The 144,179-nt window shown below is 42.4% G+C and overlaps 3 protein-coding genes across 8 annotated transcripts; 1 reads left to right on the forward strand and 2 right to left on the reverse strand.

Annotated features, from left to right (window-relative positions):
- Positions 1-10,831: 10,831 nt before the first annotated feature.
- Positions 10,832-36,626, reverse strand: LOC103183176 (chromobox protein homolog 3). 2 transcript variants are annotated; one of them, XM_007900505.2, is made up of 6 exons: positions 36,054-36,626; positions 34,684-34,764; positions 23,260-23,401; positions 16,976-17,141; positions 15,097-15,194; positions 10,832-12,130 (listed from the first exon to the last, which is right to left on the reverse strand). In XM_007900505.2, the coding sequence occupies exons 2-6, from the start codon at positions 34,733-34,735 to the stop codon at positions 12,001-12,003; spliced, it is 588 nt and encodes a 195-aa protein (XP_007898696.1). In that variant the 5' UTR covers positions 34,736-34,764; positions 36,054-36,626; the 3' UTR covers positions 10,832-12,000. The 2 variants fall into 2 exon arrangements, with proteins under 2 accessions (XP_007898696.1, XP_007898695.1); XM_007900504.2 differs by having other exon boundaries at positions 36,049-36,626.
- A 63-nt stretch (positions 36,627-36,689) lies between these two features.
- Positions 36,690-64,749, forward strand: LOC103183177 (heterogeneous nuclear ribonucleoproteins A2/B1). Of its 5 annotated transcripts, none has more exons than XM_007900510.2 (11): positions 36,690-36,895; positions 40,152-40,265; positions 41,424-41,570; positions 44,346-44,556; positions 46,961-47,062; positions 47,279-47,356; positions 47,434-47,496; positions 48,629-48,751; positions 49,271-49,390; positions 59,568-59,663; positions 64,686-64,749. In XM_007900510.2, the coding sequence occupies exons 1-10, from the start codon at positions 36,830-36,832 to the stop codon at positions 59,624-59,626; spliced, it is 1,083 nt and encodes a 360-aa protein (XP_007898701.1). In that variant the 5' UTR covers positions 36,690-36,829; the 3' UTR covers positions 59,627-59,663; positions 64,686-64,749. The 5 variants fall into 5 exon arrangements, with proteins under 5 accessions (XP_007898701.1, XP_042202772.1, XP_042202774.1 ...); XM_042346838.1 differs by having other exon boundaries at positions 47,282-47,356; XM_042346839.1 differs by lacking the exon at positions 36,690-36,895 and adding an exon at positions 37,330-37,547.
- A 5,245-nt stretch (positions 64,750-69,994) lies between these two features.
- On the reverse strand, positions 69,995-90,895 carry LOC103183179 (endoplasmic reticulum membrane sensor NFE2L1). The gene is made up of 4 exons (XM_007900514.2): positions 90,257-90,895; positions 75,230-75,454; positions 73,462-73,638; positions 69,995-71,997 (listed from the first exon to the last, which is right to left on the reverse strand). The coding sequence occupies exons 1-4, from the start codon at positions 90,758-90,760 to the stop codon at positions 70,762-70,764; spliced, it is 2,142 nt and encodes a 713-aa protein (XP_007898705.2). The 5' UTR covers positions 90,761-90,895; the 3' UTR covers positions 69,995-70,761.
- Positions 90,896-144,179: the final 53,284 nt, after the last annotated feature.

The following is a 144,179-nucleotide window of genomic DNA, read 5'->3' on the forward strand; positions in this document are numbered from 1 at the left end:
GACTGGAGAAGATTAGATGTTAGGGCAAGGATGTCTAGAGATTAGTAGATGAGAGTGAGGATTTTGAAGTTGATCAGCTGGAAGACAAGAAGGCAGTGAAACCTGGTGAGGAACAAGGGTGATGGACTGCTGTCATTCCTGGAGCTTTCAGCAGAGGAGAGGTGACAATTCAGGAAAAGAGATTTTCACTGCTGCTTGTGCTAAATATTTACACAAAATATGTCTTCTCTGTATTAATCTTTGTTTTTTTCATTAAAAACTCAAGTAAAATCAAATTTTTTGGCAAAAATATTAGAAAATATTTTAGAAATGACATAATTGATTGACAAGCAGTTAAACAAACATTCATTTGATATTAAATATTGCATTTGTTTTGTATTATTTTGTATGTGATATTTACCATATGGTACTGTACTAATCCACACAAAAAAANCTTAGATTTGATGTATGGCTATGTTGATTTTGTTAACCTTAATGAGGCAGCAATAGGAACACAATTAACATTGTTCCTAGACTGGGAAAGAAAAATAACTGCTAGTTAATAATAATAAATCATGTATTCACATCTTCGAGTCGTCTCACCTCAAAGCACATCATAAAATATACTGTAAAGTAAATTGACTGTATATTTCGTAAGCGAAACGCGGCAGCCAATCGCCCACAGCAGTGTCCCACAAACAGTTGTGGATTAAGTGATCAAATTATCATTTATTTGATGACAATATGCAGGAAATTATGATGTATAAAGGTTAGATTCAGACAGGTTGAGATTGACTGTGAGCTCCACCCATTTTCTTTGGTTAGCCAGTCATCTGATGTAGAAACCCATCATTATGTGTAAGTGTCTCCAAATGAAACTGTTGAATACCACATAAAATGGAAATTTCTATTTGTTGGAATGCGGTGCATGGAAGGATGTACAATTAATCCCAAAATATATTAGACACACGTTGGCAAGAGCCAAGGCTTGGGGACCTCATAGTATGTACTGAGGTACTGCTGGAGTTTAACCAGGTAATACTATGCTGCTTGCCATTTCAAACACTAAAGACTCCCACTGCCTATTCAGTTCAGAACACCCTACCTGTTAGGGTTAACAGGAACTAAATGGGAAGAATCCCAACCCCCAGTGTCAGGTCTTACCCTCCAAGCCTGCTGGCTGGCTCATCATTAACAGTCCTTTGGAGTACTGTGGATCTGCCTGGCTCAGGAACTGGACTACTGATACTGTCACAGAGGATCTTTTGATTCCAATATTCCCTTGCCATGCACATCACTTTGGAGTCAACTCAACCCCCGAAGAGACCACACCTTACATAACATAACATGTAGGAGCAGGAGTAGGCCATTCGGCCCTTCGAGCCTGCCCCGCCATTCAATCATGGCTGAGCTTTTAATCTAACTCCAGCTAATAACCTGACCCTGCCTTATCCCCATATCCCTTAATCCCTTTAGCAGTAAGAAATTTATCTATCTCAGTCTTGAATATGTTCAAGGACTGAGCGTCAACAGCCCTTTGGGGTAGTGAGTTCCATACATTCACCACCCTTTGAGTGAAGAAGTTTGTCCTCAATTCAGTGCGAGAGGGCTGGCCTCTGATTTTAAGGTTGTGACCCCTGGTTTTAGTTTCTCCAACCAGGGGAAACAATCTCCCACTATCTACTCTATCATGCCCTTTGATGATCTTATAGGTTTCTATAAGATCCCCCCTTTAATTCTTCTATATTCTAGAGAATATAGGCCCAAATTGGTCAGCCTATCCTCGTAACTCATCCCCTTCAGCCCTGGTACTTACCCAGTAAATCTACGCTGCACCCACTCCAAGGCAAGTACGTCCTTCCTTAAATGAGGAGACCAAAACTGGACACAGTATTCCAGGTGTGGTCTCACCAGGGCCCTATACAGTTGCAGCAAGACTTCCCTACTCTTATACTCTAATCCTTTCATAATGAATGCTAACATACCGTTCACCTTCCTAATTGCTGCTGCACCTGCAGACTAACTTTCTGTGATTGGTGTACAAGGACACCCAAGTCCCTCTGGACACTAACACATTCCAATCTCTCCCCTTCTAAAAAATAACCCGCTCTACTGTTTTTGCTACCTAGGTGGATGACTTCGCACTTCCCTACATTATACTTCATCTGCCACCTACCTGCCCAATCACCTAACCTATCTATGTCTCGCTGCATTTTTTTAATGTCGTCCTCTGTGTTGGCACTTCCTCCTAGTTTTGTGTCATCCGTGAATTTAGATATATTAACTTCGATGTCCTCATCTAGATCGTTGATGTAGATGGTAAATAGCTGAGGCCCAAGGACTGATCCTTGTGGCACTCCACTAGTCACATCCCGCCAATCTGAAAAGGACCCGTTTATCCCTACTCTTTGTTTCCTACCCGTTAACCATTCCCCAATCCACGTTAATATGCTCCCCCAATTCCATGGGCCCTTATCTTTTGGACTAACCTTTTATGCGGCACCTTATCGAATGCCTTCTGGAAGTCCAAATAGACCACATCCACTGATTCACCCTTATCTAGTTTACTGGAAATGTCCTCAAAAAACTCTGAGATTTGTCAAACATGACTTCCCTTTTGTAAAGCCATGTTGACTTGGCCTAATTATATTGTGCTTCCCTAAATACCGCACTACCACATCCTTAATCAATGATTCTAAAATTTTTCCTATCACTGATGTGAGACTAACTGGCCTATAGTTCCCCATCTTTTCCTTTCCACCTTTTTTAAATAGTGGTGTGACATTTGCGATCTTCCAATCCATGGGGACTGTTCCAGAATCCAAGGAATTTTGGAAGATCAGACATAAGGCCTCCACTATCTCATAAGCTACCTCTTTTAAAACCCTGGGATGCAAGACATCTGGACCAGGGGATTTGTCATTTTTTAATGCTAACAGTTTCCCTAACGCCAATTCTCTACTAATGAAAATTTCCTTAAGTTGCTCCCTGTCCTTATCCCTTTGGTGCATCTCTATTGTTGTCAGAGTTGTTGTGTCTTCTAGGGTGAAGACAGATGCAAGATCCTAACCCTAACCCTACGTCTCTGACTGTAGTGGACCTACATTTACCCTCACTAGCCTATTCCTCTTAATATATTTGTAAAAACTTTTACAATCAGACTTAATGTTCCTAACTAGCTTACCCTCATACTCCTTTTTCTCGCTCTTAATGAGTTTTTTAGTTTTATTTTGCTGGTTTCTAAAACTCTCCCAATCTTCAGATTTGCTGCTTTTCTTGGCAGTTTTATAAGCCTTTTCTTTTAATTTGATGCTTTCCCTAACTGCTCTAGTTAGCCACGGATGAATTGCTTTCCCTGTGGTACTCTTATTCCGCAAGGGAATATGCGACTGCTGAGAATTTTGCACTACATCCTTAAATATTTGCCACTGTTGGTCTACATTTTTACCTCTTAATCTTATTCTCCAGTCTATTTTACCTAAATCTTTCCTCATACCTACAAAATTAGCCCTATTTAAATTCAGAATACTTGCCTCGGATTTAACTATATCCCTCTCTAACTTAATGCAGAATTCAATCATATTGTGATCACTCTGCCCTAGAGGATTCTTAATACCTACACTGCCAACTAGCCCTGTTTCGTTACACAAAACAAAGTCTAGGATGGCCTGTCCCCTAGTTGGCTCCTCGGCATGCTGCTCTAGAAAGTTATCTCTCATACACTCAAAGAACTCTTCTTCTGACCTACTTTTGCCGATTTGGTTTTCCCAATCTATGTGGAGATTGAAATCACCCACTATTATCACTTTACCTTTCCTACATGCTCCACTGATTTCTTGTGCTATATTATGATCGCTGTTTGGGGGTCTATAAACCACTTCCATTAATATTTTCTGCCCTTTATTATTTTTTATTTCCACCCATATTGTCTCAACCTCCTGGTCATCGGATTTCAGATCCTTCCTCTCCACTGTTTTTATTTTATCCCTAATTAACAGGGCTACCTCCCCACCTCTTTTCCCACAGTGCCTATCTTTCCTGTAAACTGAGAACCCTGGCATATTTAACTCCCACCCTAGATCTCCTTGTAACCATGTTTCAGTGATGGCTATTAGATCGTACCTATATGTGGAGTTCTGTAGCTCAGTGGTTAGAGCACTCGCTTTGCAAGTGAGAGACCTGAGTTCAATTCCAGGCACAGGGCGAAACCTTGGGCACGTTTCCTTACTCCACACACCTAATAATAATCCCTCCAAAAAACAAAACAATAATAAATTGGTCATTTTCAATCCATGACTGTTTGTGGGACAATGCTGTGCGCAATTGGCTGCCGCGTTCGTTCACAAATATACAGTCAATTCACTTTACGGTATATTCTGTTAAGCGCTTTGGGACGTCTAGAAGACATGAAAACGCTATATCAAATGCAAGGATTATTATTACTATTATTAATGTGTCTATCTGTGCTTTTAGTTCATCAGTTTTATTCTGAATGCTTCGCGCATTCAGATATAACATTTTTAATTTCCTACCATTTCCTCTACTCTCTGATTCCTTATCGAGTTTGCCAAGCTTCTTACCCCGAGTTAACATATTCCTTTTATCTGGCATGCTATTCTGCACTGTCATCTTTACTTTTTCTAATGCTAATTAGCATTAGAGAAAAAATAATGCTAATCCCAACTGGATAGCCATCAGTTGGGCACTGAATCAACTTCACCCCTCCAGCCTCTTCACTCCCCCCCACTCCCCAGTGCAAGGTTACACAATGTGCCAAATGCATGGATGAAATATTGAAAGAGGTACCAAAATGATTCAATGCTTATTCAAATAGTCAAACCTGTGTGGAGTCCTGTGGAGTCGTGGAGTCCTGTGGCTCAGTGGTTAGAGCACTCGCTTTGCAAGCGAGAGACCTGAGTTCAATTCCAGGCAGGGCGAAACCTTGGGCAAGTTTCCTTACTCCACACGCCTAATAATAATCCTTCCAAAACTAAAAACAATAATAAATTGGTCACTTTCAATCTACGACTGTTTGTGGGACATTGCTGTGCGCAATTGGCTGCTGCGTTTGCCCACAAATATACAGTCAATTCACTTTACAGTGTATTCTGTGAAGCGCTTTGGGACGTCCTCCCGACATGAAAAGCGCTATATCAAATGCAAGGATTATTATTATTATTAACAACCTCTCAGGAGATTGGGCCAAAATGGCCTTTATATAAGGGTGGCCTCAGAATAAGGGCCTATTAGTGTGTGAACCAGGCTGTTCCAGGTGGTTAACAGAGGGTGGTTGTTGGAACAGGTTTCATTCTACTTTGCTTAATTTCTCCTATAATATGTGAAAGAATGAAACCAAGATATGAATGTCGGTAAGAGTTTCCCTTATCACTGGAAGAACTAAAATCGAGGTTATGAATAAACAGTCTCAACTCTCCCGAACTGCACAGTCTCCTCCAAGTGTTCTCCTGTCCATACGCTTTTATCCTATTTCTCATTCCCTTCGTCTCATTCTCATTCCCTTGGTGGCTGAGCCTTCAGCCTCTGGAAACCTTTTAAACTCCTTACCTTGCTTCTTTTCATTCACCTTGAAAGCACTCCTAAAAACACATTTAGATTTGGTTTTGATCAACACGCTCCCTTCTTTCTTTGTGTTCCATAGTCCATCATATTTGTTAAGCATGTTGAAACACTCATTCGACATGAAAGGAACTATAGAAGTGTAAATGGTTGTAAATTTATTTTATCTATATACAAACCATTCTGATTAGCAAGACACTGGATGTTTCTCTTTTTCAGAAAGTTTCTCTTTTTGAGAAAGTATGATATTTAGGCATTTGTAAAAGTCACTGTGCTTTTGTGACTGGGGATGTGGTGGCCATCTGCTGAAAAGTGCAGGTGCAAATAGATGAAAGCTTTGCTTTTGATCAACATGTCCTGTAGCTTAGTGGTTAGAGCACTCGCCTAGCAAGCGAAAAATCAAAAATCAATTTGCGGGGGCGCAAATTTGGGCAAGTTTCCTTACTCCATACATCTCTGTTTACTTAGCATTGAGTTGGAACCAGGTTGTTAGTCGATCGGTGGATCGCTTTTCCAGGGGTAATAATTCCTTTAAAAAANTTGGTCACTCAATTCACGATTGTTTGTAGGACACTGCTGTGAGCAATTGGCTGCCCACAAAATATACAGTTAATTCACTTTACAGTATATTCTGTGAAGCGCTTTGAGACGTCTTGATGACATGATAAAGCGCTATATCAAATGCAAGGATTATTATTAATAAAACGGTCTCCCCATTATTGTCAACACTCACCATCTAGGCTCACACTAGATTCCTGGACAAGTTGGCTGCTATAAAAATAATTAAGATTATATTCAGAAAAGCAGATAATGCTTGAAACTAACATTACAAGACATCCTGTAGGTAATATAGTAATAATATAGTTTTCTGTTAGCTATGAAATGACCATAGTAACTAATTGTCAGTTTGAAGTCTAAATCTATCCATTGATTCACAGAGATAGGAATACATTAAGAGTTGATGGCTTTCGAGCTCAGAAGAGAAAACATTCCGTGTTGTGTTAGGGAATTACAGATAAGGCAGTACCAGTTTTCTTCCCTGGTCTTTTCCATGTCTGCTGATCCCAGCGGGGGTAGGGACCCCAGACATAGAAGGATGAGGAGCTAAAGGTGTCCTCAATGTTCTAGGTTAGGGAGGGAAAAATCTGCCACAGTTCTTTCCAGCAGAAATTTGATTCCTCATGGAAACCCGTCATCTTTGAAGTGTTTCCCGAGAACTATGTAATTAAAGTATAGCACATCATTGCCTCCATGCTACCATTTTGAAAGAGCAATCCATTCAGTCCCATTTCCCTAACTTTTCCTCATAGGCGTGTAAATTATTCCTTTTTAGATTTTGGATCCTGCTTTGACTACCACATCCGCTAGAGCATTCCACATCCTCTCTCGGTGTAAAGAAAACTTCCCCTTAATTGTCCCCTTTGCTTCGTCGGTAACAGTCTTAAAATTGTTTTCCTCTAGTCATATACTCATTAGCCAGTGGAAATAATTTCTTCCCATCCACTCTATTAAAATCCCTCATATCAGACCTGTCTTCAACTTCTCTGTTCCAATGAAAATAGGCACAGTTATCTTTGTCTCTGCTCGTAAGAATGTTTTAGGTTTGACTATGTTTCAGGACAGGTTTGGGCCTATAGTTTAGTTCTCTTTTATTGTGGTTCAGACTCTAGAAACCACATCATCTTAAGTATATGTGAGTTGCTGAAATTACACATTATTTTTGCTGACAATTGGATAGAACAGAAATCTCATTATTTATAACATACACTTGGCAGGAAATGTTATGAATATTAAGCTACCTACTATCACTTAGAATTTATTTTGAAAATTACAGCAGAGAAGAGACCATTTGGCCCATTGTGTAAAGACTTAGAAGACAAAAAACCTTAAGAGTGGATTTACATATGGAGTAGCTTCTGATACGTTCCAAATGAATTTCCGAAATGCATTCGGAACGGAATAAAGCAGCTATGGTACCAGCTGCTAGTTTAACTCAGATCCTGTCACTCTCAAACTCTGTGTCAGAAGCTTCTGACAATACAATGTGAGCCAAAATCTTGTGGTTAACACTCCAGTGTAGAAGACAGAGAGTCCTCTAGATGGGGTGTTGCATTGTTGACTGTGCCATCATTTTGGATGTGATTAAACTGAGATCCCATCTGATTGTTACAGTAGTTTAGGTACATATTAAGGTCTCATCACATAATTTAAGAGCGCGAGTTTTCCCCAGTGACTTGACCAATATTTCTCCCTTATCCAAATTCACAACTGGAGAAACTCAACATACCTTTCATTGCTGTTGAATATTAGCTTCTACATCAATCAACATTTCAAAAACTCACTCTTTCAAAGGCTAAGACAGAAAAGAAAGGTCTTGAAGGCATTTGGGGTTAAAGCAGGGCAGTGGCATTACAGCAATATCCTTGCTGTGAGCCAGCGAGGCTTAAATAAAAATAATCCTTGCATTTGATATAGCGCTTTTCACGTCGGAAGGACGTCCCAAAGCGCTTCACAGAACACACTGTAAAGTGAATTGACTGTAAATTTGTGGGCGAACGCGGCAGCCAATTGCGCACAGCAATGTCCCACAAACAGTCGTAGATTGAAAATGACCAATTTATTATTGGTTTTGGTTTTGGAGGGATTATTATTAGGCGTGTGGAGTAAGGAAACTTGCCCAAGGTTTCGCCCTGCCTGGAATTGAACTCAGGTCTCTCGCTTGCAAAGCAAGTGCTCTAACCACTGAGCTACAGGACTCCACTCCACAGGCTTGATGGGCTTAATGGTCTCCTTCAACACCGTAGATTTCTAAATTTCTAACTTTGTGATGTACTTCGAGACATTAACACAAGAGACAATATAAAACAAAAATATTTTTGCCATTCCAGTTAATTCCAGCACAGTATTTGGGGCATTTATAGTTTCAGGAATACTGATGTGCAGAATTTGTTGTGGTTGCTACACCCAATGTTTGTGTGGTTGGCTGTAGGGCATGTTTCACATTTCAGATTATATTTGAGAAAATCCTCGTTTTTAAATAGGGGGAAAGAGGTGGGCTTAACTAACCACAAAGATTTCCCAAGAAGGAAACCTTTTCTTTAAAAAAAATTCAATTTGCTCCTTCCTACGACTAAAATTATCCTCCACTACCAAAGGCATCGATTCATATTGCATACAGCTCAACAGATAGTAGCAGCCCTCGAGCATTCAAATAGATAATTAAGCATCAGGAAAGCACTGAAGAGAATAGTCACACTGGAACCAAATCTATTCTCACAGTATTCATACATACAACTTCATATCAGAAACATCAAGTGTGGCTTAATCTCCCCTCCATGTGCAGAGATTCCAAGGGTTTTAGTCAGGAAGACCTGGGTAAGATCAATAAGCTCAGCAAGAACTTGTATTTTTATAGCAAGTAATAATGTAAAAATTCCAAATGTCATTTGACTCCCTGAAAGGGCTCAGGACTGCCATGTGAAATGGGGGCACCAATTTGTGGGAGTTCCAAAAAGCATAAAACATTTAAAAACTTTGTTGATCTGAACTCGACTATATCGGGTGGTAAACAATGGAAGCTATTCATTGTGATGCTCAGGAAGTATTCACAGGGTACTTGGGAATTTTCCTGATTACTCCTGATCACTGCGGTAGCCAAGTGCAGCAGCCATTTTGCATACAGAAAGGTCTCACAAACAGCCAAAAATGCAAAATACTGTTTAAACAATGGATATTTCTACAAGAAAAATTTAAATAATCTAAATGGCCAACAAACCAGAGACATGCACTAAAAAATATATTTTATGTGTAACACGTTGCAGTGCATTCAATTTCCACAATACAAGGTAGATGGTTTCATTCTTTCAACACCTTGGATGTTCTCCTGACATGAAAGGAGCTTTACAAATGTAATTTTTGTTGTTTGATGCCAACTGTACATGTGACTAAAACAAGGCTAGCTTTCTGAAACAATTGATAAAGGGCCCAACACCTCACAGGTTTTACAAGTACCAAGCGTGAAGATGCAACTTGGTAAACTGATGACATTGATAGCAGTATACAAGTTAAAACATACTGTTCTGGCTCAACTAGATAAAACTATTATTTCAAAATAGAACAATATACATTTCGTCCTTGATCTTGTTCTTTTGCAATCTCCTTTAGCTCTATCCTCCTGCCTTCTGACAATGCTACTCCCTTACTTTCTCCATTGTTGCCTGAGCCTTCAAATAATATGCACTTGTCCTATGAAGTTCTTTTCCAGATCCATCTGCTTTCTCACCACCTTCAAAGCTTTCAACCTGACCTTACTCCGCACCCTCATCTCCCCTCCTTGGCACTCACCCAGTGTGAAAGGTACTATACAAGTTGTTATATGACAGATGAGCTCAGTAGAGGTTGGACAATTAACATGCACTGAAACAGCAACTTATGAAGTACCTTTCACACAGTGTAGCGTCAGAACTGAAGGCAAGCCGGGGGAGGTGACCGTAATCACGGACGAAGAGGAAGGACTTCAGGCGTGATCTGAAAAAGAGGGAGGAGGGGGCAAGGCAGAGGAATTGAGGGAGAGTTCCAAAGTTTTGGGGTGTAGTGGCTGAAAGCACGGCTGCAGATAGTGGAGTGGAGGGGATGAGCAGGAGGCTGCAGCCAGCCCACACAGAGGTGGCGGGTGGGGAGTGTCAGAGTCGTCCCTTTGTTTTCTATGCCTGTCTGTTGTTTAAAAAATGTTCTGTAAATTGTATGTGTTCGCTAAATGTATTAGCCAGTGTAAGTGTGGTTAGTATTTGGCGGGTAACTTACCATTCTAACATGCGATGCCAATCGGGGAAGTGTACTTGTCCCCTATTGGGCAACTGAGGGGAGGTTCTGATTGGACCATAAAAAAGGCACCAATTACATCAAGTATCTGGTGCAATACAATTCCCATTGGCTGCCCTAACTCAGGAAGGGGCTCACTGCCCATAAAAGAACAAGTGCCGCGTGCTCGTGGTCGCTATTTTTCTACCCAACAGGGTAGGATGACAACAAAAGGAACGTGTTCTGGCTATTGATGAGTAGTAGTCAGAGGTCGCTTCTTGGTGCACTTTACATTAACTTCATTACAAATGGCTGCTAGCATGTGTAGTTTAAGTGTGATAAATGTTTGTTAACTTATAGTTGTGTTTGTTGATATTTCACTTATTTATGACACCAGGTCACAGTATATTAAAGTACAAGTTAACTATAGTTAACCAGAAACTGGTTGACTTGATACTATGAAAATAAGGATACATTTTTATTCAAAAGACAAAGCTTTATTAAACATTTAACACTAAGTAACCGATTCAAATCACATCACCTCAACTGAAGAAATTGGGCAATACCACCCGAGTAGTCAACAGAAAAATATTGTCCATCAAGTTTAAAGTCATAAATTAAATGAGTTCAGTTTTTGAACCAACCTGCGCATTGCAAAATGTCACAATTCTTTAATTTGAGGACACACCACCACACCAACTCAAGTTTATATCCCAAATTTTGCATTGAGTTGATCAGCTACCTCATCATCATACACAAGTTATTGTAAATCAAGAGAGCAAACCCAGAACAGTTACAGCCTGCAATGTACAAATGACCATTATTGTCAAACGGCTTCTTAACAAACTAATCATGTACTTCAGATGAGTTCAGCAGTTGCATTGTATCAGGTGACTTAAGTCTGAAGCAGTTGATCAGTCAATTCCTTGGGTTGTTTGAAGCATTCAAAATCTGGTGAATAATAACTACGAAAACAGTACTTTGCAAATCATATTTTTAAACTGCACATTTATGAAGTACAAACAGAATGCTACATTCCAAGTGACTGAAACTATGAATATTTGGCTAACATATTTAAAAGCCAGAAACAATGAATCAAGTGCCAAGCCAAAACATGCTGCAAAAGGAATCAAATGGATAGTTTCTCCAGGCATTAAGTCATTGTGCTTCATTTTTCACTTGGAGCACAAAAAAACTCCCTAAGGTTTTCGGTTACAAAAACAGTCTAAGCAGACTGGGTTCAAAAGGGTGGCCTGAAAGCCAATCAGTGTGACAGCACAGACCAACCTTGCAGATCCTTCCAAGTTTTTTATATAAAAAAGCCTGACATGCAAACATTTTACTGGTCAATAACAAATAAACATATGACTCAGCTCTACCATCAATGAAAAGAACCAAAAAGCAGATTTGATATGGACAGATTTAATCAATATCCCAAAAGTAAAGCAACAGAAGGGTTCTAGTCTCTCAATGCATAAAGCATTCAGTTGAAGTTTGCCCCTGATGTCCATTCGTATTAAAAAAGAAACGGATGACAAAGTTATTTCTAGCACAACTTTCTAAACCAACAATAACAGTGCTTCTGAACATAAATGTGCTGCAACTTTCCCCTATCACACTCTCCACATTTACAGCAAACAATAGCTAGTTCTCTTCATCATCTGTAGAATAGGAATGCCAGGTCAGCCTCTCTTCATAAAATGCAATCACCACCTGTGGACACTTCACATTTGCTTCCTTTGATGGGACTAGGTCTGCATCATCTGAATCCTTCCTAAAGGGAATAGAAAAACATGTGTATATATTAGTAATAGATAAAATGACAAGACTATTATCTGTCTTGCACCCCTAACAGACATTGTGGTAAACCTCTGTCTACTGGCACTATTCCCACCCCCTCTAAAACAGCTGTCATCACTACCACCCTCAAAAACCCTTCCCTTTGACCCATCTCTCTTTTCAAACTATTGACCCATTTCCAAACTTTCCTTTCTTTCCAAGGTCCTGGAATGAGTTGTTGCTTCCCAGCTTCGCTTTTTCCTCTTCTGTCACCCCATTTGAAACTCTTCAATCTGGTTTCCTCCATGCCCATAGTACAGACAGTCTTAATCAACGTTACAAATGACATTCTGTCCCATTTGTGACCAGGTCTCCTAGTTGTTCTTGATCTCTCTGCTGTCTTTGACACCTTTGATTATTCTATTCTTCTCCACCTCCTCTTCTCTCAGCTCCACCTTCATGGCTCTGTCCTTGCCTTTTCCCATTGTCTCCGCTTTGCTCCCATTCCAAAGACCCCCTGCTTCATACCCTCGCTCCCTTTAAAGCCCATCTTAGGATCTCTTTTAAACCTGTGAAGCACTTTGAAACATCTTCCCAATTGTGAGAGACACTACGCTAATAGAAAACTGTTGTCCCTATCCAGGTGTGTGGAGGCCAATTAACAGCACGGACTGGGTTTAAACCAAGGACCTTCCAAGCCCATATGTATCAATTCTACACAAGTAGCTTCATCAACTGAGCCATTGGCTTCATGGTATCAATGGTCATGTTTCTACTAGCTTCGGGTATAATAATAATAATAATAATAATCCTTGCATTTGATATAGCGCTTTTCACGTCGGGAGGACGTCCCAAAGCGCTTCACAGAACACACTGTAAAGTGAATTGACTGTATATTTGTGGGCGAACGCGGCAGCCAATTGCGCACAGCAATGTCCCACAAACAGTCGTAGATTGAAAATGACCAATTTAATTATTGTTTTTAGTTTTGGAGGGATTATTATTAGGCTCTGTGTGGAGTAAGGAAACTTGCCCAAGGTTTCGCCCTCTGCCTGGAATTGAACTCAGGTCTCTCACTTGCAAAGCGAGTGCTCTAACCACTGAGCTACAGGACTCCACAATAGTATAATAGAGGTATCCCATCACTTTCCAGATAAATATATTCTTCAAATTAGTTGAGTCTATGTGGAAATCATTGAAAAGTTAAATAGGATTGAAACAGCTCATCTCTTCATAGAAAAATAGTTCTTTAAGCATAGAGACTGGAGTAGGCAAATGCTGCAGCTAATTTGCACTAGTGATATCCGACTAACGGTAGATGAGATGACTAATGTGAGAAATGGCTGTGTCGTGCTACAAAATCTAGTAAAAACTTTGAAAATGAACTTTTCAATACTAATAAAACCCATTAAACCACAAATTAGACCATGTATAATTGGTGTCCTAGGCAGTACTAAGAGTTGTGAGCTGCACTTCTGACACCACCTGGAGGAGCAGACGAGGACTTGCAATTGGTTTCTTCAAACCTATTAAATTTTCCAGGGCTGCTGTACCCATAACATTACATGTGCTGAGCGTAGGAGGAGTGAAGATGTTAAGAATGCTATCCACTTGAATTCTGCAATCTGTGTTATCACAAAAAGTGGATCTAGCTAAACCTTTCAGTCACTTATGCCAGCAATCCAACGAATACGTAGAGAGCTGAGGCATGGGAAAATATCATTTTGTACACACAATTCGAGGCACACAAGTCAGCCTCTGCACAATCCCCAGGTACATATGCAGTGCAAATCCAATTGGGAGGAACTGAAGCAACACAGCAAAGAGCTGATCGACTCCTCTCATTAAACTGCTTAATTACAGCTCAAATTTTGACCCTCGCATTTGTATTGTAAGTCTTAAAACCAAAACTAATGTGCAATACAGGGAATCATTAAGAAAGAAATTCAGTCAAGAGAAAGATGTTTTAAACATTAATGGATCATAAAATCCTAATCCTTATCAATCCAAAATAATAATCTTTGCATTTGATATAGCGCCTTATCTCGTCGTTGAGACTTCTCAAAGAGCTTCACAGAATATATTGTAAAGTGGATAGACTGTATATTTTTGGGCAAAATACAGCAGCCAATTGTGCACAGCAGTGTTCCACAAATAGGAAAATATTTATTCCCAGAGATTTAGGTGCAGGTTGGCAGTCGTCAAGTCTTGGAGGACCCCAGACTGTGCATTTGGGTACTTCAGGAGTATAACCAGCTAAGATGGTGCTCTGCAATAGATGGCTGCATCAATCAGCTTCTGTTGTAAACTCAAGACTGATACCAGACTGGAGGTCCCAAGTAGGGAGTGGAATGAAAGGTAGGAGCGAAGATGAGTCGTAATAATGCATTCCAGGACTGCATAAGAAGGATCAGTTGGAGATGGGCTAGTAGTTGGAGAACTTGTAGGGATCGAGGTCAAATGTTTTTGAGAAGGGTGATTGCAGGGGTTTTGAATAGGAGGAGATCAGTGCCAGAGAGGGAGGTTGATTATGTTGACCACTCAAGCCATTAGGGCTTCAGCTTGCAGAGTTATTAAGAGCAGAGTTGTATGATCCCATTCCCAGCAACTCATTTGATCTTCACATTCTACCAACAAGTCACGTTGGCTGGTCCCTCTTCTAGTTCCCTAGACCAGTGCAGACTAGCCTGGCAGAGGCATTGAACCACTGAGCCTGGCATAGGACTGACTGAATTATCATTTTCCATTATGACTTGTATTTTGGATCCAATTCAGACCCAAAGTCCTTATTTATCTTCTCTTCCACCCCACCCCCACACATCCCTACATCTTTCTGACAGGTTAGTTAGTTGATTTATCAGAGAATAAAATCCATCAGAAATCATTTTCCAATGTTTCATATTAGCGCTGTATATTAACCCACATTGAAGCTCAATCATACTTTAGAAATGAAATTCTTACCATTTCATTAGAAACATTAATTCTCCACTTGAATCAGTTGCACCAATTATACGTTCTGGTTCCAGCCCCCTTGCAAAGCCTCTCGGCTGGTTGTCATTCTTTTAAAAGAAAAGCATATTGTTACATATTAGCATTTTAATCACTTTGTATGCATGACCTTCAGCAGAAATAAACATACTCCATCCATCCATAGACCAAAATGTTATAAATATTGATAGCATCTGATTGATAGCACCCAGTTAACTTTCTTTACCATAATTAATAAATAATTAATACCATGATCCATGTATTTGGATGGAGAAGAACCCACATACCATACCCAAGCATTAGTTTGGTGCATTAGACTAATTACTTCCTTTTCAGTTATTAATTTTGATTAATTTACTTACACTGGTTACAGAAGCTTAAATGTTATAGAACCTTACATAAATGGTCACGATGCATTCACCATTAACAGTAAGAAGCAAATTAAGAAATGGGAGCCAGTCTTCACACCTGATCCAAATCCAGACTAGATTCAGGAGCTGGGTTAAAGTTCTAATGGCTGAAAGCACCTAGAGCGCATGGGATATTACTAGCCTAATTCAATTCCCTATGAATATCAGTTTCATGGGACAGAATGCAGTTCAAAAGAATGGTCAATCGCATTTAGAACCCGTGACAACATCTGATAAAGTGAAAACATTTACATTGATACAGGTCAGAGAATATTTCTTAAAGCAGACCAGTGAGATTTACTCATCTCACCCACTCTAAATTCTACCCTTAAACCTACCTCTTCAACTGCAGCTATAGTCACCACCACCCACTAACCCCCAGTTCGGTGCCACTGTGCAATGCTCCGAGACAGTATCCTGTGTGTAAGGCACTATATATATAATATATGTATGTGTGTGTGTATATATATATAAAAATGGCTGGTATATTTTATAATATAAATATATATATACAAATATGTAAATTGATGTTGTTTACTGTTTTGTCCCCCTTTGTTTTGGATAGGTATTGGGCACCTGACATAGAAACCTTTACATTTGACACTGACCAACTAATTTTTCACAAGCACAATTTTTATCAAAACGTTTATTATGTTCTCATGCAAGAGACATTTTGGAACAAATCACTGTTTTGAAAAAATGGTTGGTATATTTTATAATATAAATTTAAGCTTATTATTACACTTAACTTTACAAATTTAAAATGAAATTCAGAATTTTTCCTACCCCATATGGACCCAAGAAGTTTTGAGGAAAGATGAGAAAAGAAATAGAGCTGGATGAATCAATATTCAAGCTACGTATTAACCTAGCAAATGTTTAAAATACAGAACTTACATTTTCTTGAATTCTTGGAAGAGGGAAAGGAATGTTGAGAAATTTGTTTGGTTTAGATTAGTTATCAAAGACAGCTGCACAATCTATTCTAGTGGTTACCAATGCCAGTCTGGACTGAAACAAAACCCTTCTGTACTCAATCACAATAACTCGCATTTCTAAGATGCCAGCCATGAGAAAGAAAAGCTTTTAAGCAATTTACAGAATGAGACTGAAGTTAAATAAATCTTTTGCAGGCCACCATGTTGGACCTAGCAATGTCTTGTACGACTGAATTTGGAAGAATGGTTTGGAATATGTTATATTCAAGACTGAGATAGATAGATTTCTTATTGCAAACGGGATTAAGGGATATGGGGTAAGGCAGGGTTAGGTTATCAGCTGGAGTTAGATTAGAAGATCAGCCATAATTGAATGGCAGGGCAGGCTCGAAGGGCCGAATGGCCTACTCCTACATGTTATGTTATGGAAGGAAAAAGAGCAACAAAAGTTTCAACGAAATAAAAATACTAATTTGCAAACACAAATTTACTGAAAATACTTACTGGATCTTTTTTCTTCTTTGGCTTGTTTTCTTCATTTTCAGTTTCAGAGAGAGATTTTCTCTTGAATCCATCAGTTCGTTCTTTGGTGGCCTTCTGTGAATCCAAAAACTCCTGAATTAGCTCCGGGCAGTCCAAATTGTCTTCGGGTTCCCAAGTATTGTCAGCACTGAAACAGTTTTAATTAATTATATAATCAATATTCACACTGGCTCAATAAGAGGAAACAATGTAATATGTTTAAATGCTTTACAGTTGCATTTTAGAAGTCCAGTTACTAAATTAGATGATAAGTTAGGTCCAACAAATATGCAAATATCTGGAAACATAAATGCAAGTGGATTCCAATAAAAAACGTATTTTGTATAGTACTCAAATGTACATTTCTCTAAGACTGAATATTGTATAATAGTTATGGCATCCACGTTTGGAATTTCTCCTCACACCAATCACAGATTTCTGAACTACATATTGGTTATCCTTTACATTTTCACACCTTACTAGGATAATACTTGGAAGGTGTTTCTAGTAACAATTCAGTTATGATTAATCCAACACTACTGCCATAAGATGTGTTTCAGTTAAATAATAATAATACTTGCATTTGATATGATAAAGTACAACATCCCAAATCTACTAGTGGCAGAGAGCCCAGCGGAGCAAGGACGGACTTGAGTTAGGACAGAACAGAATGGGAATTCTGTGCAGGAATTTGGTGAGAGTGGGAATTTGGTGCAGAAGGGAAAAGAGGTGCATAATTATAAAATATAATATTGATATTAAAATAATATAAAACACGTCTGGAAATATGGCGGGGCAGCTGAGACCAGTTGCAAGCACAATGTGTGCCATGTGGGAACTCCAGGTTTCTTTGTGTGCCCTGGATAAACATGTGTGTAGGAAGTGCCTCCGGCTGCTCGAGCTTGAGCTCAGGGTTTCTGAGCTCGAGGAGAGGCTGGTGTCACTACATAGCATACGGGAGGCTGAAGAATTCATGGATCAAACATTTCAGGAGGTAGTCACCCCTCAAGTGGGGCAAGCGGAGCAGGTTTCAGTAGGAGAGCATCTGGACAACAGTGATCATTAGGTTTAGAGTACTTATGGAAACGGACAAGGAACAATCAAAGGTGAAAATACTCAATTGGAGAAGAAGGCTAATTTCAGTGAGTTATTGACAGGTAAATCAGCTAACGAGCAAGGGAAGCCTTCAAGGAGGAGATAGTTCGGGAACAGAACAAATACATTTCCACAAAGCGGAAAGGTAGGGCATCCAAACCTCGCTGGATGACTAAGGAAATTAAGATTTAAATAAAACAGAAAAAGGAGGCTTTTGATAAATGTCAAGTCCAAAAATACAGAAAATAATCAAATAGAATATAGAAAGTACGGAGAACTGAAAAAGGAAATAAGAGGGGCAAAGAGATTGTATGAGAAAAGATTAGAGGGTAACATAAAAGGGAACCCTAAGGTATTTTTACCAATATATAAAGAATAAAAGATTAGTCAAAGGTAGGGTGGCACCAATTAGGGACCAAAGAGAAAATCTTCTTGTGAAGGCAGATGGCATGGCTGATGTACTGAATGAGTATATTGCACCTGTCTTCGCAAAAAAGGATGCAGCTAAACACCACAGTATCAAAGGAGAGGATAACAAAATTGCATAGAATAAAAATAAACAGAGAGGAGTTACTAAAAAGATTGATGGTGCTCAAGGTAGATAAGTCACCCGATCCAGACGGGATGCATCCTAGGTTACTGAGGAAAGTAAGGGTGGAAATAGCGGAGGCTCTGGCCACAACCTTTCAATTCTCCTTGGACACCGGGGTGGTGCCAGAGGACTGGAGGGTTGCAAATGTTACTCCCCTGCACAAAAAGGGGCAGAAGGATAAACCTGGGAATTAGAGGCCAGTCAGCCTAACATCAGTAATGGGGAAACTTCCAGAGACGCTAATCAGGGACAAAATAAATTTTCACTTAGAAAAATACAACACAAATTTGTTAAAAGGCAAATCGTGTTGAACAAACCTGATAGTGTTTTGATGAAGTAACGGAAAGGGAAGATGAAGGTACTGCAATTGATGTAGTTTATATGGATTTGCAAAAGGCGTTCGATAAAGTGCCACACAAGAGACTTGTAAACAAAATAGAAGCCCACAATATTAAAGGACAGTGGTAACATGGATACAGAACTGGCTAGGAGACAGAAAGCAGAGAGTGGTGGTGAACGGTTGTTTTTCCGACTGGAGGGAAGTGTGCAGTGGCATCCCCCAGTGGCCAGTTCTAGGCCCACTACTCTCTTTGATCTATATAAATGACCTAGAATTGGGTATAGGGAGTACAATTTCCAAGTTTACAAATTATACCAAGCTAGGAATAGTATATGGTGAGGAGGATAGTAACAGACCGCAAGAGGACATAGACAGACTGGTAAAATGGGTAGACATGTGGCAGATGTGGTTAATGTGGAGAAATGCAAAGTGATGCAGTTTGGGAAGAAGAATGAGGAGACGCAATATAAACTGATGGCACAATCTTAAAGGGGGTGAAGGAACAGAGAGACCTGGGCGTTCATATAAGTAAATCTTTGAAGGTGGCAGGGCAGGTAGATAAAGCTGTTAAAATAGCACACGGGATACTAGGCTTTATAAATAGGGGCATAGAATACAAAAGTCAGGAAGTTATAATGAACCTTTATAAAATACTGGTTAGGCCTCAACTGGAGAACTGTGTTCAGTTCTGGGCACCACACTTTAGGAATGATGTCAAGGCATTGGAGAGGATGCAAAGAAGATTCACCAGGATGGTTCCAGGAATGAGGGACTTCAGTTATCAGGAGAGACTAGAGAAGTTAGGATTATTCTCTTTTGAGCAGAGAAGGTTAAGAGGAGTCTTAATAGAAGTTTTCAAAATTATGAGGGGATTCGATAGGGCGAACAAGGAGAAACTATTTCCACTGGTGGGTGGGTCGGTAACCCGAGGACATCAATTTAAAATAGTTGTTGAAGGAAAGAGGGGAAATTAGATTTTTTTTACGCAGCAGGTTGTTCGGATCTGGAATGCATTGCCTGAAAGGGTAGTGGAAGTCAATTTGATAACAACATTTAAGAGAAGTAGATAATAACTTGGGGAGGACAGGTTTGCAGGGCTACGGAGTGCGGAGGAGTGGAATTGATTTGGAAAGCTTTTTTTTTGAAGAGCCGGCAAAGACACGATGGGCCGCATGGCGTCCTTCTGTGCTGTATAATTCTATGATATTAACCTGCATATTAACATGAATTTCATATCCATGAATATCATATAAGTTCAGAGATGCAAACAACAATTAACTTAAGACTTGTAATAAATTCCATTTATCAGCACATATAATGCATAAAACACTCAAAATGGCCCCTCAATCAGTTTTACAGTCAAATTGTTTTTATGAAAACAGATTCTGAAATGTTTATTTTTGTTGTGACATTCTAGAAACTGATGTTGGCTATTACTAATTTTCAAAGGATCTATGAGGCAACAATCCAATACTCATGTACAAAATACAAAAGTTGAATTATTGGTTTACCAACCAACCTTCAGGAAATGTTTACATTAGATTTTGGTGAAGATTTACTTAAGTGATATCTAACTGGATTCTTTACATTTCCACAGATGTCAATGCCTTCAGCATACCATAATAGATTACTAGTTCTACAGTTTCATAATCAGATGAACTAAGCTGCTATGCATAGCAGGTTACATAGTATGTAAGTGCAAATATTACCAAACGCACAAGGAACCAGGCAACCTGACAATTTTGTTTATTGGAGCACCAACTCAACATTAATAATAATAATAATAATAATCCTTGCATTTGATATAGCGCTTTTCACGTCAGGAGGACGTCCCAAAGGGCTTCACAGAACACACTGTAAAGTGAATTGACTGCATATTTGTGGGCGAACGCGGCAGCCAATTGCGCAGAGCACTGTCCCACAAACAGTCGTAGATTGAAAATGACCAATTTATTATTGTTTTTGGTTTTGGAGGGATTATTATTAGGCGTGTGGAGTAAGGAAACTTGCCCAAGATTTCGCCCTGCCTGGAATTGAACTCAGATCTCTTGCTTGCAAAGCGAGTGCTCTAACCACTGAGCTACAGGACTCCAAATTAATTTTAACATTAATGGCATATTAAGCACCACTTAGAGAGTTCCAGATTTTGGTTGTTGCCTCCGGTCATACAGTGAGAAAATAGGAGTGCCTCCATTATGCCACTTGCTCTATGTGGACAGCAAATAGCAGCAGCAAGCCAAACACCCAGCTGATCCTTAAGATACAAAAGAATAGCAAAGAGGGAAGAAAAAGAGATGAAAACTAAGCAGAATTCTTACACCAATCTCATCATTCCGCAAAACCAGATCAATTCCAGAGGTAAAACTTCTGGAAGTTGTACACGAAAATACGACTCCGGTACTGTATAGCCAATTACACATATAAATTCCTAAAAACATTAAAAATGTTATCTTGGACATTATAAATGAATATAAAACATTAAGAGGCACCATCTTATTTCAGCAATGGAGCAACCAGGTTAAAGTCTTATTCCTCCCAGTATATCAATTTCTTGCTTTGCAGAATGCCAGAGGTTTAAATTTCACTAAAATTGTATTCAAACCATACTCACCATTAGCTAATCTAAGATGAAACAGTGACAGGACGCTAGATAAAGGCATTAAATTTGGCCTTTTCATTTTCCTTCCTTTTTATTTTGGCTAGTCCCTCTATTCATATCCTACAATTCCCCCACTTGAATATTATACACGTTGACACATACAATAATAATAATTCTTGCATTTGATATAGCATCTTATCAAGTTTTCGAGACATCTCAAAGCGCTTCACAGAATATACTGTAAAGTGAATTGACTATATTTTGTGGGCAAAACGTGGCAGCCAATTGCGCACAGCAGTGCTCCACAAACAGTTGTGCATTGAAGGACCAATTTATTATTATTTTTTGAAGGAATTATTACCCCCGGAAAAGTGATCCGCCAATCGACAAACAACCAGGTTCCTAGTTACTGAAGCATATGGCGTAAGGAAACTTACCCAATATTTTGCCTTGCCTGGGAATCAAACCAAGGTCCTCTCGCTTGCGATGCAAGTGTTCTAACCACTGAGCTACAGGACTCCATTAGGCTCGAGATTCCAGTTGGCTCAGCTATAATCAAATATCCGCTAACACCACTAACACTAACAGTCTAAACTGACAAATTGAACAGCCATTTAGGCAAAGGCACCAAATTAGTCAGCCCTTGTGAAAGCAATCTTCACAAATCACTATCTATGTAATGGGATGGGCGGTAGGATAAAAGGAAAGCTCTTTACTTCTTTCTCATACAGTATCTTAGGTTTTGCATCACTTCCTCCAAAATGTGATCAGGGAACCCTTCTCAAATGCTTCATGAAATACCAGTCTTTAGGCTGCCAGCAGCAGATATGATTGGAGCGCTCTTGTGTATTCAGTACAATCTTTGGGACGTCTAGAAGAGGCGATAAGTCACTATATCAAATGCAAAGATTATTAATCCCTGGAAAGTGGCAAAGACCAGAACTCACAATCTGGAACATTATAAAATTGGCTACGTTACTCAGAACTCAGTGGCACATGCTGGCATCTGAGAAACATTCAATTCAATTTGTATTGAATCTCTATTAGAGATGTACTAGCTAGGGCCCAATGATACATTAAGCGGAAACCACTGATGTTACAGAGCTCCAAATACTTCAACAGTGCAGACTCTTAATTATTTTAACAATTACATTATGAGAAGTTAAACTATGTTGTTGCTCTCTGCAAAAAGACTTAAATTGGCGAAGGCAAGTTTTTTAAAAAAAAACTAAAATATTGACTTCCATAAAGTTTAAGTTAACTTTTGGAAATTAACTTTTAAACTCATTAGAACACAATAGTTTTCCAAATCTAGCAACTAGATGCAACAGAAACCTGTAGGAAATTTGTTATCATCAGGCTTGCACAATGCATAGTACAATGATTGATGTCAAATTGCAGGTCTACCAAAGAAGCCAGCAAGAGACTAGTCATTTAATTGCATTTATTTGAGAAGGTGAGATATCTTTAATATAATGGTGGCCATTGTTTATCTTAAATATGTCACTCAAATTAAACATCATCACGTCTAATTTTATTTCAGAGCTTGAGAAGATATTTCAGAGAGCGAAATTTCAACACAAAAACACAACCGATTCACACATCACTAAAAAGGTCACCTCTGCAATACATCTGCTTACTCTGTAAAACCTTTCCATTTCAAAAGGTATTCAACCCTTCCTTGTACAACCCGTCTGTCTAACACTCGTTCGACAATGTATTCTTCAGGCTGCACATCTTCAGACTTTTTTGTCTTGCTACCTTGCTTCTTTCCCATTTTCGCTGAAAAAAAAGCACAATGTTTACAATAAACAACATATAAAATGATTGCATCCATATTATATATTTTAAAAAGCTTAGAAACATTTGGTACAATAGATCACATTGGCTCCCCATTGAGATTTCAATAAACACCCCAGTTCTCCCATTATTAGTTGTTCCACTGAGTGGAACAAGTGCTCCACAAGAAAAGCTGTGACGAGGTTCTCCACTCATCAGTGTGGCCGTAAACTATATAGATAGCCTTTGATGCAATGTTATACGCAGACAATCAGCAACACTTGTGGGTAAATCCTTACGCACAAGAACAAGCGTGTACCAGCTGCTACATTGCAAATCTCCATGAATGTGTGAGGTATGCAGACATCAATTAAGGGTGTCATACAACAACAAAATATGGAAAAAGTAAACAAGCACAAAATCACTTAAATTTGAAAACAAAACATTGGATTTTTAAATTTTATTGACATGGGGTGACTTTAAGATAGTTTGGATAATTAGATATATTTTTTTCCATCCCAGTCTCTTGGAGGGACATTTGCAGGGAGGCAAATGTTTGACTAAGAGAAATGTTTTAAAACATACAGGAGCGCTCTATTTCAAGTACTAGCTTTAACAGTTTTGTCACTTCTACAGACCCTGGAAAAAGAAGGCTGTAAATCTATCTTCTTCTAATACTAATAAAGATGTAATGTCTGTGTGTATATATGTGTGACAGCCAAGAACTGAATAACTGATTATCGCAGAGACATGATTTGTACCTCACTGGATGGAGGAAGGGGGGGTGGAGAGGTCATAGGCATATATTTTTGGGGGTATTCCCTACCGCTGATGAGCTATGACCTAAGCAAAAGCTAATCACACATTTATGGCAGTTACACGTATGCTGCAGTCACACCTGGTGGCCACACCGACTCCCAGTGGTGCTGTGGCACGCGGCCCGCACTCAGACGAAGTGAAGCAGCGGGAACAAGATGGCGGTGGTAAGGTGGCTTTTCCTGCTGCTCCTGGGCAGCACCATATCGGAGTTGGGCCAGTGGAGGGTGATGGTTGGCTCAGTAAGGCCTGTGTTTCTGTCCTCCAATAACACAACAACCGATTGTCGTAGAAACACGATTTATACCTCATCGGAAAGGTGTAACATGGAGGAGTATCATGGGCATATTGTTTGGGGGATATCTCCTAACGTTGGTGAGCTAGGACCTAAACAAGCTCATCACACATGTATGGCAGTTTTGCTTAAGGTATGCACACAGGGTTGATGGAATGTAAACCAATTTGTGAGTAGTATCACTGAAAATGGCAGCTCTAAAAATGAGCATACAAAAATTATGAGGTCAGTATCTACAATCGATTTGCTTAAGGTGTACACACAGTATTTATGACATGTTAAATGGTTTATAAGTGGTATCACTGAAATCTACATTCCATATTGGGGATCCTTTGGTTGCAAGCGTAGCTGCAACGGGTACACCTAGTAGAGAGTATAAAGAGGACACAAATTTAGGATTATGGAGGGCAATTGTAGAACAGACAAGAAAGTATTTCTTCATAAAAAGATTCATCAAGAATTGGTATGCGTTAGAAAAAATAGTGGTGGAAGTCAAGAAACTGGACTCTGCATCTCGTGTCCTCTCTAACACCAGGCTCCGTGAGGCCATCAACCCCACTCTCGCCCGGCTCCACTGGTTAAGGGCCTTGCTCCTCCCTACCACTACGACCTGCTAACCTCACATCAATCTGTCCGCTCCCTCTTCTCAGCAGGCTGTGGCCTGATCTACGTTCCACTGCCCCAACGTCAACGGTCAGGATTTCACCGTTTCTGCCTCCACCCTATGGAACTCCATCCCACATTCCCTTTGCCTTGCTCTCTCGCCTTCTTCAAGGCGCATCTCAAAATCCTACTCTTCGACCACCTTCCTACTCCCCCTGCCCTAAACCTCCCCAATCCCGATCCCCAGCTTAGATCCAAATCCCTGACTGTTACTAACCTGTTTGATGAAACGTATAACTTTTGATATGCATTTTCCTTAATAATCTTTTATTACATTTTACTATTTAAAACAAAACTTGTGTCGGTGCTTACTTCACTGTAGGGTCATAAATTTATTTAACCCTTACAATTGGTGCCAGAACAGGCACCCTGTTGTGTTGAAGTTGGACAAATACAAATTTTAATGGAATGCAAGTTTAGAAATTGAGTATTTGTTTTAAGTTGATGAGTTACATTTAGTGAGTTGGTGGTTGATCGTTGGTTTGTGTGCCAGTTACATTGAGACATGGTGGATTAATCGTTCAAGTGGCTGATTATTCCCGGGGGCTTCCTGGGCTCCATTCTCTTACTCCTTATTAAATCTTTGTTTGAAAAGGAAAGGAGAAAGATGTTAGAGGTAGAAGTCAAAGTGAGGGAACTTGAACTTTAGGATGCCTTGGCTGAGATTCAGTTACACCGAGATACCATCAGCGAGCTTAGGGATATTATGGAAATAGAGGAGAGGAGACTGCAATATTGCAACAAAAGAATACACAGTTTAGAAGTTCACACCAAATATTATCAGGTACAGGCAACTGATATTATGAGGCAAGCACGGGAAAGGGGTGACAAGAAAAATGAATCGTTCAGAAATATGGAATAATTTATGGAACAATATGTATCTGGAGAAGACAGGTTTGCAGGGTTATGGGTAGAAAGCTGGTGAGTGGGGTTAATAAAAGTCAGTTGCTCTGTCAGAGAGCCGGCACAGACTCGATGGGCCGAATGGCCTCCTTCTGTGCCGTAACATTCTATGATTCTATGAACTTAAAAACAGAACAGTAATTTAAAAGCCGAAATTAGAATGCAATTAGCACTGGCAAAAGCCACAAAAGGGGATCCTGTGTCACATAGTGTCTATCGAAAAGAAATAGAAAAGCTTAAAGCTCAACTATCAGTAAGGAGAGGTATTATTTGTTCTATGAGACAAACAGAATGAGGATGATCCAGTGGATTGGGGGAATTGAATGATGAAGCCTATCACTATAAGAATGAGGATGACTATCCTGTGCATGGAAATCAAAAAGTCATAATAACTGGTCCTTTCCAATGTTCCCTATGATACAAACAAAGGTGTAATTTGACAATGGAAGAGGCAGAAAAGGCTAAGGTACGAATACCTTATGATGCAATACAATTACAGGCAATGGCCAGTTTATTGCTGAAATTTGATGGAAAGCAGGATGTTTATGAACATTTTAATGAGGTTGCTCTTAGCACAAGGAACACGGTGGTTTCTTTGGGAAGCGAGTTGATCCTGTTCATTCCTTTACTTGCTACAGGTCTTATACTTTGATTCTCAATCTGTTTTACCCATATATGGTTAAGGCATGACCCAATACACAAAGTTCAAGCACCAGACATTTTGTCATCAACAATTCCTCCTCGTCTATTTTGTAACTAGATTCTCAGACTACTTATATTTAGTGTTTTTTTTACCTTGATTGTTTTCTCACAATGCCTCTGCTTAATTTAAACACTCCCTTTCAATCCCTTAATTGCTGCTATCTTCTTTGATCTAATATTATTTAAATATCTGCAGAATAACACAAAACCGTAGTTCAGCAGATAAGAAACTGACGAGATCAGTCCCCAAGGAATCAGCATTGTTTGGGAAACTGGGATTGATGAGATCAATCCCAGTTTCCAGAACCAAAGAAGAACATAGATTTGGATAGATCTTTTCAAAGAGCTGGCACAGACATGATGGGCTGAATGGCCTTCTTCTATGCTGTATAATTTTATGATTATATCCTACACATGGCTGCATAAAAACCATGAACTTATGGTATGATCCAGGGACACGCCTTGCAGATGTCATATCCAAAATTACGCTATTCTGGGAAACACCCTAGAATAAAGTAAGCCCCAGAAAACATAATGGCGGTTAGCTAGCTAAAGGGCAAGGACAAATTTGAAAATCAGAATGATCAAGAATGTTATTTTGCTAACAATCTCTGGAAGTTGAATTGAGATGTACCTCAGGGACAGTATAGAGGTGGTCATACTAAATGGAAAGGATGCCGCAATGGATTCACATATGGAGAACTGTTAAAGGAATACAGGCTCCAAAATACAGCAGGGAACTAAAGTGCCGGACAGCTGCCAAGGCTTCCCCGGATCGCAATGAGATTCCCTGGCCTCTGTGGGGTACACTGCAGCCCTTCGGAAGGATATTTGGGGAAGGCCAACAGTCACAGCATGATTTTGAGATCACTCTGCATATTATTGGTTGACTCAGATACCTCCCTAACTGTTCTCCGAAACGAGCAACCCAAACAGTCACACTACTCCTCAGCTAACGTTTTCCCCTACAGGAAGTGTAACTGAAGTGTGACTGAACAGTCCACGAGAATACCTCAGCACTTATGGTTGGATGATATGTCCATATCAGAACTGCAAGGTATTACCCTTGAAAATACGTTACACGATATTAAGATGAGTGCAGTAATTGATTCAAAAAAATCACAAAAAAAGCTTCTGGGTATTAAGATTCTGTAATTAATTTTTTTTACCAAAGGAACCATCTTGCAAAAGACATTAGGTGAAAATCACCTGACAAACTCTATAACCAGAGATTGATTCAGAAGAAAGAATTGAAGGAGGACTCAAATTGGACATGCCATAATAGAATTTGACGTGTTATGATGCCTGGATACTTTTGAATGAATACCTGAGCACAAGGTATTACCCTTTCAAAATTGTGTAAAAGACGTCAGTATAAGATTTAGCGTAAGCTAGGAGCAATGGAAATTTTCAAAAACAAGCAAACAAAGTGAGGAATGTTTTTTTATGTTTATGTAATTTATGTGTTTTACAAAAAAGGAACATGGTGGGCCCAACTTTGCTCCTGATGCAGAGTATAGCCAGATCCCACCCATGTTCCATAATCTTTGATCAATTTAAAGTATCAGCCGGTGGTAGGTCCGACTTTGCTCTGGACGTGAAGTACAAGCCGGATCCTATCCACGTTCCATATGTACTGAATAATAGCAAAGTGAAAGATAAACAAAGTGAGGAATAGTTAAAGAATATGGGGGTCTGCATAGAATTACGGATAAGACCAAATAATTTGGGACACGTGACATGCGCTCGGAACAAAGTAGAGTAAACATTGACAGGCATAAGTACACTAATCAATAATGTCAAATACATTTATATTTTAGCAGTTTTTAATTGTTATATATGTTAGTGTCAATTATCTTAATATTTATTTTATGTATCATTTATTTTGTGTATTCCACCATATAATCAAAATGATGTTTATACAAATTAAATATGGATACATTTATTTGGAATTTTAGAAGATAATTTGAAAGTGTGCCCATAAAAACACCCACAGAAGTAATATTTTAATTTTTGTAATAATACAATAAGTATAACCATGCTAATTTATATAATAATTAATAATGAATTACTCTAATTGTTGGATTATGCATCAGATAAAAAAGATGCAAAATGTTTTTATGAACAATTAAGAATCATAAAAATGTTAAAATAGTTTGGATATCGAATGCGGTGAAAGAGATGAGTACCGATTTTACATTAATAAAAGTGGCTTTACATTTGTAAACTTAACTCACTTAAGGGTAGACTGTAAGGTTCTGTAATTAATGTGTTAAATAATATCTCAAATTATATTAGCAATGTTTATATTTTTGAGACATATGATCAATCTCATATGATGGGAGCTGGTTGTGAATAGCAGAAGAAACAAGACTGTTTATAAACAAACTGTTTTCAGTCCTTTTCTCATGGAAAAATGGTCTGCACCTGGAGAGACCCATGTTGTTTTTTTAAAACAAAGGAACCATCTTGCAAAAGACAACAAGTGATAGGTGAACTGTATAAACGGAGATCGATTCAGAGAGAATCAGAAGAATTGAAGGAGAGGGATCGAATTGGACATGCCATAATACCTGGATACGTTTGGGTGATTGAACTGAGAAACATACAACAATACTTGAATACCCTTTGATGGACATATATATATATATGGATTAAAAAGGACACATTAAATTGGACATTGCTCCTCTTATCTCTTCTGCAGCATTTGGTTAGGTCAACTTAAATTGTTGTGAACTATGCGTTGATATGTAAGCATTATTGTGATGTATTCTTTTAAACATCTATATTTTTGTACATTTTTGTGTCTGTCCTTACTTCACCGTAGGATCACAAATTTAAATGAACCCTTACATCGGGGATTGGTTGAAAAAAAATTGGGTCATAAAATAAATTTTGCAGTTAGAACATTATTGGCCATTTTGTAAGTTTTATGCTTTATGCATCTTGTCTGTGTTTATGTAATTTTTGTGTTAAAATAAAAAAAAGGACCATAATAGGTCTGACTTTGCTCTGGAATCAGAATATAAACTGGATCCTATCCATGTTCCATAAATTACTGATCAGTACTGAACCAGGGTAGGTCTTATTGTGCAATGGACGCAGAGTATAAGCCCGACCCTACCCACTTTCCATATGTACTGAATGATAGCAAGATAAAAGATAAAGGAGTGAGGGAGAAAGAATGAGGGTCCGCACCAAATTGTAGATAAGGTCAAGTAATACGGGACATGCGACACAAGTGCAAGGTAAACATTGACCAGCTACGATAATTAAAGATGGAGAAGTGATAATAGCAAACATCTCATTGAAAGATACACGAGGAGGGTACTCGGATCAAAAATATTAGGTTTCACAACAAGGTGGATAATCCTATAAACATAAGAAATTAAGAATGTTCAGTTTTACTATGAGACGAGTTTTAGCTGATGGTTGGGGATAATATTTGGAACAGACATGTTTCTAAATGTTATAATGTCCTAATATTATTTGCAGATATCAAGGGGATCCCTTCAGCTGCCTCCACCCTCCCAACCGCCACCCCCTCCCCATCTTTCCCCCACTCCGGCCCCTACAGATCCCTCCCTCCACACCATTGAACCTGTCACCCCGCTCCTCTCTAACCACCACTGTAACCCGCTTGAAGGCCACCACTTGCTCCCCCGACCCCATCCCTACCCTTCTCCTTACCTCCTAGCTCCACCTCCTCGACCCCTTTACTCTCAGACTTCATCAACCTCTCCTGTCAACTGACACCGTTCCCACCCCCACTAAAAACAACTGTCATCACCCCTATCCTAAAAAACATTCCCTGGACCCATTCCTGCTCACTAACTACTGCCTCATCTCCAATCTCCGTTTCTCCTTAACCACTCTGCTGCCTTTGACACTGTGGACCACTCTATTCTCCTCCACCGCCTCTCCTTTCACCTTAACCTTCAAGTTTCTGTCCTTGAATGATTCAGATCTTCTCTCTCACACCGGCTCCACTTTAACTCCACAAGTGGCTTCTCCTCCAGCGCCCGCACTGTCTTGTGCGATGTTCCTCAGGGCTCTGTCCTTGGCCCTCCTCTTCAACCTGTACATGCTCCCTCTTGATGACATCATCTGCAGACATGGGGTCAACTTCCACATGTGTGCTGATGACACCCAACTCTATCTCTCTGCCTCCACCTTCAACCCCAAGGACCACAGATGTCCTGACAAACTGCCTGTCAGACATCAAGTCCTGGGTGAAAGTCAACTTTCTGCAGTTGAACATCAGCAAGACCGAGGCCCTCCTGATTGGATCGCACCAGCACCTCCGCACCTCAGGCATTGGCAGCATCCAAAGATGCACGCTCCATCCCACCAAGCCAGTCAGGAAGCTAGGCACCTTGTTCGACCCTTAACAGTCCTTTCTCCCCCACATCCGTGCCATGACCCGCTCTGTCTTCCCCTACCTCCGCAACATTGCCCAACTCCTCCACCGCCTCACCCCTCAGGCCGCTGAATCCCTCAAAAATGCCTTCATTACAACCAGGCTCGACTATGCCAATACCCTGCTTGTCGGCCTTCCCAACTCTTCCCTCCACAAGCTGGAGATCATCCAGAACTTTGCAGTTCGTGTCCTCTCACGCACCAGACTCTGTGCCCCAGTACACCCACCCTTGTCCGGCTCCCCATCCCTCAAGAGGATTGAGTTAAAAATTCTCGTCCTCACCTCCAAGGCTGTCCATGGCATTGCCCCCTCCTACCTCTACGACCTGCTAACCCCTTATCAACCTGTCTGGTCCCTCCGCTAAGCAGACTCCGGCCTGTTCCATGTCCCCTTGCCCAGCCCACCATCGGCGATCGGGCCTTCAGCCTCTCTGCCCCCAACCTCTGGAACTCCATCCCACATTCCCTTCATCTCGCTCCAGGCCATGCCTCCTTCAAGGCCTGCCTCAAGACCCTTCTCTTCAATCGTGTCTGCAGCCACCCTCATACCTCTTTGCCCTCCACCTTCTCTGATCTCAACCCCACCACCCCCAACTTGGGTCCTAATCCCTGACTGTTCAGCGCCTTGGGATGTCCTCCTGACGTGAAAGACACTCTACAAATGTAATTTTATATTGCATTGTAAAATGAATTGAAAAGATTTAATGTAGTGGCTGACATGAAAGAGAGTTGTGAAGTTTCTAATTGTGATAGTGGGCCTATGCTGTTAGCTTGACCCACTGGATTAGGGACTGTAAGCAATCCAGAATTCTGGGCTGCTTGAGTTGACCAAAAGGTTGAGCAAAGAAAAATCCAGGCTCCTGAATGTGTTTCTACAGGAAAGCTGTATCTGCTTGAAAACTAAGGATGGTGGAAGCATGTTTACTTCAAAAATCATTGTGAGACAAAGACTTGCTTTGAAACAAGCTGCTGGAAGTTTGTCCTTGGTTTCGAGCTGGTGTTTCTAACACATTGAACTGACTGGTGTATGTGACCAAAAAGGTATAAAGAATCTGAGATTTTTGGGGGTTAGATCGGAGAAGAGAATGGAGCAGCTAATCGTAACCAATCTTGAGGAAGGGATAGACTAAAATCAACATGGATCAATGCACGTAAACAAGCCGATTCCGACATCAAAGCTACGATATTGATCCAGTCAACCAATTTAGGTGAACTTTACTAACCCGTCGTAAGCATTACTTTGATGAAACGTATAACTTTGATATGCATTTTCTTTACTAATCTTTTATTAAATTTTACTATTGAAAAGGAAATTTGTGTCAGTCTTTACTTGACTGCAGGGTCACAAATTTATTTAACCCTTACAGATAGCTCTTTCAAAGAGCCGGCACAGGCACATTGGGCCAAAAGTCTGTTCTGTAAGATTCTAAAAGGAGTTTAATTTCAAAAGCATTTTCTATGTTTGGGATTTAAGGACCTAGTCTGAGTAAAATTATCAGGGAAAGCTAATTTGGCTTTTCCTGACAATGTCAGTAAATATTTGGTGAACAGTTATACTAAATAAATAGTTTCACATTTGCCACCATCAAACTACTGGAAGACATAGGTGATTTGTTGGTGGACTCGTATAAACTTCAACCACATGAATTTATCTGTTCTGGCAATGTAGTTAAATTTAAGGGCTGCACTGGTCCAGTTGACAAAAACACAATCTAGTTAAGAGAAAGTATGAAGCTGAGAGCGGGAGTGCAAAACTGATTCAGAAGGCGAGTAAATGCATTTTAATTCTTACAGGAGATATTACCTTGAGAAAGTAAGAAAGAAAGTAAGCAGGGCTCCCTTGGAGCTGAACCAAAGCAGCATGTTTGGTGACAGAACATCATAATCCAGCCAACCTTCTATGGCGGTCTTGGTAGTCCAGTTCCTGTGCCAGGGGAGTCCACAGTACTCAAGGGGCACTGCTTTTGACTGCACAGCCATCAGCAGGACTTTGAAGAGCAGACCAGTCACTGGGGGTAGAGACTCTTCACACTCAGCTCCCATTAACAACAACAAAATCACATACGTATAGCACCCTTCACGTCGGGAGGACGTCCCAAGGTCCTGGACAGTCAGTTTTGGACCCGAGCTTGGGGTCAGGATCAGGGAGGGCAGGGGGGTGATCGAAAGGTCTTGAAGGAGGCAAGGGAGGGGGCGAGATGTAGGGGGGAGCAAGCCCATGGAGGGCTTTGAAGGTGAGGACCAGGATCTTGAACTGTTAACAGGCTTGTTAACCTTGCAAGCCTAACTGGTTGGGTAGTCCCAGTTGGACAAGCAGCAGGAAAAGTAGTGCTCTCAATGGCAAACTGTGTGATTTTAGCTGGTTAGACTCCAGCAGTACCTCAATGCACAATCTGGGATCCCCAAGCCTTGGCTCTTGCCAACCTGCGCTTAATAGTTTCCCGAATTATGTAAGCAGGGTGCGCCCCTCCAGGGAGAGAGTGTGCATTTCATTTCAACAATCTATCTCTAGGATTTCTATACGTAGGTGGGATGCATGGAACTCCAGTTTGGTTTGGATACTGTTAAGCATGATGATAGATTTCTGCATATGTTGACACCTATCTTACCAAACAAAACTATTTTTATTTTGGGGTGCTAATCTGTGAAAACTATCAATTTTAAGCCCACAAAACAAATTACCCATACTGTACTGCATATCATAAACCAATCCAAATGAAATTAAAGTCTCAGTATTTACAAGTTGCTTATGTATTATACTAACAATTACAATCTATCATGTATGGGCAAGTCAGGAGGAAATCAGGAATAGTTTAGTGCCTAGATTATAATTCATCTCTTCTGCAACAATTTTTAAACTACCGTATCACAATTCACCAATAAAAGCTCAGGACACGAAATAAGGTGATGATCAAGGGAATTAAAAAAGCTGGGTTCAGAAATAATATTCAAAGAAATTTTTGTTAACACCCACAAAACCACACTGCATTGAGCATAATTTTGTGATAATGACAGATCTACAATATGATGACTTACAATTTCTCAACTTGATTGAATACATGAAACATGGTACTTCCCACTTACTAGGCCTTGTAAAGGACCCTGGGTGAAGAACTGCCCCTTTTATTAAGATTGGAAGGTCTTTATATACATACTACTCCAAATCACAAGTCTGCTATTTTCCAATCACCGTCAATTGTGGCACCAATGACATCTTCTGAACACTGAGAAGTACTATATGTTCAATGTGATAGTTTCTCACATTAGCCACCCTGTGTTCAAAATGGCAGACAAGCTTAAAATGTTGTTTCAAATTTTTAAGTTTACTACAGTACCATATGAATGTTTTTGTAGTTCTAGCAATGCTCAACATTCCTGGTTCAGAGTGGGCACTTTACTAATTTAGAAACTACCAATTGGTCAGGTACTGTAAATGGGATATAACATGATGCATTGCTTCTAATATTGTAAACATGGATTAACTCACCAGTAGAAACAAGGCTAATAGGAGAAAAAAAGGGATCTTCAACCGTAGTCATCTTCAACTTTATGTCCGCCTAGTCAAGTCCTAGGAGAAATAACCAGCAATTGCTCACATGTGAATAAAATCAGCATTTCAACAGTAAATTCTGCATAAAATATAAATATATTTGATCATTAAAATAGTAATTTTCCAAAGCAAGTTTAAACTAGCTTAGATTTTTATATATTATATATATAGTAGCTCAGATGTGTGGGTTTGTTTAATACAGTGAACCCCAGATAAACACAATCCTGAGCCAAGCATAACAGATCCAAGCACAGAATGCAAATGTACTTCCCATTCACTTCCATTGTGCAATATTCCTGATCAAAGTACAAAGTGTTTATTACTATAATAACTACTTTGTTAAAAAAACACTTGCTTTATCACATTATTGGGTTCGCTGTCATTTATTACGAGAACAGACAATGTCCCATCCAAAGGATTTTATTTGGACCCGATATGATTATATACAGTAGTCACAGTATATTAGAAATGCAGAACACATAACAAATATTTGATTAGTTGATCACCTAAGTTTTAACTTTACAAGTACAATAGGTGTGCATTTATCAGGATTTAACTGTAGGACACAAGAATCAGTTGACAGGTAATATAACTGGCCAGGAATTTAGTGTCGGTTTTAAAAAAACAAATATTAATAAAATCTAGCAGCGCTTTGTTGACTACAAATTGGGTAAACTGAACAATAACAAAACGTTCACATTCACACACGTTCACTTCCAACCAAACTGACATTGATTGGATAGAAACTCTGACCGAAGGAAATTGGGGAAATATTCTAAAATGAATCCCAGTGGTGGGGGAGAGTGTGTGTGTGTGTGTGGGGGGGGTTGTGTGCGTAAATAAAAGTAATATTAAAACCATGCCTCCGAAGCGACTTTTAACACCCAAAAGTATAGTCACGAAATCAATGCAATTTGAATAGCACGACTGCAGGGAGCAAACAAATAAAAGGCCTGAAACTCGCCCATCCTCCCTCCCTCCCTCCCTCCCCCATAGCCACCACCACCACCACCACCAGCCCGGAATAATACACACGATTTTAAGATAAAAATGGAAACTTCTGAACCACCGCAAACTGCGGGGCCGCAGTCACTGAACCCTCATCTTGTTCCACATACACAATAGCACTGGGGGGGGGTGGGGAGGGCTTCGCTTTGAAAATAAACTTTCAACCGCTCTATGATCGTGCAAAGGCCCACTCCCCCGCAGGGCCTTCCCCCCCCACACACACACAGCAAACACACACACACACACACAGCAAACACACACACACACTGAAAGCCAATCCAACTTTTTCATCACCTTACGTGAAAATTGCGAGGGCTGCTGCTGCCGCTGAAGAAGGCCTGAGCTGCGCGGCCCCGAGTTTAAACCCCGAGTGGATGAGTTGACCGTTTACCCGCACCGTTGTGGCTTCCCGGTCCCGCTCACTCGCTCGCTGGCTCTCTCTCTCTCTCCCCCCCCACCCTGGTTAGCGTGCACTCTGCCCGGTCCGCGCTCTCCTGCGGCCCTGCCCTGCCCTGTGCGCGTGTCCCGGTCTTTCTCTGCCCCCCCTCCCCACCCCTACCCGGGTTGGATCTACTCGGTCCGCTCTCTCCCCGCCCTGTCTCTCCCTCTGTGAAGGCCACGCGCGTTCCTCGTCTCGTCTCGTCTCCCTCCTCTTCCTCCCACCCTCTGCGCGCGCTCTGCTCTCTCGGTCGCTCTCTCTTTCTCTCTCTCTCTATCGAGTTGCTTCTGCTCGGTCCGCTCTCATCTACTCGCACTGGAGGCGGCGCTCGTCTCTTCCCGGTCCGCTCGCCTCCCTGGGCTCGGCTTTGGTCTCTACGCGGTCCGCCTCTGTCGAGTCCCGCCAAAAAAAAAACACCGCGGGCCGCGCGCCTCCATCCAAGGGCTCACTGCGCATGCCCACACTCATGCACGCGACTCTTCCCCCTCTGCGGTTTTAAAGCAAACACGCGCCGCACAAAGAGGGAAAACGCTTGACATTTTTTTTAAAAAAAAATTTCCGTTATTCGCTTTCTTTTAAAAAAAACGATACCCGAGCCGATAACGACGGCAACTGCTATTTGTGAGGAAGGGGAATATGCTGACGTACAGTTTCACCGAAAGCCGAAATCGCTTCGGCTTTTTCCGTCAAAAAAAACACATCGTGAGTTTAACGTCGCACGATTCGAACACGAATGAAATAATTGTTTTTTTATTATTCGAAAGAAACCGCGCTCACTGAATTATTTATTTTCACTCAAACTCCTGTTGAGTTTGACGAAATTCTCTCTTCTCTGGAGTAGCTTAGTTTCTCGCCCAGGGCGGCCAGAAATTAATTTACGTTTGAAGCCCAAAGTCAACCAATACTAGTCCCAAAGTAGCCCTTACTATGCGTTGCCTCCATTGACTTGCGTCAATGCTTTTAAAACTAAAGAAAAAAAAGTCTTCGAAGGGGGGGAAAAAACATTTCAAAAATTAGGCAACCGCCCAAAGCCGTTTTTATGCTCAGTACTACAACAATAACAACCCGCCCGATTGGCAGTGAATCCGCCCAATCTGACAACATTGTTCCCGCCGGCGAGCGAGGGTCACGTGGTGCTCCGGCCGCCATTTTGTGGCTCCGCAGAAGGTTCTGGAAGAAGCTGAGTGACGGCCGGCGTCCTTTCCAACAGCGTCCGTGTGTGATCCGCCAGAAAGATTGACTCCTTTTTAAATATAAAAAAATATATAAGTCAGATTATTTTAATACTTGTCGAAGCGGGAAAGTTGGTTGATTTAGTTTTTAAACAAAAGTTTTTTATTTCAACGGGATGGAGGTAAGGGGAAAGGAGATTGGTCTGGGTATGTTGGGGGGGGGGGGGGGGAGAGAGAGAGAGTGTGTGAGAGGAAACAAGTTGATGTTAATGCAAAAATGCGCTTCAGTTTGAAAAATAAACCGGATAAAGATTAAGTTGGCGCCGTCAGTACCTCGAAATCGTGACTGGAACTTGTTTTTTTTTAAGGGTTATGCGTTTTCATGTGAAGGGCTCACCCTCCCACATGCACATCTTGCCACGTATGCACACGCCTGTCGCCTTTATACGGTCTTTACATGCCTCCAAAAAGTTGACGAATAAACTGGTCCCCTTGTTGAGTCTTTCTTTATCCCGTCACTTCATTCACGAGGAGACGGCCACCTCTTTACTGGGAGACCGTTATCTGTGTGTGACTGTTTTAATTACCTTTTGAAATGCTTGGAAGGGAATCACTTCTCCAAAACGTGTAGGTGTCTGAAGGAGTGTAAATATTTCGGTAATAATTAAGTTTAATGCGCTCTCCTAATCTAGCCGAGGCATTTCATTTTTTCTGGTGCAGTTTAAACACTGGTTGGGCCTAGTGGCCGGTTTCCATAATAATACTTGCGTTTGGTGTAGCGCCTTATCATGTCTTCAAGACCTCTCAAAGCACTTCACAGAATATACTGTATAGTGAATTGACTATTTTGTGGGTGAAACACGGAAGCCAATTGCACACAGCAATGTCCCACAAACTCATGGATTGTGTGGCCAATTATTTTTATTTTTAAGTGATTATAACCCCTCGTAAAAGCAAACCACCAATCAACTAACAACTGGATTCCTACTTACTGCCATGTAAGAGCACCCAAATGTGAAACTTGCCCAACGTTTCACCCTGCTTGGGAATTGAACTCCAGTTCTTGCTTGCGAGTCGAGTGCTGTAGCCACTAAGCTACAGGTTTCCCATGCTGTTCATTTTATAAAGTTTTGTAGATCTTTAGTTATTTTTCATTTGATATTTATTAAAGATGACATGCATAGATCATGCCTTCTCCCATCTAACTGCTGATTTAGTGCTCTGGGATGTGAAAGGCAATACAAACGCAAGTTGTTGTTGAGTTAAAAACCTAAACGCAACAGAAGTCACTATCATGCTCAAGTTGTGCGACTGCAGCTGTACTTGTGTGGATTATCTCATTCACAATAATTAATAATTATCATTTATTTATTAATTAGACCGCATGCCACTGTCTACCTAGCAGCAAGTAGGAACCTGGTTGTTGGCTGATATTGGCGGATTGCTTTCTGGGGGTAATATTCCCTTCAATAAATAAATAATAATAATAATTTGGTCCATTGACTGTTTGTGGGACACTGCTGTGCGCAATTGGCTGCTGCATTTCGCCCACAAAATATAGTCAGTTCACTTTACAGTATATTCTGTGAAGCGCTTTGAGTCATCTCAACGATGTGATAAAGCTTTATGTCAAATGCAAGGATTATTATTATCTTGGTGCTTAATGGAATTCAGTCCCATCAACGTTTCTTTAAATTATTTGATTCAAACTAAATCAGTCTTCAGGTTCACATCATTGGCTCAATGGTTAAAATGGGAGGTGACTAGAGTTTTTTTAAAAAGGTAAACAATAGAATACAAAATTATAACTCGTGCTCAAGTTGAGGTAAACTAATCATGTTTTGGACTCAATGCATGCACCATTGTACCAGTGTGAAGCTTTCTATACAATTTGAACATTTTCTGGGTGAACTATGCGCTCAGGAGAAGCATATCTGTTAGCCAGTAGCATTTTACTGTTCAAAGCTTCCAGCTTTAAATTTGTAGTTGTCCAAACTCAGTATATAAACAAACATCTTCAACCGACTCAAAGATGGGTGCTATGAGAAGTTGGAAAGGGGAATCGCACTGGTGCTTTGGGAGTTACGATGTAGGAAATGAATAAACATTTTTACAATCACTTGGTTTACTATATCTGACTTGAGAGAATTTGATACTGAAGGTGAATGCCCAAAATGGACGTTTACATTATTCTTTGCTGACATCCATCTATGTAAGTGTAACAAGTAAACAAAAATCGATTTTTTTTTAAAAGAAAAAACTATTTTCAATGTGCAGCCAGTATAGAGATGTTCTTGAAATCTGGGTGGATTATAAATTCAGATCTGCATTGAAAATGCTTAATTGGTCATTTTGCTGTGTGCAAAATGGCTGCTGCATTTGCCTGTATGTGTCACTCACTACTATAACATAAATGACTGAAATGCTTTTCATTATTTCAACATTTAGGTGCTATAAAATGCAAGTTATGTAAAATCTGTTACGTTAATTATCCTAATTAACCATAGAAATTTACAAAAATCTTGTCACCATTTTGGATGTAGTAGTATCCTTGTTTTTCTGACCCCGTAAAAAAAATTCTAGTTATTCTCATGGCCCCTCCATCTTGAAGGAGTTTGACGTATATATTGTGCAGTGAGAATTATATGTTAAGTGCATTTCAATTTTGTGAAGCCAAATCTTAATTCAGGTTTTACTGAAGTCCTTTATAAACATAAAAGTTATACCTAGGTTTCCTTTGTTTTGCTAATATATAAAAACCCTAAACTTCTCTCTTCCCTCTCTAGAATCGTGACAAAGAACAATTTCGCAAACTGTTCATAGGTGGTCTCAGCTTTGATACAACAGAAGAGACTCTGAAAAAATACTTTGAGCAATGGGGAAAGCTGACAGACTGTGTAGTAAGTTTTTTTGCATGAGACATTTGAGATATATAAATTCATTCTTTTAAGATATAAATTATGAGGTGATTAAAATTGTAACATTTGCTGTAGATATATACATGACAAACCACTATATTCAGGGAAAATACATTCAGAATTAATTATTACATTTCAGAAACTTTAGTAATTGTTACGTTGGGATGTAAATGTTTCGCCTGCGGGGCATGCAGGTTCACTTTGCAGTGTATTCTGTGAAGCACTTTGAGACGTCTGAAGGATGTGGTGGGGCGCTGTATCAAATGTAAGGAATAATATAATTATAAATAAATGAGTTAATGTGGTCTGCAAAGAAGGACAATGGGCTAAGGTGGAGTCCTGTAGTTTAGTGGTTAGAGCACTTGCCTCGCAAGCGAAAGGACCTAGGTTCGATTCCCGGCAAGCTGAAATGTTGGGCAAGTTTCCTTACTCCACACGCCTCTGTTTACCTAGCATTCCCTGCCCTCAGTGACTAGTCTGCACTTCCAAGTCCTGCCGATGAGCCAGGCTGGCTGTGCTGTCATCAGCAGTGTCCTGGAATACTGCAGACCTGCCAGGCTCAGGAACCTGACTACCGAGACCGCCACATAGGGTTGGCTTGATTCCGTTCGAGCCAGTTCAGCTCCAAGGAGCCCCTGCTTGCCTCCACACCAAGAGGATGGCAGGTGTCCTGCTAATCAACACTGAAATTCCACTTTCTGTGTCCCAACAATTGTACCAGAATCGAGAGTCAGTTATGTCTGCACATCTCATTTGTCAATAATCTGACTGTCACATCACACCTTGCAATTTTCACCTTGCAGTTGTCTTCAAAACAAGGTGGGTGTTCTTTGTGAAATAATGTGAAATGACATAAATCTTTGAACAAAATGTATTTTTTCCTAAATCAATAAAGCCATAATCCCAATGTTCTTGGGATGGTCACATAGATGCGTGCCAGTCTGGGCTGATGGTCCACTCTTAACAGATGCAAAATGTTGCAAGATAAAACTAGTTAATGTACAATTTAACTAAGTGAAGACTACCATTCAGAATTTTTGTGCATATTATTGTTCATATGTACTCATATGGCAAATATTTTTGCTATATTCATATTATAATATGTGTACAACATCAGATTACATGTAATAATTTTCACAGGTTATGAGGGATCCATCATCCAAACGATCAAGAGGGTTTGGGTTTGTCACCTTCTCATCTGCTGAAGAAGTTGATGATGCAATGGCTGCTAGACCTCATAAGATTGATGGCCGTGTTGTTGAGCCCAAGCGAGCAGTTGCAAGAGAGGTAAGTTTACAACTAAGGGAAGCTTCACAGTTTGATTGGTGTAGAATAGAGCCTCATTTTTAAATGTAATCTACAAGTAGAGGGCTGCAGACAAAGGAGAGGTGAGTTTGCTCTGCTGGTTCTTCATAACGTAGCAAGCAAGTACATATAATTGCTGATCAAGATTGGTTTGATACTTGTTCAATTTAATTTATCAGATTGCGATTCTTGAGTTTGATACTGTATTCAAAATATCACTTGACAGTGATATAAGAAATATAATAACCATGTATTTTTAAGGCTATATCTTGGTTATGCATAAAGAAGCAATAAATCATGTTTGTGCAGTAGAGTAAACAGAATGTCTATAGTTCTGAGGAAGGCAATTTAGCTTACCTCTGGACTGGTACTTGCAGCAACTTCAGTCAATTTACGTTTTTGAACAGATACTCGAATCTCTTGCTTTACCGTTTTAATTAATTACAAGGAATGCATTCAATTCAGTTACTTCTTTCCCAATTCACTCTTGCATCTGCCACTTAAAAAACATCTAGAACTTGGATCTTTCAAAATTCACTTCGTAAGAATGTTGAACTTAAAAGTAAAATCTACCTAAGTCCACCTAGTTTCCACGATTTGTAACAACTACATTTGAGACCACAAATTTGGATGATTTTTAAAATCTTACTGCTCCTTTTGTGAAGAATAAAGCAGTTGACTAGAGATTGCTATATGTCTGGTAAAAATAATAATAATAATAATCCTTGCATTTGATATAGGGCCTTATCATGTCTCTGAGATGTCTTAAAGCGTATCATAGAATATTCTGAAAAGTGAATTGACTGTATATTTTGTGGGCAAAATGGATAGCCAATTGCGCACAGCAGTGTCCCGCAAACAGTCGTGAATTGAGTGACCAAATTATTTCTCAATATCTGGACAAACCTCCAATTCAGGATTTCAATCGATAGCTTACTTCCCTAGAAAGGAATAATTTTTAACCTATTTTGTCAAAAACTAAGATTTCACATGATTGTGTCCTGGTATGACTTATTTCTATGCACTGAATTAATGACATATCTTACCTTGTTTCGAAAACAAATCTGGCAGTCATAAAATGGCTTTTACAGTATTTCAGTAGTGCCAAACCATTGCTGTTTTATGCATCTTCCACTCGGGTTGTAGCTTTCTAAATGCAAGATCTGAATACTATATTCACCATTCCGGTTTCTTTTTAAACAGTATTCTAGGTAAATTAGGTAATATATCTTGAGTAGCTTCCTAGGTACCACGGAAAGTTTTGGTCTGTTTTAATGCAGTCTTATAGGCCAGTAAATGTGGAAGGTAGGTACAATGTTAATCTGTAGAGCACTTACTTGGAGTAGTTTGCATACCCTCAGGTATTATTGTCTGGTGGGGCTGGATTATGAACATTTATTTCTAAATTTTATGCACTGCCATTATATATTTGCATGTAGAGTTGAACTGATGAGCAAAAATGTTAAATGGCTTGCCATTTGATGGGTCTTTCATTCATTTAGCGGTGTACAAAAATCCCACTCTTCAATTTTTAAAAAGGGAGCTAGAGTTAATTCAGGTAGTTATAGGCTAGTTATCTTAACATCTGTAGTGGGCAAAGTATTACAGTCGAGAATGAAGGATAAAATAATTAAATATCTTGATGGGGAGTAAAATTAAGTTTTTTGAGGAATTAAGGAATCGTGAGAGAATGGTCATGCTTGAGCAATCTTATGCCTTTTTTTAAGAGGTAACAGACAAAGTAACGGGAAATGGTGGATGTGGTATACAGATTCCTAGCTTTCCAACAACAACAACAACAAGATTACATTTGTATAGCGCCTTTCACGTCGAGAGGATGTCCCAAGGCGCCGCATAGAAGTGCTAGAAATAATCCTTGCATTTGAGACGGTGCCTTTCACGTCAGGAGGACCTATCAAAGTACTGAATAGAATATACTGTAAAGGACATGACTTTTTGCAGCAGAATGAATTGAAAGATGGCTAAAAAACAGAAAACAGAGTTGGAGTAAAGGTCAGATTCTCAGACTTGCAAAAGGTGTAAAGCAGTGTCTCACAGGGATCTGTCTTAAGATCACTACTGTTTACCATGTACATAAATTATTTAGATACACATATAGTTGGCATGGTGTCAATTTGCAGATGACAGTTTGCAGGTTTGGTAAATGATGAAGATGTCCTCAAAAAGAAGATATCATACGACTAGTTGGATGAGCAGAGGGATGACAATGAATTTTAATACAGAGAAGTGTAAAGTGAATAACTGGTAGGAGGAATGAAGAAGCGGTCTATACCCCAAGAGGAGCAAAGAGATGTGGGGTTTCAGATTCACAAGAGTCTTAAAGGTAGCAACAGATGGACAAAGCGATAAATAATGCAAATAGTCAAGGGCATTATATCCACAGGAATAGAGTACAAATGTAAGAAATTAATGTCAGATTTACATAAAACCTTGTTTAGACCAGGTTTGGAGTATCTTGTACAGTTCTGGTCATGGTACTACTAGGAGGCGGATGTAGAAATGGAGAGTCTAATGTAGATTACTAAAATATTACCAGGAATGAGAAAGAAAGTAAAGTAAAGAAAAACTAGGCTTACTCGAGCTTTTTTCCTCAGGGTGAGGTATATTGAGAAGACCTTATCAAGGGATTTAAATTACGAAAGGGTGGTTATGCTTAGTTCAATTTGTATATTTTATAATGGAAAGAATATTTTTGGTTCAAGTTCATTTAGAGAATGAATTTTTGCATGGTTGCAGGAATCTGGGAAACCAGGTGCTCATCTGACTGTGAAGAAGCTATTTGTTGGTGGGATCAAAGATGACACAGATGAACATCATCTAAGAGAGTATTTTCAAACCTTTGGAAACATTGAGACTATTGAAGTAATAACAGACCGACAGAGTGGAAAAAAGAGGGGTTTTGCATTCGTCACTTTTGACGATCATGATCCGGTGGACAAAGTAGTCCGTAAGTAACTTGTGCGAATGTACTCAAATGGAAAGAATCCAGTGAAAGTACTTTGTTTTTGAAGCTATAATTAAGGGGAAAATATGCATATGCTATGCAGCCCTGTCAAAACACAGTGTTTGGGAACCATAGTATGCCAGCCAGGCAAGGAATTTACTGTATATGTGTGCAACCTGTTCCACTCTGAAAGAAAAAAATGGCCAGCATCCAGGTCACCGGGCCACCGGTTTACTTCGTAAAAAGGGAAGTGGCAGGCAAACCGATGACCTACAAGTCGCCATTTTAATGGTTAGGTTCAGTGCCTGTCCCAAACTGGTCCAGAGCATCCACCCAGGTCATTGAAATGATCAGCAACTATGGACGTGACAATTTTGTTTTGCTAAATGTGAAGATTCCTCAGTACATTTTTTAAAATTGTATTAAAAGTAGTACTTTAAGCAAAAAGGGTTCCGCTCGCTCAGGCCTTTTAAGTACATTTCCTTTTTTAAATGGAAAAGTCATTCTGAGGAAAAATCACTGCAAATTTTGTTAAATACTTGACCCTAAATATGTCATGAGAGTAGTATTAAAACACATTGTCCATTCAAGCTAAAGTGAATGCTTGACAGCTGTAAAACAACAGATCGCTTCTTGGTAGATACTTAATCCCAAGGTGCTTGCATTTCATTCTTTCGGATCATTGCTAAAAATAATGTTCATTAATTATTAGAAATGAATAAACTAATAATATAAATTAATGAATAAACTTAATAACTTAACATTATTATTAATAGTTTATTAAATTAATAAACTATTAACAATAATGTTACTTTTAGGAAATAACATGGGATATAGTACATAGGTTGTTTGGGACATAGGTGCATGCGACTGCCAGGAAGGTGGAGGGTGAACTAGATGGACCTTGGTCTTTTTTCGTCTAGCATTTCTTATGTTCTTATGTAGTATTATATTGCTGCTTCATATTGTCAAGATTTCTTACAAAAGCTTTTTAAACAAGTTATGAAATTGTACGGCCTACTCTATTCCGATCAAAACCGTGTTTATCAACCATGGTGGGCAACCAAAATCAAATGATAGTTGATATTGTTTAAACTTGGGTTCACAATGTGGGAGTGCCTTGCATACTATTTAAAACTAATTTTGTACCCATATTGCAGTGTTAACAATCCAGTAAAACAACCATAACAACAACAAAATTACATTTGTAAAGCGCCTTTCACGTAGGGAGGACTTCCCAAGGCGCTGAACAGTTGGGGATCAGGATCCGGGCGTGGGGTGGGGGGCAGGGTTGGGATGAGGGAGGGCAGAGAGGTAGGAGGGCAGCCAAAGGCACGGTTGAAAGGGAGGGTCTTGAATTGTGCCTTGAAGGAGGCAAGGGAGAGAGCAAGGCGAAAGGATTGCGGGCTGGAGTTCCAAAGGGTGGCGGCAGAGAGGCTGAAAGCCCAGTTGGCGATGGTAGATCGGGCGGGAGACATGGAGCAGATTGAAGCCTGCTGAATGGAAGGAGCGAACGGGTTGATAGGGTGTTGAGAGCAGGAGGGGGCAAGGCCGTGGAGGGCCTTGAAAGTGAGGACTAGGATTTTGAATTCTGTCCTCTGAAGAATGGGGAGCCAGTAGAGCCGGACAAGGGTGAGGATGATGGGATCACGGAGCCTGGTGTGGGAGAGGACACGAGCTGCAGAGTTCTGGACGATCTGCAGCTTGTGGAAGGAAGAGTTGGGGAGGCTGACAAGGAGTGAGTTTCCATATGCTAGCCTTGAGGTGACGAATGCATGTATGAGGGTTTCTGTGGCCTGAGGGTTGAGGCAGTGGCAGAGTCGGGCAATGTTGCCGAGGTGGGGGAAGGCAGAGTGGGTCGTGGCACGGATATGGGGGAGAAAGGACAGTTGAGGGTCGAACAAGACAACCAGTTTCCTGACCGTGGTGCAAACCAATCAGGATGGCCTCGGTCTTGTTGATATTCAGCTGTAGAAAGTCGGTTCTCGTCCAGGACTTGATGTCTGTCAGGAGGTCAGTTGTCCTGGAATCGAGGGTGGAGGCTGAGAGATAGAGTTGGGTGTCATCCGCGTACATGTGGATGTTGACCCCATGTCTGCGGATGATGCCACCAAGGTGGAGTATGTAGAGGTTGAAGAGGAGGGGACCGAGGACAGAGCCCTGAGTAACACTGCAGAAAACTGTGCGGGGGCTGGAAGAGAAACCGTTGGCAGAGACAAATTGGAGACAGTGTGGTCCACTGTATCGAAGGCAGCAGAGAGGTTGAGGAGACAAAGGGAGCCCTGGTCATAGATAGACAGGATGTTGTTTGTATTCAATAAAACACCTGAGCAGTTGCAAAAAGTGTAGATTAATGCAGGTATATTGCACTTTATAACTTGTTCATAGATGTAAACCTTTCTTCCAGTTCAAAAATATCATTATGTTAATGGACACAATGCAGAAGTACGGAAAGCTCTGTCCCGTCAGGAAATGATGGATGCACAAAGTTCCAGGTCTGGAAGAGGAGGTGTGTATGCTGAGCAAGTAGTTATTGCTTGCTTATTCAAAATTGCAAAAGCTGCAGTTGTGGTCATACTTTAACTGAGCTCATAATTTGGAGGATTCCTACTGACTATTTGGAAATTGTTTCAAAGAGCTTAGCAAATAATGGAGTTTTGTCAAAAGTCCTATTTTAACTGGTAAAATGTATTCACGTGTGAAAGTAATACAATGTCCTTGATAGCAGGTGGTGGATATGGAGGAGATTCGCGTAGAAGTAACAGTTTTGGTATGGGACGCGGAGGCAACTTTGGAGGACACAGTAAGAACTTTGGAAAATATGGTTATTTTTAATTTTTATTTGAAGCTACTGTTTAAATGAATATTGTTCTACCACAGATGGATTTGGAAGTAGCCGTGGTTTTGGAGATAGCCCTGGGTACAATGGTTATGGTGGAGGTGGTAAGTTAACATTTTAAACTATATAGGTCAGAATTGGGGAGTTTGTGTGGGGAGGGGAGACGATTGGTATCCTTAGAACTTATTGTAATAGGTGTAAAAAAAAGGAAAGTTGTAGGGAACGCATCTTATAAGTTCATCTTTTACTCACTCATAGTATCCATTCTCTTTTTGAAAACCTTCTTGCGAACAAGCACTGAAATTGTTTTTAAATGATACCCGTTATCCTTTGTGATTTAATCTTTATAATATTTAATACACTGGGTTTGTTCTATCTATTGCACTTAATATTTTGTGTGCCTCAATGTACCCACTCAATCCCCATCTTTCTGCAGAGGAAAGCGTCTCATGTCTGTACCATGTCCAATTAAGGTTTGAGGAAAAGGCAGAATATTAATGTACAAAGAATAAGGAATGGAACTATTAAACTTAAAAGGTGTTAAGGTTTGATTTGCGAAGGTTGTGAAAAAAATGAGCAATTTAATGAAACAAAATTATTGCTCCATGAAGACCACAGTAATGCTTGTTTTTCTAAGATCGAAAATTGCATTTACTGTGAGATCAAAGAATGCTGATAAATGCAATAATGGAGGAGGTCATTGAAGTGAAGAAGGAACAAGCGAGAAGAGAAAAGGCTTCTTTGTGAAAAACAATTGCATTTGATATAGTGCCTTTCACATCAGGAGAATGCCTCAAAAGGCTTCTCAGAATTTAGTACAAAGTGTAGGTAAACTTGGCAGCTAATTTGCACACAGAATATCCCACAAACAGCCATGAAGTGAATTACCCATCTTAACTGGGAGATTGTTGACCAGGGCACCAGGAGAAAATTCCTTCTCAAATGGTCCAATGGAATCTGTAATGTCCTGTACTGGTAACTGGGGCCTCAGTTTGTCCCAGCACCTCATACTGCAATGGAGTGTCAGCCTGAATTATGCACGTTCAACATCCTAATGTGGGGCTTCAATCCACAGCCTTCTGACTCGGATGAGAGAGTGGTAAGAACCAGCCAGACTGACAAAATAATTGAAATGAGAGGAAACTAGATAGCTGGATAATGGAACACAGTATATGGGAAGTGCATATTGCCATATCCCGTTCAAGGATGAATGCATTCAATCATTGTTTCTTCTAGGTAGTAACTTTGGTGGAGGACATGGATTTGGAGGCGGAAGGAGTGGATTTGGAGGTGGAGGATATGGCAGCCATGGTGGTGGTGGCTATGGTGGAGGCTATGGAGGAGGTGCCAATTATAGTGGTAAGTACTTTGCAAATGCCCTTTCAAAATTGCAAAAATAAATGTCAGATAAATGAGAAAAGCAATTATGTATAACTGAAATTTCTTGTTTAAAAGGGCACCTTATATTGGAACAGCGCATTTGTTAATTTGATGCTTTCTAACGTTTTTGTTGAGAATATTGGCCTGTTCCAGCACCCGTGTCCATCTGTTTGAACTTACTAGGTAAAAGCTCAACTCTTCCCTGCTGTGGGATGGTGTTTCCTACAACAGTGTTGGCAAGAAATAGAAAATGGTTAATAAGTATTCCAGAACAGTACTTTACATTCCATTTATTCCGTTTTTCTTTATCTGAAAGCACAATGGAAACTCTTGGAGTAGGATATCTGGATTGGGGAGGGGGGAGGAAGAATCAAACAATAATAGCAACAACATGTACATGAGAACACCTTTGCTACATGATAGGGGAGATACGGTGGTAGAGAAGCAACACAAATTTAGTTGCATCATCTGGTCTGTTACACTGTTTGTATTTTATAGGAAGTTTTGGAGGAGGTGGTAACTATAATGATTTTGGAAGCTACAGCCAGCATTCCTCTAATTTTGGGCCAATGAAAGGTGGAAACTTTGGTGGCAGAAACATGGGTGGGCCATATGGAGGTATGTTCTTTCATTATGCAATGAAAATGTCATATGGCCTGAAATGAAATTATGTTCAATTGCATGAAAGTGATGGCAACTTTACTTCATTTTACATGCTACATCAGAGTAAGGATGTTGGTGCTGGGAAGTGGAATGCTTCCCACCCTGACTTCCATGTTGATGTAGAATACTCCTAAGTGAAGTATAACATGAATCAATTATCTCAACTCTGCCAATTTAATTTTAAATTCAGAAAAAACACTTTCAGCTGATCAGTATTAATAGTTTTTGTTTCCCAAACGCATCTATATGCATAAATAAGCACTAAACCCATTGAGGGAATTCTATGGAGCCACACTGACTGGGTTGAGAATCCATTTTATTTAAACATAGATTTTCTCCCATTACTCTCCCATGAACTAGGATTGATGGAGCAATGGCCTAGTGTAACCTAGCATTCAACTAACCATTCAAATATAAACAGATATTAGCGAGCATTGACTTTATTGTTGTGCATTGTGTCCAGTTGTATTAGTGGAAATCGTGCCTGGCTTTCTTTGAAACCCATTTGCCTTTTAAATTGCATTTACAGTTTTAGCTCAGGCAAGCTTTAGAGTCCTCTTTGCTACCCTGACTGAGATATGCAATGGATAGTGGGACCTTGCTAGTTTGTTTATCTGTGTTTAATACAGTCGAAAATAACTTAACCTTGTAAACACCTCTAATCAGGACACCTTACCATCAGATTACTTTTTTTTAAAAGAATTCTTACAATTTATCACTGAGGTGATAAACTGAAACTCATTGAGGATACCAGACTGCTTAATATGTTTCAACTATACACTACAGTGCATAGTTAACTTCCCCCTTTACTCCGCAATCCCTCTCCCCACCTCCATCTCCTACCGCTCCTGGAAAATAATCTCCCCCCCCCCCCCCCCCCGCTGCCGCCTTGGAATCATCTGAATTACAGCCTCTTTGGGCTAATTCCTGCAATTGCCTAACCTCCTCAGTCACGCTCCTCCACAACTCCCTCTCCACCACTCTCAATGCCCTTGCTCTCACTTCCCGAACTGTATCATACTCACGAAAGTCACCATGGTACACCAGCTACCTCCACTCCCTTAAGGCAGAGGCGCGTGCCGCTGAACGCACCTGGCTTAAATCCAACCTAGCAGTCCATCGGCAAATGTGGCTGGACCTTATAAAATCTTACTGCTCCGCCATCGCCTCTGCTAAATCGTCATTCTACTCCAAGACAATCTTGGAGGCTAAGGACAACCCCAGGCTCCTCTTCTCCTTCACCCACCCTCTCACGCCTCGCTCATCCTTATCTCCAATGCCAACTGTGAGGTGATGCTGGACTTCCTCGAAACCAAAGCCAAAGGTGATCCGGTTAGCTGCATGAAATCGACCACCTGCTCCCTTGACCCCATCCCTAAACCTCTCTCTGTCCACTGGCACTGTTCCCACCCTGTTAAAAACGGTCGTCATCACTCTTATCCTTACAAAAAAAAACTTCCCTGTATCTATTCCTGCTTTCCAACTACCGCCCTACCTCCAACCTCCCTTTCCTTTCCTAGGTCCTGGAACAAGTCATTATTCCCAGCTTCACTCCTTCCTCTCCAGCCACTCCCTTCACGAACCCCTCCAATCAGGTTTCCGTGCTGCCCACAGCACAGAAACGACTCTGGTCAAAGTGACAAATGACATTGTGTCCATCTGTGATCAAGGCTCCCTCTTCCTCCTCGTCCTCCTTGATTTCTCTGTTGTCTTCGATACCGTTGTCCACTCTATCCTCATCCACTGCCTCACCTCAACCTTCATGATTCTGTCCTTGAATGATTCAGGTTATACCTCTCACACCGTCTCCACTTCATCTCCACAAACAGTTTCTCCTCTAGCCGCCACACCATCTCATGTGGCGTTCCTCAGTGATCTATCTTTGGTCCCCTTCTCTTCAATATCTATATGCTCCCTCTTGGTGACATCAAAATAATCCCTCAAGAAAATAAAACAATAATAAATTGGTCACTTCAAACCATGACTGTTTGTGGGACACTGCTGTGCGCAATTGGCTGCCGCATTTCGCTGACAAATATACAGTCAATTCACTTTACAGTCTATTCTGTGAAGCGCTTTGAGATGTCTAGAAGACATGAAAAGCGCTATATCAAATGCAAGGATTATTTATTAGCTGCAGACATGGGGTCAACTTCCACATGCAGATGACACCCAACGTATCTCTCTGCCTCCATCCTTGACTCCAGAACCACTGCTGTCGTGACAAAATGTGTCAGACGTCAAGTCCTGGATGAGAGCTAACTTTCTTCAGTTGAACGCCAATGAGCCCGAGGCCCTTCTGATTGGCTGCCGTCAGCACTTCCACACCTCAGGCACTGACAGCATCACCTTCCAAGGATGCATATTCCACCTTACTAAGCCAGTCCTGAATCTTGGCCTCTTGTATGACCCTCAACTATCCTTTCTACCCCACATCCGTGCCATGACCCCCTCTGCCTTTCCCGACCTCCACACATCACCCGGCTTCGCCACTGTCTCACACCACAGACCGCCTCATACACGCATATATAATATCCAGGCTTGACTATGCAAACTCCCTGCTTGTTGGCCTCCCCATCGCTTCCCTACACAGGCTGCAGATCATCCAGAACTTGCAGCCCGTGTCCTCTCCCGCACCAGGCTCTGTGACCCTATTACCCCTAACCTCGCATGACTCCATTGGCTTCCCATCATACAGAGGATCCAGCTCAAGATCCTGGTCCTCACCTTCAATGCCCTCCATGGGTTCACTCCCACCTACCTCTGTGACCACCTAAACTCCTACCAACTTGCATGTTCCCTCCGCTCAGCAGGCTCCGGCCTACTTCACATCCCTCACCCACTCCACCATTGGCGGGCGGGCCTTCAGCCACTCTGCCCCCACCCTCTGGAACTCCATCCCACAGTCCCTCTGCCTCGCCTCCTCCCTTGTCTTCTTCAAGATCCATCTCAAGACCCTCCTCTTCGACCGTGCTTTCGATCACCCTCCTTCCCCCGCTGCCCTCCCCAATCCCAACCCCCAGCTCAGGTCCGAAACACTGACTGTCCAGCGCCTTTGGACATCCTCTCGACGTGAAAGGCTCTATACAAATGTAATTTTGTTGTACAATGTGCATTAGTCTCTGCCATTGGTTATTTTGAACTTAATATGAAATACGGTGGAAACTCTTATTAAGATAATAATTAGACTGACCTATTTCCTCATATTGAATTGCCTCAGTTATTGAAGTGTGTGCAGAACAAGGTTCTATTTTACTCATGTTTTCTTTAGAAATGCATTTACATTCCAGGAATGCTCAAACACATGGAGCTTGGTTTCTGCTGTTCCTCTATTCCTGCCTTGTTATTTCTTTCAAATGCAGGCCAAGCATGCTACAAAGTTATGTTGTAGGATGGTGATAATACCGTTGGAGATCTAGAGTGGTTTTAGCATGTTGATACCACAGATTACACTCGTACGGAGATTAAACATAGAATGTCTCAAAGTGCTTTACAAAGTCTTAGTGGGAACCCAATCAATGAAGGAAGGTTGCCGAAGGTGCATTTGATGAGAGGTTTTCAGGTGGGTTTTGAAAGCAAATAGAGAGGGCTAGGCGGAAGGATCTTAGAAGCGTCACAGAAAATGAGAATAAAATGTCTGAAAGCTCATCTGCAGATAGTGGAGTGAAGTGGGCAAGGGAACATGAGGACTTGAGACGGTGGAGTAGAGTTGAGTGGGATCATAACAGTGGGGGGCGGGGGGATAGGCGGTGGAAGCATTTAAGATGACATGGATGTTAAAGTCGACCCACTAGGCGATATGGAACCAGACAGAGGTGGGGTGATAGGTTTGGTATTGGAGAGAAAGCAATCTGAGGAGTTCTGGATTATTTGGAGCTTGTGGAGCGCAGGAGGCCAGCGAACAGGCACTAGCAGGAATCAAGCAGGAGAGATTTGGTTGTGATGATGCTTTTTTTAAAAGAAAATTAATGCTGATTCAGGACTAGATATCTTGACAGTCATTCTGTCAGTCTCGTTGATTTCAACAACAACAACAACTTGGATTTATATAGCGCTCTCCACGCTGGACTGCATCTCAGAGTCCTTTACAGTAACGGATCCCGGTGCCGAGCCAGGGGGATGGAGAGGAAGGTGATCAAAGGTGCGGTCAAAGAGAAAGGTCTTCAACAGAGACCTGAAAATAGGAAGAGAGGGAGTGAGGCGAAGGGAGCGAGGAAGGGAGTTCCAGAGCCTCGGGGCATAGTGGCTGAAGGCATGGCTGCCGAGAGTGGAGCGGAGGACTCGGGGGACGAGGAGGAAGCCAAACCCGGAGGAACGAAGGCATTGGATACTGTTTTGAAGAGAGAGGTCAGAGAGGTAGGGGGTGCAGAGGAGTGGAGGGTTTTGAATACAAGGGTGAGGATCTTGAAGTCGATCCTCTCTGGGACAGGCAGCCAGTGCAGTCTGGCAAGGACTGGGGTGATCGGGGAACAGAGTTTGGTACGGGTGAGAGTGCGGGCGGCAGAGTTTTGAATGATCTGAATTTTATGGATGGGAGACCAGCGAGGAGGGCATTAGAATAGTCCAGCCGAGAGGTGTCAAAGGCATGGACTAGGGTTTCAGAGGCTTTCGGAGAGAGGTATTTGCGGAGGTGGAAGAAGGCGGTATCGGTGAGGGACCGTTTGTGAGGGAGGAAGGATAATTGGGGGTCGAACCTGACGCCTAGGTTGCGTACAGGTTCAGAGAGTTTTAGTGGGAGGTGGAGGAGGTGAGAGCCGTGAGAGTTTAGACGTTGACGAGAGCCAAAGAGCAAGGCTTCCGTCTTGTCAACGTTCAGCTGAAGGAAATTTGCGCTCATCCAGCCTCTGAGATCTGACAGGCAGGTTGACAGAACATCAGGGGCCTGGGGGTCGCAAAGAGAGGTGGAAAATAGAGATGGGTGTCATCTGTGTACATGTGGAAATGTACCCCATGTCTGGGGATGACATCCCCAAGAGGGAGCATGTAGATCAGAAAGAGGAGGGGACCAAGGATGGATCCTTTGTGAGGTAGGACTCGAACCAGGCGAGTGCGGTCCCACTGAGGTGGATGACGGAGGAAAGGCGGTGGAAGAGGATGACATGATCGACTGTGTCGAACGCCGCGGAGAGGACAAGGAGGCAGAGGGAGCCCTGGTCACAAATAGAGAGGATGTCGTTTGTGACTTTCACAAGCGCAGTCTCTGTACTATGGGCGGAAACCGGATTGGAGGGGTTCGAAGAGGGAGTGGGAGGAGAGGTGAGTGCGAAGTTGATTGGCAACACGCGTTCTAAGGCTTTTGCGAGGAAGGGCAGGTTAGAAATGGGGTGGTAATGGCTGGGGTTTGAGGGATCTAGGGAAGGTTTCTTGACGAGTGGGGGGGTGATGACAGCAGTTTTGAGGGGGGCAGAGTCTGATCCGGAGGAGAGGGACTGGTTGATGGCGTCAGCCAGTAGTGGGCAGAAGAGGGGGAGCTGGGTGACCAGCAAGTTGGTGGGGGAGGGGGTCGAGGCAGCAGGTGGTGGGTTTTATGGAGGTGATGGTGGGTGAGATAGAGGAGGGAGAGATGGGGAGGAAGGAATGTAGGATGGGGGTGGTGGTAGGGGCAGATGATGGGGAGGGTGAGGGTGACAGAGAAGGGCTGGTGGTGGGTGACAAGAAGCAGGTGGATGAGGCTGCCTGGCGGATGTTGTGAATTTTAGATGAAAAGAAGTCCATGACCTCCTCGCACTTGGCATTTGATATGAAGATTGAGGAGGCCTGAGGGGGAGCACGGAGGAGGTAGTGGGTGGTGGAAAAAAGGATTTTAGGGTTGTGTTTAGCCTCCAAAATGATGTTGGAGTAGAAAGCCATTTTTGTACGAGTCAAGGAACGCCGGTAGCTGTGGAGATGCTTGAGCCACAGTTGGCAGTGGGCTGTCAGGCCAGTTTTCCATAATCTGCGCTCGAGCAGCTGGGTTTGGGTTTTTAGGCGGCGGAGATGATTGTTGTACCATGGGGATCGGGTGGGTTTGGAGATGGTCCTGGATTTTGGGGACGAGGGAGTTGAAGGTGGAGGAGAGACGATCATGGAGCAGCTGGAAGGCTGCTTCAGGATCTTCGTGGGTGGAAGGCCAGAGGGATAGGATGTTTAATGATGTGAGGGCCTTTGTGAGGGTCTCAGGGGGTACCCTTTTCCAAGGGCGGTAGAGGATGGTTAAGGGCTTGGTGGAGGAGATAGGGATGTGGGAGGAGAAGGAGATGAGGAAGTGGTCCGAGATGGCCTTACCAACTATGCTGAGGTCGGAAGTGTCAAGGCTGTGGGTGATAACGAGGTCAAGGGCATGACCACGGTTGTGATTTTATATGAAGGGTGAGGTTTAGGGAGGAGAGGAGGGCAGTGAAGTCGGCAGAAGTAGTGCAAGGGGAGTTTAGGTGGAGGTTGAAATCGCCCATTATGAGCAGGCGCTCGGAGCAGAGGGACAGGGAAGAGAGGAGAGTAGAGATGTCTGTGGAAGGAACCGTGGGGGTAGGGGGCGGTAGACCAGGGGGATTTTCAATGGGAGAGAGGGGTAGAAGAGAGTGAGGTGCTCGAAGGAGGGGAAGCAGCCAGAGGAGTAGGTGGTAAGACCAAGGGAGGCTTTGGAAATGAAGGCCACCCTTCCGCTACATTGGTTTGGACGGGGGGGGGGGGTGGTGGAAGGTGTAGCCTGGAGGGGAGGCTTCCACTAGGGGGACGGGGTCATTGGGGTAGAGCCAGGTTTCGGTGAGCCCAAGAATGTCAAGGTGCTCGTCCAGGATGAGGTCGTGGATGATGAGGCCTTTGTTTGAGAGGGAATGGACGTTATGGAGGGAAATGCGGGTGGGTTTGCAGGAGGGAGGAGAGAGTGATGCGGAGAGGATTTTTGGGTGTACAGGAGAGATGGCTGTGGAGAGTGGTGTGAGTGGTGAGTTGGGGAGGGTACGTGTGAGGGAGGGGGAAGTTGGGTTTGCTTTAAGGAGGCGGTTTGAGCGGAGGGAGTGAACGATTGGACATGTGGGGTTGCTGCTCTGGGACAACCAGTGCCGGGAGCCACGATGGGCCCGGCGGAGGATGCCCAGGTTGGAGCAGAGGGAAGTGGTGATGGGGTCGAGGAGAGAGAGAGAAGGCGGGGAGGGTGATGGGAGAGAAGGACAGAGGGGGAGTATCGGATAGAGGGGAGTGGGAGGAGAGACATTTAGAGTGGAGGGGGAGGCTCGGGTCGGGGCAGCAGCCAAAATGCACACACGGACCGGGAGCGAGCAATCAGCGGGCGGCATCAGCCCTCAGGCTCAGCCTCCCAGGCCATGACCGGGATGGCGGTGGCAGTGGCCAGGCCATTGTTGTTGTTGTTGCTGGGTTTTTTTCACGCTGACGTCACTTAGTGAATGGTGCCCGCCCGACTCCCTCACTTACCTCAGCTCCTGACTCCGCTCCCGACTGAGTGGCTCCTCACCTGGCTGTGCTTTATACATGCAACTAGACCTCGGCTCCGCCCCGCGCTCTCCTGACTCCGCTCCCAACTCTTTCAGGTTCTTTGGCTCACAAACAAATCATTTAATTCCTTGGCACCCCTCTACCTCTCCGACCAGCTTACATCCCACTTTTATCCCTTTTGCTCAGCTGGCTCTGACATCCCTCATCTGCTCTCCCCTTTCGGCAGCTGTGCCTTCAGCCACTATGCCCCCAAACTGAAAGGAACTCCACCTCTGCCTTTCCCCTTTCTTGCCCATCTTCAGATAGCATTTGGAGACATTCCATTCAGTCATGCCTACAGTCACCTATCCATGCCTTAGTGTCGAGCTTCACCACTTGAGCGCTCCAGGATGCTACCCTGCACAAAGGTTGTTATATAACTGCAAGTTGTAGTCAGTCATTCTGTCGGAACAAAGTTAGTGCTGAAATCAGGTGGAGGCAGAAAAGATTGGATTGGGTGTCATCCTAATAAAGGAAAGAACCAAGGATAGAGCCCCGAGGAATGCCACACATGACCTCGTCATGTGGAGAAGATGTCATTAGAAAAGACATAGTTGAAGATCCTGGGAGTGGTGGGAATGAAAACTGAAAAGTATATCATGTTTGAATTGAAAGTGCTGGATAAATCAAGAAGACTCAGGGGACCCAGTTTGTACACATTAAGTTTGTGATTTTGGCCAGTATAAACAGTAGTAAAAATGTTTAGGAAATCCTGTACAATCTAGTGCTGTTTAGCTTTGAGGTTCAATGGAAATTATGTGATTTCTGCAACAAATAAATTAATTCTCTTTTGTACCCCAATCAATTATGTAAAGGCACCCATCTACGAAAGTTATCATGCCTTTCAACCAACAAGTATCCAAACAATGAGGAGTTCATTTTCTGGGATCCTTTGATTTTATTTTGAGTTATCACTTCATTCAGCTCATTGTTTCAAGCTTTCATCATGTCCAGGCATTAACTGCTAATGTCATGCTAATGTCCTCCTAGGCTCATCCCTATATGGGTTGTAGACTATCCAGAACTCCACAGTCCCTGTCCTTTCCTGCATTAGACTCCGTGGACCTATCATCCCCACCCTTGCTTGGCTCCACATCCCCCAACAGATCGAATTCAAGGTCTCATTCTCACCTCCACAATCTTATCCCACCCTGCATCCGTGACATTCAGCCCTATTGCCTTGATAGCTCCATTCACTTAGCAAATACTGGCTTGCTTCAGGTGCCCTACCCTATCTATTCTACCATCAGCAGGTGGGCTTTCAATCATTCTGTCCCTGCTCTCTGGAACTCCATCCCAGAGTCCATCCAACTGCCTCACTTTGTGGTTTCATTCATCTTTCCCTTCCCCACTCCTTCAGGTTCCACCCCCAGCTCAGGTTCCCAGCCAGCAGTGTTGTGCCTTTGAGATGTGGATCCAGTGTGAAAGGCACTATATAAATATAAATTGTATTGATAGCTGAAGTGGCAACTGGTCCAGCTGTATTCCTTCCTATGAACTGTTTGAGACGATAATAATCCTTGAACATATTGGAGCTGCTTGTGTCTTTTTCTGCCTGAAACTTGCCAAAATGCTTCTGTGGAACTTCTGTTTATTAAAGAATTATATCGCCTGCATTTCCCACATCCCTCACAGGTTACATGCAGATTTCATACCAACTAAATTTAAAGCTTGTGTTGCTTTGTTTATTAGATCAAAGAATTATAAGAACATAAAGTATGTAACAAGAAAAGACCAGCTGGCTCATCACGACCACTTCTTCATATAACAAAAATAATGTAATAAAGCACCTTTTACATAAAATAAATCAAAGCTCTAGAAAATATAATTTATTAGAAATTAAAGTGAATCGGCAAACAACCGTCAGTATCCCATAAAATAATGAATTTCACCCCACTCTCCTCTGCAGGACTTCAAGGGTTTGAGCATTCGTCTTATGTTGCTGTGACATAAGAAGGCTACCCAGGCCCTATGGGTATTGTAGAGGCAGCAATGAGATTCCCACTGTTAGAGGAATGAGCTTGGACTCTTCAGGCCTTGAAGAGAGACATCTCAGAAGGGATCTTATAGACAGTTGATCAAGAGAGCAAAGGTTCAGGGGTTCAAAGGTAGTACTGTAGGATGGGTATTTTGAAAGGATGAGATCAATGAGCTGACAAATCAATTTGATTCTCAAAGGTTATTGAGCAAAAATTCATACAGTCCTTGCATTTGATGTGGTGCCTTAGATGTCAGGAGGACGTCTCAAAGTCCTTCACATGATTTTCTGTAAAGTGCAGTGATTATGTATTTTGTAACCAAACATGAATTCATCTATCCTTGTATATCTCCAGCCTGCTTAAAACCTATCTCTCTTCCTCCCAACACCCCCCACCCCCACCCCAACAGTTATGTTTTCTGGGAAATGGGTTTTTGCATCTTATTGTTAATGAACTGGTCAAGTAATCCCTAGGCAAAAAAATGGGGGATTCTTGACTTGGGCTATTATATTCTATTAATGATTAGTGAGGCTAAAGTGAGAGTCCTTAAATTGGTGTTCACCTTCAGATCATGTATATGAACGATGGACTGAAAAGAATGAAGGAAATGTTATTTTAATTAGATCAGCTAAGCATTTAATGTCCTGAAATATTTCCTCATAAACCCATTCCTATGAATCTAGGAAGCTACGGTCCTGGTGGTGGAGGTAATGGTGGATTTGGTGGACGTAACCGATATTAGTTGTGAGATATTAATTCTGCAACATCTTACTTCAAGGGTAAGTATTTGATTTGTTCATCTAATTTTAATCTGCTTTGCTTCTATGGTGTGTATAGTATTAGTAGCAAAAACAAGTTGCATTCAGTGTTGTGTTGAATGTTTAGATCCTTTAGAATCTTAAGAAGTTTTAAGTAATATAGGGTATTCATTTTACGATATGCATTTTGTTTGTGTCCAAGACCTAGTTAGATACACACTAATGTGCATAAAAATGTCTAGTTTTCTCCGGAGGAATATATGTATTTTTAATTGTTATCTTTATATTTTGTAAATTGCGAGTTCCCAAAGTAAATGTTCATTCAACACACCACTGTTGAGGGCTATGCACCATTTCAATTTTAAATGGCTAGCTAACATTGGATTTCCATTATTAACTGCTGCTCACTGTTTTACCTCTATTTTATTGTAACAGGCATCACTATATAAATAGGGGAGGATGAGAGCCCAGAGTTTACAGGACAGCTGCAGGTTATTCACTCAGCAAAATTTTAAGGAAAAAATTTATCTCAGCGGAACATAAAAAGGCAGTAAGATGACGGAAGACTCCAGAGCACAGGCAGAGAAAAAACGTTTTGTCAATTCTTGGGATTGTTTATTTAAGCGGACTCTTGATATGGAGAAAGGACTGTAAAGATGCCTTGGAGACAGATTTCTAGCTTTTTTGAATTTACTTTGCTGTAGTATCTTTGTAGTGTTCTACATAAGTTCTAATGTGGAATTGTTATTTGTGAGTTTGAGGGGATTTTTGACATTTCTAGAGACACTGAGAAATTTGAGTGAAATGAACCAGGATCATGGAGTTACAATATTCAGTCTTTCTATGTTAAATATCTGCAGTGTGTAGAGTTTGGAAAATATTGTATGTCCACAGTATAACTTAATAAAAATCCCAAAAAAATAAAAGGGGATGTGTAATTGTTTTTTTAGATAGTCTTGTGGTGGGTGGGTAAAATGTTCATGTGACACAGCCAGGGGGTACTTCAGAAATGGAAGGACTGCTAATCAGACAAAAGGTACAGAGATGAATCTTCAAGTCCTCAGAATTAACTGCTAGAACTGAGCATGTTTTCTGCAAGAAGGAGAGCTCCTTAGATCTTGTAGATACAGCAGCTACCTCGTCGGCCAGGAAAGTCGTGATCCGTCGTTAAAACAGCAGGTGGTTTACACTTTCAAGAAAACAGGTCTAGCACAAGAAGTCTGGACAAAGGAGCCTAATTTCAGCCAGCACTCTTGTAACAGTGAGCGGTATTCATGCAACAAAAGCTTTTAACTGCAGTAAATTTAAAGAGGAGGCGAACGAAAACACTGAGGTGTGTCTTATAGAGCAGAATATAGCTAACCATGTAGGTAAGATACTATTTAATTGTCTTTTTAACGGAAGTGAAGAGGTGCTCAATGCAATTATAGTTTGTAGCAAAGTAGCAGACATATTTGTATTTTCTAGTAGTTCTAAAGTACCACATATTTCAATTAGATCCAAATTATCACATATTTAGTTTGTAGGACTTTGCATTTTTTTTAAAAGCACTTGGTTTATATATAAAGTTTCATAAAATGCAAAGCTTGAGCTTACATGTGTGTCTGTCTATATGCTAATAAAACCTTTTCTGTGCTGTTTAAGGTGGTAATGTGTGATGGTGGACCATTGATTGATTGTCCACTGAATCTTAGGCTGAGCTGTCAGACTTCACTCCACATGTGATCGTAACCATCCTCAGCCAGCGACTGACCTCTATCAACTGGTCTGAGCTGCACTGAAACGCAAATCACAGTGGTGAGGGCAGTGGTCTTGGCTATTAAACATGTGATCAGTTTAATTCTCTACTGTAGTATGTAAGTATGAAACAAAGGATTATTCATTGATTTGCACCAGTGTTTCAATTGTGAATATTACAAAACCAACTTTCATCCTAAATTTATTAGAAAATTAAACCATTGAAAGTTGCAGTGAATTTAAGGAGGATGTGTTCCATGTCAAACATTTACTCTTCATTGGGGTAAGGCTCGAATGCTTTACAAAGCTAGACAGATACGGTGAAGGAGAGGTGACTAGGCATAGTTGTTGTGGTAGGTTTCAATGCAGGACTTAGACAGGGAGGGAGTTCCAGAGTTTAGGGGTGCAAAATCTTGGTTACTGATGGTGGCATGGAGATGGTGCGAGTGATGTGCATGCAACAAACCTAAGTTAGTTGAGCAGAGGCATTGGTTAGGAGAAGATCGGTGAGTGTGGTGTTAAGGGACTTATAGATGAGGATGAAAAGACTTTGAAATTGATTCACAGGGAGCCAGTGGAGCCTGGTGAGGAATGGAGTGATGGGCATGCAGTTTGCGAATGAGGATGTGGGCAATGGAGTTTGGTTAAGTTGGAGCTGCTGAATGGTGGCATTGGACCAGAGAGATGTGCGTTTGAAAAGTCTGGGTGGGAGGTAACAAAGGCGTGAATAAGTGGTTGGTGTGAGATTGGATTGGAGGTGGGCGATGTGATGGAAGTGAAAAAACACTGTCTTGATTAGGGCTGGATGTGAAGGAGAGAGCTGAGGATTGAACTGGATGCACAACAGTTCAGTGAGTTTAGGAGAGAAGGTTGAGGAGATTAGAGCCAGAATGTAGAAGTTGGCAAAAGCAAAGGATGGTGGCTTCTGCCTTGTTTATAAACAATATCCTAGGTTTTAAAAATCTTGACATTGGTGACAACAACAACAACAAGATTCCATTTATAGAGCACCTTTCACGTCGAGAGGACGTCTCAAGGCGACAGGGAGGGGGTTCCAGAGTTTAGGAGTGAAGAATCTTGGTTACTGATGGTGGCAGATCTAGTGGGACAGGTATAATTTCTGAACCATTTGTGCACTTGAAATTCTATTTAATTTATAAAGTTCTAATTTGTATAGAACTTGGTTTTGAAATGTATCTTTTTGACTTCTGTGACAAATTAAAAATGGGTAGAAACAACTCTATTGTGGACAGCTACTTACATTTTCTGGATTATCTTTACATGATTTAATAGAATGGCAGAATAGGCTCGAAGGGGTGAATGGCCTACTCCTATATTTCTATATGTTCAATCTAGTGAAATGATACTTCTCCAAACTTAGAAGATTGGATGATTTGATCCCAAGACTCTGCTTGGCATTATAGTGGAACTCTCTTGGTAGTTGCTCAGGATATCATGCCCTACAATACAGAATATAGAAATTTATAGCACAGAAGACCATTTGACCCATTGTATTTGTTCCGTGACTTTTTTAAGAACAATGCTTTCAGCCCCATTTGCCTCGCCTTTTCCCATGCCCCTGAAGTTTGTGTTTTTTAGGTATCTAGTCCCTTTTTGAAAGCTAATATGGATTCTGCCTCAACCACAGGCATTGTATGACCTAACTACTGTGTAGGGGAAAAAAACAGGATGACTATTTGTTTGCATAGAAACATTTAAACTTGTGACTGGAAAGATTTCATTTCCATATTTGCCAGTTCATAATATACTATAATTAATTTTCTGAGCACCTCACTTCAGGAAAGATATTAAGGCTCTGGAAAGGGGGGTGGGGGGGGGGGGAGAGAGAAAGTTTACGATTCCAGGGATGAAGGGCTACAGTTATGGGAAGAGATCAGAAAGGCAGGGCACGTTTTCATTTGACCAGACAGGTTGAAGGGGGGCCTGATTGAGCTGTACAAAATTATGAGGGGTTTTGTAGTCTAAATAGAGAAACATAATTTCCATTGATAGGGGAGTCAATAACTAGGAAACACAGATATAAGACAGCCTCAAGAGTAACAAAATGAGAAGTTAGGAGGAATTTTGTTCATCCAGAGTAGTTGGGATGTGGAATACTTTGCTGAGTAGGGTGGTGGAGTCAAGAGTCCGTGGGATTGAAGCAATCTGCTCTGTGAGCTGGTGCAGGCTTGATTTCTGTGTTTCTAAATATTTAGTTGTGCTGCAGAAATTGATAAGCGGATAATATGAAGAACACCTAAAAGATGAGGATTAGAAAGATAAGTTTTCTATCAAACTACAATAAATGAGGTATGTTCATCATCACCAATGACTTGATTAATATCACTTCTCGGATTTTGTCCCTTTATATTGACATTTGTATAAACTTTCTGTATTTTAAGATACATAGATACCCTGTGATTTGGTACGTAATATACAGACGGGAGAGATTTCAAATGTGATTTGCAATCTCTGTTGAATTAGTGTCTCATCCATACGTGAGTGATTGCTTAAACTTGCTCCATTGAACAGGCCCTTCTAAATTGAGGGGGACAAAAAAAATCAAGATGGGTCTCCAGATGCTGATTGTTGTCCATTTGACACTACTGGAAAATGCAGATAAGGGAGGAGCAATTAGCACAATATTTGATCCAAACACATTCTGCCCTCAATGTAATCACTTTGCAAATTGTATGAAATTAATCTAAATTCATGCTCTATTAGGGAACATTTAAAATACTAAATTAAGGTTTGGTATTTGAGCAATTGAAAATAGATAACTAATTTTGTGCTTCCAATAATTTTAACTTTCTAATTAAGAAAAGCTAACCAATGGTTAAGTGTGCATAATGAGATTCACTGTTCATCAAGGTTCACATTTACGTAGATTGGAAACGGGCCTTTCAGCCCATTTTGTTCATTCTGGTGCTTATACTCCATGAGTTGAAATAATTTGCATTAGCTGAGAATCAAATCTGTGCTTTCTGTGTGGCAGGAAGAACTCTTACCACTGATTTGTTCAAACTGATCTAGTTTGATCCCAGTTCTTTGAAATCTGATCTCAACTTCCTTTACAGTTTACCTCAAAATCCCCAGGGTAGTGAAGAGAAAATTTGAGACTTCCTGCTCGCTGGTTGCTGCATTGAAATGTTTCAAATAGCCCATTGGCACTCATCCACCTTGGTTCATACTGGAAAGAGGCCTGTAGATTTGTAGCTCATGAAAGAAAATGAAAATGTATGTTAAAAATATTAAATTGGAAATTTCACTTGGGATGTGACATACTCTTTTTTACTCCCTCTCCAGGAGCTGTACTGCAGAATTGAGGGGAATGGCTGTTTTAAGAAGAGTGTCTAGATCTGTGAACGTTTTTTAAAAAATTTTTTTTATTATTTTGTTTAAAATCTTGGGAAAATGTTTTTGTAATATTTGGAAAAACATGTAATATTGTAGTTCCATTTCACCAAAATACTGTCTTAACAGATTTGAGATTGCTGATCTTTGGAAAGATCTTGTTTAAATTTGACACTGGTAAGTATGGCTGGAAGGCACCATTCAGAATGGTTGATGATGAGTACGTGTGTTGTATTAGCATAAAGGAATGCTAACTCAAAGGTTCAACTTGCTTATATTGTTTTAAAAGATATGTAGCAAAACTAAAAATACTATTAAGTAATGTGTAAATAAGTTGCCCTCCTGAACGAGTTGAACTGTGAAAAGGGTTAGAAGCTTAATCTTTGGTAATATGACTGCAACCTTTCGGGAATAAATGTCATAAGTTTTCTATGAATTGGTTTCTCTTTCCTCTCTGAAAACGTTTCAAATGGAGTCTATTACTAAAATCCTATTTCACATTAATGGAAACATTTCTAGTTTGGAAACCATCTGCTTGAAATTTACAGCTTCAATAATTTGCTTTATTTTCATCAGGCGTTTTGGTAAATATTCTTAAATCAGACACAAGCAAAATTTGCTTAGACAAATCTGTTGTCTAAGCAATATCCTAACTTTATTAAATCACAATTGAAGGGAAGGTAGTCCTGGCCCTGGTACCAATGTAGCTGGAAGTCAGTTGCAAGCAGCAGTAAACTAGTGTATGGTATTCATATGATGTAAATAGTGTATGGCTGTCACATCAAGGCTCAATTACGGAAACTTCCTCCTCATCGGCCTTCCCAACTCTTCGCTTCACAAGCTGCAGGTCATCCAAAACTCTGCAGCTCATGTACTCTCGCGCACCAGGCATCGTGACCCCATCACTCCCACCCTCGCTCGACTCCACTGGCTCCCCATCCCCCAGAGGATCGAGTTCAAGATCTTCGTCCTCACTTTCAAGGCCATCCATGGCCTTGCCCCCTCCTACCTCTCTGACCTGCTGACTCCCTACCAACCTGGTCGCACTCTCAGTTCAGCGGGCTCCGGCCTACTCCATGTCGCTTTTGGACGTCCTCCCAACGTGAAAGGCACGCTATGAATGTAATTTTGTTGTTGTTGATATCATTGTGACTCATTTCCTACACAAGCTGTATTTTGGGTTGAGTGAGAAAATCAATCTTAACTTGTAAAGTTGCTAATATGGTGTGCTTTGGGTGTTTTAACCATATTTTTCTTTGAAAATACCCTAACTGTCCAGGAATATACAGAACCACATGAAATCATTGTGCTTTTTGGTCAGCTAAATATCTGACACTATCTCAGAGCACCATTTAAAAACATTAGGTCTCTAGCTTGCAGGGATATCTGCAGCCAAGTGGAAAGAATCAGCCTCCAGTGACAGGTTGCTCCTCCAAATCCTGCCATTGAAGCAAGCCAGCTAGCTGGCTGATCCACAATGTCCTGGAATACTTACAATTGCCTGGCTCAGGTATCAAGACAACTCAGACTGACTTGATTATGATCCACCATTGCCAACCATGTTAACTTGGAACTAGTTCAGCCTCATTTACTCTGCTTACTCCTTTTCCTCTAACAACAATAATCCTTGCATTTGATTTGAGACGTATTAAAACGCTTCACATAATATACTGTAAAGTGAATCGACTATTTTGTGGGCAAAACGCAGCAGCTAACTGCACAGCATTGTCCCACAAACAGTCGTGGATTGAGTGACCAAATTTATTTTAAGGGATTATTACCCCTGGAACAGCAATCCGCCAATCGACTAACAAGCGAGTTCCTACTTCCTACATTGTGAATTTCCACAAGTTGATCTTTAGCTATGACAACCAACTTGGTTTGGATAGCAGGTATCAGGAAATCAGGAAATTTGTGGACAACTTGAGCATGACCTCAATGTAAATTTACATTTATACATGGTAATTTAATCAGTGGGAATGGGTGGAGGTTCTGATAGCTGCTTACCTCTGCACTCAATAAAAATAGTACCAAGCTCTGGGTGTGTATGTTTATATGTTTAGACTCCAGACAATGAGGCCTGGATGAGCAACAACTTTCTGCGTCGTAACATGGACAAGACTGAAACCATCATCCTTGGCTCCCACTAATATCCTCATCTCTGGCTCTTAACTCTGATTCAAACCCGGGTGCAGATTAACATAAACATCTGAAACCCTCATCCACACTTTAGTAACCTGCCTTGATTTCTCAAATGCACTTTGCTGTTTGGCGTCTCCCCACTTCTACCATCCACCAGCTCTGCTGCTTGTATTCTTACCCGCATTAAACTACACCCATTGCCTCAATCCTTGCCTAGTTCCCGGTGTCCAAACAGATTGATTCGAAGATCCTCATCCTTGCATACAAATCCCTTCATGGCCTAGCACATCCCTACCTCTGACCTGCTCATACTCCACTCCTCTGCCCAACACCCTTCGCTAGGTTAACATCTGACCCTGACACACCACCATCACTGGCTATAGCTTCAGCTACTACACCCTAATCTAGGAACTCCCAGCCTTAATCCATCTACCTTGCTCCTCTTCATCTTTATATCCCACCTGAAAAACCTATCTCTTTGACCATGCCTATGGTCACCATCATCTGTGCCTATCAGCATTCTTTACGCATTGTCTTAACCAAGCTCCTATAGAGCTCTGAGACTTATTCTATGTAAAGGGCACTTTATAAATGCAAGATGTTAACACATTACAGTAGAGATAATTTTGTAGGCAAAGTTTTCTTGCAATTTCACACACAACTTGCATTTAGATAAGTCTTCATAGAGTTTAATGTCTAAGCACACAGCAAAGTTACATCATCGGGTGACTGGCCAATTCATTTGCCAGGACACGAGGAAACAGTTTCTTTAATATTCACTTGATGAACAAGCAGATTTTAACAATAACATCTCATCTGAAGAATGACATTTCTAACAATGCAGTATTATACTGGAGTGTCAGCAAAGATTAGGAGATCAATTCCAGACATGCCGGTTGAGCTAACAATCAAGACCCAAAGGAAAGGCTACTAACAACTGAGCCAAAACTTGTGAATTGCTGCTTGAGCAAGGTACACCGACTAGAAGAAAAAAATCACAAGTGGAGTCCACCGCCCCTTGTACAGTCTGCAACAACAAGGGCTTGGTTTATTAAATGCACCAACAATGTTTTCAAATGATTTTAGACCCAAGGCATCGGGATTGCGCTTTCCAATAAAATTTTCTGGACTGGGGAAATTTTAACTCAGCAGCTGGTCCCTGTAAAACAAATATTCAATTCAAATGGGTTAGAAGTTCCTCAGGGGGACCAGAATTACCTTAAAATCTTCCACTTCCCAGGAGAGAAGTGCCATTGGGTGACCATATATACCAGTGTAATTTAACAAAGAATGTTTTAAAACACAACCCATAAATATATACCCCAGATAAAACAACAAATTACATTTGTATAGCACCTCTCACATTAGGATGACATCGCAAGGCGCTGGACAGTCGGGGATTTGGACCTGAGCGGGTTGGGAGTAAGAGTGGTGGAGGGCAAGGAGAATAGGAGGAGGAGGACGGACAAAGGCACGGTCGAAGAAGAGGGTCTTGAGATGAGTTTTGTAGAAGGCAAGGGAGGGAACAAGACGAAGGGACTGGGATGGAGTTAGGTATGGGCAGAGAAGCTGAAGGCCAGACAGCCAATGGTGAGGCGGGCCGGGCGAGGGATATGGAGCAGGCTGGAGCCTGCAAAGAGTGGATAGGTTGATACGGGGTTCACAGGTCACAGGTAGGAAGGAGCAAGCCCGGGGAGCGCCTTGAAGGCGAGGACAAGGATTTTGAGCTTATTCTCTGGGGAATAGGGAGCCAGTGGAGCCGGGCGAGGGTGGGGGTGATATCGTTGGCATAGTCGAGCCGAGATATAATAAATGCGTGGATGAGGATTTCAGCAGCCTGAGGGGGGAGGCATTGGCAGAGCCGGTCGATGTTGTGGAGGTGGGGGAAAGCAGATCAGGTCATACATGGATTTGGGATTGAAAGAATAGTTGAAGATCAAACAAGATGGCAAGGTTGTAGACTGGCTCGGTGGAGTGTGCATCCTTGGATGGGGATGTTGCCTGTATCTGATGTATGGAGGTGCTGACAGGAACCAATCAGGAGGGCCTTGGTCTTCACATTCAACTGGACAAAGTTAAACTCTCATCCAGGACGATGGCTGACAGATATTCCGTCAGGACAGCAGTGGTCCTGGAGTCGAGGGTGGAGGCAGAGATAAAGTTGGGTATCATTCACATACATGTGGAAGTTGACCCCAAGTTTGCAGATGATGTCACCAAGAGGGAGCATATAGATATTGGAGAGGACCAAGGACAGGGCCCTGAGGAACGCTGTATGAGACCGCATGGGGGCTGGAAGAGAAGCTGTTTGTAGAGACAAAGTGGAGACATTGTGAAAGGCAGGATCTGAACCAGTCAAGGACAATAATATAATAATCCTTGCATTTGATATAGCACTTTTCACGTCTTCTAGACATCTCAAAACGCTTCACTGAATATGTTGTAAAGTGAATCGACTATATTTGTGGGCAAAACGCAGCAGCCAATTGCACACAGCAGTGTCCCAACGACCAATTTGTTACTGCTTTCTTTGAAGGGATTATTACTACGCATGTGGAGTAAGGAAACTTGCCCAAGGTTTCGCCCTTGGGTGAAAGGAAAGAACCATGAAGGTTGAGGTGAGAGGAGGTGGAAGAGGATAGAATGATTAATTATGTAAAAGCCCTGAAAAGGGTGGTCTTAGCTGAACAATTATCAGAAATCTTGCCAGAGAGAACTTGCGATAAACTATGTGATTTGGTTAAACTCCAGCAGTATCCCAACACGTACTCTGAGTCCCTAAGACATTAGATATGCAATATATGTCTCTCAAAAGGAGAGAGCACATCCTCCAATCACAGGAAAATCCCATGTGTGGAACTCTGGATTGTATACTCTTAAGCATGGTGCTCAGTTTCTGCATGCGTCAGACCTCCTGACCCCTGGCTAATTAAAAAATGACCCATAAAGGTGTTTTCAACACATTTGATAACTTATCAAACCTGTAAAAACACTGCATTTTTCACTCCTTTTTTCTGCTAGGTATTTGGTACTAAGGATCTCGGAAGAGTTTAAGGAAATTAACAGGTGGAGATGGAAACAAGCTAATAAAGTATACGCAAACTCAAAATTATAAAAAGTGTAAAACATTTTATTCAGCAACTCCAGTTTGCCTGCAAATGCCCATATAAACAGAACCAAGTAAATTCTTTTAATAGCCTCCAGGACTTATAAACCAAAAACAGGCAGTGACACATCACACTCGGCACAAACCAAATACCAAAAGTTTTTTTTAAATCCATAAATTAAAGACATTTTATGTGACATATTGATGCCATTCAATAAGATAATGAAAAAATGTGTTCAGTGACTAAAACCAATCTGCGTACAAAACACAAAATCCTCCATACGAGTAAATTGCCACAATATACAAACACACCCATTGCATTTAATTCAAATCTGAAAAAAACAACATTGTTCTTTACTGCATAATAGAAATAATCCTTTGTCAACTGAATCATCAATGTGCCTGAGTTTTGATATTAGGTTGACTTATCACTGAAAATATCAAGTATTCATAAAATCTTTGGACGTTAAAATTGAGGAAGGAAAACTGAAAGTTTAATTTCAAGAAAACATTGCAATTCAGGGTAATGGACTTTGTTTCTGACCAGAAGCAAAACAAAGGAAGTAATTTTATAGTACATAATCAAAGATCATGGACCACAATAAATTAATCATAACTGATTTTTTCCACTACAGATTATTTTTCCAAATGGGTAACAGCTATAATGTAATTTTTGAAATTAGTAGTTATACCTTTTTACATTGAGTAATCTCAAACAAGCACTGTTCTAACTCAGAATGACACAAATGGTTATTTAAGTGAGATCTAGAAATCTTCACATTAGTGTTTATTTTCCTTTTTATTTTTGTCTGGTTTCTGTTCAGATGACATCAGTCTGCGAGGCACAATCAGTACACTACCGTCAGTGCCACACTGAAGAGAATATTGATTTGGCGAGACAGGTCTCCCATATTCATCTCTCAGTCTGCTGAACACATCTCGGTAGAGATTACTTAGTTTTTGTTTCATGAGATTTACTGACTTGTTGTACTGAATTTTATCCTTCTGAAGTTTCTCCTTCTGCATTTTTAGATTTTCCACATCATCTTCCAAATTGACAATACGTTCAAGTTTGCGCTTGCGACAGTTTTGAGCAGCAACTTTATTCTTGCCTCTCCTACGAATATCACGGATAAGAGCCATTTGAGCATCATTAAGATCATACATAGACAGCAACTCGGTAAACTTATCCACTGGCATATTGATAATGTCCTCAACAGAGAAAGGAATTCTCAACAATCTTGCTCGCTGCTCATCTCGAGTAATATTCAGGTCTAGGCTACTTTTACATTTGCCATTCACGCTCTTCATTTCTACAGCCTGGTGGTTTATTTGGCTAGAAGATATTTCACCTGGTGAGAGGTTATAAGAATGATTATGATATATGTGCTCAAGTGAATCCAAAGAATGATAATATTCTTGATAATCCATGCGACATATTTTACTGTATTCTGGCCGATATCCACCAACTGCTCCTTCCAACACATCTGTGTCACTGCTGTAACCCACAGCACCTTCTTCATCAGAGGACAAAGAGGAAGATGACTGTGAGCTGTTTGTAGAACTGGAACCAGGGCTTGTATCTAATGAGAGTCCAGAATCAGATTCAGGCTCTTCTGAGGCAAGAGAGGTATTCATTGGTTCAAATCCTTCTTCCATGGTGAATGTCATCAAGCTTATCTCATCCAACATTGCTTCATCAAGTAGATTTGACAGAGAAGCAGAAAGGTTTCGAGTTGATGTTCCTGTTGAATTTTCAGTGGATAGCATTCTTGTCAAGTTCGTTGAACATGAAGATGAAGTGGAGTTCACCGAATTGTTGAAACTCAGACTTCTATCAGAAAATTCAGAAAAGTCTGCATTTGGGCTAGAAATAGTGAAGGCATGGCTGGAGTGAGATAGCATTGCATCATGATGGATTGTTGTAGAGAAGTGTTGATTGTAGTTAGGCACTGCAATGGCAGTGTCTGTGCTGTTGCCAAACAAGGACTGAACAGCATTATTTACAGTTATTCCCTTTTTAAAAAAGAAGATTCAAAAGGTTTAACCACAACAGATTATTGCATTCAGTTAGGATTTGAAGGTATAAATTCACTTATACCATATACAAAATTATCAGTACTATTACAGTTTTAGATCCCTAGTCAGATCTCATTTGGTGTACCGAGTCAGTTTTGGTCACCTCATCAAGAAAAATATGCAAACCACTGAGAATGGCTAGTAACAATTCATCAGAATGATGCCTGAAATGACGTTCACAGCTATTGTCAAAGATAATAAACCTTGCATTTGATATACAGTAAACTTCGGATAACTTGTCACTCCAAGGGAAAAGAGCTCAGTGAAGTTATTTGGAGGGGTGATTTAGATCCTCCCCAGCCACAAGAGGGTGCGGTAACTGGTAAGGCACTCGGGGGAGGTTGGGGTTGTCATAGGATAGGGCGGGAGGCCATGGCGCAGCCCTCCAATAGGGTCCTCTGCAAAGCGTCTGAGCATTCGCATCCAACCTCCGCCAAGTACCCACAGCAGTCACAGGATAGGGCAAGAGGTCTTGTGATTCAAAACATCTTATTGGATGAGTTAGCTGATCAATTTTACATTGTAAGTATTTACAAGAATTTCTAGACTGCGACTAGTTATATGTTAACTGGAGTGACAGTAGAGTGGAGTCCCTTGTTAACATTTTGCATGAGAAGTGGCCGGGATATTGACAGCATGGTGACTTAGGTAGTAGTGACAAGTTAAGCCTGGGTCATGTTATCAGGAGTTTATGTAGTGTCCTATTAAGGGCAAAACCTTAGGCAAGTTTCCTTACTCCACACACCTGTTTACCTAGCAGCAAGTAGGATAGCTTTCCCTGGGATAATAATCCCTTCAAATAAAAAATACAAATTTGGTCACTGAATCCACAACTGTTTGTGGAACACCACTGTGTGCAATTGGCTGCTGCGTTTTACCCACAAAATATACAGTCAATTCACTTTACAGTATATTCTGTAAAGCACTGAGACGTCTAGGAGACGTAATAAGGCGTTATATCAAATGCAAGAATTATTATTATTATGTTGAAACAACTCAAAGGACTTCACAGGATTTTACTGTAAAGCGTAGTGACTATTTGTAGGTGAACGCAGCAGACAATTTGTGCACAAAAATATCCCACAAAAAGCGATGAAGTGAATGACCAATTTTATGTGGGGGATTGTTGAACAGATAGGGAACAACGATTTCCTCTGGTAGAAGAACTCAGCAAGGCGGGAAGGGTAATCATCTTAAAATTAAAACCGATAGTGAAAAGTGAATTCCACAATCACAAAGTGATTCTGTTGCTACAAATTACTATTGAAGTGTTTTATTTGGATCTTCTCTTAGCACCTCCTCATTGTGAGGTATAATAGGTTTGAGGGAAATCATGGCTCCACTTTCTGGTGCGTGACCACAATATTAATTATACCACTTGTATTCCAAACAATTGCTCACCTGCAGCTCAGCGATGGACATCAAGTCTTGCCATTGTTGCTCCATATCTATAGAGAAGTCTATCTGTGAGAGCAGATGTGAAGTGCTTGGTTGTAAATCAAATATTGCATTATTAGGGGAACTTGGCAAGATTGCATGGGTGCCTGCAATGGATTCCAACAGATGTCTTGGTTGCAACTGCAAATTTAACAAAAACATGCAATTTATTGAAAGCTACTGTAACAAATCAACATCCTTTATTATATTCAGAAGATTTTTAAAGACACAAATAAAGTACAAGACATTATTAAGTGCCTTGCAAACGTGTGGGGTTTAACACCAATTGGCCCCATTTTGGCTTGGACTGATTTGACTTCTGGGTTGTTAAGTTGCCACCATAACTTCCCTCAATGACTATCATTGAGCTGAACCGACTCCAAGGTGACATGCTTAGCAACAGAAGGCCAGAACCGAATATCTGTGGTGGTCTTGATCCTGAGCCACAGGTACTCAGGATACTGCTGATGACAAATCAGTCAGCCTGGCTCATCAATAGTACTTGGAAGGACAGGGATTCTTTTCACTCAGCTCCGGTTAACCCTACAGACCAAAGACCTAACAGGTAGGGTGGTCCAAGATGACAAGCTTTCTACACATTGCTTCAATGGCAAGCTAGCTGGTTAAACTCCAGCAACACCCCCAACACAAATTCAGGGGGTACCAAAGCCTGGCTTCTTGCCAACTTGTTCCTAGTACTGTGCACCATTTGATGAACTCATGGTAGCTCTATGTTGAAAATCCCATTCCCCTGATTTTCCTAATATCCCTGAATATTTTTATTGAATGTACTTATCTCTGAATATTTTATTCAAAGTAGCTATTTATATCCTAGACACTATTTGTAGTGGTTCTTAATTGGTTCTATATCTATAATCTTCTGGGGGAAAAATTACAAATCTTGATGCAAAGAAATATTTTCTGAATTGACTTTTAACTGGATTAGCTCAAACTCCATAAAATGATGTCCCCCTATTTTGGATTCCCTACTAGAGGGAAATCATTCCCCATCTATCTAATCAATTCTTTCCTATGATGAGATGCTTAAAATTAAGCATCTAAGTCCAGTTGAAGTCTAACCAGAGATCTGTATAACTGCTGTATTCCCTTTCTTAAGTTTGTAAGACTTATGATAAATTTTAGCATCCCATTAGATTTTCTGCATCTGAAAACTGGCCTTAAATGTAACTGGTCACTAAAATCTCTGTCCATCTAACCTCAACCTCTTCTTTTTTCCTCCTTTCTCCCCCCTTGCTTCCAAATTTCAAACTAATCCCATCTTCCATTATTACCACATAAAATGTCTTTTACAATTCTGCATTAAATTGCATTGCCTCCACTTTGTTCAGTTCCTCCAATTTTATGCAGCTCCAGGTGACATTGGCTAAAGGCTTAGACAAAGATTGAACCTGGGGCCTTTGCTTAATTTTTTGTGTATTCTTTTGCAATTCTCTGCTCATCACAATTTACTACAACTATATATATATACATATATTTATTATACTCAAGCGCACGCACATTTTCATGCTCCTGAATTAAATCTTTCTGCAAAACCTTATCAAATACCAAATATTCATACAAATAAAGTCCATTGATCACCCATGATCAACCTACCTTTATCAAATACATGATGATGCTCATTGAACACCTGCATTAAGAAACTGGATTGTTTTGGTTAACAAGAATAAATGTACATATTTTCTAAGTAAAAAGGACAGCACTTATAACTTACTTCAGATTGCTGCTCAGAGATCCCGATATCCTCGTCACAAGTTGATAAATGGGCTGGATAATCTCTGGTCTCCTGTTGACCATTCTCAGGGTCTTTTTCCAGATCACCTTTCTCCTTTAATTTTCCACACTCATTTTCTTTGTTTCGATAATTGTAACCCACCACCTCACATCCTGTCCCCAAATCTACATCTTGCCTCCAAAGAACATCGATCAAATCAATATCCTAGAGAACAAATGATACAGATTGTTTGTAAATGCAGATGTTTAAACAGATTTACAATTTTACATTTATACTCAGTGTTAACATCTGCAGTTTTCTTGTCCAAATCGTATTGCACAGCAAATGTAATTGTTTCAAAATCAAGGTGTTTTAAAGTAATCATTTGCTACAACTTGCCTTTATACAGCAATCTTTATGTGTGGTTGCAACAGAATGTTAAGTACAGATAATGCATTAATACAGGGTGACCAAAAAGTTGTGATACCATTACAATGTCTAATAAGTCTTAAAGAAATTATATATTTTTTAAGACAATGTGTCAACTTTTTGGTCACCCTGTATATATGTACTATTTACTTAAAGGTCTTAGCTGGTTAAACTTGAGCAGTACCCCAACAATTACTCTGGGGTCCCCAAGCAGGTTAATGCTGTCAGTGCCTGAGATGAGAAAGCACTGACAGAAGCCGAGTAGGAGAGTTTGGTCTTGTCTATGTTTAACTAAGTTAAGAGCTCGTCTAGGATTTCATGTCAGAGAGATAGAGCTGGGTGTATTCTGCATACATGTGCAAGGGAACCCCATATCTGCAGATGATGTTATTATTATTATGATGATGTCACCAAGTGGGAGCATATTGGTAGTGAAAAGGAGAGTACCGAGGATGGATCTTGTGGCTGTGCAGGGGCGGGAGGTGAAGCTGTTGAATAGACAGTGGAAATAGGTAGGAGTGAAACCAGAATAGGGCACAAGTATGAAGATGTAGCAAAGAGGTGAGATAAGAGAAAATCAGTGTGGTCAATAGAAGGCAGCAGAGAGGAGGTAGAGAGAGCCTGACCACAGAGGCCGAAGAATGTCATTGGTTACTTTGACCAGGGGAGTCTTGGGCAGAAGAGGACGTTCTGGGAAATGAAAGATCGAATCTGGGAAGCAACTCATTCCAACACTTTGGAGAGGAAAGTTTAGAGATAGGTAAGTAATTTGAGAACATGGAAGTATCAGGGAGGGCAGTGTATCTTGAGAAGTGGGTGATAACAGCATTATTAATATTCTTTAAAAACAGCTTTAGGTCAATGTATACGTTTTGTTTGGTAATTTAAGATTTCCTTCGCTTTTGAGCTCTCCCTGTGACATATTGCTTCTGCAGGCAAGGGAACCAACAGAACACATCAATCCTATATTTACCAATGCCAGTAGACTACAACAACTTGCACTTATATAGCACGCTCCACATAGGATAGGGTCTTAGAGCGCATAACAGTGGCGGAGCCTGACTCCGAGCCAGGGGGAGGTGGTGTATGCACAATCAAAGAGGAAAGTTTTCAGGCTAAAATCAATTACGCTGCCCTTTGGTCAATATTTTAAATAAGAATTGGTAACTGTCCTGAGTATAACAGCTGCAATACCTATGGTTTACAAGAAATTAGGAGCACAGAAGATCTCCTATTCAGCATAAATATTCTCAGAGCAACTGGATTGGTATATTTGTAGTGTAACAAAGTAGTTGGACAGATGTTACATAAACAACTTTTAATAACTAGGTGACGAATGGTAGCACAACAACAACAAAATTACATTTATAGTACCTTTCACGTCAGGAGGACGTCCAAAGGCTCTGGACAGTTGGTGCTTCGGACTCGAGCTGGGGTCAGGATTGGGGAGGGTGGAGAGTAGCGGACAAGGAGGGTGATCAAAGCAGAGAGTCTTGAGATGGGTCTTCAAAGAGGCAAGGGTGGGGGGTGGCGAGGTGGAGGAACTGCGGGATAGAGTTCCAGAGAGTGGGGGCAGAGTGGCTGAAGGTCCGCCCGCCATTGGTGGGGCAGGTGAAGCAGGGGACATGAAGCAGGTAGGAGCCCGCTGAGGGGAGGGAGCGGGCAAGTTGAGGTTAGGAGGTCATAGAGTTGGGGGGGGGGGGGGGTGAAGCCATGATTTTGAAGCGGACTCGGGCGAAGATGGGGATGGTAGGGTCACTGAGCCTGGTGCAGGAGAGGATGCGGGCTGCAGAGTTCTGGATGATCTGCAGCCTATGGAGGGAACAGTTGGGAAGGCCGACAAGCAGGGAGTTTGCATAGTTAAGCCTGGATATTATGAAGGCATGTATGAGGGGTTTGGCAGCCTGCAGTGTGAGATAGTGGCGGAGCCGGGCGATGTTGCGGAGATGGGAAAAGGCAGAGCGGGTCATGGCACAGATGTGGGCTAGAAAGGATAGTTGAGGGTCAAACAAGATGCCAAGGCTCCAGACTGGCTTAGCAAGGTGGAGTGTGCCATCTTGGGATAATGATGCTGTCAGTGCCTGAGGTGTGGAGGCGTTGATGGAGCCAATCCTCTTGTTGACGTTCAAATAAAGAAAGTTAGGTCTCATCATCCAGGACTTGATGTCTGATAGACATTCTGTCAGGACAGCAGTGGTCCTGGAGTCAAGGATAGAGGCAGACAGATATAGTTCAGTATCATCTGCATAATAATCCTTGCATTTTGATATAGCGCTTTTCACGTCGGGAGGACGTCCCAAAGTGCTTCACAGAACACACTGTAAAGTGAATTGACTGTATATTTGTGGGCGAACGCGGCAGCCAATTGCGCACAGCAATGTCCCACAAACAGTCGTAGATTGAAAATGACCAATTTATTATTGTTTTGGGTTTTGGAGGGATTATTATTAGGCTCTGTGTGGAGTAAGGAAACTTGCCCAAGGTTTCGCTCTGCCTGGATTGAACTCAGGTCTCTCACTTGCAAAGCGAGTGCTCTAACCACTGAGTTACAGGACTCCACTGAGCTACAAGAAGTTGACCCCATGTCTTCTGAAGTCACCAAGAGAGAGCATATAGATATTGAAGAGGAGGGGACCAAGGACAGAGCCCTGAGGAACGCCGCACGAGACTGTCCAGGGGCTAGACGAGAAACCATTTGTGAAGATGAAGTGGAGACGGTGTGAGAGGTGCGATCTGGACCATTCAAGAACCATGAATGTTGAGGTGAGAGGAGAGACAGTGGATGAGGATAGAGTGTCAATGGTATCAAAGACATCAGAGAGGTTAAAGAGGACGAGGAGGCAGAGGGAGCCCTGGTCGCAGATGGACAGAATGTCATTTGTAACTTTAACCAGAGCTGTTGCTGTAAGCAGCATGGAAACCCGATTGGAGGGGTTCATGAAGGGAGTGGTGGGAAAGGAAGGAGCGAAGCAACAACTAGAAAGGAAAGGGAGGTTGGAGATGGGGTGGTAGTTAGAGAGCAGGAATGGATGCAGGGAGTGTTTTTTAAGGATAAGAGTGATGACGGCCGTCCCGTAAAAGAGGAGTGGGAGACAGGTTCAAAGGTGTGGAGGGAGGGATGGGTAGGGGCCCGGGTGTGAGGGGGAGATGGGGAAGGGGAGTAGACAGAAGGGCAGAGGCACCTGAGCAGATCCCCTCAACTTTGGTTTCAAGGAAGTCCAGCATTGCCTCGCAGTTGGCATTGGAGGTGAGGATGAGCATGAGAGTGTGGGTGGAGATGGAGACAGAACTGCTAAATTTGCTTGTTTCATGGATGTAATATTAAAATTATTTATTACCTTTTAGTAACACTGGTCCAGGGAGTGATGTTTAAATAACTATAAAGACAAGTTCCACTCCACCACAATCCAGGAGAGAATTCATCAGAGAAATGGTACATAAAACTTCAAAGAGTGAAACGTTGGGCAAGTTTCCTTACTCCACATGCCTCTGTTTACCTAGCAGTAAGTGGAACCCTGCTGCTAGTCAATTGGCGGATCGCTTTTCCGGGGATAAGAATTCCTTCAAAAAAATAATAATAATTTGATCACTCAATCCACGACTGTTTGTAGGACACTGCTGTGGCTGCCGTTGTCACTTGTGAGGCGAGCTCTCTAACTAGTGAGCCACAGGACTTGAACAGAACGTGTATTACAGGGTAGGTGAAGCAGCTATCCTCTTAGAATCCATGCTGCAATACATTCTTGAGGTCTCCCATATCAGCTTTTGCAATCATTCTCACCTCTAGACTGTCTAGGAGAGTTCAAATGCAATTGCCAAATCAAGGAGTCAAATGTTGAACAAAGCATAATCGTTGCATTTGATATAGCGCTTTATCACATCTTCGAGACGTCTCAAAGCACTTCACAGAATATACTGTAAAGTGAATTGACTGGATATTTTGTGCGTGTATATAGCACCAATACGCAGGATAGCATCTCGTAAAGCTGCACAGTAGTGGGGTTGAATGCCAAGCAAAGGAGTTGTGGGAGGTGACATTGGCACAGTTGAAGAGGTAGGTTTTAAGCTGGGATTTAAAGGGGCAAGACAGAGCACTTGAGGCAGGGAGTTCTGGAGGTTATGGGCATTGTAGTTGAAGGCATGGTCATCAATGGTGGTGGAGGACCCACAGAGGTGCAGTGGCATCTGTGTGAAGGGCGCAGACAGAGGAGTGAGATACGAAAAGTTCAAAGAGGTAGGGAGATGCTAGATAACTAGTGGAGCCTGGCAAGGGTTGGAATGATGGGCATCCAGAGTTTGGTAGGGTGAGGACATAAGCAGCAGCGTTTTGCAAGAGCTGGACGTTCTGAATGGAAGAACTGGGGAGACCAACAAGAAGTGGATTTGAGAAGTTGAGGTAGAAGATGACAAAGACGTGGTTGAAGGTCTCAGCAGCATTTGGGATGAGGTAGGGTCAGGAGCGGGCAATGTGGCGGAGGTGGAGGAATGTAGTTGCGGTCAGGGCCCGAATGTGGGATAAGAAGGACAGATAATGGTTATAACTGAAAAGTGTTCATGATCATTACAGAGTTGAGTTGTCAGTACACCTTTACTATTGTTGTTACTATGAAATTTTAAAAGTTTGTAAAATAAAGAGACCCATTTCTAGGTAAAGCTACAATTTATTGTAATTATTAAATCCTATCAAGTAACAATTGGCTTATTTCTAACCAAGGCAAATCAATCCTCCCAATAAGAGAAGAGCTTGAAATGCAATGACATATGTTAAAGCTGCTGCCTAAGAGTTGAACAGAAACATAACAAGACTATTATTTTAACTCCACCCACGATAATTCCCTGGTGAAAGATAGGAAAGTGACAACTGGATGCATTTGAAAACAGTTCAACAGCTGCATTTTAAAGATTCTGTAGGCAGTGACAGGGAAAGAAGGATTCCTCTATTGACTTGAAGGTTGTACTGTAATCGTGGTTGCGAAGCATTTCAGTTTTTCTTATTTTTTAACTTTAAAAAGTTAAATCCAGGATTAATTTAAGAAAAACTAAAGTTACACTTCCCAGGAGAATAGGTCATTTTTACTGAAAATAACAAAATTACATTTGAAAAGCGCCTTTCACGCCCGTTGGACGTCCCAAGGCACTGGACAGACAGATTACGGACTTGAGCTGGGCGTCGGGGAAGGTGGGGTGGACAAGAACAACAACAACTTGGATTTATATAGCACCCTCCACGCCAGACGGCGTCTCAGAGTGCTTTACACTCTGGATCCCGGGACCATGCCGGAGGAGGGGGGGGAAGGTGACCAAAGGCACGGTCGAAAAGAAAGGTCTTCAGCAGAGACCTGAAAATGGGAAGGGAGGGAGCGAGATGAAGGGAGTGAGGAAGGCAGTTCCAGAGCCTCGGGGCATAGTGGCTGAAGGCACAGCCACTAAGGGTGGAGCGGAGGACTCGGGGGAAGAGGAGGCCAGGCCCGGAGGAACGAAGGCAACGGGTACTGTTTTGAGGAGAGAGTAGGTCAGAGAGGTAGGGGGGTGCAGAGACTTGAATACAAGGGTGAGGATCTTGAAATCGATCCTCTCTAGGATAGGCAGCCAGTGCAGTCTGGCAAGGACTGGGGGATCGGGGAGGGGAGTTTCGTGCGGGTGAGAATGCAGGTGGCAGGGTTTTGAATGATTTGCATTTTATGGATGGTAGTCGAAGGGAGGCCGAGAGGTGACAAAGGCATGGACCAGGACTTCAGCGGCTTTTGGGGAGAGGTATTGGCGGAGACGGGCGATGCGTCAGAGGTGGTAGAAGGCGGTGTTGGTGAGGGACCGTATGTGGGGGAGGAAGGATAATTGGGGGTCGAACCTGACGCCTCGGTTGCGTACGGGTTTGGAGAGTTTTAGTGGGAGGTCAGGTAGGTGGAAGAGGTGAGAGCCGTGAGATTTTAGACGTTGACAAGAGCCAAAGAGTATGGCTTCCGTCTTGTCAACGTTCAGCTGAAGGAAATTTGCGCTCAATCTTAAAAGATTGGGTCTGAATTAGAATCATAAAACTTTTCAGTACACAAAGCCACCCTGCCGCAATAATAACTTTCTGTAACAACAATTAGATTGAGTTACTGCTGGAGACCCACTGAGTAAAGTGAGAAGTAAAATTTGGACACTGCAGAGAGGCAGTAGATCGATAAAATATTCCTTTCATTTGATACAGCACCTTTCACAATGGGAAGTTGCGTCAAAGTGCTGCACAGGATTTACTTTAAGTGTAGTAACTGGATATTTTTGCATTGCCAGAGGTGGCATTCTTCAGATGGGATGATAAACCAAGGTCTAATCCTGCTTGTTCTTGTGGATGTTAAAGATCCAACGGCAACAAATCGAAAAAAATGTAGTTTATCCCAGTGTCCTAGTCATCAATCCCCCAGATAAAATTGGTCTTATACTTTGTGGCTTATTGCTGTGTGCAAATTGACTGCCAGGTTTGTCTACAAATACACAGTCATAATAAAGTCTGTAAAGCACTTTGAGACACTGTCAACATAAGGCACTGTATCAAATTTAAGGATTGTTATAATTTAGTTTTATTTATAATTCTCCGTAATGCCTTCTTAATGCTACTCAACGGATGTGATGCCAAACTACAGTAATTGAACACACTAGACAACGCTGCTTTAATGAACCATCTTTGGTGGCAAGTGTTCAGCATGCTCGTCGCAAATGGAAGTGAATTAATGCTTAATGCCCATTTGGATTACTCACGCAATCACTCATTTAATATTGTATAAACAGAACTTACTGGAATACACTGTTTGAGCAAACCTGAGTCTAGTCTTGCCAAACCAATACTAATGAATAGCAGGACCAGTTGATTGGCACAATATACACAACATCTATAACATGGCTAACCATGCCTTAAATGTTTTATATTTTTGTTCAGTGATTATATTCATTTATTCAGTAAAACCTATCAGGTGATGTTGGACTGCTTACAATGGTAAGAGAGATGACATTCTCGATATAGGAACTTAATTTTTAACCGGGTGGAGGAGAAAACAAAGAGGGCTGTTTTCACATCCAATCTCAGGGGAGTTCCAAGACATTCAAATAGATAGTATTTATTTGAACTATTTGAACTCATCCTATCAGAATTCCCACCATTACAGGTTTGAGCTGTTTCTAAAACAAGTTCAGCACCAAGGCTTATACAATCTCTACCAGTATTTTTGCAGTTAATACTCTTTGTATATAAAAACAATCCACTGTGCAATGCTGGGAAATGCTGTACGTCAAAAATCATTTAAAAATCCATTTTAAAAAACAAACCAACATTTCAACAAATTTAGGATATTACATATTCATGACCATGCTCCCATCCTTTGGAACTCCATCCCACAGTCCCTTTGTCTCGATCCCTCTCATACTTCCTTCAAGGCCCACCTCAAGACCCTGCTCTTCGACCACACCTTCGGTTACCCTCCTACCCCTTCCCTCCCTGCCCTCCCACTCTCCTGATCCCAATCCCCAGCTCAGGTCCAAATCCCGGACTGTCCAGCATCTTGGGCCATCCTCCTGATGTGAAAAGCACTATACAAATGTGATTTGTTGTTGTTGTCAAGATTGGTTTAGACTTTAAGTTAATCACTTCAGAATTCTGTTTTACTGGAAATAGTAAGCAATGAAGTAATTTTTGAAAAGTTAAAAGAATTGAAGTGAAATTGTTTCTTTGACCATTACCATAACACAAAATAATTGAAATTAGAGGTTGCAATAGAATCCAATAAATTACTTCCACATGAGCGGCTTGTGTGACTACAATAACATGTGGAACCAACCCACTGCACCTAAACATTAATATATGTAATCTGAGCCTGCCATCAAGTCACTAAAAATCATGCCCATTTTAATAACACTTCTAAAACTTAAATTTTACCTCTTCCTATTTTTAATAATTGATACACTTCATTTGCTTTAGAATTTTGACTGACTTGAGGCAAATGTTGTACTTTACATAAATATTAATTTCAGAAATGACAATGGTGTGGTCTCAATTAAGTAAGCCAGCCAGTGAAGCTCCAACTAATCCAGCCATTGGTGCAGATACACTGCCATAGATGCTTTGGTGTTGACCTATCAGGGGTTTCATTTCAGGACATATGGAAGGACAAAATATTACAAAAACGAAAATGAAACTTCCAAGTGAAGTATAACTCAAATTTTATCAAGGTCATTGTGTATTAAACACACAGCAATGATAAGACAGTAATTAATTTACAACACAAAGCAGTAAAGAAGCTCAAGAATTTCAACATCAGCAAAATTCTCACATTTAAACTCGTCTTAAAATGATGGCCAGAAAACTTAAAATAGCTGTTAGGTTTACCACTATGTAGGAGAATTACACAGAACAAAGACGATGTCATGGCATAGATCAAAGGGCAAAGCAATTCTCCAGCAAGGAAGGAGCTATTGACAAGATTATTTTGCCAGAAAAAATATAACAAAGTTAGTTATATATTTCAATTTATCAAATAAAGTGTCATATATCTTCTGGAAAATTCTAAAGTACCCAATTTAAAAAGACTTTGAACACCGCAAAACAAAGTAGTTTTTCAATACTATTGCTTAAGACACGACTTTCTACGGTGACTAGCCTATTTCTTACTTTTTTGTCAAGATCCTACACACATTAGATTTTGCAATCTAATTAATACATTTGAGCCCAGTTTGACAGTGGAGAGAAGTCATTTAATTACTTCACGACAATTTACAATGACATAATGATAATTCTCTCACGTTGGGCTTCAACAACAACTTGCACTTATATAGTGCCCTCCACGCAGTGGAGCATCTCAGAGCGCTTAACAGCGGCGAAGCCTGACGCTGAGGTGGGGGAACGTGCCCATAAGCACGGTCGAAGAGGAAAGTTTTCAGGCAGGACTTGAAAGAGGGAGAGTGGGGGCAAGGCGGAGAGATTGAGAGAGAGTGTTCCTGAGTTCTGGGGCATGGTGGCTGAAAGCATGACTTCCGATGGTGGGCAGAGGGTGCGAGGGACGAGCAGGAAGCAGGTTCCAGTTGAGCGGAGGCACCGGTTGGTGGATTGAGAAGTGAGGAGTTTGGAGAGGTAGGGAGGTGGCAGGAGTGAATGGATTTGAACAGGAGTGTGAGGACCTTGAAGTCGATCCGTTTGGTGATGGGGAGCCAGTGAAGCCTGGCCAGAACTGGTGAGATGTGGGTACGGAGTTTGTATGCGGGCGGCAGAATTCTGAATGAGTTGGATCTTTTGAATGGTGGAGCTGGGGAGACTGGCGAGAAGTGCATTGGGAGTAATCCGATCGGGAGGTAACAATCGCATGTACGAGGGTTTCAGCTGCATTTGGGGTAAGGTACAGTCAGAGGCGGGCAATGTAGTGGAGGTGGAAAAAAGCGGTCCTGGTCAGGGACCAGATGTGGAGGATGAAGGACAGCTGGGGGTCAAACTGGACGCCCAAGTTGCGCACTGGTTCGGTATGTCTGAGTGAGAGCCCAGGGAGGTTGAGGAGTTTAGATCCACAGGAGTGAAGAAGTTGACAGGAGCCAAGGAGTATGGCTTCACTCTTGGCCATATTCAGCTGCAGGAAGTTTACACTCATCCAGGCCCTGATGTCTGCCAGACAAACTGATAAAACATCAATGTACCTGGAGTTGGTACTGGAGGAGCCAAAGTAGATTTGTGTGTCATCGCCCAGAGGGAGCATATAGAAAAGAAAAGAAGAGGGCCAAGGATGAAGCCCTGGGTACCCCGCAGGTGACCTGGCAGGGGAGGGAGGAAAAACATTTGATGAGATGAAATGGAGGCGGATGGTTAAGTAGGACTCGAACCATGCAAGTGCAGTCCCACTAAGGTAGATTAAGGAGGAGAGCCAATGGAGGAGGATGGCGTGGTTGACTGTGTCGAACACGGCAGAGAAATCCAGGAGGACGAGGAGACAGAGGGATCCCTGGTCACAAATAGAGAGAAGGTCATTTCTAACTTTGACAAGCGCTGTCTCTGTGCTGTGGGCAGGGTGAAAACCAGACTGCAGGGGCTCGAGGAGTGAGTGGAGGAAGAGGCTATAGTGTAAAGTGGAATGACTTTTTATGGGCAAACGTGGAAATGTCTCACAAACAGCCATGAAGTGAGTCACCATTTTATTTTGGAGGATTGTTAGCCAGGACACCGAGAAAAACTCTCTCATTTCAAATGGCACATTGGGTTCTTTATCCACTTGAACAAGCAAACAGGACCTCGGTTTAAAATCTAATCCGAAGCATGGCACCTCCAAGAATACAGCACACTGTTACATTGGAGTGTCACCTTAGACTTCAAGTTCCAAGTACCGACGTGGAGCTTGAACCCACAACCTTCTGACTCTTAAGCGAGAGTGCTACTAACCGAACTAAGAAGACACATATAATGCGTTTCACAAAGTGTTTGCCAACTGTACCATTATGTCAATAGGTGCAAATGTTTTTTTTCCCCAGATGTGTGTATTGTCAATTGTATAGGTTAGGACTGTGTTAGACTTAAGGTCAATGGCTTCAATATTCTGCTTTAATGGAAATGGTAAGCAACTTAGACACTTAAACACATTTTACAGGAAATCAATTAGAAATGAAATGACTCATGTAGGAATGATGAGCCAAATTTCATTTGGAGAATGAATTTAACTAAGATTAGCTTACTGATCACAAAATAGTCGTAAACTGCATGTATTCATTGAGTCACCAACATGCTCTAAGCAAGCAATTTTATACACAACACCTAATGTAGTTGGAATTTCTTTCTAAGACATACAAACACCAATTTTGCACTAAATACATTCATACTGTTGTCCATTTAATTTGAAGCTAATGGTGTATTGCAGACCTGCCACCAATAGAAGCACCAATGGCAATGGTGCTTTAAAACAAATTAGATTTAAAACAAATTGCTATGTACTGAGCTGGGAGAGTGGTAAGAGAACTACAGAAAAGTTGTACACCTGGAGACAGCAGCATCCAGTGAACTCTAACATTGCCTTTCACAAAAAGCTTTACTAACCACCTGGTGCCCGAGTGTTTTTTTGCCCAGCTATTCAGTGTAGCAATACTGCAGATTTTACTGTGAAAGCTTTAAGAATAAAGTAAAAAGATATGAATCAGGACCAAGACAGCACTTCCTCAGTTATTTCTCCAGCTCTATGGGATCCACCCAACAACATAACATTGTATAAGTTTACAGAGTCAGAAGCTTTAAAATGTAGTTTTTTTCATATCATGCAGTATAATTCTTGCATGCAGTAGCTGTCTATTACTGCCAATGATTCAGGTCACACCCAGCACAAGTTCTGCCCAAAAGTTTGACAATTGCTTATTATGTAATAATGTTTCATTAGTGCCTTGGGATGTCCTCCCGACATGAAAGGCGCTATACAAATGTAATCTTGTTGTTGTTTCATTAACTATCTTCGGGCATTTTGTAATTGCTCCACAAATTTATTCAAGAAATAAATGGAACAGAGAGGTTCGAGGTTCAAACGCTGGCTTGCGCCGTTGCTAGGGAGGATTGCGCTTGTTGTAATGTGTATAGCAGGCCTCTTAGGAGAGATATCAAAATAACCACCACCGTTAAAACCCAGTAGAATAAAAACAATACATTCTGTGGGGGGGAGAGGAAGAGAAGAGGAAGAATTGGCTATACAAAAATTTGTAGCAGCAAGATGGGAGAAAGCTTATCAATAAGATTTGATGGAACTTTTAAATTTAGTATCAAGTCAATATGAAATAACAGTCAGAGATTTGGGAGATACGGAAGGTGGAAAAACTGATTGCAGTCGGAAGCAATTACATTTGTCACGTGACAAATTCAATCTATGGCTGCAATGAGAACACTGGGAACTGGGGAACAGGTGCAATGGGCAGGTCTGGGATTTCTCGCCGTGGTGTAATGTACGCCCAAATTTTTTGCTTCACAGGAATTATTTATTGTCTGATCTTTTCCACACAAAGTCAGAGTTCTCATTAACTGTTGTTGATTATTTTCACCTCTTGCTCTCAACATATCTAGGGTGATAATGACAATTATGATACTGTAAGCCAACCTGACTAAAGGTCATCTAATTCAAGAAGACCCCGGTAATCAAACTATTGCATGTCTCAGTACTAATTGATGTGTTTATTTGCTAAAATATTGGTGGCGATCAATTTACTACTTAATATACAATGATAATAATCCTTGCATTTGATATAGCGCTTTTCACATCTTCGAGACATCTCAAAGTACTTCACAGTACTGTAAAGTGAATTGACTGTATTTTTGTGGGCAAAACGCATTAGAAGCTTAGACTTGCATTAGAATTACTTGGATTAGAAACTCAAATAGTTCATAGAGATGCTGATTGATTAGGCACTGGAGTGGATTTCCTGTACAATATTGATTTAGCTTCTTGGATTTCAATGCACTACAAGCTTTCTTTTGTTCAGTAATGTGTAAAACAATCTACCTTTTTAAATTTTAAAAATGTAACTACAATAGTTATTACAGATAATTACATATTTGTAGAAATTAAGCTTGCTTATAATATTGCCTGCTATGCAGAAATATTTTTTAATCTGCTGTAAACTGCATCCTGTTGGTTTTCATGTGCTGTGCATTATAACCTGTGCTTTTTTTCTCCGGAATGACCAAAGGTTTACAGCACAGTAGACCATTTGGCCCACTGTCGGAAAAAATAATGGCAAGTTTCACACATTAAAGTTCCCCACTGGACCCCAAAAGTGCTGACCTTGAACAAGGCTAGGAATACCACAAGAGGGAAAGCAATGGCCCGGAATCTAAAAGGACTATTCTTTACACTATCATGGGTCTGTCTAGCTCTGTTGGTAGCACTCTCGACTCTGGGTCAGAAAATTGTGCTTTAAATACCACCTCAGGGATTTGGAGCATATATGGTTTAGGCAGTATTGCACTGTGTTGTTGCCAGTTCTATCCTTTGAATGTGGCTTTAATCTGAGGTCTTACTTGCTTCTTCAAGTGGATATTAAAGAACCCACTAAAGTAATTGAAAAGAGAAGGGAGATTCTCCCAGGGTCGTAATCAATAATTCTTCATTTAGCCATTCACCTCCTTCTGTTTGTGGGACATTGTTGTGCACAATTGGCTACAAATACATACTCTACCGAAAACTCTGGTAAGCTCTTTGAGACATATCAAAGTAACATTCCCTCGATGTGAAAGACATTTATAGAAATGCAATTTGTTGTTTTATTAAGGCTCTCGAGTCTATAATCAATTACAAGGAACACTCTTATTAATCACAAACTTCTTTAAGGTTTAAATGCAACTAGACCAACATTTATCCAGGCAATACATTTCCAGCTTTCAGTCATTAAACTCTGGCAACATGAACTGGTTTGGCTAAGTACTTTTCATTTTATCATGCTAAGTAACCTATTTGCAGATTTCAAAATTATAAAAGGATGCTGATAATTCAGGTAACTTGTTCACTATAACGAAGGAATGAAATATTGTTCTTAGAAACATAACTTTCACCCACAAATATACGGTCAATTCACTTTACAGCATATTCTGTGAAGCGCTTTGAGACGTCTAGAAGATGTGAAAAGCGCTATATCAAATGCAAGGATTATTATTATAACCTGATGGATTAATAATACCCCACTGTCAAAGAACAATGCAATCACTCAGTGTCTTGGTTTGTACATTAAGAATGGCTACTTGGGCAAGATAGCAGATAGCTTCATGGGCACACTGCTATCTCCAGCACATGTCACTCACTACCTTTTGAATAGACAGACAGTCTTAGGTTTTCAATATACATACAAAACGCTGCTATCCCAGTATAGTATCCCACTAGGTGCAGTTCATTGCATTTTTAGGTGTAGCTTGGCCATTCACTGTAAAATAACTCCAAATTGTTGCACCTGGTATTCATCAAGTAATTATTTCATATTAAAATTAAAAATGTCACTTTGTATAGACCCCTTGAGTAGATGAGTGCAACACCCCCCACACACAAATTAAACTATTTATCTCCTCCATCCCTCCCCCAACTGCTACCCAGTCCGAATTCCAATTCAATAGTTGTTCTCAGCTTGCTTCATGGGGGTTTCCACACAAAGATTTATTGTTCCAATTTATGATGAACCGAAATCGAAAGTTGATGGAAGCCACAATATTCTGTAGAGTTTATTACATGATCCGCTCGTTTATAAGCTTTTTTTAAAGAAAGAAACCTAAGCACCTCGCAGATTTCAATAATTTCCCAGTTACCAACATGTGCAATAACAAAGCTGCAGTGTGCACTTACCCCATCATAATAACTAAGGCATACAGATGCACACCAAAATAATAACAACACTTTTATCAACTAAATTAACCATTTATAACACGGGGAGAAAGGAGTTCGGGATGCAACGTGATTTAGCACGCGTTTCCCCCAAAATACCGGCATGTAAAACGAGCAAACCTTCCGCAATTTAATCCATACTTTCAAAATGCACATGACGAAAAAAACTAAAATGAAAGTAAGTAGCTTCTTGTTAATGTGCGATGGGTTGTGTAACAATGCTCGTATTGAACTGAACACAGGACGCTACCTCTTTTGTGAGTTCACTTGCATTTGGTGCGGCCACCGCCTCGAGGCTCTCCACCGGCTCACAGTCGAGGTTTGCTCGGGTATTGTCGCTCTCGCCACCCGCGCCGTCACCGCCTCCCCCCGGGCCGCCGGCACCGCTCAGCGGGTCAAGGTTTTGCTGCCCGTCGCTGGGATCCTCCGTATCCCGGTGGGCGAACCAGGCGTTCACCTCGGTGCGTGGGATCCGGAGCCGATCCAAGGAGCGCACTTGGCTCAGAAGCCTCCTGGCCGTGAAATAATAGTCCAGGTCCGAGCACTTGGGGTGCAGGCTGCTGCCGCTCCGGGTGTCCCTCAGGCTGTGGAACGGGATCTGGGTGTAAGCGGAACTTTGGCCCAAAATGATCTCGCCCAGGAGAGGCCGAGGGGAGCCCAGGTAGGAGTCCACATCCACGCGGACTCCGACTAAACTCAGGAGTACAGTGAACTGGATGAGTCCTTCTGTGAAATACTTCTTCAAGCAGCACATCTTACTTTTGCCAACACGGGGAGGCGCGGACAGCAGAGCCACCGTGAGAGCAGAGAGGCCGAGAGCCCTTTCCTCCCGCTGCTCGTGTCAGCCCCACAGCTGCCCACAAGCTGAGGAACAAAGGGGGAAATGACCGGCCAGAGAGAGGGAGCGGGGGGGGGGGGGCAGCGGCCAGAGAGAGGGAGGGGGGCAGCGGCCAGAGAGAGGGGGGGGGGGGGGGCAGCGGCCAGAGAGAGGGAGGGGGCAGCGGCCAGAGAGAGGGAGCGGGGGGGGGGGGGCAGCGGCCAGAGAGAGGGAGGGGGGGGGCAGCGGCCAGAGAGAGGGAGCGGGGGGGGGGGGCAGCGGCCAGAGAGAGGGAGGGGGGGGGCAGCGGCCAGAGAGAGGGAGCGGGGGGGAGGGCAGCGGCCAGAGAGAGGGAGGGGGGGGGGGCAGCGGCCAGAGAGAGGGGGGGGGGGGCAGCGGCCAGAGAGAGGGAGCGGGGGGGGGAGGGCAGCGGCCAGAGAGAGGGAGCGGGGGGGGGCAGCGGCCAGAGAGAGGGGGGGGGGGGCAGCGGCCAGAGAGAGGGGGGGGGGCAGCGGCCAGAGAGAGGGAGGGGGGCAGCGGCCAGAGAGAGGGAGGGGGCAGCGGCCAGAGAGAGGGAGGGGGCAGCGGCCAGAGAGAGGGAGGGGGCAGCGGCCAGAGAGAGGGAGCGGGGGGGGGGCAGCGGCCAGAGATAGGGAGGGGGCAGCGGCCAGAGAGAGGGAGGGGGCAGCGGCCAGAGAGAGGGAGCGGGGGGGGGGGCAGCGGCCAGAGAGAGGGAGGGGGCAGCGGCCAGAGAGAGGGAGGGGGGGGGCAGCGGCCAGAGAGAGGGAGGGGCAGCGGCCAGAGAGAGGGAGGGGGGGGCAGCGGCCAGAGAGAGGGAGCGGGGGGGGGGCAGCGGCCAGAGAGAGGGAGGGGGGGCAGCGCTCACACAGACGGGCACTTTTATCCGACCCCCAAATACACAACAAATGTCCAACCCCAAAGCCCCCACACACACCCCCCAACACACACACACACCCAACACACACACACAACACTCACACACCCCCAACACACACACACACACACCCAACACACACACCCAACACACACACCCAACACTCACACACACCCCAACACAAACCCCAACACTCACACACCCCCCAACACTCACACACACCCCAACACACACACACACCCAACTCACACACACCCCAACACACACACACACCCAACTCACACACCCCCCAACACTCACACACCCCCCAACACTCACACACACCCCAACACACACACACACCCAACTCACACACACCCCAACACACACACACACCCCAACACACACACAGACTTGAGGATTGATTGGGGAAGGAAACAGAAGTGTGGCCCCAGGTGTGTCTCTCTCTCTCTCTCTCTCCGGCACCCACGGGAGTCTATAGAAGTCGCCACATTTTCTTTTTGTATATAACAATTTACATGTGAAGGCCGGGAGCGGAGGGTCAGGTTACAGCGAGTGTTTGATGTGCTTCTGGCGGGGCCGCGGCTGTTCAGTGACCAACCGTCACCAGCAGCGCCGCCTCACGCGGCTCTCTACTGACTTCCGGCAGTTAGTCTGGTAGCGCGTCACCGGAAACTGTCACCGGCTCCAGCACTCCCCCCCCCCCCCCAGCCTGCCCCTCCCCCCCCAGCCTGTCCCCACCCACCCAGCCTGTCCCCCCCCCCAGCCTGCCCCTCCCCCCCAGCCTGTCCCCACCCACCCAGCCTGTCCCCCCCCCCCCAGCCTGCCCCTCCCCCCCCCAGCCTGTCCCCCACCCACCCAGCCTGTCCCCCCCCCCCAGCCTGCCCCCCCCCCAGCCTGCCCCCCCCCCCACCCAGCCTGCCCCCCCCCCACCCAGCCTGCCCCCCCCCCAGCCTGCCCCCCCCCCCACCCATCCTGCCCCCCCCCACCCACCTGCCCCCCCCCCACCCAAGCCTGCCCCCCCCCACCCAGCCTGCCCCCCCCCCACCCAGCCTGCCCCCCCCCCACCCAGCCTGCCCCCCCCCCAGCCTGCCCCCCCCACCCAGCCTGCCCCCCCCCCCCCAGCCTGCCCCCCCCCCACCCAGCCTGCCCCCCCCCCCCACCCAGCCTGCCCCCCCCCACCCAGCCTGCCCCCCCCCCCCAGCCTGCCCCCCCCCAGCCTGCCCCCCCCCCCCAGCCTGCCCCCCCACCCAGCCTGCCCCCCCCCAGCCTGCCCCCCCCAGCCTGCCCCCCCCCCAGCCTGCCCCCCCCCCAGCCTGCCCCCCCCCCAGCCTGCCCCCCCCCCAGCCTGCCCCCCCCACCCAGCCTGCCCCCCCACCCAGCCTGCCCCCCCCCCACCCAGCCTGCCCCCCCCACCCAGCCTGCCCCCCCCACCCAGCCTGCCCCCCCCACCCAGCCTGCCCCCCCCCCAGCCTGCCCCCCCCCACCCAGTCTGCCCCCCCCAGCCTGCCCCCCCCCCCAGCCTGCCCCCCCCAGCCTGCCCCCCAGGAGAGCCTGCAGGATGGGGTTCCAGAGGCTGGGGGCACAGTGGATGAAGACCCGCCCGCCAATGATGGGGCAGTCGAGGTGCGGGGACGTGAAGCAGGCTGGAGCCCGCTGAGTGGAGGGAGCGGGCAGGGTAGTAGGGGATTAGGGGGTCACAGAGGTAGGGGAGAGCAAGGCCATGGAGGGCTTTGAAAGTGAGGACCAGGATCTTGAACTTTATTCTCTGTGATGGGAACCCAGTGGAGGCGAGTGATAGGGTCGTGGAGCCTGGTACGGAAGAGGACATGGGCTGCAGTGTTCTGGATGATCTGAAGCCTATGAAGGGAGAAGTTGGGGAGGCTGACAAGCAGGGAGTTTGCATAGTCGAGCCTGGATGTTACAAATGTGTGTATGAGGATCTCGCCAGGCCTGCGGTGAGTGTTGCGGAGGTGGGGAAAGGCAGAGGAGCGGGTCTTGGCATGGATGTGGGGTATGAAGGACAGTGAGGGTTGAACAGGACACCGAGGTTCCATATTGGCTCTGTGAGATTTGGAGTGCATCCATGGAGGGAGATGCTATCAGCACCCGAGGTATGAGACGCTGACAGCATCTCCCTCCATGGATGCACGGGAGCCAATGGGAGCCAAGCAGAGGGCCTCGGTCTTGTTGACATTCAACCGCAGGAAGTTAGCTCTCATCCAGGACTTGATGTCCGACAGGCCGTCTGTGAGGACAGCAGTGGTCCTGGAATTCAGGGTGGAGGCAAAGAGATAGAGTTGGGTGTCATCCGCATAGATGTGGAAGTGGACCCCATGTCTGCAGATGATGTCACCGAGGGGGAATATACAGATATTGAAAAGTAGAGTGCCTAGGATAGACGGAAGCCGCTGGAGACACCCCCACCACACACACACCTAAACACAAACACCCCCAGAGGCACTCCCCTCACCACAGAGACGACACACACAGAGACCCAACCACCACACCTAGACCCCCACAGAGTCCCTCTCTGACACCTAGATGCTGTGCAGAAACCCCCCCCTCTATATCTAGACACACCCCAGACACCCCATACACCTAGACACTCCGCAGACACGCCCATACATTCCCCAGAGACGCCCACCATACCTAGACACTCCACTTCACAACATACCCAGAGACCTAAGATGTTTGAGCTAGATCTTGCGGTTGACTGTGAGGGTACTTTTGCGCCATCTGAACTCGAGTGCACAGGCTGTTGGGATTTAAGGGCACAAGAATTGTTATTTAAAGGTTGCTGTTGTACAAGGGGAGCAGGTGGAGTGGGAGATGGTCCTGGACTTCTGGGGAGCAAGTGAGTTGAAGGTGGAGGAGATTGTTTAGCAGATTCATTGCTGCATTAAGATCACTGCAGGTGGACAGCCAGAGGGAGACAAGGTCCGAGGAATCAGAGGTCATTAGTAAGGGACTTAGGGGGGAGCTTTTTCCAGTAGCAAAAGCAGGTAGTGGAAGGTTTGGTGGATGGAAATAAGACGTGGTAAGTGAGGGAGATCTTCAATGATCTCCTTCCTTTTGGATTAATGCTCTCGATTTAAATCCAAGCGTTTTGTTTGCCTTTTTTATGGACTTATTCACCTTAATGATCTGCATGTCTGCATACTGAGCTTCCTTAGCTCCTCTATTCTCTTTAAAATGTTACCATTTAAGGTGTATTTCCTTTTGCCATTTTTATATTTTATTTAATGTCATCTATGGATGTGTCATTTTGATTCACTCATCTTTTTCATTTCCTTTTTTTTAAAATTTATTTATTGATCTAAAAAGTTCACTAAATACCATAATTTATTTTTCAGTTCCACTTTTTAATTTTTATATTAAACATTTTTTCCATCTGCAAGGTCAATTTTTTTTAAAAAAAGGTTATTTTTTGCTAGGGGAGTTTTTCTTTAAATGTTAAGTTCCTGTAAGAAAATGTTCAATTCCGGTGTACTTCTAAACGTATACTCTAAGATGACACTCCAATGCACTGCTGGGGCTGTGCTGATCGTTGGAGGTGCCATCTTTCAGATGAGACATTAAATATTATTATAATAATTTATAATAATCCCTCCAAAACCAAAAAAAACAATAATAAATTGGTCATTTTCAATCTACGACTGTTTGTGGGACATTGCTGTGCGCAATTGGCTGCCGCGTTCGCCCACAAATATACAGTCAATTCACTTTACAGTGTGTTCTGTGAAGCGCTTTGGGACGTCCTCCCGACGTGAAAAGCGCTATATCAAATGCAAGGATTATTATTATTATTATTAAGACCCATCTGTCTGTTCAGGTAGACGTTAAAGATCCAGGGCACTATTCAAAAAGAGATGGGAGTTTCTCCTAGCCAACAACCATTCACTTCATAGCTCTTTGTGAGATATTGCTGTGTGCAAAATTAACTGCCATGTTCACCCTCAAAACACACAGGCACTGCACTTTACAGTATATCATGTGAAACGCTTTGGGGCATCCTTTCGACATGATAGGCACTGTACTAAAGTGAGGATTATTAATATTCCGTATATGTACTTGTTTCATGATTGTGGAATGTTCTTGCATTATTGTATGAAAAAATAAATGTTTTCAGAAACCAGGTTGCTCAATTCCAGCGTTCCCTTGCCAAACATATCACCTTGGAGCCAGTTCAGTTCCAAAGAGACCTGCTTACCTTCCACCAAGGAGGATAATTGTTTTGCAAAAGGGATTAAGCGATATGGGGATAAGGCAGGGTCAGGTTATTAGCTGGAGTTAGATTAGAAGATCAGCCATGATTGAATGGCGGGGCAGGCTCGAAGGGCCGAATGGCCTACTCCTGCTCAAGAGAGAAAATAAGAATAAAAGAAAAAAAATAAGAATAATCATTAGTTGATCATTTGACGTCTGACAAGTTTGAGTGCTCACTAGGTGAAGAGCAGTTACCAGCAATTCCCTGAGAACTTCCTGGTAGACAACACAGCTCAGCATGAAATGAGTGACAGCATTGTCACCATTTTCCTGTCTGCAGGTTGAGCAATGGTTCCATTCGATGGAGGTATGGAACTTGACCAGCAGCCACTTACAAATCCAGGTGGTTTCCAAGCCACATACAAGATAACCGCTTACAGTGAAATAAAGTGCAGTAATGGATTCTGATAACAGTGAAAATTACAAAAACAAAATTTAAATGGGCTTCAGCACCATTTGAACATGAAATTACTGTTCTTCACCTTGGGCATTTTATGGAGGGGGTTATCTGGATGCCGGACACATGCGGAAACCCACTACCATGCTTAGAAACAAATTGCGCTGAGAGCTTTATACGTTTCGCCTACAAAATATACAGTCAATTCACTTTACAGCATATTCTGTGAAGTACTTTGAGACGTTTCAAAGACCTGATGAGGCGCTATGTCCTGCATGAACAACAACAAAATTACATTTGTATAGCGCCTTTCACGTCGGGAGGATGTCCCAAGGCGCTGGGCAGACAGAGTTTTGGAACCGAGCTAGGACCACCCTACTCAATAGGGCTTTGATTGCACGGTTAACAGGAGTGAGAACTCTGTGTAGCTGAATATTGGATGTCCAATTCATGGATTTTGACATTCAACTACCAAGCGGTGGGATACTTACTATTCTGAGTATTATCTGGTACAAAGCGTTCTAAATATCACATACGCTGTTCAATTGAACTCTGTGTGTTTTGGATGGAGAAATGAAAAGTCTAAAATATATCTTGCATTAATAGAACAGACTTCAATATCTGAGAAATCATGTGATACCTCTCTTGGAAAAGTGTAATTGAGTTCCCAATCTGCACTCCCTTTAGAAGCTATTACAGTGTCAAAAAAAACTTCTGGCATCTCAGAAACATCATTGGCAAAAGATCTGCCTCGATTTCCTGCCAGAGGCAAATTTGTACAACAACAACAACAAGATTCCATTTATAGAGCGCCTTTCACGTCGGGAGGACGACCCAAGGCGCTGTACAGTTGGGTCAGGACCCGAGCAGGAGGGAAATGGTCAGGGTGAGGGAAGGGAGGGAGCGAGGAGGGGGTAGAGAGTAGAGAGGAGAGCTGAAGGCACAGTCAAAGAGAAAGGTCTTGAGACCGGCCTTGAAGGAGGAAAGGGAGGAGGCGGCGAAGGCACTGGGGGATGAAGTTCCAAAGCCTCGGGGCTGAGAGTCTGAAGGCCCGGCCACCGATGGTAGGGCGGTTGGGGCGGAGGATGTGGAGCAGACCGGAGCCAGAGGAACGGAGGGTACGGGCAGGTAGGTAGGGGGATAGTAGGTCGGAGAGGTAGGAGGGAGCGAGGCCGTGAATGGCCTTGTAGGTGAGGATGAGGATCTTGAATTCGATCCTCTGGGGGATGGGGAGCCAGTGGAGGCGAGCGAGGGTGGGAGTGATGTGGTCCCGAAGCCTGGTGCGGGACAGTACACGAGCTGCAGAGTTCTGAATGACCTGCAGCTTGTGGAGGGAGGTGGCGGGAAGGCCGGCGAGGAGAGAGTTCCCATAGTCCAGCCTTGAGGTGACAAAGGCGTGGACCAGAGTTTCAGCAGCGTGAGGGGTGAGGTAATGCCGTAGTCTGGCGATGTTCCGGAGGTGATGGAAGGCAGTGCCAGTTGTGGCGCGGATATGAGGGGGAAAGGACAGCTCAGGGTCGAACAGAACGCCGAGGTTCCTGACTGGCTTTGAGAGGTTGAGAGTGCAGCCTTGGATGCTGATGCTGTCAGCGCCAGTACAGATTGTTAAATGCTTCAAAATTGCTTCTGGAAGACTAATAAAAATGAAGATGTTTTGACTGAAATATGTTGCATAAAGTAAGAAGTGTAGTCAACAGCAGACTCGGGATATTCAAACACTGTTAACAATTTTGAGAAATTCAAATGATAGGAAGTCATCTCACTTAACCTGAAAAGCAGGTTTTTGAACAAAACTACTGAAAAGAGGGAATGAAAAGCCAAATAATAAGCTTTCAGGACCAATTAACTTTCAATTGAAAACTAGTGGAGGCTTGAAAACAATCTTGTGAAAATGTGGAGGCAGTATTCAAATTATCGGCTAAGCAAAACTTTCAGTGAGCTTGCGATTCTTGGTGGGCAAATGTATCCCATTCGCCAGTGGTTTGTAAATTTACCAATTTTAGTTTTGCAAAGTTACAGTAGGATAAACTATGGCCTCAATCATTTTTTTTCTCAGCATGTAGTTTCTTTGTGAGTCCAAACAGACACCACTGAATCACCATTCAGTATTCAACAGAAGGATAAAACTGATGGATAATTGTTTAATATCACAGGACAGTTTCCATTACTACTGTTTAATACTAGTACTAATAATATAGTAATACTATTATTTTCTGTGGGAGTATAATCCCAAAATAATTTGCTTCTGATTTAGGTTTAGAAAATGTTTGAAAGTGTGAAATATCAGTGAGGTTCAAAGAAAAAGAAGACGGGAAATAAAGTTAAAGATAATAATATTAATCCTTGCATTGGATATAACGCCTTATCACATCATTGTGACGTCTCAAAGCACTTCACAGGATAAAGTGGAACGACTGTGTTTTGTGGCCAAAACGTGGCAGCCAATTGCGCCCAGCAGTGTCCCACAAACAATTGTGGATTGTGTGACCAAATTATCAGTATTATTATTTTTGAGGGATTGTTCACCCCGGAAAGCAATCCACTAATCGACTAACAATTGGGTTTCTGCTTACTGCTAGGTAAACAGAGGCGTGTGGAGTAAGGAAACTTGCCTAAGGTTTTGCCCCACCCAGGAATTGACCCTAGGTCCTCTCGCTTGCGAGGTGCGTGCTTTATAAATATTTAAAGGTAAGATTTAAATATATTAGTCAGCATTCAAGCTGAAGAATTCCCAAAGATGAGATAATACTAATCTTATATTATGAGTTTGTCTGCAGAGACATGTCCACCCCTGGAGGCAATTGGTAAAGAAAAACATTTGGATTTTTCAACACCAGATTTGGAAGAACAATTTTCTGAGTCAGATTTCTCATTGCCTGCAATTAGAGATTAACTACTTAATGAAAAGCAATCAATAATGCACTAAGACCAATTACATCTGCGCATGTGTGAACATTTGACACAATCTTCGTTGTTTCACATTGATGTCAGATGCCCTTGTGCAAAACGATTAGATTATTTTTGAAATCGGTGATAATGAAATAACAATAACAAGACTGGTATGAAGTCAGTATCAAAGTCCCTAATATTTATAATAATAATAATCCTTGCATTTTGATATAGCGTTTTCCACATCTTGTAGACGTCTCAAAGCGCTTCACAGAATATACTGTAAAGTGAATTGACTGCATGACCTGACCTCTGCTACCACTGTTTCTGTAGAGAACACAGAAATCAATGTCTAATTATGGTGTGAGTTCACACAAGTGTCTGCTGTCAACTCACTACTTAAATAATCACCTCCAGTTATTTACTCATGTGTGGAATGCCATTTTGTTGTAAGTTGCTGCAGCTCCCTTTGGAAGAGTTGGGGACTTATAAAAGTGTCACTGCGTGAACTGATATTGCCTTCAGTTTAGTGCCACAATATAAAATTGGCATAACTGAAGTTTGCAATAGTTCAGCAATTCAACATTGCCTTCCATTTTCCATCTTATCTCTCTAGCCTTGATCTTCTGCACTACTCCAACCTAGCCCTCCAACCTGATCACCATTTCATCTCCCTCAACTCCCATATCCCTCTCCCCACTGCCTCCAAACCAACCACCATCTTCCACCGCCCGTGGAAGAAGATCTCCCCGCAATCCCTCTCTGCTGCCCTGGAGTCCTCTGAACTCCTCCCCCTCTGGCCCACCTCTCGCACCAACCCACTTGGTGCGCTTACTCTTCTCCACAGCACCCTCTCGACCACACTCGACGTCCTTGCCCCCCTCACCTCCCGAACTGCCTCCTATTCCCGATCCTCACCCTGGTTCACCAGCCACCTCTGCTCGCTTAAGGGCCAGAAGTGGGCTGCCAAACCCACTTGGCTCAAATCCGGCTTAATGGTCCACCACCACATCTGGCTGGACCACATCAAGAACTACCACTCCGCTCTCACCTCAACCAAATCATCCTCCTATTCCAGGTTAATCCTGGAGGTGAAGGCCAACCCAGGCTCCTGTTCTCCACCACCAACCGGCTCCTCCGCCCTCCCCGCCATGCCTTGCCGATTCTTTCCTCTGACTCTCACTGTGGGAAAATGCTGGACTTCCTCGAGTTCAAAATTAAGGGAATCTGCTCAGCTGCCACTGCCCTCCCAACTTCCACCCCTCCCTACCCCCACCCCACACAATTACCCATCCGACAATTACCCATCCCTCCTTCCACATCTTTGAACCTGTCAACCCCTCCTCTGTCTTCACCACCATAACCTCCATGAAGCCCACCACCTGGACCCCATCCCCACCCCTACTTAAATCCCAGCTCCACCTCCTTGCCCCACTACTTGCCAACATCATTAACCTCTCCCTGTCATCTGGCACTGTTCCTTCCCCCCTCAAGACAGCCACAATCTCCCCCCTTGAAGAAACTTTCCCTCGACCCATCGCAGCTATCTAGCTACCAGCCCATCTCAAATCTTTCTTTCCTATCCAAGGCCCTTGAGAGAGCCATTGCCTCCCAGCTTCGCTCTTTCCTCTCCTCTCATTCCCTCCATGACCCCCTCCAATCAGGTTTCCATGCTGCCCACGGAAACTGCTCTGGTCAAGGTCACAAATGAGATCCTGACCATGTGTGACCAGGGCTCCTTCTGCCTCCTCGACCTCTCCGCCGCCTTTGACACCGTGGACCACTCAATCCTCCTCCACCGCCTCTCCTCCCACCTCAACCTTCAAGGTTCTGTCCTTGACTGGTTCAGGTCCTACCTTTCGCACCGCCTCCACTTCGTCGCAGCAAACGGCTTCTCCTCCAGCCCGTGCACCATCTCGTGCGGTGTTCCTCAGGGCTCTGTCCTCTGTCCCCTCCTCTTCACCCTCTACATGCTCCGCCTTGGTGACATCATCCTCAGACATGAGGTAAATTTCCACGTGTATGCAGTTGACATCCAACTCTACCTCTCTGCCTCCACCCTGAACTCCAGGACTACTGGCGTCCTGACCGACTGCCTGTCCGACATCAAGTCCTGGACGAGGGCCAACTTTCTCCAACTCAACATCAGCAAGACCGAGGCCCTCCTGATTGGCTCGCGCCAGCGCCTCCGCACCTCAGGCGCTGACAGCATCAGCCTCCACGGCTGCACACTCAACCTCACTAAGCCACTCAGGAACCTGGGTGTCTTGTTTGACCCTAATCTGTCCTTTCTCCAAAACTATACTGCGCAGAAGGCCATTTGGCCCATTAAACCTGCACAGGCTCACAAATCCCACTGCTCTGTGATTTTTTTTTACAATTTTGTGCAATCTAAAATATTGAGGGCAAATAGCCTTATAAACTAAGACCAAGTGGAATTTCGGGGCTAAGACACTGAATATACATTACCTCCCCACCCAACCAGGTTCCAGCACCACACCAGTTTCACTTCAAAATCAGACACAATACTCGAAATGTGGCTTATCCAAGGTTTTATATAAATGGAATACACCACTGGACAGTGGTAAACTGAGATGGTACAAGATGAGCTGTCTCGGTTATTTATTTCAAAGCTAAACTTCACATTACTATTTCTTGCTTGAATTAACAACAACAACCTGCATTTATATAGCGCCCTTCTCGTTGGGCAGCATCCCAGAGCATTTGGTTGGTTTTACCATCTCAGTATACCACTGTCCAGTGGTGTACTCGATTTATATAAAACCTTGGTTACACCACATTTCGAGTATTGGGTTCACTTCTGATTACTACACTACAAAAAGGATATTCAGTAATATTGTTGAAGAAAGTACAGCATAGGTTTACTAGGATGATACCAGGCCTGACAGGTTACTGCTATCAGGATCGACTGGATAGTTTAGGCCTTTTTTAACTAGAGAAGAGATGTTTAAGAGTAATAAATGCTAATCAAAGTGTTTAAAATTATAAAAGGGTTTGATAAGGTTAGCATAAACAAGCTGTTTCCACTTGTTAGCAAATCGTAACCAGGTGAATTAGGGTTGGAACAGCGTAGAATAGATAAATGAAAATCTGACCTATACCAATCCAATATAATTTCCTCATCAAATTTGCGAGACGTCTGAATTTGTTGCAATTGCTACCAACTGTACCATAGTGAAACTCTGATAACTCAACCCTAGGATAAGTCGTCAACCCCAAATAACACGTTACTCACTCGATATCACAGCTATTTCCGGTAAGAAATGTTAATTATGATCCTTTGATAACTAGTCACTCTGGATATTTCATAAATCATCAGGTTTCACACTTTTAGCACAATGTTTCCATGTAGAATACTTCTGACAACTCGTCAATACACAAAGCAAATCGAGTTTCAACAAAGTATAAAGTGCCCAGGACTACATTTAATGTTTGAATAGCAAACAAAGATAAGATCATTTTGTATCTGTGGTCAATTTTACTGTGCATTATATTATCAGCTTGTTTGTAATTTATATATCCATGCAGTCGATGTATACCAATTACTCTAACAGTATCCTGTATGCGTCTGTGATAATAATACTTGCATTTGATAAAGTGCCTTCACAAGCTGCAGATCATTCAAAACTCTGCAGCTTGTGTACTCTCACGCACCAGGCTCCGTAACCCCATCACTTCCACCCTCGCCCAACTCCACTGGCTCCCCATCCCCCAGAGGATCGAGTTCAAGATCCTCGTCCTTACCTTTAAAGCCATCCATGGCCTTGCCCCCTCCTACCTCTGACCTGCTGTCTCCCTATGAGCCTGCCGGCTCCCTCCGTTTACCGGGCTCCGGCCTGCTCCATGTCTTCCGCCCGACTTTCAGCCTCTCTGCCCCCACACTCTGGAACTCCATCCCACGGTCCGTTTGCCTCACTTCCTCCCTTGCCTCCTTCAAGGTCGGTCTCCAGACCTTTCTCTTCGACAGTGCCTTTGGTCTCCCTCCCACCTCTCTGCCTTCCCTCACCCCTACATCACCCCCCCTCCCACCACCTGACTGTTCAGAGCTTTGGGACGTCCTCCCGATGTGAAAGGCGCGCTATAAATGTAATTTTGTTGTTGTTGTTGTTGCCTTATCACATCTGTGAGACGTCTCGAAGAGCTTCACAGGATATACTGTGAAGTGAATTGACTGGATATATTGTGGGCAAAACACAAACAGTCATGGATTGAGTTATCCAGTTTCTTACATTTGTGCACTTTTGCAAGCATTTTGAATTTATAAAAAAAATGTACCTGCACAAACGTTTGGTGGGAGATAACAATATCTAAAGAAAATTTTATATTCAATTAAATATCTTATGCCATTGTATTGGGTATTCAAATCAATGTCTTCACTGTCTGATACAGCATATATACATATTGCATGATAAAATGTTTATGCATCAGTGGCCATACTGATTATTAAATAAAGCATTGCCACAGAGTGGTTCATTTATATAGGATGGCTAATAGAAATGATACTTCGGATAACTCAACTCCGAGTTGTCATTTGAGCTATTTCCCTTGGGGTGACGAGTTATCAGTTTCACTGTGTTTCTTTGGCCTGACTTTCCTTCTTCATCTTAACTTCCTAATTTTTAAATTTGTGTCTTCTGAAGCCTTAGTGATATTATGTCATCGACATCATTAGAGAAACAATAAAGTGTGAAAGTTAATCAAAAAGATCACAAATTCAAGACCATCAAAACATTTGGAGCTGTGCTTATAAATAAACTACATTTTGATCCAAAATGAGTGAGTTTAGCTCTTAGTGAATTGACACTAAATTGAGAGTTACATTATGTAATACCAGCAGTTAATCTAGAAAAATCAAAGTTGAAGTTTAGAGACTTAATCCTGATATCAAAAGTGCTGTTTCAAATGCAAGCATTATTATTATACAACACCCAAGCATAAAGCCTAGTCTTCATTTAGTTTGTTGAACTTTTAAAAGTTTACCAAGCTTGCACTGCAGACTTCATGACACTCGGTTTGCTCCATGAGGACTGGACTCGCTCTTGTGCCTTGCCAAAGTGGCCATTCTTCAGGCAGGCAGGTAGGTAGTGAATGCAGGCTCTTCCACTGCCAAGGGGGGATCAATAATTGAACCCAATTCTTCCCTCACTTAACCTTCTTTATACATCCACTTTAAAACAGGAACACATTCAGAAAGAAATCCATAACAATGCTTAAGTATAGATTGAGAGTTTTACATACATCACATATACACAGCAATTTACATGTCTGGAATGCAATAAAGATTCTCTCCTGAGAGCCATGCACCCAGTTTATCTAATCCCACAAGTATTAACTGCAACAACAGCAACAACAAAATTACATTTGTATAGAGCCTTTCACGTCGGGAGGATGTCCCAAGGCGCTGGACATATAAAGCTGGGGGTCAGGATCGGGGAGGATGGAGGGCAGAGGTGGGGGGGGTAGGGAAGCAGGGTGATCGAAAGCACGGTCGAAGAGGAGGGTCTTGAGATGGGTCTTGGAAGGAGGCAAGCGAAGGGGTGAGACGGAGGGATTGCGGGATGGAGTTCTAGAGGGTGGGGGCAGAGTGGCAGAAGGCCTGCCCCCCAATAGTGGGGCAAGTAAGGAAGGGGGATGTGAAGCAGGCTGGAGCCCACTGAGTGGAAGGAGTGGGCCAGATGGTAAGAGGATAGGAAGTCACAGAGGTGGGGGGAGCAAGACCATGGAGGGCTTTGAGGGTGAGGACCAGGATCTTGAACTGTATCCTCTGTGTGATGGGAAGCCATTGGAGTCGGGCGAGCATGGGGGTGGTGGGGTCACAGAGCCTGGTGCGGGAGAGCACACAGGCTGCAGAGTTCTGGATGGTCTATGGAGGGAGGAGTTGGGGAGGCCGACAAGCAGGGCGTTTGCATATTGTTATAGTATATTATAGTAATAATACGATAATAAATGCAGGTTGGCAAGAGCCAAGTGTTTGGGAACTGCTAAGTTTTAACCAACTAAAAATACATTGCTCACCTACATGAGCACTGTCTGGCAAACTTCCCGCTGCTTGTCCAGGTAGGAACACCCTACCTGTTGCAGTTTAGCTATGCAGAGTTAACAGGAGCTGAATGGAAAGAATCCCTCTCTCTCCAAGTCCCGGTCACTGAGGGAAGGGATTCCCAGTCACTGGCCTTGACACAATCCGGCAAGTTGTAGTGATGCCCTGTCTGAGTTTAGTTGACTCAGCACTAACCAGGGTTGGGGAACCCGGAACCTTCCCGCTCTGTGAGGCCGGCTTTCATCACACCGGGCTCTCCACGTGACCGCCCGAACCCGAGCAGCAGCGGAGGATGGGCTTTTATTTTCTTTCCCCGCCCCCCCAAAAAAAAGAGTCACGTCCGAATAATCCTTGGGTTCGATCTTGCGCCTCACCGCGCTGGTGGCCCCGTCCCGAAGGCGTGCGTGCGTGCCGCTGCGGAGCGCAGCGACGGGCGTCGGTGGGCAGACAGCGAAACGATGCAGAGAGAAAAAAAGAAAGGGGGGGGAGAGGGAGAGGGAGAGGGGAGGTGAGCAAAGCGTGAGAGAAGCCATAGTGCGGTGACCTCCCTCCCCATCCCCATCCCCTCCCTCTCCATCCCCATCCCCTCCCTCTCCCTCCCCATCCCCATCCCCATCCCCTCCCTCCCCATCCCCTCCCTCCCCATCCCCCTCCCTCCCCTCCCCCTCCCTCCCCATCCCCTCCCTCCCCATCCCCTCCCCTCCATTCCCATCCCCTCCCTCCCCATCCCCTCCCTCTCCATCCCCTCCCCTCCATCCCCATCCCTCCCCTCCTCCCATCCCCTCCCCCTCCATCCCCATCCCCTCCCTCCCATCCCCATCCCCTCCCTCTCCATCCCCCTCCCCTCCCATCCCTCCCTCTCCATCCCCCCCCTCCCTCCCCATCCCCTCCCTCTCCATCCCCATCCCCTCCCCTCCCATCCCCCTCCCTCTCCCTCTCCATCCCCCTCCCCTCCCCTCCCCTCCCCCTCCCCTCCCTCCCCCATCCCCTCCCTCTCCATCCCCCTCCCATCCCTCTCCATCCCCCTCCCCTCCCCTCTCACTGCGGGCCGCCAGCAAACATTGCCAGGCACAACCTCCGACCTCGGCGGGCGGCAGCCAATGAGCGTCGGGTTCGTCCCCAAACCCCAAATTTTTCCACGTCGGCAAAAGTCAAGATGGAAGTGGCGTGTGGGGCCGTCTGGGGAGGGCTGTCCGGGGCCGGGCCGGGGGGGGCCGGGCAGGGGGGGGATTGCACGGGGTGTGGGTGGGGTGTGGGGTGTGGGTGCTGGTGGGGGAGCCTTCAGCAGTGGGGCACCCCCCGCGCCCTCCCCAACCCCCCGCGCCCTCCCCAACCCCCCGCGCCCTCCCCAACCCCCCCGCGCCCTCCCCAACCCCCCGCGCCCTCCCCAACCCCCCCGCGCCCTCCCCAACCCCCCGCGCCCTCCCCAACCCCCCGCACAGCCAACCGGGCAGCGGCCAGAACATCGCCCTCTCAATGCAGACCCCGGCGATGTGGCAGCGACGCACTCCCTTCACTTCACTCCACTCCACTTCACTCCACTCACCCACCGGAGGAGAGCGGCTGCTCGGCTGAGTTTGCAAAACGGGGTTTTCCTTCCAATTCCTTCCTTCCACTCTTTGCCTTTGCCTTTGCCTTTGCCTTAGCCACGGCCACGGCCACGGCCACGGAGGAGCATTTGCGAAACGTCAGGGTTACCCTCCTCCTCCTCCTCTTCCTCCTCCTCCTCTTCTTCCTCCTAAATCTTTCACTTTGGTAGGTTTCCTCGGAGCGTCTCGAGTGAGATCGGCACATTACATGTGGGTGCTTTTTTTCCCCAGAGCTTGTGGAAGGGGTGGGGGGGGGGGGGTCGAGGAGGGGAGTGGGGGGTCGAGGAGGGGAGTGGGGGGTCGAGGAGGGGAGTGGGGGGTCGAGGAGGGGAGTGGGGGGGTCGAGGAGGGGAGTGGGGGGGTCGAGGAGGGGAGTGGGGGGGGTCGAGGAGGGGAGTGGGGGTCGAGGAGGGGAGTGGGGGGTCGAGGAGGGGAGTGGGGGGGATCGAGGAGGGGAGTGGGGGGTCGAGGAGGGGAGTGGGGGGGTCGAGGAGGGGAGTGGGGGGGTCGAGGAGGGGAGTGGGGGTCGAGGAGGGGAGTGGGGGGGATCGAGGAGGGGAGTGGGGGGTCGAGGAGGGGAGTGGGGGGTCGAGGAGGGGAGTGGGGGGTTTGAGTGGGGGGTCGAGGAGGGGAGGAGGGGGGGGTTGAGGAGGGGGGGTTGAGGAGGGGAGTGGGGGGGGTTGAGGAGGGGGGAGTTTGCACGAGGATGGACCATATGTTTTAAACCGATTGTAAATGTTGTGGTTCGCAGTGACTGTAACTCGGGTTCAGTCCGCGCTGCTCAGAGCCGCAACTTCAGTTGTGATGTACTGCTTTTTTAAGCTGAAAACTGCAAAACGTGAGACAAACTTTGTGTGTGAAAGCGCAAAATCTGTCGGGACGTCAACCCCCGGTACTGTAAGAGGCACAGCGACTGCGTCGTGTGTGTGTATATATATATATATATATATAAAAAAGTTATATTTGTGATGGATTAACGTTAGTATTCCGCACGAAGTGACTGCAGAGCAGACTTTACATTTCCCGGTGTGTGAAAAATGTCGATTTGAACGGTCGCTGAAAATGTACCAACAATTTTAGAAACGCAATGCTCTCCGTCAGCGCCATCGTACACTCGTCCACGTTATGTCAGACGGCCTCTGGTTTTTTTTCTCCCCCCCACCCCCCCAACCCCCCCACCCCCACCCCACCCCCACCCCGTACAGCTTCGGGAAACGGCAGCAGTTTCGTCCCCAAGGTGTGAATTCAGAGTTTAGTCTTTCAAGACAAAGTTCTGTAACACTTGGACTCTGAGTAAATGGAAGTCAGTGCACTACAGAACTTTGTTTCGGGAGTCTGCACCACTGGGGGAGACCTGGACACAGCTGTGCACCGGTTCAGGCGATGCATATGCCACACTGGGGAGGGGGTCAGCCTTTTGGTGTCCACAACGAAGATGTCCTGCCTCAATCTTATCGCACCTGTGGTACCTTTTTTGCTTCACAAGTTGGATCGATTGAGATTTCATCTCTGCACTTTTCATGTAATGTTTGTGGGCAGCAGCCCCTCAAGCCTGTTACTATATTTCGTTGTCTGTATCTCTCCAGCCTTACAGCAGTTGATGATCTTTAGAAGCACTGCAGAATAATCCTTGCAATAGTAATCCTTGCGTTTTTGATGTCGCGCTTTTCGCGTCGGGAGGACATCCGAAAGCGCTTCACAGATCGCACTGTAAAGTGAATTGACTGTGTATTTGTGGGCGAACGCGGCAGCCAATTGCGCACAGCTGTGTCCCACAAACAGTCGTAGATTGAAAATGACCAATTTAATTATTGTTTTGGGTTTTTTTGGAGGGATTATTATTAGGCGTGTGGAGTAAGGAAACTTGCCCAAGGTTTCGCCCTCTGCCTGGAATTGAACTCAGGTCTCTCGCTTGCAAAACGAGTGCTCTAACCACTAAGCTACAGGACTCAGTGAAAAGTCATTCTTTGGGTTAAAGCCCTGTACAGAGATTTGAAAACAATATATAAAACAGCTATTATTAGGCTGCCACTTTTGGAGGTGTTTATTGAATATATTTGAATTTTATTTGCATATCCCCATTAAAATTCTTCAATTTTGCTCAAACTTTTGAAAGTAAATCATCATACTGTTCACTGGTGGCACTACTTCTATATTAATCTACAGGATACAGGAGGCCACTGTGTGAGTTGGAAAATGAGTTGTTTGACTTGACAAGTAAATCCTCGAGGGAACATTGCAGCTTCTATCTATATCCACAATCTCCTAATTATAACTTTAAGTGTACCAGAGCTCACTCACCCACTGTGTGGCATTACTGAGTGCAGTAATCAAGAATCAGTAACCTAAAAACTGGTCAGCAAAGCTAACTTTGTGGTGGACCAAAATGTAAAAAGAAATGCTTAACCCACAAATACATCTTCTCTTCTCCTTTCTTGGTAACCAGGAACGTTAAGAGTTCATCAAGTGATATTACAGCTGATTCAACATTAAATTCCAACGGTATATTTATTTGAAGGTGAGATCTGCTCAGTCGTGTCTTTTCTCCTCCCCTTTGTGATTTCCCACGTCATGTAGCTTCCACAAATGACTTGTTCACAGGCCTCAGAGGAGCTGCCACTGGGAGGGGCATGAAAAGTTCTGTACAGAGACTGTTTGATTTAATCTCCCTCTGGGGAGCCAAGCTGCCTGGTTTGTGATCAGCACCTACCCACAGTTTAACGGCTGAGAACAGGAATGTAATGCATGGAGAGGATGTGGGCACAAATCCACAGCTCACCACTAAGTGATACAGTGTGTTAGTAGTATTGCCTGGTTATTATTAATGTGTTGTTATTATTAGTATTGCCTGGTTATTATTATTATTAATGATTATTGTTGAGGTGCTCGTGTCTATTACTTTGTCTTTCGTTAACTTAACCTTTTATTAAAATGTTCTTTTGGTGTTCTCACTCTAATTTATTATGATAACTTTTTAAGCTGAGTATTAGGTTTGGAAGTTGTACAAGAACTTCTCAAAGACTACAGTTTTCAGCAGATATTCAATGTTATCACTAGTGCAGTTTTTTTGCTATAATGTGTAGTTTTAAAAAAAAAATTAAACCTGCTTTGAAATTCCCAGACATTTGCCCTCTGAGTGGTGATTTGACCTGTGCCAAAATGACTTCAAGAAGCTGTAAGAGAGTAGTACCTGTTGATTTCCCCACTGTCTTGCGCAGAAATCTCTAGCCTCGACTTGTCACTTTCCCATTTGATGGCATGGCTCACTTGAGAACTTGAGTCACCAGACTCAGCCCTTGCTCTGCCTGAGAGGTGATCCAGTCAGCTGACTTGCTTGGCTTGTGGTGAAGATGTCACAGGGCGCTGGACAGTCAGGAGTTTTTGGACCCGAACTGGGAGTTGAGGTCAGGAGGGGTGGAGGGCAGAGGGGGTGAGGGTGGGAGGGTGTCCAAAGGCATGGTCGAAGAGGAAGATCTTTAGACGGGACTTGAAGGAGGCAAGAGAGGGGCTGAGGCGGAGGGATTGCAGGATAGAGTTCCAGAGTGTGGGGGCAGAGATGCTGAATGCCCGACCACCAATGGTGGGGCAGGAAGTCCGGGGGACCTGAAGCAGGCCAGTGTCTGCCGAGCAGAGGGAGTGGACAGGCTGATATGGGGGGCCTTGAAAGTGAGAACGAGGGTTTTGTTCTTGATTCTCTGAGGGATGGGGAGTCAGTGGAGCCAGGCAAGAACGCGGGTGATTGGTTCGCAGATCCTGGTGCGGAAGAGGACACAAGCTGCAGCGTTTTGAATAGTCTGCGGCTTGTGGAGGGAAGAGTTGGGAAGTCCAGCAAGCAGGCAGTTGGCGTAGTCAGGCTGGGACATGATGAAAGCGCTAATGAGGGCGAGCAGGCCTAAACTAGCTCAGCAATAAAAAAAATTGATAGCATGGCTAAGAGTTTCCAAAATCAGTGCACCAGTTTGCTGATTTCACCAAGCTATGTAGTTATGTACACTGTATTATGCTTTCAAGTCCTTTTTCCACTGTCAAAGTTTACTTTTTATTTTCTTAGCATGATTTGCCCTTCTGTTTTGTCAGCCAGCCCATCCAACAATATCTACCCATAAAAGTAAACAACCCTTCTTGGCACTCCTTCAACTAATTCTAATCCAACTGCAGGTCATTGCCAACAATACATATTTATTGGATACCTAGATGTTAATAGAAATAAAAATATTGCTTTTGAATTTATGCAATGTTAGCAGTTTCACCATTTTAATTAATGCCACAAGTGTGTAAAAAGGCCAATTAAAGACATGGGGAGTCATTAAAAAGCTCCTTGGCTCCTTTAAGTCTTCAGATGTATCTTTTATTTTGCCCATGCATTACAGATTCCAAAGTTCTTGGGCAGACATGTTTCTTCAATTTTGGAGGGCTTGCTTTTGCAATAGCTCTGAGTAATTGCACCATGTGGTATGGCATCGCGCCACACAGATCATGAATGTTCTAGATTCAGCTCTACATTTTGCCGAGTTAGCTTTTTCCTCTTGGAATGGTGACTGGATACTAAGTGGTTAGGGAGAAAAAGTCTGTCAGGGTTCTTGGTCCTAATCAATGTTCAATGACTCCTGTCTACAAAGTTGCAGTTTCAGGAAAAACAATATTAGGCATATTATCCTTTATAATGTTGATTGTACTCACTGTTTAAGCTTTCACTTGGGTTGGACAGAATGCATTGTTGATTTGAAGTATGCATCACTGGGAGGAAATTGAGGATAGGGATGAAGGGACAAATAGAAAGATTGAAAGATTGATTACCTTCCACCCCCCCAGGCTCGGGGCTCCTAGTCGGGTGCTATTTAAACGTAAATTGTGATTGAGGTATCTGCATAACATGGTAGGTTGGAAAGGCTTGAGTCATATGACATGGTCTTAGGCTTTGCACTTCAAGAATGTTATGTCTAATGACAAGTCAGTTTATGGACCTCATGCTGTGTGATTTATGGTTTGGTGTGGTTTGCCCTTTCCTAGACAGAAACCACATGAAAGATCTACAGTGTATTATCCAAATATCTTAAACATGCTTTTTAAGGTGAACTATGGTCACTTCTCCCTTGCATGATGACCAACCTCACCACTGTGCAGCGCTCTGACATTATTCTGCATGATGGGCACTGAATTGCAACTTATTTTTATATACCCCAAGATTGCTTTATAAAGTGTATTTCTTTGATTGAGGAATTCGAAGACAACTGAATCTACTGATGTATTTAGTAACTTTAAATTCAGTCAAAAAAAATATAATTTACATAAAATAATGAATATGTCTTAAATTAATCTTCTTAGTGTTGCCTATTAGTGGATGTTTCCTTGTTGCCTCTTAAGAATGTGTGTCAGTGTGGTTCAGTGGTAGAACTCTTGCCTCTGAGTCAGAAGGTTGTGGATGCAAGACCCGGGACTTTGAAACACATAGCTCTCCAATGCAGCGCTAGGGGGTGTTGAATTGTCGGGAGCGCCATCCTTCGGATGAAACAAACGTCTGCCTGTTTAGATAGACGTTAAAAATCCCATGGTACTATTCAAAAAGAGAAAGGAGTTTCTCTGGGTGTCCTGGCCAACTATCCTGCTAACATTGGTCACTCGCTTCAGGCTGTTTGTGGGACGTTGCTGTGTACAAACTGGCTTCCATGATTCGCCAACAAAATACCCAGTTAATCCACTTTGCAGCATATCCTGTGAAGCATTTTCACACCTCTCGGTGGCATGATAAGGAGCTATATCCAAATGCAAGGATTATTATAAAGATGTAAGTAATAGTATATCTCATAGAGGACATAGTATTAGAGCTAAACAGGCTAGAAGTCTGATCAGAAAATGTTTGTCACACAAAACTTTGTGAGAATGTGGAATGCAGTGCCCCAGAATACAGTAGGTGCAGGGCATAGGTACTTGGCTGGATGCATCCAGAAATCTGCCCCCTCCTCCTCACTGGCTCAGAGGTCCAGCCAGCTGTGTAAACTGCTTTGATATGTCCTCAGGATATAAAAGACGCTATATAAATGTCAATTGAGCAGGATACAGCTATATCCCATTTAATTTTAGCCTAGAACCTGGTGAAAAGGGGCCCCACAGCCAATGTCACATGCAGGTTAGTGCCAAAACATTCTGGGCAGGCTATGTTTATAATACTGCATTCAATTCTGGTCACTGTGACATAAAGGGATGGTCCACACCTTGGGGCATACAAATGGGTTGGGAACTATAGTTTCTCTGGCATCGCACTGAAGCACCAACAATGCTCTGTTTTCAGAGTCTTGATTTTTCTCCTCTCTAAAAAGGCTGTTATTTCTGAGTGACAAAATGTTGAATGCTGTACAGTACATCTGTGAAGCACATTCACTAGATCACAAGAGGGATTAGGATAAAGAACTGCCCTATGTCCCATTTGATGTTATCCTGGAACCATATCCTTCTTTTCTGTTACATAGTCAAGATTTTTTTCCTAAAATTAGTCCATTACCCTGGCTTCTATGCTGGCAATTTTTAAAGGCATAGTTACAGTCTGTCATGAAATTTCCCTTCACAACCCACACATCAGTACTACCCTCATGCTTTACTGTATATTAATGTACTGTTCTGGATTTACTATTTCAATCACATTTAGTATGATATGTCTCTTTCAGATCTCCTCGGAAAAATCACTTTAAGGCCATACTCAATAGTTTATTTAGTTGCTCCACTTAACCCTGGGGATCAGCCTCATTGCTCTCTTCTGATTTCCCTGATAGACTGGGAGTCCTTTGTCACAGTGAACAAAATTGAATGCAGTAGTTTTAAACATAGCCTGCTCAGATCATTGTACTGCTTAGCATGATTCTGGAGAACTAAATTACTCTGATAATGCAATACAGTATAACGCAGATCCAATTTGTTTTGCTTTGTTGTTTGCTATCTTGTCCTGTTTTGAGCATCGAGTAAACTTAGATGTCTTGAATCTTTCCCTTTTGGACATTCATAAATGATCAATGGCATGAATTAAAATGTTGAGCTTCATTATACTGCACAGGATCAAAAAAAATGTCTATGGCTTTGGTATGAATGGAACATGAAAGCTGCAAGCCACAGCATTTCTATTCCTAACTTTCTGAGAACCACTGGAATAGCTTCACTGCATGAAATGGAATTTAGGGTATTTGAGAAGCCTCAAATTTTACAAATCCCTTATACTGAATTCCTCCACAGCTCCTTAAGGGGTACAGTAGTGTGTAATCTAAATAACCAAATGCAGATGAAGGAAGCTGGTTTCCTGATAATTGGAGGCCATTTATGAACAATTTTTAAATATTTATCTTCCAAAACTGTGCTTTCTTTGTTTAAATTGGTCTTCTGCAGAACAGACAATAAATAGTGTTTTACAACTTTTATGAGAACCAGCCACAATCCCTTCTAATGCAACCTACCAGAAGAATTTGGAAAGCATAAAATGAAAATTTCCACAATGTACTTTCATCTCCATCTAAATATCCATTCCCAAGATTCCCTGCGAGTTTAGACCCTGCTATTTAAAAAAAATCACAGGGTTCAGTTATGTCTTTAATCCCAATTGCAATGGAGTATCATGTCACTTTCCTATTTTGCCATAATACAATACAATTTACATTTATGTAGTGCCTTTCACAGCAGGAGGATAATAATAATAATCCTTGCATTTGATATAGCGCTTTTCACGTCGGGAGGACGTCCCAAAGCGCTTCACAGAACACACTGTAAAGTGAATTGACTGTATATTTGTGGGTGAACGCGGCAGCCTATTGCGCACAGCAATATCCCACAAGCAGTCGTAGATTGAAAATGACCAATTTTATTATTGTTTTTGGTTTTGGAGGGATTATTATTAGGTGTGTGGAGTAAGGAAACTTGCCCAAGGTTTCGCCCTCTGCCTGGAATTGAACTCAGGTCTCTCACTTGCAAAGCGAGTGCTCTAACCACTGAGCTACAGGACTCCACGGATGTCTCAAAATGCTGAACCTTTGGAGGGATTCTCTGGATTAGTCCAAAGAGAGAAAGTGGTGGACATGCTCAGTTGAACCTATAAAAAATGGAATGTACTTCCACACTTTAATGATGACTCCTCGATCCTTTGGCTGAGCTAAAGTTTCCACCCAAAAGACTGACAACCAGACAAGTAGATTGGCATGAGGTGGGGGAGGGGGAGATCAATTTACAAAAAATTATTCTCATTTTTAAAATAAGAGTGCACCAATTTACCTAAATTTCATACATTGATGGTAAACTTAAACTACAAGCAAAAACTTAAAATACAAACTCACAGGTATAGAAGCTACAACTAATTTACCATAAATATTGATCAAAGTTAGACATTGAAGAGGAAGGCTAAACTCTCAAGCTTGGAGAATTGCAGAATTTGCAAAGTTGAACAGTAAGCTTTATTGGTGGAAAAATAATAACCTTATTTCAATATTCATTGGAGAGGATGGGAAGAGAAGCAATGAATCTATCTACTACATCAATTAGATTGTTTTCTTTGAAATATTGGCTTGTTTGGTGTTTTATTTTGACAAGATTCATAGCAGATGGTTCTCAACTGGTATAAAAGTTGTTAGTTTATTTCTTAAAAAACAATTAACAGCTGCAAGTCACAAATTCCTTAACCTCTCCAAGTTGCAGATGTCCTACTGGTAACCAGAAGTTAATCTTTCTCACCAATAGAGACTAGAATCTACATCTTTAGCTCTAGGCAGGGTCTGGGGTCTGGAGTCAACTGTGATGAGTTTCTGGTTACTAGCATGATTCTCTATTTGTTACATGTGATATATCAAGGAATCCCATTTAAAAAAATCAGCAAAGTAATGTTAATTTTGAAATGCTGTCTTGGAAAGTACAAAACTGATTATTAGGACCCCCTATTGAAACAAGAGTTGAGCTAGATCTTTAGATTGGCGGAGTGAATTAATGCAATTGGTGGTATCATAGATTTGTACCGTTGTGAAGCAGCCTGAAGGAACTGCTGTGATAACATCACTCCTACAAACATTTGTTTCAACATGCACTACATGTTTTCACATGTGACTAAACTCAGAATGAATATATCTGGTTATGTTTTTTGTAAAATGAAAAAGAGTTTAGCTTAATGCAGAATTTAGGATTTTCGTTGCTGACTATTTGGTTATAACTATTTGAATAATATGAAAATAACATCTTTTACTACACCTCTTTTCTGTTTCACTTTGGACTTGAATACATAAGCAGATACACTGACCAAATATTGGCCTTCGGTCATTAATATACAGAGAAAGTAAATCACAACTGACAAAAGATTGTATAGTGATCCTAAAATGTAGTATCTGTGGTGCTTATACAGTATTTATAAAATGATTTTGTTTGGGTTGTATGATGAGGAGATGAAAAGAAAATGCGAGGGTGAAAAGTGAACATGTGAGTGTAGTTTGCCATTTCACACTGAATGTGTAAAAATTCCTAAACTGTGTATAAAAAGATTGTTAATATATTTGTCTCACTAAGTCTTATGTTCTTGCTATCCATTTAACTTATAGTTAAATAACTCTCATAAGCACAGACAAAGTTTTGATGGAAAATGCCTGCATTTATACGTTCAGAAGTGTTCTAATTTTTATAATAATAATAATCCTTGCATTTGATATAGCATCATTTCACATCGTCAAGATATGTCAGAACACCTCACAGTATATAGCATAAAGTTATGTGACTGTGTGCATTTTGTGAGCGAACACAGCAGTCAATTGCACACAGTAATGTCCCACAAACAACAACAACAAGATTACATTTGTATAGCGTCTTTCACATTAGGAGGATGTCCCAAGGCGCTGGACAGTGTACAGAATTTCAGACCCGAGCAGGGGTCAGGGGGGATAAGGGAGGGGAGGGGAAAGGGGGTGGCCGATGGGATGGTGGAAGAGGAGGGTCTTGAGGCAGGACTTGAAGGAGGCTAAGGAGGGGGCGAGGCGGAGTGATTGGGGGATGGAATTCCAGAGGTTGGGGGCAGAGTGGCTGAAGGCTCTCCCGTCAGTGGTGGGGTGGGTGTGTCGGGGGACGTGGAGCAGGCCAGAGCCGGCTGAGCGGAGGGAGCGGGTGGGTTGATAGGAGGTTAGGAGGTTGCACAGGTAGGGTGGGACAAGGCCATGGAGGGCTTTGTAGGTGAGGACCAGGATCTTGAACTGGATCCTCTGAAGGATAGGAAGAAGCCAATGGAGTCAGGCGAGAATGGGGGAGATGGGGTCACAGAGTTTGGTGCAGGAGAGGACACGGGCTGCAGAGTTCTGGATTATCTGCAGCCTGTGGAGGAAGGAGTTGGGAAGGCCGACAAGCAGGGAGTTTGCATAGTCGAGCCTGGAGGTGATGAAGGTATGAACAAGAGTTTCAGTGGCCTGAGGGGTGAGGTAGTGGCAGAGTCGGGCGATGTTACGGAGGTGAGGGAAGGCAGAGCGGGTCATGACTTGAATGTGGGGAAGAAAAGGCAGTCGAGGGTCGAACAAGACACCCAGGTTCCTGACTGGCTTGGTGAGTTGAAGTGAACAACCATGGAGGTTGATGCTGCCAGAGCCTGAGGTGCTGAGGCGCTGGCGCGAGGCAATCAGGAGGGCCTCAGTCTTGTTCACATTCAACTGTAGGAAATTTGCCCTCATCCAGGACTTGATGTCCGACAGACAGTTTGTCAGGACAGCAGTGGTCCTGGAGTTGAGGGTGGAGGCAGAAAAAGAGAGTTGGGTGTCACCCGCATACATATGGAGTCCTGTAGCTCAGTGGTTAGAGCACTCGCTTTGCAAGTGAGAGACCTGAGTTCAATTCCAGGCAGAGGGCGAAACCTTGGGCAAGTTTCCTTACTCCACACAGAGCCTAATAATAATCCCTCCAAAACCAAAAACAATAATAAAATTGGTCATTTTCAATCTACGACTGTTTGTGGGACATTGCTGTGCGCAATTGGCTGCCGCGTTCGCCCACAAATATACAGTCAATTCACTTTACAGTGTGTTCTGTGAAGCGCTTTGGGACGTCCTCCCGACGTGAAAAGTGCTATAACAAATGCAAGGATTATTATTATTATATGGAAGTTGACCCCATGTCTGCGGATGATGTCACCAAGTAGATATTAAAGAGGAGAGGCCCAAGGACAGAGCCCTGGGGGACACCAGACGTGACAGTGTGGGGGCTGGAGGAGAAACTGTTAGAGGCAACAAAGTGGAGACGGTGAGAGAGATAGGAATCGAACCAGGCAAGGGCAGGTCCGCGAAGATTAAGTAAAGAGGAGAGGCGGTGTATGAGGATGGAGTGGTTGACAGTGTCAAAGGCGGCTGAGAGGTCGAGGAGGACAAGGAGGCAGAGGGAGCCCTGATCACAGATGTTCAGAATGTCATTAGTGACTTTAACCAGGGCTGTTTCCGTGCTGTGGGCAGCCATGGAGTGAGTGACTAATTTTATTTGGGGGATTGTTGACCAGGGCCTGGGAGAAACTCCTTTCTCTTTTCGAATTGCACTATAAGATCCTTAATGTCTCCTTGAACAAGCAGATGGGCTTTGGGTTAATGTCTTAATGAAGGACAGCACCTTTGACAATGCAGCACATCCCCAGCAATGCATTAGAGTATAAGCTTAGACTATTTGGGTTCCAACTCCAAATGTGGGGTATAAACCCACAACAGGGCCAAGATGAGTAAATCTCCCCATAAGTAGACTTTTGAAATTATATTATTAAATCATATACATTATCAAGTGTGTCACAATGCTATCACGGGAAACTAAATGGTGTTTTTGAGCTGACCATTCATAAATAGAGGAGAATAGCTTCCAACTTGTTGGGGAAATGACAATTCCCTGTAAATGGTCCTTTTAAAATGAGCTTTGAATAATAATTTGGTGTTGTGTGTGAGATGGGGGCGCGGGAGGGGTGAAGAAACAGAGGGAGATCAGAAGCTACTGAACTTGAAAACCTAAAGAAGGTAGATTAACTGTGAAGCAGCTATGTCCTATTTTGGGCATTCCATCATAGGAAGGATCTTGAGGCCAAAGGAGATAAACATGACTGTTTGTGGGATACAAATTGGCTGCACATTTCACCCACAAAATACACAGTCACTACACTTCACAGAATATTCGTTGAAGCGCTTTGAGACGTCTCAACCATGTGATAAGGCACAATATCAAATGCAAGGATTATTATTATTATTCTCAGTACTCTTACATTGTGTCTGTGGTGTTTTCCAGAAGCAGGAGTTTTAACTAGTTCCAGTTGGTAGTGGTGGAAAGTTAGGAATAAACAATATTAAAGAAAGCTTTTCCCAGCCTGTGATTACCCAGAGACGAGGATATTTGAGATGTGGGAGCTATGCAGCGGAGTGGCAGTGAGGGATGGTGTGGCAGATGTGTTGGATGTACCCGCCTGGAATGGGTGGGAGGGGGCATTGCAGTCTTACAGAAGCTGAGTCATGGCTGAACATATCTGCTTTACCACTTGATTTACAGTCAATACAGCAAAAAGGACAATTTGCGTTGTCAGTATCACTTTGTATCATCATCTGTTTAAAAAATGTACGCTTTTTTTTCACAAGGACTCACCAACATAAATAATGGGTTTCTTATCAAGTCACAATGCTCAAAAAGTTAATAATCCAGAATAAATAACTTCAGTTTTATTTTCTGATTTATCCTTTTCCTTGCTCTCATGGTTCCTTCTACTGTACTAATACTGTTACCAGTTGCATCAGACATTTCTACATATCTGTTCCACTGAAAGCGTGACCTAATAGATTTTATTATATCTGAGAACATCCAGAAGTACAATGTTCTGTTCAGTTTTGCAGTGATATCTTAGACGTTAGCAAATAGCTCAAATTTTATTCTCTCCTGAAAGCTCAAACTCTCCCTGCAGAGTGATTGCATGCTGGGCTGCACCTTTCCTCTGTATCAATTGGCATTTTCACCAGTGAGTCCAGCTATTGGGGTCTAGTCTGAAACCAAATACACAGTCACTACACTTCACAGTGGATTAGTTTTAGATGTTTTAACAATGTGTTAATGTACTGTATCAAATGCAAGGAGGAACTTTAATCTTGTATTTTAGCATTTTAGTGGTTAGAGCACTCGCCTCGCAAGCTGGGTTCGATTCCCAGGCAGGGTGAAACGTTAAGCAAGTTTTCTTACTCCACACACCTCTGTTTACCTAGAGGTATGTAGGAGCCCAGTTACTAGTCGATTGGCGGATCGCTTTTCTGGGGGTAATAATCCCTTTTAAAAAAAATGTGGTCACTCAATCCATGACTGTTTGTGGGACACTGCTGTACGCAGTTGGCTGCCAGGTTTCACCCAGAAGATATGCAGTCAATTCACATTATAGTTTATTCTGTGAAGCGCTTTGAGACATTTCGAAGACGTTATAAGACGCTATATCAAATGCAAAGATTATTATTATTTTCAAATTAGATTTGTTGATAATTTTCTTTCAGTTCTGTTTGCAAATACTGTATCACATTGCAAGATTCCAGGCCAGCAATTTGTGTTTTTTTTAAATTTGTGAATTTTGTTGTGATTCTCACCATCTGATATTTGCAAACTGAAAATCGCAGTTATTACTACAAATCCAGTAAAGGACTATGACAAATTAGACTCTCAGTGTGGGGAGCAGCCCAAAAGACAAATAATAATCCTTGCATTTGATATAGTGCTTTTCACGTCGGGAGGACATCCCAAAGCGCTTCACAGAATATACTGTAAAGTGAATTGACTGTATATTTGTGGGCGAACGCGGCAGCCAATTGCGCACAGCAATGTCCCACAAACAGTCGTAGATTGAAAATGACCAATTTATTATTGTTTTTGTTTTTTGGAGGGATTATTATTAGGCGTGTGGAGTAAGGAAACTTGCCCAAGGTTTCACCCTCCCTGGAATTGATCTCAGGTCTCTCACTTGCAAAGCGAGTGCTCTAACCACTGAGCTACAGGAAGAGGAGGGGGTAGCAAAAGAGAGAGAGATTGAAGAGAAACATCATAACCAAACCAAAACTCTCCTTACCCAATATCCAAATACACATACACTTCTAGCGAGAATCAAAGGATCTCAAAGATTTAGCCTGATTCCCCTCCACCCATTCCTAGCCAAATGACATTGAGATCAGTTATAGAGATCAGCTACTTCATTGACCAGCAATCAAATCTTTTTGACCTACTGCTGCTGTTTTTCATGCCCACCAAGTTCTCCAAATATTCTTTGTACAAATGATTTTGAAATTAAAATTTTGAATTGAAAACATTACACAAACGTTCACCCCTACAACAACCATTTACATTTATATAGTGCCTTTCACATCAGGAGGATGTCTCAGAGCATTCTCTAGGTCATAGTATTATTATGAATTGGTGAGACAATTCATTTTAGTGGGAGATGAAGTGTTTTCTGAATGCAAAGGAAGAAAGAAGTGGAATAATAGAAGGGACCTTATCAAAGAATTTAAGATTTTAAATTGGATTGAGAAAGTAAACTCACAATAATACTTGAATACACTGAGACAGTAGAACAAGAGGACACAGGTTTAGGATTGCTAAGAACAATTTCAATTTGTGGAGTCCTGTAGCTCAGTGGTTAGAGCACTCGCTTTGCAAGTGAGAGACCTGAGTTCAATTCCAGGCAGAGGGCGAAACCTTGGGCAAGTTTCCTTACTCCACACACCTAATAATAATAATCCCTCCAAAAAATAATAATAAATTGGTCATTTTCAATCCATGACTGTTTGTGGGACATTGCTGTGCGCAATTGGCTGCCGCGTTCGCCCACAAACATACAGTCAATTCACTTTACAGTGTGTTCTGTGAAGCGCTTTGGGACGTCCTCCTGACGTGAAAAGCACTATATCAAATGGAAGGATTATTATTATTATTATTATTATTCAAGCCAGAAATAATTGTTTATCCAGGGGCTGAATAATGCCTAAAACAGGTTTCCATGAAGGGTGGCTAAGCCCTGGGTGCTGGAGTCATTCAAAAAAAAGCTTGATTATATGATAGGAAGACATTAGGGTTGCTCAAGCACTCTGAGATGGTACCATGTGTGAGGGGTACTATATAAATGCAAGTTGTTATTGGATCTTCTGGAAGGATGGGATCAAATGAGCTGAATGATATAATTAAGAGCCCTGTTCGCTCTGGTCCAAAGCTTCTCCCAACATTTATATCACAGGGAATGATTCACACTGAGAATAAACACCAGTTAGTGTTTCTGTCTCATTATTGCCATCTACAGGTCAGACAGTGCTTGAGCTCCTGTTTTGCAGCTCTGAAAACAGACATTTCCTGCTACAGGAAAGCAGTTTTGTGATGGTACAACTAAATAAGTTGTTCTGTCAATGTTTATATCCAGATCATATAGTTGGTAATAAGTGACCATGCACTATATTGAGCTCTAAATTATTAAATTAAAAATAATGTTTTTTTATTGCTCGACTCTTCCTCCAGTGGGGTAGACGGGAATTATCTCCCAAACCTGATCATATCCTTATCAATATGTCAGTCTGGCTCTGTCAGACGCATTCTCGTCTCTGAGCTTGTTGTAAGTTGTCAAGTCCCACAATGAGTTTTGAGCTCGTAACCCAGGGTGATGATAGTCGAATCAGCTCCAGTTAACCCTGCAAGCCAAAGCCCCAGATGTATAGGGTGGTCCAAACTGGACAAACAATACAATACAATGTTACATTTACGGTATATAGTGCCTTTCACGTTGGGAGGATGTCACAAGGCGTTTCGCAGTGCTGGATGGGTACCCGAGCTTGGGCTGAGATCTGATGGGAATGGGGAGGAGAAAGATGACTCAAAACCCCTGATTGTTCAGCGCCCTGGGACGCCTTTCCAATGTGAAGGGGGCTACACAAATATCATTTATTGTTGTGATTGAAAGAGATACATTTTGAGAGATGCCTGAAAGAGGGGAGGGAGGAAACGAGTTGGAAGCATGGAATTCCAGAAGCGGGGACAGAATGTCTGAAAGCCCGCCTGCTGTACAGTAAAATGCTGTGAAGCACTTTGAGACATCTTTCTGACATGAAAGGTGCTGTATCAAATGCAGGATTTTTTTTCATTTCCCCATTACTCCACTAGGAAAATCCAGCCTGCAATCCAATCATTGCTATTTGAATAATGAATTTCTTAAGTTGCGGCTGTGAAAGAGACAATGATCCTGGGTTTAAAATACTTGCTGGGAATCATGTGAGCTGGGTTGGATTCTTTGTCATTGTGAGGGCATGTTTATTGCACTATTATTTTAAGCTGATTTAATTGAGGGATTGTTGAGTGCTGTGAAATGCAGATTCAACCAGAAATTGTGCCTATTGTCTGGAAGCATATATTTAAATTGAATCTATACACGTCCATCTCAACTTTTATACTGTAATATTTAGCAACTATTTGCTAACCTGGAATAGAAACTCTACCAAACGTGTTTGATTAAAATTTGCCCTCAGAGTATTTTTAAAATATTCTTATTATATATTCCAGACCCGGTGAATTTTGATTTAGAAATAAATATTTTTACAGTGCCAGATATCAGCCTGGCTCAGCTGGTAGCACTCTCACCTCTGAGACAGAAGGTTATGGGTTTGAGCCCGATATCGGGACTTGGAACTCATACAGTCGAGGCTGACTCTCCAGTGCAGTGCTCGGGGTGTCCTGCATTGTTAGAGGTGTTGTCATTTGGATGAGATGTTAAATTGAGGTTCTGTCTACCTGTTCAGGTGGACTTTAAAGATCCCATAGTACAATTCGAAAAGAGGTGAGTTTCTCCCCAAGTCCTGGCCAAACAATCCCCCAAATAAAACTTAATTCACGGCTAGAAAATGCACAATCACTACACTTTGCAATAAATCCTGTGAAGCACTTTGAGAAATCTCGACAACATGATAAGGCTCTGTATCAAATGCAACAATTATTATTGTTCTTTTTTTCACATTCAGTTTTATTTTTTTCGTCCTGTTTTCATTCCATTTTCCTCTCAGTTAATCACTTCCACCCAGTTCTGCTCAGATTTATAACCCTCTCCTCCCCCCTCCTCCTCCTATGACACAAGAGTACTGCCACCCCTCCCCCTTCTCTCTCCTCTCTCCTTAACATGGGAACACTTGTATCACTGAAGAGTGCCATCTAGTGATCAGGATTAGTATCAGAGAAACTATCCCAGAGTAGTGGAGGCTGAGTGTAATAAGCAGCAGAGGCTGGCATCCCCTCTCTATGGCATTAAAACATTTTGCATTATATTTCTAAATATTACATGACTCCTGTAGATGTTGCTTTGATAATTGATAAAATATGAGTGCTGTTTCATCCAATATCGATTCACACGTGTAGGTATTCCACTATTAAATCTATGACAATTCATTGATTCCATTTCTCTGCCTTGTCTTGATATCCTTCAATATCCTTACTGACCTAGAATCTATCTCCCTCTTTTGAGTGTCTCAGTCAACTCTTATACCTATGGCCTTCTAAGTCAGTCTCCTTAAAATGTCAAGTTGCAACTTATTTGTTACTGTCCATTTTGAAGGAAGAAAACTAATCTTATACTAATGGAGTGATCTCGTTCGCCAAATTTCCCTGGTGGTGCATTTTATGCATTAGTGAATGTTAATACACGACTGAGTAAAGCCTGTGGTTCCACCTTGTCTGACCAGCAGTCGTTAATTCTAGTAAAATCATTTGGATTGAAGAATAAATTCTAAATTGATTCTAAGCTGCAGGTAGGTTTATAAGAGCAGACCAGACATAAGATCCAGAGGACATTGCAAGTACAGTATTGAGTTTTTGAAAAGCATTTAAGCTGACTTTCCATACCTATTTCACCCATACATATATATCCTAATCCAGTTCTAAAGCACAATCTCACCATGGTTAGTTACTTGCCTTAAATATTTGTGTGTGTTGTGTGCGTATCTTTCTCTCTCACACTACGTTTTCAGCCTTCCCAGCTCTATTCTCAAAGCCAACTTTATAAGTAAATCAATGATCACCCTAAAGTGGTAATTGTTGAACTGACCTTTACTGTTAATGATCATTTTTCATAACCTTTTCATTTTTCAGATACAGGTACAATATTCTGGGAAATTGTTAATCTGGTCCATATTTCTATTGTATTCTCCAATTTCTAAACTTAAAATAGATCTGTGTGTGAATAAAGTGCACGAAAGTCACTATGAACAATTTATAAACAGTAAGATGCTTCTAGGCATGCACATTTTGAAACAATAAAGCTAATTTATTTAAAAAAAGTTTTTATGTCATTGATAATAAGATGACAGTATTTAGGACCACTTAGCGGGTTTTGGGAGGAACTGATTCTATTGACTAGCTGTTTAATAGGTTCTAAATAATGAGCCATTAATCTAACTTGTTACATGACTAGTTAACAGACGAACATTAGAAAGCCAAGTATGAGGCAATTGTGAAACCTGCTGTTTAAGTGTGCATTGTGTTTATGGACTGCAAAACTATACACTGACATAAATTATCATTAACCTGCCCTTAACTGAGCGGGCTTCCATATAAATTAATGGGGGGGAATAAACGGCTTTTAAAGAACTATACACTTAATTGGAATAGACTGTTTTTGCAATATAGATAGAAACTGGGGACCACTCTTAACAGTGATAAAATCTGTTAGTCTTTCATGGAACATTTCATTTCTTTACAAAGGATGCCAACATCACTTGCCATTCCAAGCAACATGTACAGAATGTTTGTTGTGTGTTTTCATTTCCAGATTTTAACATTTCACACAGTGAAAAATGGATAATCCTTCAATTTGATGTTGCATCTTTCACATCAGGAGGATGTTTCAGAGAGCTTCACAGAATTTCCTGTAGGCTGTAGTGACTGTATTTTGTAGGCAAGCACACAGCCAATTTGTGAACAGCAATGTCCTGCAAACAACCATGAGGTGAAGGATCAATTTTATCTGGGGAATTGTTGGCAAGCAACCAGGGGAAATTCTTTTCTCTTTTTGAACAGTGCCATAGAATCATTAACGTCCACTTGAACAGGCAAACAGGACCTTGGTTTAATGTCTCATCCAACAGACAGCACCTCCAGCAACACAACACTTCTACTGATACATTGGAGTGTCAGCCTGGACTGTGTGAGATCAAAGTTCTGTTGTGGGGCTTGAACCCACACTTTTCTGACTCAGAGGTGAGTGTGCTACCAGCTAAGCCAGGCTGACATCCGTAAATCAATGTTACTTTGTATTTCACTCCAATATTTCTTAATGAATAAAGTAAGCACAATATTAAGAAGATAAAGAACATTATTAATAGATCATTAATTAGCATAAAGCAATGGATGCTTAATTAATTGCAATAAATAGGTGGTGTGTTATTGCATTGTAAACTATATGACTTGAACAACTTGTTTTTTATCCAAAGATGTGTTAAAATGCATTCTTAGACTTGCTTTTTCTATATTATGCTTAAAGCAAAAATACAGTTTAAAAGCTAGGAAGTGTATGAGGTAATGGAAATAAATGATAAATACAATTTAGGAGTAGATTGTGTCTCAGACTGAGGTGATGTAATGCTACATTTGCTACCAGGAAATGGCATGCCTTATGTAAACCAAACACATAAAGATTTGCACAGATTCATAAAGGTGGACACTTTGAATCGAAGGTAAAAAAAACTTGCCTTTTTATTGAGCCTTATGTAGTAATGTCTCAAAGTGCTTTACAATAATTGTGTAGGCAAATGCGACAGACATTTTGCCCACTGTAAAGTCTCACAAACAGCCAGGAAATGAATGACCATCCAGATTGCTGACCAGGATGCCTGAGGAAAGACTTTATGAATTGTGTAAACATCTGTATGTCAACAGGCAGATTGTTTTAACATTTTATCCAAAGGACGGCGTCCCTGACAATTCAGAATTCCTGAGGTACTGCAATGGAGTATAAAATCAGATAATAAACTCAAATCTCAAAGTTGAGGCTTGAAGCCACAACCGTCCAAGCTACAGGCGAGAGAGAGCGCTATTATCATCTGAGCCAGGCTGACAATCAAGTATTGAGGGAACCCAGCTGGATCATACCATTTTCCATACAGAGCCCTACGGGAGCACATAAGATTAGACCTAGTCAATACACTCTGCTTGGATCTAACTGGTTTTACATGCCCCTCCCAACTGCCTCTCTTCCCCCTTTCCTATTAACTGACTTGACTCACTGTACAACCGATCTGTGATACTATTCCTTCAATGCGAGTGGAGACAGAAATGTCAGAGGCTCAGTGAATAGTGACCGGGAGCAAAAACCTAGGCAGGAAATGCCGAGGCCTGTTATTATAGCCTCCACTGTTGCTCCTTCTGAGATCAACTAACCTACACAGACCAGGTATTGATCTGTGTGGTGTGTATGGCTCAATTCCACACCGCACAATATATTTATTCACTGTGCAATTAGTGGAGCTAACACAGGTTTTTAGTAATGAAATAAACCAGACATAATGGTGATAAACAAAGGTGCCAGTGTGTTTGGAATACAGATTTTTACAGAATAAATATATTTTATTCCCTTCGCTTTTGAGGGTTGTAATGCACAACCCTATTTTCGCTACACTTCAGCATGTTTTTTTGAATGGCTACTTTATTAAACTTTAAAGACTTTATTGTTGAAAGCTGTCATTCATTTTATTTTTAAATGTTAATTAAGTCCATTCAAAGGGAATTTGCTCTTTCACTGTCATTTCTCTTAAAATGAATTTCTCTCCAGAGTCCCGCCAACCCCTGCCCCCACCCCAGCCCCAGTGTCACTCATAACCCCCACCCCAACCCCAAAGCCCCTACTCTAACACCAACCCCAGCCCCCACCCCAGCAACAAGCCCAGCCTCCGCTCTCACCCCATAGCCCACCTCAGACCGAATCAGCTTTAGATCTGATACTATCTCTATAAATCTGTACAACAACATCAACTTCCATCTATATAGCATCCTTCACTACAAGGTAGCGTCTCAGAGCACTAAAATATATTTGAGGAAAACATCACAAATTCAATCAACCTCCTTCAACCCTCGCACCCCACCCCTCACCCCCCCACCCCGATTGCACTCCTGCCTGGCTCAGGTTTCCAACCCTTTGTGAAGCTTCTTTGAGACATTTTCTTTCAAGAAAGGCACTACATGAGCACAAGTTGTTGTAGTTCCTCCTCCACTTTTATTATATATTTTCTCTTCCAATTTCTGCCTAAACTTCCCATAGCGACAGTGAAATATAGCAATGCTCACATCACTGACAAACCTACAGTGTGTACCGCCTGGCTGCATTCTCAGTTGTATTTTATTTACAGTTTCCGGTGGAGTAATTAGTGTATCATCGTGAATTGTGGCACCAGAAATCCACTCATATCTACTAAGCAGAGGGAGAGAGAGGGAAGATTGTATTTATTATACACACAGCGCCCCCCACCACCCCCCCACAACACACACACACACGCGCGCGAGAGAAAGAGACGCCCTTGAACTCTCAACTCTGGAGAGGTGCCCATTCTCTCCCCTCCCCCTTCGCGAGGCCTCAGATGTTACTGCAGCCCCTGTTTTGGTCCAACAAATCCGATCATCTTTTCTATCTACACTATTTCACTGCATTGTGTGTGGATGAGCTTTACTCTAACATTCAGGATGCTATTTTGACTGCAATATCAGTTAATATTAAGCAAAGAACACTGTACTGGCATTGCTGCAGTGACACTGAGCTGCTAAAATGTGTCAGCACTGTAAGGGTTAGTACATTTTTCTTTGCAGGAGGCTTATCAAACGTGATGTTACAGTGACCCCTGGTGGCTATTTGGTGCCTCTACACAAGCACATTACCACATAAATTACTGCGGTCATTCGGTTTTCAGAGCATGTTTAATTGCTGCTGCTCTGTTTAATGTAATGCTTTACAGCCAAGGATAAAACATGGTAGATATCGTATCGTCAGAGCTGAACATTGTGCAAATTGCTTTTCTGGCATCAGGTTTGCAATATGCGTTTCTATTAAAGATGGGGCCAACTCTCTTCCTCTCGCCCTCATGGCTCAGTGAGTTTATTCAGTAAGCAGCTGAGCAATGTAGCCCAGACTCAGCCAGGCTCTGTGCTGTTATCTTATCTCAGCTGAGGTAGTGCTTGGGTAGCTACAGTTGGCTTCAGTTGCTCTGGCATACAGAAGGGGAAATAAAATTGATTTTATTTATAGTCACCAGTGGAGTAAACTACAATATAATTTGTACTATATATCATACTGTACTGTGAATTGTGCCAACAGAAATTCACTCATGTCTATTAAGTAGAGAGAGAGAGAGGGGGAAGATTGTATTTACTATAGACATACACACAAGAAAAAGAGACAACGTTGAACTTTCAACTCTGGAGAGATGCCCATTTTTTCCTTCCCTCCTCTTGCATGTTGCTCCTGATAACTGGCCAGAAAGCCTTGCTGGAAGTCTGCTGTGAGGACCTGGTTGTGATTCCCTGATGTTCCCTTTTCCACCGTTGGATAAATTGGATAAACTGGCAACAAGTTCACACATAAATAACAGTCACTTGGGTGAGGAGAGAACCTGTGGAACAATGGAAGAAAAAGGGAATAATAACAGCTTTATAAAGGGAGGGGAGAAAATTGGCCAGGGGAAAAAAGTGAGAGCAGAATAATCTCCTTCAATGTTGGAAATGCATAAATGATCATTTTATTTTGTTCGGGATTACAGTATGTGGCAAATTCATGAAATATTCCATAATATTTAAAAAGGTGAACAAACTTGGTCATCCCTGTGACAAAATGACCTGATTAGAAAAAAAACGGAACCAGCCGTAATGTGCTTATACAATCAGTGAAATATTGCTTCCCAATTAGGTGGTCATGTGTTTTGAGTTTGCCCTCTTTCTGCTGTTGGAAGTGAGGCGAGTAATTATAAACTATCACACTGCAACAAGCCATTCCTCGTACAGGCAGGTCTAAAACCAGGACCATTACATTTTTTAAAATAAAAATAACCCTTACAATTGATATAATTCCTTTTGCGTCAGGAGGATGTCTGAAAGTACTTCACAAGGTATACTGTATAATTTAATGACTGTATTTTGTAAGCAAATTTGATTGTCAATTTATGCACAACAATGTCCCACGAATAGCCAGGGAGTGAATAACCAGTTTTATTTGGGGGATTGTAGTAAGGACACCAGGATAAATTCCCTTTTTGTTTCAAATACTGTATATGTACCAATATGAATGTTGTTACAACTGTGCAGTTTTGTTATTCAAATTATTCAATGATACCTAATCCCCAAGTTATACTTATTTTTCTCTAGTTTTCTCCACTTATCCCTCTCTATTGTTATCTCTGTTATGCCACCAATTAAAGGACATCACTGCCAAAAGAGGCTGAAGTAGAGATCCACCAGGATGATGCCAGGGATAAGAGGTGAAAGTCAGATTCATAGACATATACAGCACTGAAGAAGGCCATTCAGCCCATTGAGTCTGCACTGGCTCTCCGCACAAATTCTTTATTCGATCTTACTGTCCCACCTTACCATCAAACCTGTATAGTTATATGTAGAATAGAGACTTGAAGAGTTAGGAATGTTATTGCTGAAGAGGAGAAGGTTAAAGGGAGCAATGTAATCAAGGTTTTTCCAAAATTATGAATCACTTTCATAGAGATTATTTCCACTGATCCATGAACCAATAACTGGAAGGTTTAATATAAGGATTAACCTCAGGAGAAAAAATGAGGGAGGTTAGAGGATTGTTATTTTTTTTACAAATGGTTGTTGAAACTGAAGTTGTCAAAGCAACAAATTTGTTGTTGTTGTTGTTGAATCCATAATAACACTTGAAAGGAAATGTAATGCATACTTAAACAAACATAATACAGTACTCGGGATTTGGGAAAGAGCAGAAGGGTGAATCAATGTAGAGAGCTATATTTAAAGAGTTATCAATAGAAGAGATATGCAAGGATGTAAATGTTTATGGTTCAACAGGATTTTTGGCTCATCGTTCTCCTTTGAGATATTGGAGCTACCACCTCCCATCACTGAAGTCACTCACCACCATCCTGGCTGAGATCAGCAAACTGAGCAGACACCTGGGTTCAAAATCAGCATCGCTCTGGTCTTTGAAGCTCAATAACACACCACAAGGTAAATTTGCCCAATGCACCTATGAAAGAGGAGAAGAGGTGGTGTTTCAATTAATACAGTAATTGCTTTCAGTACTTGAATGCATAACAGAAAAACAGCTAAATATTTCCACAAGTGAATGTGTGAGACAGACCCATTGTTAATGCCTGGAGGAGGTTGTGTGGTGTTGGGGTTGAAAACAATGGTGTCTGAAATTACACAGCAGTGGCAGGTCGGCTAATACCTGGTGTTTGTCTGGCATCACTTTCAATCTTGACAACAGCTGACTGTTCACAGCAGTTACTTGCGTTGGGTCGTAGTGGGTTTCCTGAAGTGTTATATCACTGACACCCAAGATTCGTGTGCGGTGTGAGTGGACTGCTCCAGGTGCAGACTGGACTCCATGGAATCTAATCTGTGTCATTAGTCTGAGAGCTGCCACTTTCTTCTTTAACAATGGAGTGATTCACCGCACTGGAGGCTGCCTTCAACCACTCCACACACTGCATGACTTCTCCAAAGCCCTCAGGTAATAATCCCAGCAAGAACTCTGGAGGATTGAGAGGCTAGGCTAGAAACTCTGACAATTACACTGTCCATATAAGAGAAGCGCTGACAATATTAATTAATAATAATAATCCTTAACGCTTTCAGATACTTCCGTCCACGTAGGGAGGACATTTCAAAGCGCCTAACAGGATATAATAATAAAATAATAATCCTTGCATTTGATATAGCACCTTATCGTGTCTTCGAAACATCTCGAAGCGCTTCACAGAATATACTGTAAAGTGAATTGACTATATTTTGTGGCCTATCATATCATATTAAAGAGGTAGTTTAGATTGTCTTCTTTCAATAATAAATGCAAACACGAATTGTCATAAAATATCATTTGCTTATGTTGCAAACGTGTGTCGCCATCACTATATCTGTGTTTTATATTTTCAGACAATGGTTGATTTGAAGCGTCACAATAATAGTAATAATAATAATTGCACTTGATATATTCACCTTTTCATGTCAGTGAGACGTCTCAAAGCACTTTACAGGACACACTGTAAAGTGAATTGACTGTATTTTGTGGCTGAATCACAGCAGCCAATTGCGCACAGCAGTGTCTCATAAACAGTCGTGGATTGAGTGACCAAATTAGTCGGACAACATCAGAGAGAAACTCCCACTCTTTTCAAGTGGGACCAAGGGATTTTGAACATCCACCTGAACAGGTACAGATGGGACCTTGGTTTAACATCTCAGATGAAAGAGTAAAACCTCACACAACTCAGTACCGTCCTTTTCTATGAGCTCAGGTGCAGACATCAGGCAGAAACACAAAACCTTCTGACCCAGAGATGAGTGAGTGAGCACAAGGGAGTAAGCAAGCCAGAGTGAGTGAGTGAGTGTATGAGTGAGTATGTGAGCAAGTGAGTGAGCGAGCACCCTCGTAAACCGGCGAGCTCTCTCTGGCCTGAGGCCTGAAGGAATGATGCTTGGGTGTGGGCGAGTGGGGGGGTGGTGGGCGGGGGAATGAAAGCAATCCACCTTGCGTGTCCCAGCAATAGCTCTGAGTCTCTGAGCTGTATCTCGTGCCAGTTGTAACATCTTCCTCACCACTGTGACTGTTTCCTAGACTTAAACTGTTCCCCGGCTTAATCACCCCAATGATTTTCCAATTGTAAACTCATACTGCCAACGTCTGTAAATTTGCCAAAGTTTGGAGAATTTCCCCTAATATGTTTGTTAATGTAATACAGTAGTCACATATATAGCAATATATATACTTTCATAATTACAATAGCATAACATAACCTTGTTCAACCGACAGTTTAACTGTTATAGGTTAACAGTATAATTCATAAAAATATAACGGTATAAATTACTTGGTAAGATTATGGTGTATACTTAGTGTAGTCCTTTGCAGTCTGTATGACAAAAGGGCCAATCATACGTTTCAGCATTAAGTGTGTGACTTGGACACATCAACAATTTTATATTTATGTAGCATGTTTCATGTTGGGAGGACATCTCAAAGTGCTTCACAAAGTTAACTGGGAGTTTGAACAGTGTTACTATAAGAATGTACAGACTCGCTAATCAGGCAGCAGATTTAGTGGTGTGTCAATACAGGTTGCTCTCTCTCTCGATGGGGTGCTGATTTGGGTCTCTGGAGTGTGTCTTTGGCAAGTTATCCATATTCTCCTTCCTTCCTGTTTCACTGACAGTTTTCTTTCACTTCTACTTAGTACTTTGTATTTTCTTATGCTGTTAATTTATACTCAGACTTCTACTATAAGTCCCTTGAATTTGACTATTCTGTGATTTACTGTTCAGTTTTCACATACCACTCACTAACATTATTACAGTAATGGTAATGGTTATTGAGTGATTGTGAGCTTGGAAACAATTGTCAAGCAGCTTAACAACTTTATTTTATCATTTTCAATACCTGAAGGACCAACTCAAACTCTGTGATCAATCATAGCATATCAATCACATCATGCCATTAAACAGCACAGATGAATTCTAGAGATTGTACCCACCCTGCTAATTTCATCTATAATTTCCTCCCTCACATCTTTTCCTGTGTCAGAGGACTGAGAGTCATATATACTGTTGCTGAAAGTAGTGTTCGGATATAAACTCAGTGGGGGTTAGTGTGCTCTGTTTACTGTAGATTCAAGTAAAGTGGTAAGCAGACTCTTTCTTTCAACTCTGCGGAAGCAGAAAACATTTGTTTAAGCAAATTTATGTTGAATTATGTTGAAAAGGTAATTGAGCTGGTTATGACCTTGTAAAACCATTTGTGATGCAGTGTAGCAAGTCTACGCAGGCTGTTTACTCCATTTCTGACCTTGGGCTAAAGCTGCAGTGAATGGGATTATATTTGGAAACTGAGGTTGTCAAATATAACTCATTTTTTATATGCCACTTGGGTTCCCCCGGGTCACTTTGAAAAGGCTTGACTAGGTCACTATTTGCTTCTGGCAAATATTTAACTGTATTATTTTCCCCAGGTAAACCCCAGGAAAAGTGCATTATGAAAGGCCGCTAATTTAATAAAATTGTGCCCAGATACAAATATCCTTGGCTCTTTAGTAACGAGATGGATTTCTCATTCTAAGCAAACACTACCAAAGGTCAATCATTTTACCAACAAGAGAATAAACCCTGTTACTGAGAACAGATAAATAGTCAGCACCTGCACTTAGATTCCCATTTTTTTCAACAATTACTTTCCTGTTATAAAAACGGTCCCTCAGAGGGAAACAGTAGATTTGTATAGTACATTGCAATGAGACATAATGAATATTGTATCTAGGAGGAGATACAAGACGCTTGAGGAAGCTAGAAAGGTAGGGGAGCAGAGCATCAAAAATGCAACATACCCAAGATAACTCAACGTGACCTTCCCCTCCTCCCCATCCCCAAGACTGACAAAAATCAAAACCTGCTGAGTGTCGAGAGCGATTTCTGTTTTCATTTCAGTTTTCCAGCATCTGTAGTATTTTGCCTTTTGATGAAAGTCGAGTAAGATGAGAAGTAGAGCCTTTGAAGACTATTACTCACCAGAAGGCTGGTGAGGAACTGTGGCATTTACTGAAGGAAGATGTTCAGACATATTCAAATATTCCAACCATTCTCCCTGTGGCTGTCAAGATTACTATTTCCCTGAACTTTTACAGCTGCAAAAATTATATGGTCAGAGCTTTGTTCCAAAAGGCCCCCAGCTACGTTTGTTTCAACTACAACTGGCAACTGCATCTTAAATGAAAGTGTGTTTGATTTCCACATTAACATAAATAAAGATTTGCATGATGTCCCTGTTATGTCACTCAATAGAACTGTCATGGATTTCATAATAATCCTTGCATTTGATATAGAGCATTATCACACTGCCGAGACATCTCAAAGCGCTTCACATAATTTTTTTTACCATGAAGTGTAGTGACTGCATATTTATAAATTCATCTGTGCAAAGGGCTGATTCGATCAATGTGCAAATAAACATGTGAATATCCAATAACTTGTTTCATTCATTCAGAGCTTCTCCCGATGTCCTGGACACCCAAATAAAATCACCCAAATAAAAATTGGTCTTTACTTCGTGGCTGTTTGTGAGACAATGCTGTGTGCAAATGGGGTGTTGCGTTTGTCTACAAATAAGTATGTTATAATAATCCTTGGATTTGACATAGCACCTTATCTCATTGAAACATTGCAAAAGGCTTCACAGTAATTACTGTTATAATAATATAATAACATTGTGCACATCTTTATTCATGTTAATCTGAAAATCAAACACACTTTCACTTATGATGCTGTTGCCAGTTGTAATTGAAACAAATGTAGCTGGGGGCCTTTTGGAACAAATCTCTGACCATATTGTTTTTGCAGCATGACACACTGTTGTGTAGTGACTGCGAATTTGTAGGCAATGGTCCAGAAATTCTGAACCCAACACATCCCACAAATGACCAGGAATGATCAATGTAACTGGTGGATTTGTTATTCAGGATATTGGGGGAAACTCCCTTCTCTTTTTGTTGTGGATTTTTTTAACATACTCTGGAACAGGCATATAAAACCTGGGTTCAATGTCTCATCTTAAGAACAGCACCTCCAAAATTCAATTCAACCCCAGCTCTGCACTGGAATGTTCGCCTATACCATGAGCACAAAATCCCTGAAACGGGACTTGAACCCACACTTTCTGACCCAGATATAATAGTACTATCAACCAAACAAAGATAACACCATGTTAACAACACTCAGTAAAAACCTCAACACATTAATCACTTGAAAGTCACTTCCTTTACATTGGTACTTTACATTATTCAGAGCTTAATAAAGTGATTAAACTGTTCAGTTTATATGATTAAATAAAATGAAATCCCTAAACACTGAAGTCAAATATGCATCATTCCAAATATGCAGTTTACACTTGGACAAATGTGTCTGTTTAAAGATGGCAGGTAAGCACTAACAGCAGCACAAATATATTTTGCACTGGGTGGGTAAAAAACATGTGAAAACCTTCTTTTTGCTAATAATTTATTTTTATGGTATTCATGACCAGGACTCAATCTTAGAATGCCAACAAAAGCGCAGATAACATTGTTGGATTGATTAGTTCTCACCAGTACAGACATTTTCAAATTGGAGGAATTTTTGTTTCCTTATCAACCAATTATTTTATGAATACTTTCACTCCTAGTTTCCTTTGATGTTATCCACTTGTATCACTGTGCACCAAGCTGGGACAGTTTAGACATGGGTAGGGCTATATCATAACAGACATATGTTTATGTTACCCTTGGTGCTTTGTTAAAAGAAATGGAATAGTAACACTAATAACATAGGTCTAGTGAGTGTTTTTTAAAGTTTATGTTTAGGAATATTATTCAGGAACAAGCTGCAAAGCAAAGCTATGTAAAGGTAATGTAAAGGGAGCTTCACTCTTCAGTATTGCCTGGAATGGGAACGACAACACTGGCAGGGTAATATTGTCCTAAGAATACATTTAATAAATCTTTGTGTTGTTCAAGTAAATAAATTAGTAAGAGCTTTTAGCTGCCAATCTAAATCTCACTCTTACTCGAAAATGTCGTAAATTCAAAAGCAGTCCTGTAGTTTGATACATATGACTCCAACTGACCTATTCTAAGTAATGAAATAAGTGCTATGCAATTTACCCACAGGTAAAATGAGAAGTGCTGATAGTTGGAAAATGTCCAAACTTAATACAGAATGGAAGCAATAACAATGTTCATACCTGTAGATAATCTTTAGCAGGAAAAATACTAACAGGCATGATGTTTGAGTTCCAATGATACATTATTATATTCTTTAGGAATGCTAAATAAAATATATAATTTGTTTTCACAACTTTTCTGAGAGGATTCTCTGTTTTCCTGAAATTTCTATTCATTTTGGTTGCTGTTACAGAAAACTGTGAAGCACTTTGAGATGTTTGAACATGATAAAGCACCATATCAATTAGTATTACTACTAACTTGTCTTAAATCATTGGAGTAGCATACATTGTATTGTTATTTTGATTTAGTAGTAAGCTGGACACAACATACAATTAAAAAAATGTATGCCTTAATTACTTCACAAAGTACAATATTTAGGGAATTGTCATGGAACAGATCCAATGAGCTGAGTGGCCTTCTCTTGTTCCTACTTTCCAATATATTTAACAACAATAATAATAATGTGTTTGCACATCATGAACACAGCCAGCCAGATTCACTTCTTTCCAGCCTATCTCTCATTGGGTAGATGACCATGAAGCTGGTTTATAGGAGTGAGCTGGGAGTGTTGATCCTGGGACACAGCAATAAGAAGGGAAGGAAAAGGGTTCTATTTTACAATATTGAAATCTTTCCCTTCGACAACCACAAATGACAGACTCAAAAATATCAACAAAGTTGATACATGGAAGTTAAAGGACACCGCCCCTTTTAAGTAAAATGGATATTGTTCTACTGTATCACAGAACTGAGTGCTGTCTGGTCAATTGTAGACAGAAATTTGGAGAGTGTGCAAAATTCTCCAAATTCCAGCACTCAGAAAGGCTATAATAGCTTGAGTGTGCCTGTCATATATGCTGAAGATTGACTCCTCCATCTTTATTACTTTTACAAAGCTGAGACAGCAATTACCATTGATTAATTGATGGCACTTAATGCATCCTCTTATCCCTCTGGCCAGAAGAGCAGTTGGGCAGACGTTGCCCACGCACTAGAGAATGACTATTCTTGGATCTCATCATCTACTGTTATGTTCCAAAACCATAAATCAAAGGTAGCTGAATCTTGGAGCTATATTTGTTAATATAAACATCCCAAAGTAGCTCAGTCAATTGAGCACTGAGAACATTCCAAGATCAAATACCAAGAACTGCATTCAGCTTTCAGAGTTGACAAAATCAGTACTATGTCTACAAAAATTCCTAGGGAAGGGAAGTAAGAAAGCAGGGTCTCCTACTGTATGATCACAACAACTTGCATTTACAAAGTGCTCTTCACATGGAGTAACGTTTTGGAGTGCTGTACCACTTTTCATGGGAAAATATGACTATATTTACTATTCTAACAGCTTTACATTTTATTTTATTTACAATAGTACAACTAATAATAATCCTTGCATTTGATGTAGAGCTTCATCATGTTGTTGAGACATCTCAAAACGCTTCATAGAATACATTGCAAAGTGAATTGACTATATTTTGTGGGCAAAATACAGCAGTTTTTTTAAAAATTATTTAAATAAGTTTTTTTATAATTTCTGCTCCTATTGCAAACCCATAACCTTTGCTAGAAGGAGTTTGGGTAAAGACAAAGCTCAACTGTGATGACTGTCGTGGTCAAATAGCATGGTCACTCTCTGGGCTCACATCAAGAATGATTGTTTGAGGAAGGGACTGGAGGGATGCCAGTTCCTCTGGAACCATTCACCAATGTAGGTCAACATGTTGGAGAAAACTGGAGAAAAATGGGATTGTATATTATAGAACAAGAAGCTGGAGAGTTAGTATATTCAAAATTTGCATCCAGGTATTCTCTAACAAAACAAAGGGATGGTTTATTATGTAAGGATCTCTTGAGTGACTTATTATAGCATTAATTAAATTACAGTAACTTCCAGATTTCTAATTCAACATAATTTTCTCTGGATAGTGTTCGGGATCAGGAACTCTGCCCCCCACCCCCATACTGTGAGAAGTGAGAATGGGTGCAAAAATAATTATTTTCTCAAAGATAAGTAACAGGACTCACAAAGTTTAGACCAAGGTTGAAAGGTTCACTGCTTGTTTAGCCCATCAGTGGTTGAAGTTGTGACACAATAGTGAAGAACAGTACACCTTTGATCAACTACGATTACAAAAGGCCTTCACACAAGTTGAATTAACCCCTTGCATTATTCGAGCTGTTAAATATTCAATGCGTTAAAAACACACATCAAGTTTCACAAAATGGTTAAATCTGTACTAAGGAACAGAGCATTCGTAGCTTCATTTGTAGTGTTCCTGTAAGCAGGAATGAGCAGGAAGTGGGCAATAAAGGGAAATTGAGTAGTCCTCTTATCACCAGCAAAGTAATTTGACAAGATTTAAAACTATGTCAATATTCTTGCTGTTAGTCTCTAGTTTGTATTACTGCTTACAAATGAAACATGTCACGATTTTAACCCGAAAACTATATTACCCTGCACCTGCTAAATTGCACTGTAAGGCTTACAGGAGCTCAACAATTAAAATAATTATTTATATTACATGTAGCGTTACTCGATTTCATCATTTGTTTGTTCTCATTTGTTCTTTAAGATATCTTTGGCAGAATTTTTAAAAGGAGGTTAACAGGAGCCAATCCAAGAGAAATGCACTGTTCGCGGTATCAATTTGAACAGAATTCAGGAGGAGAGTAAGGAATCCATGAGGGCAGGTATCTGATGGTGGGAATTTGTGCAAATCATTTACAAATGATTTGTTCACTAAGGCACAAATTACACTACAATTTACATTGCTATCACTGCAACGTGATGCATTTCCCAAGTGACTGCAAAGAGAATCTGGGTTAGGGAGGGAGTAACTGAGGGGGAAAAGCATTCAGATTAGCTTTATTTTCGAGGTCTGAGAAAAAGGAAAAAATCCCAAACAATTGCAAATGTACACTTGTGTGCAACGTCTGTGTTTCTTTTGTAGGTGCACTGCACTACGTTGTGGACCCGCTTTGCAAAAGGCCGAGAGTAAATAACACAGAAATGATTAAAGTGGCACAAAGCAGCAGCGAGAGGCAAAGGACACCAGAGAGAGAGCTACAGAGACCGGGGAGGGAGCAGCAGCGACAGGAACAGCTCCAGCAGGAGGGGGGCGAGCGTTTGCAGCAAGAGCCTGAGCAGCAGCAGGAGGGGGAGGAGGAGGTGCTGCAGCGACAGGATTGGGAGCTGTGGCGCGGAGGGTGGAGCTGCATGTGGGGGAGGAACCGCAGCGACGCAATCGCAATTAGCAGCAGAAGGAGGAGCAGAGGAGGCGCCCGGAGGCGGAGCTGCACCAGGAGGACCCCGTCATCCACGGGCAGCAGCAGCTCCGCGCAGGGGACTGCGCAGCGGCGCGCGGCGCCAGAGCTTGCCTATGATTGGCCGGCGGCTCGGGGCTCGGCTCATAGTCACGGGGTGGCAGGAGCCGCGGGGATTGGTCCGGCTGGAAAACGTCACAATGAGAGGCGGAGACCCTATTAGAATAAGTGACGTCACGGACCGCCCCCTCCTCCTCCTCCTCCTCCTTCCCGGCTCCGGGACCAATAGCGAAACGAATCTCCCCTCCAATAGCGGGACAGAGAGGGGCGGAGTCTGACTGTAACCAATAGAGTCGCGGCCCCGGCGTTCTACATATTCATGAATGGGATGTCGCGGGGCCGCGGGCAGCGATAGGCTCCTTGTAACCACGTGATCGGCATCATCACCGCTGTTACCTGATCCGCGCGCTGAGCGCCAGGGGCTGACTGGCGAGACAGAGGCGGGGGGTGGGGTGGGGGGTGCGGGGGGTACAGGGGGGTATTACAGCACAGGTTCGCATTGTTTTTGACAGTTTCATTGCAAAGAGAGATTTATTCTTTGTTGATTTTTTTTTGAGACGTCTCCAGGACGTGATAAGGCGCTATACCAAGTGAAAGGATTGTGACTGTGTTACACTTCCCTCCCACTGCAATCTCTGGGTTCAGTCGGTGCAAGGACTCGCAGGGCGCAAACGAGCTGGTGGGGGGGGGGGGGGGGAGGGGGTCAATATCGTTTCCTTTTGATTGAATGCAATTATTAAATTGTTGCAATTATTAGTTCTCGTTTAATAGGTTGGTTCTAGTCGTTGGCGTCGAAGAAAAACGAACAAATGTGACAGAAAATATGAATTCTGTTCAATCGTTTACGTGTCTGCCCTTTCGTATATTACACACCCGTTGTACATTACCAGCGGTTTCTTTTTTTAATATAAAACTACGTACCTAAATTGGTTGGGGATTTAATTTTGACATCAATTTGTTTAAAAATCGAAAACAGTAATTTTAATATAGTAATAGCCGTTTGCACATTCAGTTAAAATATATCTACAGTTGCATTTTGGATGTGCAAGTTACCTGATCTCTTACAGTTGTTGTAGCATTGAAGGACATATTTATAATCACTCTCATGCACTTCAGGGACATACGACTGGCAGCTAATATCATATTGTCAAATATTTTTGCTTCAGGACTTTGGTAATTTAATGTCCCAGTTTAAAAATAAGTGTATTTTACAATGCGTGCTAATAGTTTTTGACTTTTGAATAGATCAAATAATTACTTTCTGTTTAATTGAATCCCAATTTTCTTCAAGCAAAATTAAACACAATCGAGGAGTTGTTTGAGAAATTAATCCTTAGAGGCCAAGAATGAACGGTAAATAACCAGCTATGTCCAGTCTCTGTACGTTTTAACGAATATATGTATATAAAATACATTATACAATCACAGTGATCGTGAAAAGTGTTATATAATATGTACTGAGAACAACCACCTTCCTATTTAAGAAGGTTGCCTGTCAATTTTCAATTATCCTTGGCACAACTATATAATTATTATTAAACAACAATTCACTTTGCAACTTATTGCATCAGAAGGTGGATGGTACATATGGAAATATATCCCAACCAAACCACGTGTTAGAAGGAGGTTTGCGATAGAAATAAACAAAACTGTAAAATAAAAACGAAAAATGGTCGAAATGAAAATGAATTATTTATTATAATTTTTTCTCTCAAATTCGTCACTTCATATAATATGCTAATATAGCATGAACGATTTTGAGCCATTTTATATGAAACACGATTGTTTTCGTGTGTTTATTGTTTACCTATGTTTATTGTGTTCATGTGTTTGTTTATTTACAGTATTCGTTGCAATATGGTCCTGGTAACATATTCCAGAATACATGCTTTATTTAACGACATTTTTAAAGAATGTACAGCAATTCAATCCAATTAGGAGAATTTAATTTGATACTCATCGAATCTTTTTGGATGCGGACACATTACTATAGTATCAACCGTTAACAACAAGTGCCAGAAGTATAGCACTTGTGCTTTTATTGTACTTCTACCTCTGAATGGGAAATTGGCCCACAGAATGTAAGTCTTCTTGGCACACGAGCCCTGTCCCCGTATTCAGCAAATCTTCCCCAAAATACTTCACCTACATTTAAAACAAAACCAACAAATAAAATAATAAGATGCCACAAGGTTACTATTCTGCTAACCTTTATCCCAAACCTTTAGAGAAGGTTCTGCTCATCTTAACCTTGACCCAGCACCAAAGCTAAAGTTTCTGTTACTTCTAGACCTGAAACAAAAATATCCTTTCGCCCAATTCTAATTCCAACAAGTATTTTTTACTGTTCCAATCCCTACATTAATACCCACTGGATAGACAAACATATATGTTATTGAACGATCAGATAAAATACGTTTGAGCCATTAGGTAATATACCGGTGCTCATACACTCTAACTCCAAATATTATTTATGATAATTATGACATCAGATATAGGAGAACATAAATACAAAATTGCACTTAGGTAACTCATGTTATAGCTCAGGTTTGAACACTCGATTTAAAAAGAACTTACAAGAAGTATCAAACAGAATTTCAGCTGCAAAGTGCACTTCAACACATACAAATCTAGATTACTTGTGAGGATTTATTAAGTGTGAGTTTGTACTTCAAAAAGCAAAGTGACTGGAGCAGTAGCAGGAATCGTAATATACTGTACATTAGAATATAACATCTGGTGTTATTACCCTAAGGGCATTTTTAAAAAACAGTTTTGATAACCGCAAACAAGAAAGTTTTTTTTTAAAAGTCCACTTACAGTGCACTCTATATTAATGGTAGTGAAACATATCAGAAAGCAAAACAAATCGGCCAAGCGAGAGGTTAGGAACGCGGGATAAATGAGGATGCAGGTGTTTAAACTAAAGCAAACGGTCTTTGTGAATTTTACATATCGCATGGAAGAAAAATGACACAAACTTGTCTGGGAAAAGCCGGCTTGTTTGGGCTCGCTGTCATTCACAGTTTATAATATCCATAAAACGCTCAGATCGTTGAAGAGAGATTGTAGAGCACGACATGGTTTTGTATAACTCGTTTAATGAGCCTGAAACTCGAACATGAAAGCGTCCCCCCCAAAAAAAAAATCTTATGCATTTGAAAGTGTGTGGCATTACATGAGATGGAGCGATCTGCTCCACACACCATTACACATAATGCGATTGCAACTTTGCAAATGGGAAAGCGAAACAGCAGATTGCAGCGCACATTTGCTCCCCCCACCCTCCACCCCCCCCCCCCCCTCGCCCAGGCTTTACATCAAACATCTGATAACCATCCTTTGCAGTTTTGAATTCTCATCTTGCAAGTTTTGGTGTCGTGTTTGTTGAACAATAAACGATACTGTTAGGAAGTGATTAGCCATGGTCCTCAGAAGAAACGATGGGGGTGGGGGTGGGGGGTAAAATATCACCTCATTCTGCCGCCCTCCCAAAGATGAATGGAGCAAACATTAGGAGGATCGTGTTTGATTTATACCAGAGGGGCCTCGTGTATTTTGATTTGTTTGCTGGATGTAAACTTAGAGTTACTTTGATTGCAGCGACTTGACTCCCGCCGCCGCCGCCGAAGGTAAATGTTATGCCTTTCATGGAAGAGGGGGCGGGTGATGGCTTTTCTCGTTGATTTATCAATATTGCCATTGTTCCAGGTAATAAACATTAATAAAAAAGTACACCTCCACCTTCCCCTGCAGACTTGTCCCGGTCCGAAATCAATATTCCACTTCATTGCCTTCTGTAACCTAAACGCCGCCCAAGTAACTTGTACATCATTAACCTCTGGGAAGGCCACCAGTAAACCAAGAAGCGGCAGAACAGCTAAGACGGTGTTTCAGAGTTCAGATGCAATGCAGTTGAAAGGGGTTTCATTAATCTTTCTCGCTGGTTTGTTTTCATGTTGTAAACCTTTACAGCACCTTTCATTTCGAGCCAGAGACGACGGCGGC

This window comes from Callorhinchus milii, unplaced genomic scaffold (genome assembly GCF_018977255.1).
Source record: "Callorhinchus milii isolate IMCB2004 unplaced genomic scaffold, IMCB_Cmil_1.0 Scaffold2, whole genome shotgun sequence".
Classification (NCBI taxonomy): domain Eukaryota; kingdom Metazoa; phylum Chordata; class Chondrichthyes; order Chimaeriformes; family Callorhinchidae; genus Callorhinchus; species Callorhinchus milii.

Coding starts and splice junctions, on each gene's coding strand:
- LOC103183176 (XM_007900505.2), bottom strand. CDS start 34,735: ATGACTACGGTTGAAGATCCCTTTTTTTCTCCTATTAGCCTTGTTTCT. Junction 23,402..34,683: donor TATTAGCCTTGTTTCTACTG/GTGAGTTAATCC, acceptor CTTTTTTTTCAG/CGAAAATGGGAAAGAAGCAA. Junction 17,142..23,259: donor AAATGGAAAGGTTTTACAGA/GTAAGCAGATGT, acceptor AAACTGTTTCAG/TGCTGACAATACTTGGGAAC.
- LOC103183177 (XM_007900510.2), top strand. CDS start 36,830: ATGCTGACGTACAGTTTCACCGAAAGCCGAAATCGCTTCGGCTTTTTC. Junction 41,571..44,345: donor AGCGAGCAGTTGCAAGAGAG/GTAAGTTTACAA, acceptor GCATGGTTGCAG/GAATCTGGGAAACCAGGTGC. Junction 47,063..47,278: donor TTCCAGGTCTGGAAGAGGAG/GTGTGTATGCTG, acceptor TGTCCTTGATAG/CAGGTGGTGGATATGGAGGA.
- LOC103183179 (XM_007900514.2), bottom strand. CDS start 90,760: ATGTGCTGCTTGAAGAAGTATTTCACAGAAGGACTCATCCAGTTCACT. Junction 73,639..75,229: donor TCTCTGAGCAGCAATCTGAA/GTAAGTTATAAG, acceptor TTAAATTTGCAG/TTGCAACCAAGACATCTGTT. Junction 71,998..73,461: donor TGTCCATCGCTGAGCTGCAG/GTGAGCAATTGT, acceptor TTTTTTAAAAAG/GGAATAACTGTAAATAATGC.